Below are 117,872 nucleotides of genomic sequence, written 5' to 3' on the forward strand. Positions count from 1 at the left end.
GAAGCAGGTGCACCCACGCACACGCTGCTCACTGGCCACAACGCCAAGCCCGCACGGATGCTCACACTCGTATCTCAGGAGGCACCCTTGGGGCGGCACACACATCCGCAGGCAGAGGGTCCCTCATCCTCTCCGGTGCACGCGCGCGCGCGGGCACACACACACACACACACACACACCGCACACACTCCTCTGCAGCCTCCGGGGCCAGCACCCCAGTCCCGGCCCGCCCCACCCTGCGGGGAGCAGCGGGGCGGGGGACTCGCTCGGGGCCGGGGCCGGGCCGGGGGCGGGGGCGGGGCGCACCTGGGCTCCGCCCCGGGGCGGGGCCGACGCAGCGTCGCGAGCGCGAGCGGCCGCACCTGGCTCGGCGGCGGCGGTGGTGGCGGCGGCAGCGGTGGCGGCCCGGGTGCGAGCGCGGCGCAGCCCAGCCCGAGCGATCGCGGAGCGGGCGCCCGCAGCCCCGGCGCCGCCATGGTGGAGGCGGCGCCCCCCGGGCCCGGGCCGCTGCGGAGGACCTTCCTGGTGCCCGAGATCAAGTCGCTGGACCAGTACGATTTCTCGCGGGCCAAGGCGGCGGCCAGCCTGGCGTGGGTGCTGCGGGCCGCCTTCGGGGGCGCAGGTACCGGGCCGGGGGCGGCAGGTGCGGGGGGCGGGGCGCCGGGCCGGGGAGGCCGGGGCCGTGGGAACAATAGCGCCGATCGCCGGGGGTCCCCGGGCCGGGCCCGCCGCGCCGGGCCTCCGCGCTTCCTGCTCGGCCGGGCCGTGGACTTTGCCCGCCGGGCTGCGGGAGCGCGGTGGGGGTGGGGCCGGCGGCCCGGCTCCGCGCGGGGACCCCGGCGTCCGGGCCCCCAGGTGAGCGCGGCTCGGTCTGCGGGCCGGGTGGGCTCTGCCAGTGCGGGCCTTGCCTGGCACGCCCTCCCCCCTTTGCACACTCACATCACGCGCCCGCGAGGACCCCCCCACCTCGCCCGCCCCGCAGCCCGGACACACGGCCGGCGTCGGGCCTGCCTGCGCTGCGGGCGGCCAGGAGAGCTCCGGGCACCCCCTCTTTCGCCTCCATGGCTCCGGCCAGCGGCTGGCAGCTGTGACTTATTGCCTCATTTTGCCTAGCAGGCTGACGAGCCCAGGAGAAGGGAAACGGCTTATCCAAGATCGCCCGGGGAGGGGGGGGGGCCCAGGTGCAGGGCCTTCTCCCAGTGGGGCAGCCCCTCCTCTCGGTCCCCCAGGCCCACATGTGTGAAAAACGCGGGCCACCCCGAGTGGGAGGATGCAGGTGGGTCCCCAGGATTCTAGGCCGTGGGCTGGCTCAGTCAGGGCCCCAGGCCAGAGCTGGGGGCTAGGGCCTGGTGGTGGAGAAGACGGGGTTAATTAAGTTCTGGGCCCTCCGAGGGGGACGCCCTGCCCTCCCACTGGTCCTGCCCACTGGTCTTGGCACCAGCTGGGCACAGCCCATCCCCCCTCAGTGGCCTTCCCAGATGAACCTGTTCTGGGTGTGGGTCTCGGCGACAGCTGGCCATCTCCTGATGGTTCCACCTGTGTCTCTCCCTGCACCCTCCCATGGAGGGCCCACTCTGGGGCCTACCTATCCTGTAGGATCTGCTTAAGGAAGAAAGGGGGGTTGGAGGAGGGCCCCAGGTGGGCCCCAGGCCCTCACATCCCAGCTTAGGAGGCCACAGAGGGCTCCAGTGACTTTGGGAATCAGAGATGGATTTGCGTCCCAGCTCCACCAGAATGTGGACGGATTATGGCAATTCTCTTAAGCTTCTGCTTCCCGCTCTGTAAAAGAAGGCATCCATTCACTGCTTTATCCATTTTGCAAATGTCTCCGGGGCACCCACGAAGTGCCGGGGCCGAGCCTGGGCCATTGGGATCCCAGTATCTTCATCACAAGGCAGCTGGGAGGCGGAAGGGAGAAACCCACCACAGGGTCCTTCACGCTGTGTCTGGCACACGGGACACGCTCCACAAACGCTCACCACTGCTGCGGTGACTGGTGGTGGTATTTTGATTATTATTATTAATATTATTCATCCTCCCCTGGCCAGGGGACAGAGCAGAAATTACTATCCCATTTTGCAGAAAGGAAAGCGAGGTCCCCAGGAGATGCCCTCACTCGCTCAGTTCTGTTTCCACCGACCCAGCTCCCTGTGCTGTGTGACACCCTCACTGAGGGTCACATTCAGTTTGCCCCCCACCCACCTTCTCTAAACAGAGGGGGGCTGAGGAGGGTGAGACACCAGGCCCTGAGGGGGGAGCAGAGCTCTGGGACCCTTTACTGATGCCTGCTGGGTGCCTAGGACAGAGAGGAGAGGATGGGGATGGACGCGGGAGGGAGGGGGATGGGACATGAAACCAGATCACCCCTGCTCAGAGTGATAAGGTCTGTGACGCAGAGGTGTGCCCCGGGGCCCGGAGGACGAGATCCCTGAAATCTTCCAGGGTGGGGAAGAGAAGGGAAGGCTCCCCAGAGGAGGCGGGGTTTGAACCTTGAGAGACGTGTAGGAGTTTGCCAGGAGAGGAGACCACATGTCGGAAGGCCTAGGGTCTGGACCAACAGGGAGTTAGTTCTCCAAGAAGAATGCGCATCCCAGTGGTGGCCAGGGGAGACGAGAGGTGGGAGACGGGGAAAGCCTCTCAGGCCGTGGGTAGGGATCTGAGGGCACCGGGGAGCCATCGAAGGTGTTTGAGGACTGACAAGATGAGATGTGCAGTTGCCCCAAAGGGAATAGTGGCTGGGAAGGAGGTAGTTCTGGTGGCCCCAAGGCACAGGTATGAGGAGGCTGGACGGGAACGCAGGCAGGTGGGCTCAGCAGAACTCTAGGTCAGAGATGAGGAAGGGCGCCATCTTTAAGCAAGTTTGGGAAACACCACCTGCAGTCCCTTATGCCTTCAGAACATCAGTGTGACGCCCGGGAAACTGGGTTCATGTCGGCTCTGCCATTCACCAGCTGTGTGATCTGGGGCCAGTCATCTCAGCTCTCTGGTCCTTGGTTGTCTCCTCTGCACAGCGGGGAGAAGAAGAAATATGTGAGCAGTCAGTGAGCCAATGCGTGCAAGGTGATCGTGGTGTCAGTAAATGGCAGCTGGCCCCGAGAGCCGTGCTGTCCCAGGTGGTAGCCAGGAGGGACACGTGGCTGGTCCCAATCGCGAGGTGCTGTCAATACGCAGTGGCATCGAAGACTTGGGACAAAAAAGAGAATGTGGACTAGCTCGTGGATGTTTTTATGTTGATGACATGTAGCCCTGATCACGTTCCGGGTGTGTATCGGGTTAAATGGATTACTAAGTAAACGCTACCTGTCTCTTTTCTAATGGGGCTACTAGAAAGTAGAAAACTGTGACCGCGGCTCGCATGGTATTTCTCTTGGACGGCATTGCTCTGCGGTAAAGGGTCAGTAAACGCGTGGGACTAGGAGCGGTGGTTCTCAATGGGGGGCAGTGGCTGGAGGCATTTCGCTTGTCACTACTTGGGAAGAGCGTATCTCTGGCATCTAGTGGGGACAGACCAGACATTCTGCTAAACATCTCACAGTGCATGGGACACGGGACAGCCCCACACCCCAGCCACCGCCCAACACGAGGAATTAGCCAGACTCCAATGCAAATCGTGCCAAGGTGAAGAAACGCTGGCACGGACCTCGTGCTTGATCCACACTGGCTGTCAGTAGGCTCTAGCTCACGTTTTTTTTCATCTTGAAGGCCCTGACAAGGCCTGCAGGAAAGAAACTTGTTTCATTTTGCTGATGGCAGCAGGAAAGGACCAGCGGCTGGGGAGAGAGGGGGGAGGGTTTGGCTCCGGGAGATGCTGGGAGGTGGAAACCAGATGACTGGTTGGCTGTTGGAGGGGAGCATGAAGAAGGAGGGGTGGGGATTGCTCATTGCAGCAAGGACAGAGAGAAGGAGCGGGTCCCGGAGCAGGTCGCTGAGGGTCATGAGAGAAGCCTGGGCTGCCACAGGTGGGCCGTGGAAGCCATCAGAGTGCTGGACGGGGCGGGGGTGGGGCGGGATGTCCATTTACTAGGCTGCTCAGACAGAGCTGTCAGGAACCCCACAGGGAAGTGGCATGTGTGGAGGAGGCTGGACTTGATGGGAGAGAGAAAAAGATGGGAAGCTGGGGGATGCCAGGGGGAGAGAGGTTTCCAGAAGAAGGAGGCGTTGGGCAGAGAGCCCAGGTGAGATACGGGCCCACAGTTGCATGTTGGATGGCCCCTGCTGGCCTTGGGAGGCTGGGAACCAGGAGGGCAGGTTGGGGAGGGGTGAGGCGGAAGGAGGCAGGATCTGAAGAACTCTTCTTTCAAGGAGCTGACCTGGCGGGGGCAGAGAGCGAGAGCGGGCACCCCTCTCCACAGAAGTGGGGTGTTCAGCGGGGGAGGACCTGGGGCCGGGAGGGACTGAAGGCAAGGATGCCTGGGTCCTTGTGGGGGAGGGGGAGCCTCTGGGGGGCGTGGCTGGGCAAGATGTGGTTGTCCCGTTCAAAGGCTTCTGAGCAGTAGCACGCTGCCCGCGTTCTTTCAAACACCCAGGAGCCCCAATATACAAATAGCTGCTCTGACGGGAATAAGAGTGGAGGCCTCTCGGAACCCCCCATGAGGGCAGGTCCCCACACCGTGTTGGCCCCAGTCACCTCCTCCTCGACCTCCCCAGATCTTCCTGGCGGCTTGCTCCCGTCTTTCTTCTCTGCACCCTTGGGTCCTACTTGGGGCTCTGCCACCCACCTCTCTGTCCACAGGGGGCTTCCTCAGGCCTCTCCCTGAGGTGCCCTCCTGGGGGTGCCCCCAGTCTGCACCCCCTCCCCTGCTGCCTTGCCTGGACCCCCATCTCAGCTACCACCTTCTTCCCCCCACCTTCCCCTCACACCTCATGGGGACCTGGACGTCTCCCTCTGCCTTGCCCACCTCCTCCCTTCAGTCACCAAGTGCAGCCCCCTCACGCCCCTCACGCAGCCTGTCCACCTCCCCCTTTCTGTGCCCTGCCAGCCAGGCCCTGACTCTGCCGCTCATCTCACCCCGATGTCCAAGCTGAGAGGGTGGAGGGTCTGCCTCAGGCCCGGGCTGCAGTCCCAGCCGCAGCATGGCCCAGCTGTGTGGCCTGGGCACGTTACTTTCCTTCTCTGAGCTTTGGTTTCTCATCTGTAAAGCCTAGTTACCTACTGTGCCCTGGCCACTTCTTGAAGGATTGCCAGAAGGTATGAAAAAGTCCACAGGGGTGGTGGGGGCACCCAGGGAGATGCATTAAACCATATTGTCATGATGATTGTTCATTTTCCCCCAAACCCTGCCCAACCGGCCTACACAATCTCCCTTCAGGGTCCAAGAGCCCACCTCCCGGCCTTTGTATGCGCCGACGCCACTGCCTGGAATACCGTCAGCCTTCCACTGGCAAACTTCTGCACACCCGGGAGTTATGTCTCGGCCCGGCCCCCACTCTCCCTTCCTGGGGCGTCCTCCCTAGTTCAGGCCTCCGCCCCTAGACTGGGGCCATGTGATGGTACGGGGTGGGAGTGCCCGCTGGACCCGACCCCGCTCACCGCCCACCACCGTCACCTCGCCCCCCAGAGCATGTGCCCTCGGAGCTGTGGGAGCCCTTCTACACGGACCAGTACGCGCAGGAGCACGTGAAGCCCCCGGTGACGCGGCTGCTGCTCTCGGCCGAGCTCTACTGCCGGGCCTGGCGCCAGGCGCTGCCGCAGCTCGAGACACCCCCCAGCCCCGCCGCCTTACTGGCCCTGCTGGCGCGGAGGGGCACGGTGCCCGCGCTGCCCGAGCGCCCAGTGCAGGAGGCCGACCTCAGGCACCAGCCCATCCTCATGGTAGGCCCTGCCTGTCGGGCCCCGCCCACCAGGCCTGGCCCCTCCCCTCCGCGCTCCTCCCACCACGCCTGGCTGCTCCCCACAGCGCTCTTCCCACCAGTCCTGGTTCCTCCCCTCAGGGCTCCTCCCACAGGCGTTGCTCCTCCCACTAGGCGTGTCTCCTCCCACCAGGCCTGGCTCCTCCCCTCATCACTCCTGCCACCAGGCCTGGCTCCTCCCCTTAGCACTCCTCCCATCAGGCCTGGCTCCTCCCCTCAGGGCTCCTCCCACCAGGCGTGGCTCCTCCCCAAGTGCTCCTCCCACCAGGCCTGGCTCCTCCCCTCAGAGCTCCTCCCACTAAGTGTGGCTGCTCCCACCAGGCCTGGCTCCTCCCCTCAGTGCTCCTCCCACCAGGCCTGGCTCCTCCCCACAGTGCTTCTCCCACCAGGCCTGGCTCCTCCCCTCACTGCTCCTCCCACCAGGCCTGGCTCCTCCCCTTAGCACTCCTCCCATCAGACCTGGCTCCTCCCCTCAGGGCTCCTCCCACCAGGCGTGGCTCCTCCCCACAGTGCTTCTCCCACCAGGCCTGGCTCCTCCCCTCACTGCTCCTCCCACCAGGCCTGGCTCCTCCCCTCACTGCTCCTCCCACCAGGCCTGGCTCCTCCCCTTAGCACTCCTCCCACCAGGCCTGGCTCCTCCCAAATGATGCTGTCCTGGCCCTTGAAGACCTGCCTCCATGGCCCGCTTGTTCCTAAGGCCTACTTTGTGACCCCAAAGCCCGGCCCACCTGGAGTGGGTCTTCCTGGACACTATCCCATTTCCTTCCCCGAGGCCCCACCCACTAACCCTGGCCCCACCCCTCAAACACCTCCCACGTCGAGCCCTTCCCACCTCCAGGCTCTTCCTCCTCCTCCTCCTCCTCCCTCGGTGGCGGAGAGGAGCCTCCATCCCGCCTCTGGTCTCATCCTTCAGCCCTTGCCCCCACAGGGAGCCCACCTGGCTGTCATTGACGCTCTCATGGTTGCCTTCGCTTTGGAGTGGACAAAGACGGTGCCCGGTCCGTTGGCCCTGGCCAGCTTGGAGCACAAGCTCCTTTTCTGGGTGGACACGGTAGGCGAGGTTGGGCTGGGTTGGGTCTGCGGCCAGGGTCACCCAGTGACCTGAGCACTGACCTCTCCCTGCTCCCCAGACCATCCGGCGGCTGCAGGAGAAGACAGAACAGGAAGCCGCCCAGAGAGCATCTCCCGCGGCCCCTGCAGATGGGGTGGCCCCAGCGCAGCCCTCGGTGAGGCTGGGGTGATGGACGGACAGAAGGACGGATGAACCGAGGGCTGGGTGGGCAGGGCAGGGCTGCGTCTCGAGGCCATCCTGCATCGGGGGGCAGGGTGGGGGGTGCTGGAGGTGACTCTCTCTCTCTCTCTTTCTCTGTCTCTCTCTGTGTCCTCTCCCCTCTTTTCTGTGCCCACTCCTCCTGCTCTCTTCTCTGCCTCTCTGGCATCAGTGCCCCACACGCTGGTACTGGAAGCTGGTTCCTGTAAGTGGGGCTGTCTCTTCGCCCCGTCTGCCTGTCCCGCTTGTCGCTCTGTCTGTCTGTGTGTCTGTTTCTGCCTGCCTGTCTGCTCCCTCTCCTAGCCCCCCAGCTGTGAGCAAAGGAGGTGGGACCCCAACCCTCCATGAACCAAGGGAAGGGGGAGTCTCTGCTGTTAATTGAGAGGGTGGACCCTCTCCAGTTTCTGGACAGCGGGGATGGCCTCCCTAGCTGTTAACCAGCAGGGCGGAACTCCCTCTGCTTGCCCACGGTAGCCGAGGTGGGGAGACCCCTGGCGCTTCTGAAGGGAGGACCCTAGCCCGTCAGACATGTGGATCCTGACCCCAAAGGGCAGGGCACAGGGAGGTCCCCCTAGGCAAGAGGAAGACCCTCAGAGGCAGAAGAGGGTGGAAGAACCTTAAGATTAAGAAGGACAGATCTCAGCTTTGCGGGGGGGGGGGTTGTCCATCCCGGAAGCAAGGGAAATGTTACCACTGCAAGTGAGGGAGGCTCTGGGCTGGACGGGGTCCCCGCCTTTGCTCACTCCAGGGCCGCCTTCTCCCCACCCTGGGCCTGGGTTGGGGTTCCTCTCCTGCCTGCCTGCTTCCTTGCATCCTGTCCTTGAGCTGGGGCCTGGGTCTTTGCGGGGGGGGGATTTCCTGCATGGGAGGCTGCTCTGTGGGGTCCCTCAGGGCTGGGAGGAGCTGGGGTCCCCAAAGCCGGCCAGAGTGCAGTCAGGGAGCTGGACGGCCAGGGCTCAGGACAGGGGTCAGGGCTTCCCCCACCCCCCGGAGGTGTGCTTGGGGGCCCAGCAAGTCAGCACCCCTCCCGCCCGCTGACGGCTGCTCCTCTCCCCCCCAGCACGCAATTGCCTTCTGTTTGAAGGAGTCGGGGAGCAAACCCCCCATGGTAATGTATCCCCCACCCCGGGGTCCCAGGAGTCCCTGTCCCCAGCCCCCGCTGCTGGCCTGGCTGCTCGCAGACACCTCTGCCTCTCGCTGCTGCCCTTCCCCTGCTCCAGGCTGGCCCCCCACTCTGGCTCTGGGGCCACTGGCTTCACGCCCCCCGTGGCGGAAACCCCAGGCCTCCCCGCCCAGCCTGCATGACCGCTGACCTGGGGGCCAGCCTGACCTCTGACCTGACCCTGCTCCCCCCACAGATCCGATACCGCAAGGACCGTGCCGTGGCCCGACGCGCCCCCTGCTTTCCAACAGTGACCAGCCTCCAGGACCTGGCAAGTGGGGCTGCGCTGGCCGCCACAATCCACTGCTATTGTCCCCAGCTGTTGCGACTGGAGGGTGAGCGAATGGGCCCTTGGGTGCCCTGCATCCTAAGACCCAACCCCCAGGCCTCTGTCTCCAGAGCATCTCAGTGATTATGAGCACAGCCTCCAGAATTGGCAGACTTGGGTTTGAACCTCTCTCTCTGATTAGCTGTGTGACCTCACCCAAGTGTCTAGATCTCTCTGCACTTCACATAATTCACTCCTGCAGCAAATATTTATCGAGTGCAAACTGTGTGCCAGACCCCGTTTTAGGCTCCGGGGATCCCGCGAGAACAGTACAGACTCACTCCTGACCTCAGGCGGCTCATGTCTTAGGAGCGAGAGAAAGACAATAAGTTTATCCAGAAGAATGTTCTGGATGTTACATGCCCCAAAGGGCGCTGGGTGGTCAGGAGAAACCTTGTGAGTTGAGTTCTTGGGGGACTCGCGCTCCAGGGGGTGGGAACAGCAGAAGCAAAGGAACAGCCTATCACAGGACCACCTCTTGAAGGGCACCTGGCGGGAGGCCTGTAGGAGGTCCTCTGTGTATGCTGGTGGCCGGGCCCTCGGTTCCCCATCCTCCTTCCCGTAGAGTAGTCGGAGACCCAGGCTTCTGTCCCTGCAGAGGTGTGCCTCAAAGACCCCATGTCTGTGGCGGACAGCCTGTACAACCTCCAGCTGGTGCAGGATTTCTGCGCCTGCCGCCTTCCTCGTGGCTGCCCGCTGTCTCTCGAAGACCTGCTTTATGTCCCACCGCCCCTCAAGGTAAGGCCGTCTCGGGGCCTCGAGGTGGGTGTCCAGGGCTGTGGGTCCCCTTGCTGACCCTGCCTTCCACCCCCAGATCAACCTGGTGGTGCTGCTGGCCGAGATGTTCATGTGCTTCGAGGTGCTCAAACCCGACTTCGTGCAGGCCAAGGACCTGCCTGACAGTCACGGTGAGGCCCGGCCTGGGATGGGGTGGGGGTGGGGAGGCCAAGCCCCACCTGACCCTCCTCTCTGTGCTGCAGCTGCCTCCCCCCGGGCCATGGAGGCCTCCACCCCTCAGAATGGCAGTGGCAGCAGGTATGGTTGCCCACTGGGCGAGTCCCCACCGCAGGATGGGCTCCTCCACCTGGCTGGGCGCCGGGATGGGGCTGGGGATGCTCCGGTTTGCACCCCTGGGAGAGATGAGGGCCCCCCCCACGGGAGAGGTGACGGGGGATCCTGTGGCTGACGTGCTTCTCTCGGCAGTTCTCCTGTCTTCAACTTCCGCCACCCTCTCCTGTCATCTGGCAGCCCCCAGTCCCCACTCCGTGGATCTACAGGTGAGGGCAGGGGATGGCTTGTCACCGAGAACCCCACCCAAAGACTGTCCCAGCGGGCCTCCTGTTTTCTCCTCCTGACCCCTCCATTGGGTCTCTCTGGCACCTGAATGTCCCCACAGTGACACTCACTGACCCCCACAGTGACGTCCCCAGTGGCTGGGCAGGACCCCCTGGGAACAACAAATGGCCCCCAGCTATCTGTCCACATAATGACCCATCAGTGACTCACCCAGTGACAGCTCCTGGCTGATCCCACCCAGGGTCCCCAGTGACTCCATAGTGACCACTGAGTGACCACCATTGCCCCTCCCCAGGCTCGCTGAAGTCCTCCCCGTCCATGTCCCACATGGAGGCCCTCGGCAAGGCCTGGAACCGTCAGCTCAGGTGAGCACATCTCCAGGGCCCAGGCGGTGGAGCGGGCTGGGCCGGGGTGGGGCGGGGCTTGTCCCAGGGGCTGACCCCTCCCTCCGGCCGCCCAGCCGTCCCCTTTCCCAGGCCGTCTCGTTCAGCACCCCCTTTGGCCTGGACAGCGACGTGGATGTTGTCATGGGAGACCCCGTCCTCCTGCGCTCCGCCAGCTCGGACAGCCTGGGTCCCCCGCGCTCCGTGCCCGCCCGGACCCCCGCCCAGCCACCCCCGGAGCCTGGTGACCTGCCCACCATCGAGGAGGCCCTACAGATCATCCACAGTGCCGAGCCCCGGCTGCTCCCGGATGGGGCTGCCGACGGCAGCTTCTACCTCCACTCCCCGGAGGGGCCCTCCAAACTGCCACTGGCCTCCCCGTACCCGCCCGAGGGGGCCTCAAAACCACTGCCCGATGGGCCCACCAAAGCACCCGTCTACTTGCCCCACCCCGAGGGCCCCTTGAAACCGTCTCCCTGCCCAGCCGGGGAGGTATCGAAACTGCCAGCCCTGTCTGAGGGCTCCCCAAAGGCGGCGGCTTCGTCCCCGGCGGCCAGCAACTCGGAAGTGAAGATGACCAGCTTTGCTGAACGCAAGAAGCAGCTAGTGAAGGCCGAGCCCGAGGCTGGGTCCCCGGCAGCCGGCTCAGCGGCCCCGGAGGCCCTGAGCTCGGAGATGAGTGAGCTTGGAGCCCGGCTAGAGGAGAAGCGCCGGGCTATAGAAGCGCAGAAGCGCCGGATCGAGGCCATCTTTGCCAAGCACCGGCAGCGCCTGGGCAAGAGCGCCTTCCTGCAGGTGCAGCCCCGGGAGGCCGGCGGGGAGGTGGAGGTGGAGGAGGAGCTGGGCCCGGCCTCTGGTGGGGAGCGGCCAGCAGGCGAGGGCCAGGGCGAGCCGGCCCCACGGCCCAAGGCAGTGACCTTCTCGCCAGAACTGGGCCCGGCGCCCCCCGAGGGGCTGGGGGACTACAACCGGGCCGTCAGCAAGCTGAGCGCCGCCTTGAGCTCGCTGCAGCGGGACATGCAGAGGCTCACGGACCAGCAGCAGCGGCTCCTGGCCCCACCCGAGGCCCCCGCGCCGGCCCCGCCGCCCGCCGCGTGGGTCATCCCTGGCCCCACGACGGGTCCCAAAGCCGCGTCCCCCAGCCCTGCCCGGCGCGCCCCAGCCGCCCGGCGCAGCCCCGGGCCCGGCCCCAGCCCGACACCCCGCAGCCCGAAGCATGCACGGCCAGCGGAGCTGCGGCTGGCGCCCCTGACGAGGGTGCTCACGCCTCCCCACGATGTAGACAGCCTCCCCCACCTGCGCAAGTTCTCGCCGAGCCAGGTGCCTGTGCAGACACGCTCCTCTATCCTCCTGGCGGAGCGGCCGCCTCCTGAGGAGCCTGCGGCCCGGCCCGGCCTCATCGAGATCCCACTGGGCAGCCTGGGAGAGCCCCCGGCCGAGGATGAGGGAGACGGGAGCCCCCCTGGGGCTGAGGACTCCTTAGAGGAAGAGGCGTCTTCAGAGGGAGAGCCCCGAGCTGGGCTGGGCTTCTTCTATAAGGTGAGTCAAGAGAGCAGGTGGGGGAGGGGCCAGAGGTGGGGGTGGGGGCGCGGGTGGATGGACAGATGGTCATGGAGTGGGGAGGTGGGTGGGTGGGTGGACAGACAGGCGGGTGGACAGGTGGTCGGACGGATAGGGCTTTCCTGCTGCATGGCAGATGGACAGAAGGTACGTGGGCAGAAGGACAGATAGATGGAGCTGGCAGAAGGAGAGAAGGTGGGTGGATGGGTGAGTGGGGAGCCAGGTGGGAGTGGGCAAACAGATAAGATGTGTGTGGCCAGACGGGCAGATAGATGGGGTGGGTGGAGGACAGGGTAGATGGGTAGGTAGGCAGATGGTGGATGGGTGGGCAATGGACAGATGGACAGGAATGGGTGGATGGACAGACAGGACTAGGGTCTTCCATGGCATCTCCTCCCTCTTGCTCTCTCCTTCACACCCCGCCCCCAGCACAGCCCCACCTGCTCCCCTTCCTGACCCTGTTCTGTGGCCGGTCACTCTTTTCCATCCTCATGGCACCCCCAGCCTGGGCTGCTGTGTCTCACCCGGACACCTGCAGTCCAGTCCTGACTGGTCTACCACACACCCCCTCACCACACACCCATCCCTAGATATTTTCAACGGAGCAGAGATTTTTTTTTTTTAATGCAAATTGGACCTTGTTGCTCATCTATTTAAAACCCTTCTGTAGCCCCCTTATTAGAATAAAGGTTCTTTCCAGGGCCTTAGGCTTTGCTCACCTCTGACTTGTCCTCTGCCATTCTCCCCAGCTCTCTGTCCAGCCACACTGGCCTCCCTGCTGTTCCACACTCTCCACCCTCACTAGGCTTATTCTGGCCCCAGGGCCTTTGCACTTGCTGTTCCTGCTGCCTGAACCAGTCTCCTCACCCCTCACCCCCACCCAGTTAAGTCTTCCTCATCATTCTCGGGGGCTGCTTCCACCAGGAAGCCTCGCTTGGTGCCCCAGGCTGATAGGTCCCTCCCCACGGTGGAGACGGGTAGCTGTTCTTGCTGGTGTTTACCATTGTCAGTGTGACACCAGATTGTCTTCCCTGCTGCATTAAGCACTTCGTGTGAACAGCACTAGGTCTGCCCCATCCCTGTCATGCCCCACAGCATGGGGCTGTGCATAAAGTAGGTGCCGACTAAATGCCTTCAGAACAGTTACAGAATCCCAAGGACAGGTGAGTGGCTGGCAGGCTGGGTCAGCGGAATGTGCGACCCCAGCTGTGCCGGCGAAGGGGCAGCCAGCTGGACTCGTGCGTGCCCCCAGGATGAAGACAAGCCTGAGGACGAGATGGCTCAGAAGCGGGCCAGCCTGCTGGAGCGCCAGCAGCGGCGGGCGGAGGAGGCCCGGCGGCGGAGGCAGTGGCAGGAGGCCGAGAGGGAGCAGCGCCGGGAGGAGGCCGCGCGGTGAGGCTGGGCCTGGCCCGGGGACCCAGCCGCCGGCGACCCCACGACCCCTCTGACTGCTTGCTCTCCCCCATCTGCAGGCTGGCCCAGGAGGAGGCGGCCCCTGGGCCCCCGGCCCCCCCAGCCCCTGCGGCGACCCCGGCCCCTGCTGCCAGGGCCCCGGCCGAGGAGGAGGTGGGCCCCCGGCGCGGGGAGTTCACGCGGCTGGAGTACGAGCGACGGGCCCAGCTGAAGCTGATGGATGACCTCGATAAGGTGCTGCGGCCCCGGGCTGCGGGGACAGGGGGCCCAGGCCGGGGTGGACGCAGGGCCCCCCGGCCACGCTCTGGTTGCTGTGATGATTCGGCCCTGGCACGGAGCCCGGCCCGCGGCCTGCTGGGTGAGGACCCTGTGGGGTGGGGCCTGCCAGCACCCTTCCAGGCAGGGGGGGCCGCCCAGAGGGAGGCGGAGGGCTGCAGCGAGAATGAGGAGGTGTGGGCAGAGCCGGCCCAGGGTGCTCTCCTCGGCTGGAGGAGGACACCCCTCGGGATGTCTGGGGCCAAGGGACTTCCGGGGGGGGGGGGCCACCCACGTGCTGCTTCTGCACAGCCTGCCGGGCAAAGCTCATGCCCCCAGCCATGGGGGAAGGGAGTCCATCTCAAGGGGGCAAACGGGGTGAGGGTCTCGGGCAGGGCTGCCCCCACTTTCCCTCCCCAGCCTGCCCGGTAAGGCCCCCAAGGGCATCTGTGGAGGCAAAGGGGCTTTGTGTGGGGCCTGACCCAGTGCCCTCCACTCCCAGGCTCTCGGCTCAGCAAGGTCTACTCCCAGTCCACGCTGTCACTGTCCACCGTGGCCAACGAGGCCAACAACCTAGGTGTGAAGAGGCCCACGTCTCGGTGAGCTCAGCGGGGCAGGTGGCCCCGTGGAGTCTGCGTGCGCGCCGACGAGTGTGATGTGGCATGAATGTGTGTATATGTCACCGAAGGGATGGAAGGGCACATCCGTGTGCCCAGTGCCAGTGGGACCGTCTGTGCCAGAAGGAGGGCCCAAGAACGGGCCTCTGGGCACCTGGCTGCGTGCTGAGCGGGCCTGAGGCGGGGAGAGCTCGAGAGGACACTGTGTGGACTTGGGAGTGCGTAAAGCATACGTGTACGTCTCCCCATCTGCGGAATGTTCTAGGCTTGCCCATCCCATCCCTTCCCCCTGCAGGGCTCCCTCCCCCTCCGGCCTCATGTCCCCGAGCCGCCTGCCTGGCAGCCGAGAACGGGACTGGGAGAATGGCAGCAACGCCTCCTCCCCGGCGTCGGTCCCGGAGTACACAGGTAGGTGGGACGCAGGGGGGCGAGCACCGCCTGTTCCCTGTCCCCTGGTCCTCCCTGCTGACCACCCTGTCCCCCAGGTCCGCGGCTGTACAAGGAGCCCAGTGCCAAGTCCAACAAGTTCATCATCCACAACGCCCTGTCCCACTGCTGCCTGGCGGGCAAGGTGAACGAGCCGCAGAAGAACCGCATTCTCGAGGTGAGCCTGCGCTTGGGGCATGGGGCGGGGGGGTCACGGGGGCCCTGCCGCCAGCTGACCGCTCCTGCCACCCGCCAGGAAATCGAGAAGAGCAAGGCCAACCACTTCCTGATCCTCTTCCGCGACTCGAGCTGCCAGTTCCGGGCCCTCTACACGCTGTCGGGGGAGACGGAGGAGCTGTCGCGGCTGGCGGGCTACGGCCCGCGGACAGTGACGCCCGCCATGGTGGAGGGCATCTACAAGTACAACTCGGACCGCAAGCGCTTCACGCAGATCCCTGCCAAGACCATGTCCATGAGCGTGGATGCCTTCACCATCCAGGGTCACCTCTGGCAGAGCAAGAAGCCCACCACCCCCAAGAAGGGCGGCAGCACCCCCAAATAGCCCGTCCCAGGTGGGCTGGCCGCCGCCCTGCTGGAGGACCGCCAGTCGGCATTCTCGGGTCCTGTGTGTCCCCGACTTTGTCCGGGTGGGGCTGGAGTCTCCACCCCCTAACTTCCGTCCCGTCCTGCTGTGGGGGCTGAGCTGGGAGGTTCAGGGACTCAGGGCTCAGCTCGGTCCCCTGTCTGTCCTCCCCACCTTCTTGAATAAAATAATTTAAAGAGAGCTGGTGCGCTGGCATCACCCCGAGGCTGGCTGGGGTGCTCGGGGACACCTGGGCCTGCGAGTTTTCCACACGCACCGGCCCTTTCCTGTCTGCTGTTTGCTCTGGAATCTACTCCAGCCTCTCCTCCGCCCCCTCGAGGGCTCTGACGCAGCTCCTGCTGAGGGCCGGCACGCCTTCCCTGCCAGCGCCCCTTCAGTGACGTCCTGGGCCCGTGAGGCCTCTGACCAGCCCTCCCCGCCCGTGGCCTCCTGCCCCCATGGCTGCTTCCTCTTTGGTCAGCCTGTTATTATGGGCCTCTCCTGGCGTTCGGCCAACTGCTACACTCGATCTTCTCTCCCCAAGCCGCCTGCCTATGTCTCCAGGCTCGGTTACCACCTCTGGGCCAGGATGCCCGTGTTTCTCTCCTCTGAGCTCCGTGTCTGAGGGTCCAGTTGCCTCCTTGGCACGGCCACTGGACGTCTCAGGTGTTGGACCTACGGCCCAAGCTCGAGCCGGGCGGAGCTCCGGGTCTCCGTGCGGCTCAGGTGTGGGCCCAGCCTCACTTTCTAAAGGCCTCTTCTGTTTCACTCCACTCTCTGCGTCCCCGCGCCCGCCCCCGAGGCCACGCCCACAGCCTGGGCCTCCTACATCCCGAGCTCCCTCCTGCCACAAGCCAATCCCGTACAGCAGCCTGCGTGGCCTGTTCGGGGCACAAATCTGATTAAGTCCCTGAACGCTTAAAATCCCTTAATAGCTTGGAGCCCGCTAATGGCTTCCCAGAGCTTAAGACTAAAGACCACACCCTGGCCGTGGCCTGTGGCCGAGGTCTGGTTCCTGGCTGCTGTCCAGGGAGAGAGGGACCCTGCTAAGCTCACAGCTGGACCAGGGACTGCCTGCCTCCAGAGCTCACTGACCGAGGGGAGGTGGGCCCTCGCCCAGGGAAAAGGGTTTGCGGAGGCGGCTGGGAATCGACCTGTGATGGTGGGGGTGGGGAGAGAGCTGCTCTAGGGGCAAGGGCTGGCGAGACCTGGGCGACTGGGGGCAAGGCCCCCAGGCTTGGGGCTCAAAGCAGCCTCAGGTGGCAGAGAGGCTGGCCTCTCAGAGTCCAGAACTGGCTCTGCAGGGTGAGGGTGGAGCGTGTGCCCTGGCCTGATGCCCGGCTGCCCCACCTCCCGCACTAGCCAATCTGGGGGTGGGGGGAGCCGGGCCCGGGGCCAGGGCGTCACCGAGCTGGCACTCCCTACAGGCACCTGGGCAGCAGGAGGGGCGGGCAGGAAGGAGGCTCAGACCATGACGTACAAATGGAGGCTTCATTGCGGGAGGGGTGAGGTGGGGCAGCAGGGTGGGGTGTGCGGGGGTCAGTCTTCCTTCAGGCTCCCGAAGACGGCGGCCGGCACGCTCTGCTGCTCCAGCCGAACCTCTGGGCGGGGAGGGGAGGACACGGTCACTCTCCAGGAGGGGCCCTCCCCTGCCTCTGCCCCACCACCCTGCCTGGCTGGCTGGCCCCTCACCGTTGGGCTCCAGGTCCATCTCATCCTCGTCCTCGTCCTCGCCCAGCTCGATCTCCTCGGGGTTGGCTTGCTGTGCCAGCTCGGCCAGCTCCTCCCGGGAGGCGTCGCTCCTGGGGGTGGGCGGGGGCGGGGCACACTGCTGAGCTGGGCCCAGCCCCCCCTCCCAGCCCCAGCCCCAGCCCCCCGCTCTCACCTCACGAACAGGATCTTGCTCTGGGCCCGCGGGGGCTGATCCCGCTCCGCCTCGGCCGCCAGCTGCTCCGCCCGCTGCTCCAGCAGTTTCATGTCGTCCATGCCGCTCTGCCCAGGGGCGAGGTCAGACACTGGTGGGGGAAGGTGGGCATCAGATGCCATGGGCAGGCCCTCTCCACAGCCACACCAGGCCCTGCCACCCTCGCTCTGGTGCGCTGGGCGCCCAGCTGTCCTCGAGGCCCCAGCCTTCAAGCTCCCAGTCTGAGGGAGAAGCAGAGTCGGGCCCCACTGCTCGCAGTCCCAGGAGGTCAAGGCTGGGCCGACAGGCCCTGAGACGGGGGAACATGTCGCCCCAGGGCGAGCCCGGCCGAGGCCAGGGGTGGCCCGCAGCTGCTCACCAGTACCCGTGGCGCTGCCCGACACCTTGAGCATCTGTGAGGCCATGAAGTTGACCTGCGTGTTGTACGTGGCCTGCACGCTGCGGCGGATCCGCAGCATCTCCCGGATGGTGTCCTCGTTGCCATGTCGGACCTCGAAGTCCTTCCACGTTTGCCAGAAAGCCCCAGTCGTCTGTGGAGAGGGTCTACACGTAAGCTGGCTGGCTCGGCCGCAGCCTCCCAGAGCCCACCCGCCCGCCGGCGGATCCATCCCTACCCGGGGGTCGCAGATCTGGGAGCAGAAGCTGTAGATGGCCCGTGCGCGGTCGATCTCCCCAAGCTTGCACTCCATGTCCGCAAACCGCAGGCACATCTCCCGCGCGTGCTCGTCCGACAGCACCTGGATGACGGTGGGGTCAGAGCAGGCAGGGTGGGAGGCAGGAGGGGCGCCCCTCTTGGGAGAGCTCAGGTGGTTCCCAACACACCAGGCTGGCCCCTTCCCAAACGCCCCTCCCAGCCCCCACGCGTAGGCACGCTCCGATCCCCCAGCTTGCAGGACCCTCCCACCCCTGCGGCAGGCACCTCGATGGCCTTCTGGTAGATGCCGCGCGTGTGGGTGACCCCGTAGATCTCGGCGGCCCGCTTGATGTAGATGTTGAACATGTCGTACTGCTGGGCGGGCTCCACGGCCCTGGTGGCGCGCTCGTACACGGCCATGGCGTGCCGCGCCAGGCCCCACTCCTCCTCCAGCTGCGCGTACAGCAGGTAGAGCGCTGCAGAGGGACGGGAGCACCCGCCGTCAGAGGGCAGTGGCCCCGCCCACGACGCCCCTCCTCACACCCTCCGCCCAGCCCGCGGGGCCCTCCTCACTCTTGGCGTGTTTGGGAGGGCAGCCATCCAGCGCCTGTTCAAAGAGGTCCCGCGCCCGCTCCAGCTTGCGGCCCCCGTAGCGGGCGATGAACTTGGTCAGGTAGGTGCTCCAGATGTCGGACACGTTGGGCCACTTGAACAGCGAGATGCCGCGCTCGTACGCCTGCCGCGAGATGGGGGGCGTGTGAGTCTCAGGGTGACACCACCTGGCACCCAGTCCGCCAGGAGACTCCTTCAAGCTTGGTGAGCGGGCCCCCTCCTGTCCACCCCTCCCCACTGTGGCCCTCCCCGCCATCACGGTGCTGGCAGGGGGGCCGTGCTGCCCGTCTGCCTCAACAGACTGTAAGAACCCCAAGGACAGGGCGGGACTAGGACTCAGTAAGTCACTAGTGGGGGATGTTGTGGGTGAAGAGGGGGTGGACCCTCAGCTCTGCGGACACTGGAGTCCAGGCCGAGGGGCAGGGCCTGTCACTCAGGCAGGGGCGGCACACGTGCATAGGGACGACTGCCCTGTCCGTGAACATGCGTCATCTCCACACCCACACAACCAAAACCCCAGGGTGGGGCAGGGCCTCACCATGGGTACACGTGCATAAGACACCTACGACCCGCGGCCTGAGCGGCAGGGCACCTACAACAACACCCTCCCCCACCTCATACACACACAGAGGCGGGACTCAGTGCCTGTGATGCGCTGAACGGCGTCTCCTGAAATTCACGCTGAAGCCCTAACCCCTGGGACCTCAAGTGATGTCTGTGTTTGAAGATAAGATCTTGAAAGAGGTAACTGAGCCAAAACGAGGTCACTAGGATGGACTCCAACACGACTAACGTCCCCATAAGAAGAGACTCGGAGACACAGAGAGACAGCAGAAACACACACCAACAGAGATGCCCACGTGAGGACGCAGTGAGGATGGCCGGCTACAAGCCAAGGAGAGAGGCCTCGGGAGAAACTGGCCCGGCCGACCCCTTGATCTTGGATGTCCAGCCTCCAGGATTGGGAGGAGATATATCTCTGTTGATTGAGCCTCTCAGTCTGTGGTACTTGGTTACGGAGGACCAAGTGCATGAACACAGTGCCCGGGGCCCCTAGGGAGGGGACACTGCCACCCGCGCCCCCTCACCTTAAAGCTCTCCTCGAAGTACTTGTGCTCCTCCAGGAACATGGCGTAGTTGATGACGATCTGGGGAGTTGCGATGCGCAGGTCCAGGATGCGGTCATACACGGCCTTGGTGGACTGCAGGGGGAGTGGGGGCTGAGTCGGTGGCCTTGTCCCTCCCCTGCCACAGGCCCGCGGCCCGTCCCTTCCCGGCAGCTCACCTGGAAGGTGCCGAGGCTCTCCTCCAGGTCAGCGAGCATCGACCACACCTTCAGCGACTTGTACACGCGGTTCTGCACGGGCTCCGAGGCATCGAAGTACTCGGCCCGGCGGGCGGGCAACGCCGTCGCCTTCTGCAGGGAGTCAGTAGCACCGAGCAGGGAACTCAGACGGGTTTCCGGGGCCGCACACCCTGCACCCTCCTCCCCAGGACCCAGGCTGGTGCTCACCCGCAGCAGCCGCAAAGCCTGGTCGTAGTTCTCGTGGCGGAGTTCCAGCTCGCCACACTCGCACCACACGCTTGCCAGGTCATCCACCTGCTTGAAGCTCACTTTGGTGGCCTTCTCCAGAATGACACGGGCCTGCGGGCGGGCGGAGGCCAGGGCTGAGACCCTGCCTGCCTGGCGCTCAGCTCCTTAGAGTGCACATGCCTGCATGCTCATGCAGATGCACCTGTGCCCCCGGGTCCTCCGGCCAAGGACCCGTCTGTACTCATGCACACACAACATGCTCAAGCAAATACACACAGGCCATGGCACTCACATCGTCCAGCTGCCCGTTGTCCTCGTAAAACTTGGCAAATGCAACCCACAGCGTGTGGGGCTTGCCTGTAGCCTTGAAGGGGTCCACCGTCTGCACGGCCTCCGTGTACGTGTTGATGATCTGGGCGGGAGGGCTGGGTCAGGTGTGGGTGGGGCTAGGCAGATGAGGGCGGAGGGGGGACAGGGCTCCGGGGCCGGGGCCATCACATACCTCCCGAGGGCGGCCCTGGTGCAGGGCCACGCGCTTGTGCCACTCGTGCACGTGGTGTGGGTTCTGGCGCAGCAAGACGCTGTTGAGGAGCAGGGGCCGCCGGGCGATGAGCTGCTCGAAGCGAGCCAGGCGCAGCTCCAGGTCCACGTCGTCTGGGACCCACGACAGGGGCCAGGGAGCAGGGGTGAGGGCCTCAGCACACAGCTACCTCCGGCCCCCACCCCCTCTCCCTCCAGCCCCAGCCCAGGGCTCTGGGCCTTACTGCCTCACCCCACTTTCCACCCTGGCACTCTCTCTGCTGGCCCTGGCCGGAGCTGCCCCAGGGCCACCCTGACCCCTGGCTCACCCCCGGCCCACAGCATTCCCCACAGCCCTCCTTCCCCGCCAAGCTCGGGCCCAGGCCCTCCTGAACCACCTCCATCGTCCAGTCCTCCCTCCCTGCTGGGCCCTGACTGACCCGGGATGCACCTCTCCCCTGCCCCAGCCACTCAGGACTCCCCGACCCCTACAGCCCACCCCAGCCCCATCTGCCCACCTCTTCCGCTCACCTTCCTCCTCCCGCCCCAGCTCCGAGGCCGTCTCCATCTTGGCGGCAATCATGCTCTCCTCAAACTGGGCGTAGCTGTCGAACACCTGGGTGAAGTCCCGCACCGTCATCACGGTCCGGATGGCCTCCTCGTACACGTCCCGAGCCTACGGGGACGGGGACGGGTGAAGGAAAGTGCTGGCAGGGGAGAGGCGCGGGTGCCCACGCCGGCACATGGGGAACGGCAGGAGTGCCTTTGGCACCAGGCCCCACAGGGCCTTCCCGGGGCCCTGCCCTCTCCCTGGGCCTGCCCGGTTCCGGCAGGCTGCAAGCAGTGATGTTCAGTAGAGCCGGGGCTGGAGACCTCCCCTCCCCTGCTGGAGGGACCTGGGGGCCTCGGCTCCTCCTCAGTAAACTGAGTCACAGCCCCTCGTGCAGCTCAAGGCAGGCGTGTGTAAAGCACCTGGCACCAAATAGGTGACCCATCTCCCTGTCCCCAGAGGCCACCCTGCAGGGACCCTAACCTCAGCTCAGCCGTGGAGGGCTCAGGGGTTGCTGTGAAGCAGCCCTCAACCTGCCCAGCCCCCTTCTCCAGCTCACACTCTCCCAGTCACCCCCGCAAGCTCGGGCCCCATCTCTCTGCCCCGGTCACTGGCTGGTCCTGCCCCACTGCCTCCACCTGGCCAGTCTCCTGCCGCCGGCCTTGGCCTGTGCACTCTGCTCAAAGTGGCAGCCTGAAGGGTCTTTGTAAAAGGCACAGCTGGTCATGCCTCTGTCCTGCCCATGCCGGGTCGGAGGCTCCCCACAGCGGGACACAGACAGCCCCTGCTGGGCCTGCGGGGCTCCCCACTTCCCTAATCCTTCACTGCCCCCTCTCTCTGCTCTCCCCTGCTCCCATCTTCCCTGAGGCCCCAACAGCCCCAGCCAGCCCCCCTGGGGATCCCCAGAGCCCAATACTCTCCCCTATCCCCTGAGCTTGCCACTCCACTGCCCAACACATCGAGCAAGCAAACATGGTGACTGACAGTAACACCAACACCTCAACAGCGACTGTCACTCCCATTGTGCAAATGAGGACGCCCAGGCTTAGCGGGCCCCAGGCCACACAGCCAGAGAGAGGCAGGTCTGGCTGACCCCAGGGTGGGCACACAGGTCCACAGGGCTGAATGGCGTCTCCTCACCTTCAGGAAGGCAAATGTGTGGTGCACGCGCATGTGTGCACCACCAGCACATGTGCACCTGTTTCCTGTTTACACACGTGTACACGTGCACTGGGGGGAGACCCTGGCCCGCAACCAGGGCCCGTGTGCCCGCACACCTTCTCAAAGTGGCCACTGCGGATGTAGTAGTCAGCCAGCGAGCACCACAGCTTGCCCAGCTGGTCGGTGAAGCGGGTGAGGCCCCCGCGGATGATGGCATCCACGTTGAGCGACTGCACCTTGTCCGGGTTCTGGGAGATGAGGTCGCAGAGCTCGTGCCACAGCTGCGGGGCCCGGGGAAAGAGTCTCAGCCACAGCCTCTGAGGAGGCGAGCCCTCCCGCCGGACCCGACTCCCAGCTCCCCACAGGCCCACCTGGTAGTTGGACTTGCCGGCCTTGGACACAAAGCGCTCGTCATTCACCACGGTGGCCAGGCGCTGCGCGGCCTCGTCCAGCCGGTCACTTGACTTAAGGTACTCGATGTACTCCTCTGCGCTCTCAGGGCTCAGCTGGGCACCGACCCCCCCCACCGGCAGTCAGTGGGGCTGCAGGGCCACTGTGCCATGGCCCTTTCCTCTCGGTGGCTCCAGGCCTCCTGTCAGCCACCCACCTTGTCCCAGCCAAGAGCCATCCCTGCTGACTCAGCCTTAGCCACATCTGTCCAGCCTGGGCCCCAGTGGTCCAGCCTAAGTCCTAAATGGTCCAGCCTTGACTATAGTGGTCCAGTGTGAGGCCTACTGGTCCCATTGATCCAGTTGGCGCCCCAATGGTCCAGCTTTGACTAGTGGTCCAGCCTGGGCCTCACTGGTCCAGCCTCAGCCCTAAGGGCCCAGCCTGGGCTCTAGGTGACCATCCTGGGTCTCACTGATCCAGTGTGGGCCCCACTGGTCCAACCCCAGCCCTAACTGGTCTGCCTTAGACACCAATGGTCCAGCCTGCACAGGCCAGGCCTTGGTTTCACCACAAACTGTTACGCAAACAGTACCATGCTAAGGGTTTCATGACATCACAGATGTCAGAAGTTTGAGAAAACCGCACACACTCCCACCCGGTTTCTACCTCAACTCTCCACCCGCCTGTTACACATCCTCATAGCCGCTTATCTCCCATTCCTTGGCTTTCCATGGCTGTGGTTTTACTCGAGTTTATGCGCTCACCTCGTGCTCATCTGTCTACCCCGTTAGATGGAAAGCTCCTGCAGGCAGGGACTGTCTCAGTCACACTGTCCCCAACACCTGTCTCAATGCCTGATGAGAAGCAGGCACTAACGAACAATTTACAGAACAAGTGAATGAATGGCAAACAAAAGCCAGTTTGTCTCAAGGAGCCTTTTCCCACATCTTGTCCATTAGGTGACATCCTGCATGGGGCAAGTGTCCCAAGGAACCAGTTTGGGCAGCTCTTGACCTGGAAACCTGGCCCACCTGCCTCACTGACCCGACGAGCTTACCTTGAGGAAGCGCCGGTAGCCCCGCACGGCCGTCTCAGGGAGCGGATGCGAGCGCAGGAAGCGCAGGTACAGGGGCCAAACACGGGAGTGCTGGGTGATGGGCAGCGCCCGGAGGGCACGGTCGAAAGTGCGGCGGGTGTGCGTGACGCGGCCCTGGTCCATCAGGAACTGGCAATAATCTAGCCACAGACGTGGCATCTGGAGGCGTGGGGAGAGGCAGGCCGGTCTGAGCCACCGGCATGGTGGCCTGGCCACAAAGACACATCAGGTGTCCCACAGCCAAGAACGCAGCAGGACCCAGAGCCCTCATTCCTCTTGGACCAAGTCTAGTTCAACTCCAAGTGCACAGAGGAAATAAGACTCAATCCTCTCTGGGTCATCCACCTCCATGGACTCTGAGCCCCACCTCCCACCCATCCCCTGGCCCAGCCCCCACCTTGTGCATGAACACAAAAGCCCTCTCGTGGCAGTTGTTGACATCTTCGTAGGCGGGGTCGGTCACGCAGCGATGTTTCACCTGCGCCCGGCGTGCCTTCAGGTATCGGTACCAGAGTTTGTAGCTGGAGGAGGTGGGGCAGGGGCAGACAGTATTGGTCAGCTTTCTGGACCCCCAGAACCCTCCGCCCTGCCCCAGGAGGCAGCTGCTGGGAAAAGGGGCCCGGGGAAGGGTGACAAGTCTCAGCACCGGCGGGATGGACCCGGAACATCAGGAAAGCTGTGCTGACTGGCCGGGGGATGTATGCTAGTGACGGACCACAAAAGCAATCACCTGGGACCTACTGGCCAGTCTCGTTACGACTAAACAAGGTGGGGTGGGGGCTGAGGCGGGCAGGGCAGATGGGAGTCGCTCCCACCTGCAGGGCAGCAGCTTCAGCGCCCGCTCATACAGCTGATTGAGCCTGGGCTTTGGGGCACCCTGTTTGAATTCGATGTAGCGCAGCCAGCATTTGACAGAGAACTGGTTCCGCATGATTTCCTCCTCATAGGGGAGGTCCTCTTCCTCCTGCCAGCCGGTGAATGGGGAGAAGAGAGACGCGCCCTCAGAGCCTCGCACAGCACCCCTCCACTCCAAACCCCAGACTTTCAGCCAGACCCCACTGTCCCCCACCGGCGCCAGGTCACCAGATCCCCAGATACCAGGACTCACACTTTTACCCCCCCAAATTCTACTGCCCACAATCTGATCCAGATCATCAGACTCCTCAGTCATAGGGGTCTAGAGCAGACACGAGACTACCCCCACACCCCCCGCCATCACTCTTTTGGCCTTTCTAATCAAGCTACCCACTTTCTGGCTCAGATCACCAGACTGCTTAGACACCAGGGCCCTGGTCCGATGCCAGTCCTCTGCCCTGAACACTAAGCCTTACTGCCTCACAACATGCCTCTTTCCAGACACCAGTACCTTCTGGCTCCTACTAGCCAGAGTCTAGCTCAACTCCACCCCAGAACTTGGGAGCTCAAACCTTATCTCAGAGAGAGATGCACCGTACGCCAAACCTTTAACTCTGGACACCAAGCATCTAGTAAAGACGTCAGGCCTCTACTCCAAACACCAAACCTTTGACTCTTCAGAATCCCACGGACTATGCCCTGACCAGCTCCACACGACCAGGTCTTTACTTCCGACTCCAGAGTTCTTCTAGCCCGGACACCAAGCCTTTATCCCAGAAACTATAACGCTCAGGACCAGACCTACGCCGTTACCCAGAACATCAAGCCTTTACCACAGAAACCAGGCCCCTGGCCAGGTCACCGTGCCTTTACTTCAGACATCAGGTCTCTCAAGATTTAGCTATGTCAATCTCCCTTCCTTCTTCCTCCCGCGCGCTCCCATTTCCGTCCCATGTCCGGAACGACAGGCCCTTAACCTCGACAGAAGCTCTTTACTCAAGCCACCAGGGTTCCAGCACCAGACCTTTACTCCTGACCAGCCTGGTCCGGACACCCCCATACGGCCTCTGGCCCGTTAAGGTCCCCCAGTCCTCGGGCCCACAGAGCTTTGGCCTAGATCGCCCTGGCTGCCAGGCCCCGATCCCCTGTGGCCTCCAGGCCCCGATGCCTCAACGCGGGCCACCCCGACCCTGCCGCGGACTCACGAAGACAAGGTCCGGCCGCTCGGGCCGCGAGAGTCGCGCCATCACCACCATCTTCCTGGCTCTCCAGGTACGGGTGAAAGTCGCGTTTTAATGACGTCTCCCCTTAAGGCCCGCCCACCCAAGCCAGACCCATTTTTCTATTGGCTGAACCCTTCCCAACCGCGCGGGCGCGTTGTTGACTTTTGCTCAGACAGCGCCAGCGACCGGAAGCAGAGAGAAGGCTCCTGAAGATGACGTTGTGCCGAAACTCCTAGACCAATCAGCTTCAGCGGTGGAGCCCGCGAACTCCCAATGAGCTGCTGTCTTGCTGGAGGGTTGGCTCTGGGCGGAAGCGGGTTTGTATCCTCGGAGGAGCGAGATGGGGGTGAAGCTGGAGGTGTTTCGGGTTAGTGAGCCCCGGAGCTGGTAGGCGGCTGGGCAGGGGGTTCTTTCTGGATCTGCGGAGGAGGCTCTGAAAAGGAGGAACTCCCCCAAAAAAGTTCCTGAGATTTGAGAGGGGTTTTCCCGGTTGGAAACCCAGAGAAGGGGACGCTGGGTTGGGGGGCATCTGGGAGGGCTGGGGCGAGGAGGGGCCTCCGAGAGGGATGATCTGGGGAGGGCGCCCCAAGAAGAAAGGCTCCAGACCCTGGGGGAGCTCTCGGGCTCGGGGTGGGTGGGTGAGTGATAGGGAGACTTCTATACTTAGAGCGGTAGATTCTGAAGAATGAGGCCTCCTGGATTTGGGGGTGCTCCTGGGATCTGACTCGCGGGGATAATGAGATCTCGAGGAGATGTCTTTGCTTGGAGTGAGAGCTCTTGGGCTCCTGGGACCGGTGTGTGTGTGCGCGCGCGTGTCTCTCTGAGAAGGAATCTCCCAGACTCGGAGGGAGCTTTCAGGAATAAGGTTTCTTGGCTTATGGGGACTAGACTTGAAGGTGTGTGGCTTCTGCACCCTTGGTGGGAGTTCTGGGGTTCTTGGGGGCCCCGAGGAGGCGCCCCTGGGTTCTACTGGAGGACCGTCCTCCAGGCTCTTGAGAAACCTCTGCACATTGGGGGAGGGGGAGTAATCCCTGTTTCTGCTCAGCCCCGCGCCCTGCCTTTCCAGATGACGCTGTACCTCACCTTCCCTGTGGCTATGTTCTGGATTGCCAATCAGGCCGAGTGGTTTGAGGACTATGTCATACAGCGCAAGGTGGGCACCCGGAGAGTGTTCCTGGGTTCATTCCAGGGGGAGGATATGAGGCAGTGTGCTGGGGACCGATGACTGCCTCCCATGAGCCAACTCTCCCTGGGTGTGGGGCTCTGGAGGCTCCTGGCTTGTGCCTTCAGCTCTGATTTTGTCCCCACAGAGAGAGCTGTGGCCACCTGAGAAGGAGGACCAGGTAAGTGACATACTCTTCCTCCCACCAGAGGGACGGAGGGGCCTTCCCTGTGGCCATGATGGACTTGAATGAAAACTTTACCCTCAGCCATCAGCAGAGAACTGAGAGCAGAGAGGCATATGGTTTCCTTATTGCCCTCTCCCTGAAAGATGAAGCTGACCCCACTTGGACCTTGGTTATAATTGGCACAGGGTTTCCAGTGTAGACACTGAACTCTGAAGCCATGGCCTGGGGAGTAGGGGGCAAGGTGGTGGGAGGGGGGGTGCAGGCCCTGAGGTGTGTGCCCCCCTCCTTCCTTCCCATCCCACCCACTTCCCCACCCCCAGCGCCAAGAGCTAGAAGAATTCAAAGAGAGGATACGGAAGCAGCGGGAGGAGAAGCTCCTTCGGGCTGCCCGGCAGAGCTCCTGAGCCTCCAAGTGCCTGAGCCCAGCCCCTCCACCCACCAAATAACACACACACGGTTCCTCGTTGTCCATGGAAGTGTTTTATTGTCTGCTTTCGGGGGCCGAGTGGGGCCCAGGACGATTCAGGCCCTCAGGGGGCTTGTGTCTGGGGTTGGGGGCTGCTGTTCCGACGGAAGCTGAGAGCAGACGGGTCCTGGGGGGTGAGGAGGGGCTGGGGGCTGAGGGTCCCCGCTCGTTTCTGCACTCCGTCCTGTGGATGAAGAGGGGTCAGCCAGAGGGAGGGACCAAGGGCAGTGCCGGCCAGAGGTGACACAGACATTGGAGGAAGGTAGCTGGTGGCAACCCGTGTGCTGCCTCCTGCCATCGGTCCCACCATCCCCAAACTTCTGTAGACCTGCGTTACTCAACATTTAGGGTGGTATTTGGGGGTGAGGCGGTGGCTCTTGGGCATCTCACTGAGGTCTTGATCAGAACCCAAGCTGTGCATGAGTACGTGTGACGCGGACACACGTGAGTGTATGGATGTGTGTCCTGTGCCCTCCTCCCTGGGGGTGTCTTCCCAGACAGGAAGTCTTTCTCCCTGGCCTCCCCTAAACCCTCAGACTTGGGAGCAGGAGCCATGAATTCAGCCACGGCTCTGACATTAACACGCCCCTTGCATGACCTTGAACCCCTCTCGGCCCTGTCTGGGTTTTCTTCCTCCCATCTGAAGGCCAGTATGGGACTGGCCAGGGCCCTGTGACTGGCAGGGACAAAGACGGGGCCCTCCTCCCAGGCACTCATCTTCAGGGCAGATGATGGCCAGAGGTGGGGGTGGGGCCCCATTCACTTGTGGCTGGGAGTGGGAGGCGAGCTCAGCCTGGCTGGTCTCTCCTCAGCCCCAACAGAATATCACCTACCTTGGGGCCCACGGGCTGGAAACCAGGCAGGGCGCTGACTGTCACGCGCTGGTCATCCATACGACGGCCCTGGGTACTGGCTAGCATGTCCATGAGACTGTCCATCTCAGGTGGGGGGCCGCTCTCTGCATGGAGCGGAGGCACATGGGGATGAACACATATGCAGACTCCTGGGGACACAGCCCCGCTCTTCACTGCCACTCACACCCCCAGGATGCACACTTGTCTCTCCCTCCACCCCCTGTACCCCGAAACCCACAGGCATCTGTGTCCCCAGTTGCCTGCGCACTTTCTCAGACAACCTCTTGCCCACAGTTCCCCGAGATGGCCGCTCGCCACGCACCCTGTCCCGTTCACACCCCCAGACAGCACAGCCACTCCCAGGCACCCCGCTGCCCACTCTCACGGCTCTCGGAGGTCTGGCTTGGCCCTGCCTGCAGCGAGCAGCGCTGTTCCTCCATCCGGTCACCCTGCACGTGGCTCAGAAGATTGAAGAAGCCCTCCTGGTCTGGGGAGCCCGCCTGGGGACAAACACACTCTGTCCAGCCAGGCTCTCAGCTCGGGAGCCCCGTACCTCCCGTCCTGTCCAGCCAGCTCCCACCCTGACTCCAGAGCCTGCCCTGCCCTCCTCTGCGCTCACCATAGTCCCCGCTGCCGTGCTGCTTGGCAGAGCTTCTCCGAATGAGACATGAGTCTCCTCAGTCTCGGCCCCCACCCCAGGGGCCCGGCCAGCAGTGCCATTTCACGTGGTGCTGCCTCAAGGGAGAGCTGCTGGGCTAACATCCCGCCGTCCTAGATTGGGGCCTGACTGGAGGGTGGCCTGGGGGCTGGGACACAAGCCAGGGAAACAGTCCAGGGGCCGCCCCTAAATCCCATCATCCCCCACCTCACAAGGGTCAGTTCTGAGAGCCCTGACCTCTGCCTTGGCGTACGCTCAGGCCCTCGGACCCTCCTGCCCACCAGCACCTCCTTGGGCAACAACTGGGTCAGGGGTCCCAGGAGACTCGCTCGCTAATTAGGTGCCCTACAAACTAATTAGTCTTGTCATTCAGGGGCCCTTGAGTTGGGGGTGGGGGGGGGCAGGCCTTGCTTACCTTGACACAGGGGGCCAAACCCCCATCCTCTTTCTCTTCCTGGTCCATCATTGTCCCTGCTCCCCTCCCCTGGGCCCCGTCCAGTTCTCTGCTGGCCTCTGCCCCGGCCCCGTGCCAGAGAAGGCTTTTTAAAAGACTGGGATGTGGGGGGAGTGGATACCCGGCCCCAAATCCCCAGCTCATGCCCCATCTGCTCCCACCGAGGCTTAAGCCCCATAAAGATGATCCAGATAATTGCTTTTGCAGCACAATGCTGGGGCTGCTGGAGGAGTGGGAGGCAAGGTGACCTGAGTTTGGACTTTGCTGGCCCAGCACAACTCGCTGGGCCCCAAGAACTCTCAGGTGGGGTGCAGTAGTGGGCCAGAACAGTGTCCCCACAGTGGGGAGCAGGGACTGGCTGGGCCTCATTGGAGAGGGCAGCCAACGGCAGCTGGGGCGGGGTCTTCTGCTCACCAGTGGGAAGCGGCGCAGCCGCCCAGCTTGCCCACCAGCACCTGGGGCCTCACCCTGTTGGAAAGGCGGTTGCCATCTGCAGGTGGTGGGGGAAGAGGGAGCTGGACCCGAGGACCCCTGAGGCACCACTGGCCAGCCCAGCTCCATCTCTCTCTGCTGGCCACTCCTCCCTCCCTCACTGGCCCTGGCCCTGGTTGCCCCCCACGGACCCCAAAACAAGAAGGTCTGGGCACTCCTGTCTCTTTGACACCAATGCCAAATTGAGCATTGATCCTTCACCCCGGGAGGAAAGCCCCGCCCCCTCCCCGAGCAGCTACGGCTGCCCCTCAGTGCCCTGGGAGAGGATGCCACTGGCAGGACCCCACCTACACCCCATCCCCTCCCCAAGATGCTTTCTGGAAAGCAGTTGACATTTCTTCTTGGAATAAACCGGCTGCACTGTCACCACCCCGGGCCAAGCACAAAGCTTGGTCCCCCTCCCCAGGCTGCCCTTCCCCACTCAGGGGCCCACGTTCACTCGCTCTCCGCAGCCCCAAGTCATCGATGTCGAGGTGATGTCCTGCTCCTCCACGGCTGTCTTCATTTCCCGGGGCTGCCTTAACAAAGTGTTACCAACCGGATGGCTTAGAGCAACAGACATTTATTGTCATACCCTTCTGGAGGTCTGAAGGCTGAAATCGAGCTGTCATAAGATGTGGATACCAGTCATATTGCATTAGAGACACCTTACTCTAGTGTGACCTCATCTCAACTGATTACATCTGCAACGACCCTATATCCAAATAAGGTCACATTCTGAGGTACTAGGGGTTGGGATTCCAACATACTTTGGGGGGAAGAGGCTCAGGACACCATTCAGCCCTTAACAGCGGAAGCCCCTGGTCACCCTCACCAAGTAGAGTGCGGAGTGGCACGCCTACAGACTCTCCCCTCCCAGGGTGAGAAGCTACAGGTGGTCCCGCTTCCTCACCGTGTCTCCCAGCGCCTCCCTCCACCCCTGCAATCCATCCTCCCCGCCAGGAGCTGCAGGGGTCCTCTCCTTCCCCTGCTCAGGACTCATTCTTGGCCCCCCATTGTCCTCAGGGGAAATCCCAAACATCGTGGGGTAATAGGAATGTTCTAAAATTGACTGGTGACGGATGCACAACTTGGAATATGGTAGACGCCGTTGAATTGTACCCTCTCAGTGGGTGAATTGTATGGTATGTGAATTATATCTTCGTAAAGCTGTTAAAGAGAGAGATTTGCCTGGGGACGTTTTAGCCCTGACCGTCCTGTGTCCTGGGACCCTCTCAGTCCCAGGCAGATCAGACTGGGTTGGTCCTACCTTGTCTTTCTGAAGAAGGCTGGCCTTTGCAGCCCCTCCAACCTCACCTCCTGCCCGACCCCCCTTCCCTGGCCTCACCGCACTCCTGCCACTCCACACTCATCCCTGCTTTTCGCCGGGATCGCTGCCTGGCTGCTCCTTGATGTCATTCAAGGGTAAGTCTGAAGGCCACTCCCTCAGGGAGGACCTCTGGTACCACCCCCAATAGGGCCCCGCCCCCCAACCACGTGATGCTTGCTCTCACATCACCGTTTATTTCCTGGAGGGTGGATTTGATCATTTTCCATCCCCTCCTTCCCCATTCAACTCTGCCACATGCAGGCCTTCTGGTCCTACTCACTGTTGTCTGTCCCACGTAAGTGGCGGAGGGGCTGGCACCTGGCTGACTCTTAATAAACATGGCCAAATGAAGGCACCAGCTCAGGACCGAATCAGGTCAGGACTCTGCATTCACACACGTGCATCACACTTTAAATCCGGGCCCTTGGGGGCCGGCCCGGTGGCGCAGCGGTTAAGTTCGCACGTTCTGCTTCGGTGGCCCGGGGTTCATCGGTTTGGATCCCGGATGCGGACATGGCACCACTTGGCAAAAGCCATGCTGTGGTAGGCACCTGTCCCATGTATAAAGTAGAGGAAGGTGGCATGGATGTTAGCTTAGGGCCAGTCTTCCTCAGCAAAAAGAGGAAGATTAACAGTAGTTAGATCAGGGCCAATCTTCCTCAAAAAAATGAATAAATAAAAATAAATAAATCCGGGCCTTCACTTGTATGGGTGCTACTGGACTGTGCCCTGTATGTGACAAGGTGCCAGCCCCTCGCTGGCACACTGCTGGAGCAGGCCCTGAAATTTCCAATCGAGTGTGAATCGAAATGTGTGCGTGAATGTGCAAGCGGTTGAGCCTGCCACTAAACCCACGTGTGAATCAGCCTACGAATGTGATTGTTGCTTGTGTGGGGGTGGCTGCACCCGGTGAGCACAAGGCTGTGACAAGTATTCCTCCTGGGACGGACTCCTGGTTCAAATCCCAGTAGGCCTGCTCATCATGTGGCCTTGGACGAGAGTCCCGCTGAGCCGAGGTTTCATTTTTTATACCGCATTCCCTGTCAAGGTCTCTAGGAGGATGCAGTGAAAATCTGGCACACACGGTGCTGGTTTAGCTCCAACCACGCCTCCACGCCTCCTCTTAAATTTATCAAATGTTGCCCGAGCCTGTTGCTGCTGCTCAACTCGGGGGACACAGACGGTAAGTGGGTCACAGAGGTGTGGCCACCGTGCTCCGGGTCGGCACACAGCATCCCTCAGCCACGGAGAAACTTCTAGCAGGGTGGTGGCTGTGCCTGGGGAAGATGAGGGGGTCATCATTGCCCTGTGATCCCACTTTCTCGCTGCACACAAGCAGAGGAAGTGTGTCTGAGCCCACGTCTGTGAGCGTGTCGTCGGGGCGCGCCCCTCCAGGGACTCCGGCCCGGTCTGCAGGGACGCATCCGCCCGTCCGCTCTTCGAGGGACCGATCTTCATCTCCGTACACCAACGGGGGGTGGGGCCAGGTGCGTAGGGGCGGGGCCAGGTACACAGGGGCGGGGCCCGCGTGGAGGACGCACGAGGCCACGCCCCCACCTTGGGACAGACCCGGAAGCGGCGGTGGCGGTGGCCCTGGGGGAAGATGGCGCCCTCGGGGCTGAAGGCGGTGGTGGGGGAGAGTGAGTGCCGCCCGCGCCGGGCTCTGGCGTCCCCTGGGGGGCGAGGGCCGGGGGCGCACGGACTCTGGGACCCCGGCGGGAGGGAGCTGGGGGCCGGGCGGGGCGTCCGTGGAGAACCTGACGCTCGAGGGGGCGGGCGGGGACTTGGTCCCAGCTGGACGTCCCGGCTCTCCGGTGCCGGAGCGGAACGAAGTTGGGAGACTGGACCGCGGGGACCCAAGGGGATCAGGCTCGGGGTGGCAAGCGCGGGGACTCGGACTCCTAGGACCCCTACGGTGCCGGCGGGACGAGGGCACGGTGGACACTCAGGAGTCTCAGCCGGGCAAAGTCCGGGGCTGGACTCTTGGGGCCCCATGGTGTGGACCAGGGTCGGGCTGGGGGCGCTGCTCAGTGACCCCAGGTGGTGTGACTGCTCAGAGGGTGTGTCTAGGCCCCCCTTCCAGGTCCAGGGGTGGGGGACGACTTCCTCCTGCCCAGTCCCCAAGAGCCCCACGCAACGTGAGGGCTCAGGTCCTTGCGGGTGGGGTAGCGGACTCCCCCTCCCCCGCCTCGGGTGGTTCCGGCCTCAGCGGCTCCTTCCGCCCTGGCGGTCCTGATAACAGTGGACAGGACACTCTGGCTGGGCGGGGCCACCCGACCCTTCTTCCCTCCTCCTTTCACTGGGCAGGGCAGAGTGTGGCCCAAACCCTCAGCACCCCAACTAACGAAGGAGCCTCCTACACAAGGGTTGACGGGGGAGACGGGAAAGCCACTGATTCCATTTTACAGATGGGGAAACTGAGGCTGGAGGCTGGGTGATGGGAGGACCGCAGCAAGGCACGCCTCTGAGCAGGGAACCAGGGGAAACTGATGGAGGAGGATTAGGGGTGGGGAGGTTCTGGTTGAAACCTCCAGAAAGCCAGGAGAACTTGAGGTACCCGATGGGGGAGCCGAGAGCCCAGCTCTGGAGGCGGGTAGACATGTATTGGAGCCCTGGCTTTGCAGTTACTCGTTCATCTAAAACATGCTTATCCAGTGACCACTTATGCCCTAGGTACTCGGCCACTTAGGCGCTGAGGGTGCTTAGGCTGGTCACTTGTCCTCTCTGAACTTCAGTTCCCCTGTCTGTAAATTGGGGGTGACACCAGGAGCTACCTCGCAGGCTTGCGGGGAGGAGTAAAGAGTTAGAATAGAGGTCCAGTTAAAGACCCAGAAGATTTGAGGTTGTGATGGGGTCAGAGGACCCAGCATCCTGAGCCTACTGCTCCCTTCCCTGCAGAAATTCTGAGTGGAGTCATTCGGAGCGTCAAAAAGGATGGGGAGTGGAAGGTAGGGGTGAAGCAGAATGCCTTGTCCAAACCCACGTGGCAGCCCTGAATGTGGGACCCCCTCGAACTCCCTGAGGAGGCTGCCAGCCCACAGGGTGGATGGGTAGGCGGGTCTGGGATATGGGGGTGGGGGGTGGGGTCCTGGGTTCTCTCCTCCAGCTAGTTCTTGAAACTGTCAGTCCTTGCCCACTGCCCCAGCCCCTCCTCGGGGGCACCTACGGCCTCTCCTGCCCACTTGTCTGTCGGTCCATCCGTCCATCCATGCATCAGGTTCTCATCGTGGACCACCCGAGCATGCGCATCTTGTCGTCCTGCTGCAAGATGTCAGACATCCTGGCTGAGGGCATCACCAGTGAGTGGACACCCCTACCCCATGCTCCCCAGATGGGACCTGAATGTGAGATCCCCTCAAATTGGCCAGAACTCCCAAGTACCAGTTCCCCGCATAGACAACCCCAAGCATGTGACCCTCCCCTCCCAAGTATGTTCCCCAAATGGGCATCCTAAGAGTGGGAGCCTGTGATGGGCAGACCTCCCATGCAGGACTCCCCAGCTGCAACCCCTAAGGGGTCAGCCTCCCAGACTTTGCCATCCCTGTATGTGGAACCCCGTGTAGGACCCCCAGAATGAACTCAGGGTGAGGCCCCAGAATGCACAGCTTTCTATGGGAGGCCCCCAGGAGGTGTGACTGTGACCCCAAATCTGCAGAACCCTGCCCACATGGCTGTTAGCTGTGTGGCCTATGGATGTGCTCCTCTGGCCTAGGCCATTCAGGGATTGCAGCCCCCCAGCATCTGACCCTGCACCCCAGGTGTCCACCCGTGTTCCCCAGTGCCACCCACATGGGTCCCTTCCTTTTCCTACTAGTTGTTGAAGACATCAACAAACGGCGAGAACCCATCCCCAGCCTGGAGGCCATTTATTTGCTGAGTCCCACGGAGAAGGTGCCTCTGTGAGCGAGTGTGTGTGTGCCTGCATGTTTGCGCGCGTGCCTCTGGGCCTGTCTGCATGTGTATGTGGCGGGGGACAGACAGGCTGAGAGGCCAGGCCAGAGGATGGATGGGACTGAGAGCCGTCTGCATTCCCCAGTCCGTGCAGGCTCTGATTGCAGACTTCCGGGGCACCCCGACCTTCACGTACAAAGCAGCCCATGTCTTTTTCACCGACAGTGAGTGAGGAGAGCCGGGGAGCGTGGGGGGTCAGGGCGTGCGGCTGCTCTGGCCTGATGCCCCCTCTTGCCCACCCCAGCCTGCCCTGAGCACCTGTTCAATGAGCTGGGCCGCTCCCGCCTGGCAAAGGTGGTGAAGACGTTGAAAGAGATCCACCTTGCCTTCCTCCCCTATGAGGCCCAGGTACAGTCCAGCCTAGTCCTGGGCAGGGGGTGGGGGACCGTGACCAAATGTCCCAGGTCAGAAACAGACACTGAGACCCATAAAGGGGACACTGAGTCAGAAAGGAGAGAAGCTAGCACAGAATGAGCTCTTACCACTGTGGGCACCTGGGCTTCTGTTCCCCTGGGGACCTGCAGGGGGCAGTGTAGAGCCCCCTCAGCGTTGTCCCGCCCAGGGGGAGGGGGTTGGGGTATTTCTCTACCTCTTCCTCCAGGCGTTGGTTAGGGGCTGCCCAGGCCTGGGGTGGGGTGGGGGGGTGTAACAGGCCCCAGAAACCTGGAAGGGGAAGCCCCCCAAGGGAGCGGCAGGTGCTGGCAGCTGGAGTCAGGCAAGTGTGTACCTCTTGGCACTGTGTCTCCCCAGGTTTTCTCCCTGGATGCCCCCCACAGCACCTACAACCTCTACTGCCCCTTCCGGGCGGGGGAGCGGGCGCGGCAGCTCGAGGCGCTGGCCCAGCAGATCGCCACACTCTGCGCCACGCTGCAGGAGTACCCGGCCATCCGCTACCGCAAGTGGGGACCCCACCCCCGTGCCGTCCCCTGACCTTGACCCCCTCCTGCATCCAACCTTTAATCTCTCTTCTGACCCCAGCCCCGGTCTTCACCCTGGTCCCTGACTCCCATCCCTAACCCCATCCTTGACCCCTAGTCTGTGCCTGGCCCTCCCTGACCCCCTGCCCTGAGGCCCCTGTGTCTGCCCACCTCACCCCCAGGGGCCCAGAGGACACAGCCCAGCTGGCCCATGCCGTCCTAGCCAAGCTGAATGCCTTCAAAGCAGACACCCCCAGTCTGGGCGAGGTGAGGGGGCCTGCTGGGGGGTTGAGGGGTGAGGCCCCAGCCACAGCCAGGGTCAGTGTCCTCATCCCTGCCCATTCCCCATCCCACCCCCCAGGGCCCTGAAAAAACGCGCTCACAGCTGCTAATCATGGACCGGGCAGCCGACCCCGTGTCGCCCCTGCTGCATGAGCTCACATTCCAGGCCATGGCCTATGACTTGCTGGACATCGAGCAGGACATGTACAGGTGGGCGGACCCCTGAACCCGCCCCTGACCATCTCCATGGACCTGGGTCCCTGGTCCTCAGCTAGTGCTCCCAACCCTCCTGTCCCCACCGCCTGCAGGTATGAGACCACAGGGCTGAGCGAGGCCCGTGAGAAGGCCGTGCTACTGGACGAGGACGATGATCTGTGGATAGAGCTGCGGCACATGCACATTGCGGATGTGTCCAAGTGCGTGCACATGGTGGGAGGTGGGTGGGAGCCACTCTGCACCGGTCCCCACCTGAATCCCCCTCTGCCATTGTGGCCTTCGGTTCTGGGTGAGCCACCCGTCCACAAGCCATACCCCTCAGCCGGACTCCCGGGTGTGTCCCCAGTGTGTGCTTGCACGTGGCCTGGTACAGGGACGTGTGTCCCCCGGCTCCCATCCCCCGGCCGTGTGACCCCCACTGCCTTCAGATTCTAGTTTTGGCACCAGCCCCCCAACCTCACCTCTGCCCGTCCTCCCCACCAGGAAGGTCACAGAGCTTCTGAAGACGTTTTGCGAGAGCAAGAGGATGACCACCGACAAGGTAGGAGGCGGGCCTGCATCAGGATGGGCAGCCTGGGAGGAAAGCCCCCACGCCTCCAGAGCAGGGCCCAGGCTCAGCCTGGATCCGGAGCCTGGAGTGGGACCTCAGGTGGGCAGGGCCTGGCCTCACGCCTGCCCTGTCGCCAGGCCAACATCAAAGACCTGTCCCACATCCTGAAAAAGATGCCGCAGTACCAAAAGGAGCTGAACAAGGTGAGTGCGGCCGGGGAACCTGGCCTCCCCTCCTTGCTCTCTTGCTCTCGGCCTTGACTCAGTCTCTGTTCCCCCAACTCCCACCCCCACCCCACAGTATTCTACGCACCTGCATTTAGCCGATGACTGCATGAAGCGCTTCAAGGGTTCCGTGGAAAAGCTGTGCAGTGTGGAGCAGGTGAGGGTGGCCTGGGACTGGTGTGGGACTTTGTGAGGGGCGTGGTCTTGGAGAGGCGTGGCCTGTGTGAGGGGCGGGGCCTGTGGACAGGAGGTTAGGACTGAGGGGGCGGGGCCGTGGAGAGGTGTGGCTTGTGAGGGGCCGGGCCTGTTGGTAGACAGGGCTGGAAGCTTCCAAGGCCCGGTAGTAGGGTAAAGCAGAGCCCAAAGGTCTTGTCAAGGACCTTGGGGATGTCCCTGCCCTGCCCCCTCCCCCCACGTACTGTCTGACCCCCACACCCCACAGGACTTGGCCATGGGCTCGGACGCAGAGGGCGAGAAGATCAAGGACGCCATGAAGCTGATCGTGCCCGTGCTACTGGACACGGCGGTGCCAGCCTATGACAAGATCCGGGTCTTGTTGCTCTACATCCTTCTACGGAATGGTGGGTGTGGGGCCTGGGGGGCCTCCGGATACCCCCATTCACCAGAGTCTCCAGTGATCCTGGGAATGGCTTAACCCCACAGTGCCTCTGTCCTTGGCATGCCCCTACTTCTCATGCATGCCAGCCCCCACAGATACCTCTCTGGACTGTGGGACCCCCCCCCCATTGCCCTGGGGGACCCCTCATTGATATAAGGGCTCCACTGACATACATGCCCCAAATCTATGACGCCTCCAAACTTAATTTCCTCAACTAACTCCAGAGGATCCCCCAGTGTACCCGCTCTGGGCTCACCATCCAGAATTCCAGCATCACGACACCCCTCACACTAGCCCCGGTGGCTCTCTCAGTCCTGAGGACCTCCCACCTGCAGGATACTCCCATCACAGCTGGGACCTCCTGACGGCACTCTCAACCCCCTTAACCCAGGAACCCATATGGCCACTTCCTGGTCCCCCCCCATCTCCCCTATGAGAATCCCACCCACCAAGCCTGCCCCTCCCCCCCATCCAGGTGTGAGCGAGGAGAACCTGGCCAAGCTGATCCAGCACGCCAACGTGCAGGCGCACAGCAGCCTCATCCGGAACCTGGAGCAGCTGGGGGGCACCATCACCAACACTGGGGTATGCTGGGAGCAGGCTGGAGGGTCAGAGACAGGGCAGAAGGCAAATGTGGGGGTGGGGCGGTTTTTGGGGTGGAGAGGGCGTTGAGTCAGAGCCTGGCCCTGTGGGGCGGAGGGCATGTCACAGGGCTGGGGTACACAGGGTGTGGTGTGGTTCTAGGGGGAGAGAAAGCACTGAGTGGGGTCTGGTGTGGGGACCAGGGGGCACCGGGCTGTCCCCAACCGTGGGTCACGCAAAAAGCAGAGGAGTGAGCCGTAGTCAGATCCCGGGTCCTGGTGGTGGTGCGGTGTGGGGAGTGTGGTCTGAGCCCCAGGGGCAGATCACGGCATCACCAGCATTGGGGTGCACAGCTGACGTGGGCTCCTAGACGTCTCCCAGGACCCCCCACCCACCCAACACAGACACACACACACACAGCAGCTTCTGGGCTCACCTCCCCTGACTCAGCCTCCACCGCTGAGGCACCCCTCTCGGGTCCCCCTTGTCCATCCCCCATCTCTCTCCGGGTCTGTCTGTCACTCTGTCCCCCACCTCTCGATTCCCTGTTTCTCTGTCCTCTCGTCTCTTTGTCTCACTGCCCTTGTATTTCTCCCTCTCTCCCTCTCTCCCTCTCTCGTTTCTCTCCCAGTCTCTCTCTCTTGTTCTCTGTTCCATTTCTCCATCTTTATCTGAAAACACCACCCCGCCAACCTGCAAGCCAGAGGAGCCCCCAGCTCCAGCTGTGACCCCCCACCTTCCCCCTAATTCCCCCACCGGCCCCGCCTGTAGGGCTGTGGGACCTCAAGCCGGCTGGGGCGGAGGGAGCGCTCCGAGCCTACCTATCAGCTGTCCCGCTGGACCCCGGTGATCAAAGACGTGATGGAGGTACTGCCGGTGCGGGGTGGGCACCGGGAGGCTGGGGGCTGGGGCCTGACCTCTGCCTGCCCCCTCCAGGTCCTGCCTGATGCAGGCAGTGGCTCAGCCCCCTTCATGCTAAGCCCCAGGGCTTAACGGAAAATCCCTCATTATGGGCATCCCCCGGCATCCGAGCCGCTCTGCCAGGGGGGTACCCCAAGTCCACACACGAGGAATTGGGATAGCAGAGGGCCCCCCTGCAGGGGAACCTCGTTTCCTCTCTACCCACCGACCTCTTCTTCCGTCCCCCTCTCTTCTCTTCGCCCTGCCCCCCACTGACCCCTGCCCATTGTGGGAGCCCAAAGCAGCAGCAGCAAAAAGAATCAGGTTGGGGGCCCAGCCTCCTGCCTGCAGTCCCTCTGAGGTCCCAGCAATCTTGGCACCCCATCCCCAGGGACCCTGGGGCCCAGACTCCGGGGTCCCCAAAGGGCTAGAGATGCAGATAATGGCTCCTATCTGCCAGGATCTTGGCCCCTGAACACAGCGGGTGGAGGGGGCTCCAGACTCTGGGCCCCATCACCCAGGGCTTCTCTCCTGAGCCTCCCTCTCTGGCCCCCAGGATGCTGTGGAGGACCGGCTGGACCGCAAGCTGTGGCCATTCGTGTCCGACCCCGCCCCCACGCCCAGCTCCCAGGCTGCTGTCAGGTGACGACCCGGGGACACGCCATGCCCCACGGCCCCCACCTCTGCACTCCCAGGCCCGTGTCAGGTGGCGGGGGAGGGGAGTCTCCTGGCCCCCTCACTGACCTCTGCCTGCCTCCCCTGCACAGTGCCCGTTTTGGCCACTGGCACAAGAACAAGGCCGGCGTGGAGGCACGGGCGGGGCCCAGGCTCATTATCTATGTCATGGGTGGCGTGGCGATGTCAGAGATGAGGGCCGCCTACGAGGTGACCCGGGCCACCGATGGCAAGTGGGAGGTGCTCATTGGTGAGTAGCCAGCACTGGGGTCCTCAGGGGGTTGGGCTGGACTCCTGGGTTTAGAAGGATAGGGGCTGACAGCTGGTCTCCTGGTCCCCAAAGCCTGGAGCCTCTGCAGGGCTAGTGTCTGGGGCCCCTGGGTGAGAGGACGTGGCTGGACACCTGGGTTCTGAGGGGTTTCTGAGCCCCCAGGGAAGGGTCACCTGGGGGCTGGATCCCTAGGTTTCTAAGGGGTCTAGACTTCTGAGTCCTCAGAGTCAGGGCCTGGTTTCCCGCAGCCCCTGGCTGGGGGTCCCGAGGTAGTGGCCCAGCTCCCGCCCGCCCGCCCCCCCCCTTGCCCAGGCTCCTCACACATCCTTACCCCGACCCGCTTCCTGGATGACCTCAAGACGCTGGACCAGAAGCTGGAGAATATTGCCCTGCCCTGATCCTCCTGCCCCCACCCTGACCTGCCCCCCTCCCTTTCTAGAAAAATAAACTCCCTCCTTTTTTTCTGCCAGCCAGTGGCCACCTCGCTTTCTTTCCCAGGGATCTGTACTGGGCCAGCCTCCCGTGGGTCCCATTCCCAGACCTGGGCCTGAAGCCCCACCACACCCTATTGTCCTCCCAGAGGGCATCTGAAGCCTGTGTGCAGGTTATGAACTTGGGCTGTGGTTTGAACACTGGCTCCAAGGTGGACTAGCTGTAGGCTTTGGCCAACCCGCTGGGTGCCCCATCCCAAACGGAGGGGCCAGTAATGGCAGCTGCTTTGCAGAAGAGAGGAGATGGTGCCAGAAGGCAGACGGCCTGGGAGCATGACAGCAGCTGCTCGTCTCTTGTCCCTAGAGTTATCTTACCCACTCCAATGGGACTGTGAGTTGTATTATTAACAAGCAGAGCAGGCCCTGTGTTCCAGCCCTCCCCAGCCCCCAAGGACTGTCCCTTTGGGTCCTGGAGCCACACAAGGCCAGGAGTCTTCTCCAGCTCCTGGGATCAGAGTCTGCATTTGTACGAGGACGGGCACACAGCAAAGCATGCCTGGTCGCCACCCCAGAGAGTGAGCACTCTCCCTGTTCCTCCTCCTCCTCACCCCAGCAGGTTCAAAGGAGCTCCTAACTGCAGGACTTATCAGAGCCTTTACTGGGTGTCTCAGTCTGTTAGGGGTGCTGGAGCAAAGTGCCACATTTCAGGTGACTTAAACAGCAGAAATTTCTTTCCTCACAGTTCTGGAGGCTTGAAGTCCCAGATCGAGGTGTGGGCAGGGTTGGTTTCTTCTGAGCCCTCCCGCCTTGGCTTGTAGACAGACGGCCGTCTTCTCCTTGTGTCTTCACATGGTCTCCCCTCTGTGTGTGTCTGTGTCCTCATCTCCTCTTATGAGGACACCAGTCAGATTGGATCAGGGCCCACCCTAATGACCTCATTGTAACTTAATTATCTTTTAAAAAACTATCTCCAAATGCAGCCACATTCTGAGGTCTTGGGGGTTAGAGCTTCAGCATGTGACTTTGGGGGACACCATTCAGCCCCTAACACTCAGCTAGAATGAGAGGTGAGTCTCACAGCATGAATAAGACAGACGAGGACCCTACTCTCTGGGGCACAGACCCACAGCCAGGCAGACAATCCTCAGCAGAGGGGGCTGCAGGAGCCCAAGACACCCTAATCCACCATGTCTGGGGGCAATCAGGGAAAGCTTCCTGGAGGAGAAGTCCGAGTTGAGAAAGAAAATGAAGAAGAGTCAGGGAAGGGAGGAGAGGGTGCGGTGGAGGCAAAGAAGAGAGTGGACTGGAGCCAGAGGGAAAGGTATTGAGGGGCGACAAGATCGGGGAGCCACAAAGGCCCTCAAAGCCAGTGAGGATTCCGCTCCGCTGAGGCCATGGGAAACCACAGGAGGGATCTGAGCAGGGGCAGGTGGGGGTCCGAGTCTAATGCTGGCGATGAGGCTCTGCTGGGAGGGGCCCTGAGTGCATACCACCCCCGCCCCTCAGTGGAGCACTGCCTGTTTCCATTCTGTCACCTCTGGGGAGGTGGCCCATCCAAGGCTGGGACCAGGGCCCCGAGACCCTCCTTCCCCGCCCACTGAGGACTCCGGCCTGATTTTGAGTTCCCCTGTCCTGAGAATTCCGGGCAATCTGAAGGATACTCTTCCCGGAAAAAACGGCACACGCAGTTTTGCAGGTGGGGGAGGCGCCAACCCCTCTGATGCAGCCCTTCCGGGATTTACGGGGCCCTCCCAGCAGGGCCGAGAGATGGGCGTGCAAGGTTGTCGAGCGGATGCGGCGCCGCAGAAGAAGGGGGTCGGCGCGGACCCCTGAGACGCCCTCTCCGGACGCAGGGCTCCCACCCACCCCCACCCCGGCCTCGACAGGGAACCCGTTGCGAGAGAGATGGTTTTAAAGTTGCGCGTTTCCACTCGCCTCCCCGGGGCCCGCGGGTAGGGAAGCGCCGTGCGCGCCAGGGGGCGCCGGGGCCCGGTTTTCCGGTTTCTTTGATCTTTCGCGTCGGTCCCTGGAGCTTGGGCGCCCTAATTAGAGACGGCGGGGAAGTGGGTCGCGGGTGGCTCAGTGGTTCTCGGCGGGGACGACAGCGATGCCTAAACCGCCTGGGCCTCTGCCCCTTACGGATCCCCGGACGATGCTGCCATGTCTCCGTCTTAAGGACATTTGGTTCTGCAGATACTCGCGGGCCCCTATGGGCCACCGCAGCCGGCAGGATCCGGCCGTCACGGTGTCCCAGGCTTCGTGCCAAGCCCTCCACGCGCGCGACACAGAACCCTCCAAACCCGCCCATGAGAAGAACCAGCCTCCCTCCCCCCTCTCTGCGTCCTGCGGGGTCCCCTCCCCACCTCGGGGTCTCCATGATGTCTCCTCGCTACATTGATGGATCGTGCATTGGCGACGTGGGGAGGGGTGGTCCCCGCCGACTCGCCACATGAGGGGGCTTAGCAGCCATGGATGCTGCCACCTGGACCTATTCGCTCCTGAGAATTATCTGCAACTTTATCATTCCTTCTGCTGGAATTAGCTGGGGTTCTTCTCGAAAGAACCGTCCCTCTGCAGCCAGTTGGTTTGTACAGAAAGTAACCTCCTGATCCTTTTTTCAGTGTATCTCTTGCGGGCTCCCCAGAGCTCATCAGGGAGGCCTGGGGTGGGGACAGACCTCAGGGTCACTGGTGGTCGCACTATAAGCATATAGGAAACACCCAGGAATCACTGGCTGCCACATAATAAATATTAATAAATATTCATATACGCTGTAATCATTTATTATTAATATATTATTATGTAACATCATAACAGGGTCTGGCCCTGGGCTGGGGGGTGGTCCCCAGTGTGTGCAAAGAAGGAGGGCCCCACCGAGTAAGCAAAAAGGATTCTCCAAGCTAACATGAGTGCTTTGGAAGGTTGGAGGGCACCCCTGGGAGAAGCGAGCTCCGATGTCCTCGGGTCGGGAATGCCTTACGGGGGGCAGGGGGTGGTGTCTCCACCGGGGCTTCTCAAGAAGCATATCTCATCCATCTAATGGGAGGGAAAGGCTTGTGGTCTTGAACTTGCTCGACTTAAAAAAAAAAGTGAGGGTCCAGGGCGTGCTGGAGCTGCCGGTCGGGCCAGGAGGGGTGGAAGGGGGCAGAGAGAGAAGGGCTGGGGGCCTCCAGGGGAGGGGGCTTAGTGGCCCCGGGGCAGAAAAAGGAAGCGACCATGACTCCGTGAGCCCAGGAAAGCTCGTGGAAGTGAGAAAGTGAAGAGTGTGAGAGGTCAGCATCCCAGAAACCAGCATCCAGGAAGAAATGCAAGCTTCCTTTTTTTTTTATAAAGTTGCTCAAAATCTGAAAACACAAATTAACCAATAGCTGCTGCCAAGAACATTGTGAAAAGGCCCCTGGAATGAAGAAATGGCCTTGTGAGTGGGAAGGTTCCGCTCCTGAGGGGACAGAGACGGGGTCCCCAGTGCTGGGGTGCTGGGGAAGAGGAAGTCCTGGCCGGGCCCCCCCCCCCCCCATCTTGAGTGACCACAGTTCCCTTTGAGACCTCTCAGAATCTCAATCCCTGTTGGTGGCTGGGGAAATTCTGGAAAAGAATGATAAACAAAGGCAACATTTATGAAGTACTTTCTATATGCTGTGCCCCATTCTGTATAATCTACGCGGATTCACATAAAGGACTTGCTTAGTGAGATAAGGCAGATGGAGAAAGACAAACACCATGTGATCTCACTTCTATGTGGAATCTATCTGTCTCCCCCCCAGCTTTATTGAGATATAACTGGCATATAACATTGTGTGAGTTTCAAGTGTATAACATAATGTTTTAAGGTTTTTTTTTTTTTTTTTTTTTTTGGTGAGGAAGATTGGCCCTTAGCGAACATCTCTTGCCGATCTTCCTCTTTTTTTTTTTCTCCGCAAAGCCCCAGTACATAGTTGTATATCCTATTTGTATGTCTTTCTAGTTCTTCTATGTAGGATACTGCCACAGCATGGTTTAATGAGCAGCGTGTAGGTCCGTGCCCAGGATCCGAACCAGCAAACCCCAGGCCGCCGAACTGGAGCAGGAGAACTTAACCACTATGTCATCAGGCGCACTCCCTAACGTAATGACTTGATATATGTATATATTGCAAAATGATTCCCACAATAAGGTTAGTTAACACCTCCATCCCCTCACGTTGTTACCTTTTGTGTGTGTGCGTGGTGAGAACTTTGAAGATCTACTCTCTTAGCAACTTTCAAATACAGAGGACAGTATTAACTATAGTCACCATGCTGGACATCATGTCCCCAGAGCTTATTCATCTTGTAACCGGAAGTTGGTATCTTTTGATCAACATCCGACCCCAGCTCCTGGCAACTACCAATCTGTTCTCTGTTTCTATGAGTTTGGTTTTTTTTTTTTAAAGATTTATACGTGGAATCGAAAAAGCGCTGTACACCTTAAACTTACACAATTTCATATGTCAATTATACCTCAATAAAGCTGAGAAAAAAAGTCCTCAGTTAATCCTCCCCATGGCCCTGTGAGGTAGTCATTAAGAATGCTCCCATTTCACAGACGGAGACACTGAGGTTCAGAGGTGCTTAGCCACTTGCTCAAGGTCACACAGCTGGTAAGTGGCTGTGCTGGGACTCAATCCCAGGAAGGGGGCTGCAGCCGCCTCAAGCATAACCACCGCAGCATCCTTAAACCTCCTCAAGCATCTGCTTTTGTTGCTTGGGTGTGCTGGGCAGGAGAGGGAGGCAGGTATGGCAGGAAGGGGCAGGGGAGGCAGCTCATCCTGGGTGGACAGGGCCCCAAGAGTCGGGCTGGGTGGTGGTGGGGGGTCCACAGAACTGGTCCTGTTTCCCCTTATTTTGCCCTCCGCATGTCCCCCCTGGCCTGTGTCCCCCTCACCCCGTGGTATGGATCCGGGGGGAGCCTTGGTTAGAAGTAAGGACTACGTCATCGGACGAATCGGGGTCTGAAGTCTCCCTTTTGAAAATGAGGCAGCCTCGCCCGGCATCAGTCCTCCCATCTGTAACAGCGCACATGGCTCTTTCCGGAATTCTGGGAGGTGGTGCTCGGGGAGCACTGGCAAGGTGGCTGAGGCTGCCGGGAAGCTGTGGCCAGACGCTGCCCCGCCTCCAGTCCCTACACCATCCCTTTTTATTGACAGTTCCTCAGTTGGGGGGAGATGCAGGTTACCTCATAACCCCTCCCCCTCATTTCTTGATTGCTCCAGGTGAGTGGGGACATGGGGACCTTTTCTTTCGTAAACTTCTGCATTCTTTGAATTCCTTTTAAAATGGGGACATTTTAGTTCTGTCATTACTTTAAAGGCAAAGAGCGGTATGAATATTCTCAAAAGAAGGTCACCTTTTTCTTTTTTTATAAAGAAAAGCGGAGACAGTGGCTGTGACCATCTACAGACCCCGCCCCCCCAACACCGCCCCCTCTGCCACACACTTCTTGGGGCTGAAATGTGCAGGTCCTAGAGCCAGACCACCCGGATTTAGATCCCAGCTCCTATACCAACTGGCTGTGTGACTCCAGGCAAGTCACCTAGCCTCTCTGGGCCTCAGTCTCTCCTTTTGTAAAGTGGAGACGGTAATCATATCTACCTGACTGGGTGGTGGCGATTAAATGAGATCATATGTGTAAATCGCTCAACACAGGGTTAAGTGTTCAACAATAGAGCAGATACGATCATGTCAGAACCGGCCAGGGAGCCCTGAAGGGGAAGATTGTAAGGAGGCAAGAGGCTCAAGGAGCCAGGGGAACATGGAAAGACGGGAGTGGGGCTCTGCAAAGGAGAATCTCAGAGAGTTAACGCTGGAAATCGCCGTCATTTTTACTACCCAACCTCAAGACTCTAGACGCTCCTTGCCCCAAGGCACAGTGTGGTCCCACTGGGTCCTGCTAGAGCCACTTCCTGTCCTCTCCCAGCCTTCGCTGCTGGCAGCTGCTCAGAATCCCCTTCTGCAAGGGTCCATCCCTCCGCCCCCCCCAACACACCCCTGACCCCCCAGGTCGGAAATGTTTACCTAAACCAGGCTGGGCTTTCCAGCTGTTGGTAAAGAAATCTAGCAGTGTTCTAACCGACAGGAAGCAAGCGTCAATGCTTCCTTTCTGATTTGGCAGGGGCACCTGTCATCGCAACATTGTCACCACGGCAACAAGTTATCATCTAGCGAGCAACCAATCAGAAGCGCAGGTTGCCTCTGCAGGTTAGTTTCACAGGAAGTGGCGACACTTGCCAGTCTCCCAAAGGATACAAGCCCCCTTTGTTCAAAATAACCCTTCAAGGACGGGATGTATATTAACAGAGAGGAGAACAAGCTGGTTACAGTTATGAATATTCACAAGGTTTGTAAAGCACAGGAAAACCAGTTGTGCCCGGCAGAAAAGTGCCCTCTTTGTGTGGCTTCGGGACACTGATTACTTTCAGATCTTTGGGAACCCCCTTTTTTTTCCAACTGTAATTTAAATTATAGACATTTGGCGGTGGTTACACAACTGTATGCATTTGTCAAAACGCGCAGAACTCACTTAAAAAGGGTGGGTTTTACTGTATGTAAATTACACTTGATTAAAAAGAAATACTTGGGAAAAACCAAACATTCACGCAGCAAGCAGGTATATACACTTGTCTAAATGCACCCAACGGAACACAGGATGGATGCATTTTATGGTATGGAAATTATACCTCAATAAAGTCGATTTAAAAAATTTTAAGTACATGATTGTCCTGTTGTACTTATGGAAGTTTACTAGATAGCATTAGATGCAAAATTGAGGCCACTGGAGCTCAGTTTTACTGGTAGAAATCAGGAGGAATCAACAGTTTTTTTTTTTTTTAGGGAGAATTATGGCACTACAGCTCTTTCCTGCTACTGAACTAAAGGTTTTCAAACTGAGGCCCCGGGGAACCCTAGGGGTTCCACACATGCCCTCTGCTTTTCACCCGACCTATAGTCAGGGGTGCCCACTTCCTCTGCACCCCTCAAAAGGTTTTATCTGAAAAGTCCTGAGACTGGAGTGGAAAGTCTGAGCTCTCAAAAAATGATTTTTGCCACCTGCCAAGCTACCTTGTGCCCAAGCTGTGTCTGGGGGTCTTCAAGAAAGGGAACCCATGGAATTCATTTATCCCAACCAGGCTATCTGCCTTCCCACCCCACGAGTTTTCTTTCAGTTCCTCAAAACTGGTGCACTCTGTCCTACCCCAGGACCTTGGGACATGCAGTGTCCCTCCATCCAGAATGCCTTCTCTGGCTTGTCCTCCTGGGTTACTCTTGTTCCAACTTCCGCTCAGCCATCCCTTCCTCCACAAAACCCTTCCTGGATTCCTCCAGTGGGGGCCCCTTTCTCATCAGTGTCTCCCACTCTCCAGGAAAACCCCATCCTCATTTCCAACAGCACTGATTAGCTGCATTTGGTTGTTTTGGTCCTTGTTAATAAGTGGATTTGTGTGGTCCGTTCCCTTTTGCTTGCCATTATGTTGGTGAGAATCATCCAGATTGTTGCATGGAGCAGTAACTGGTACATCGCTATTGATCAGGGGTGGGCAAAATTTTTTTTCTGGAAAAGGCCAGACAGCAAACACGCTCAGCTTTACGGGCCATCTGGTCTCTGTCACAACCACTCACCTCTGCCAAGGACACGCAGAAGCAGCCCCAGCCACTGTATGAAAAAGTGGGTGTGCCCGTGTTCCGAGAAAACTTTATTTATGGACCCTGGAATTTGAATTTCATATCCTTTTCATATGCCACTGAATATTACAGTTTTTTCCAATGATTCCAAAGAGTAAAAACTGGTGGTTCCTTAGAGTCAGACATAGAATCATCATTTGATCCAGCAAGTCCACGCTTGGGTATATACTCAAAAGAATCGAAAGCAGGGTCCCAAAGAGAGATGTGCACACCCATGTTCACAATAACCGAAAGGGGGAAACAACTCGATTGTCCATCACCGGATGAATGGATAAACAAAATGTGGTCCATCCGTACGATGAGTTATTATTCATCCTTAAAAGAGGAAGGAGGTTCTGACACATGCTATGACCCGGATGAACCTTGAGGACACCGTGCTCAGTGAAATAAAGCGTAAATGTTGTATGATTTTACAGCTTTGAGGTATGAATAGCCAAACTCATAGAAACAGAAAGTGGAATGGTGGGTGCCAGGGGCTGGAGAGGGGGGAATGGGGAGTCAGGGTTTACCGGGGACAGAGTCTCCATTTAAGATGATAAGCAAGTTCTGGAGATGGGTGCTGGGGATGGTGGCACCGCCATGTGAGTGTACTTGATGCCACTGACTGGCCGCTTCAAAATGGTAAATTTTACATTCTATGTATTTTACCACAATTGTAAAAATCCGTTTGTACTGGAAACAAAAATCCAAAGTGTAAAAGCCATTCTAAGCTCGTGGCTCATCCAAATATAGATGGTGGGCTGGATGTGGCCCACGGGCTATGGTTTGCCACCTTCTGTTGTAGATTGTTTCTTGAAGGAATAAACCCCGATTTTATTGATCCATTTTATTGCTGACAGGCATCTGGGTATGAACTGGGGTGCAATTCTCACCCAGGGACATTATTTTGGTTATGTTTGCATCCTCCACCCCTACAGGCAAATCATCCCCCAGGTACCACCTCCTGGTCCAGTCCCAGCCTCGATGTGGGAGAGCACGGCTCTTGAAAGGAGAGACTGTAGCAGAGAGGGGGGCAGGCTCCCTACCCGTGGGCCTCTGAAGTCTGCCCCACGGGCTTCCGCTTGGCCCCAGGTGTTGGCCACGGACTTATTAGCCAAGACAGGAAGCCTCACGTCCAGAGGCCTTAAAGAGGGAGATGTGGCAAGGGCGGGAAGTTCATGCCCAAGGTTTGGCCTGCTGAGTCCACCAAGAGGGTAAGTGACAGCTGCTCCTGGCCCTGCCTCGACCCCAGCCAGGGGACCCGGGGCAGAGCTGGGCGTCCAGCCCCGTCCTCCACAGGGACCCAGGACTCCAGATCCCACTTGCTCTGTGGCCCTGACCCGCCCCAGGATGGGAAGGGGCTGAGCCAGCTGTGGGTTCCCTCTCACAGCCCCTGCAGGATGAAGGCCCTCTCCGTCCTCCTCCTCCCCGCCCTGGGACTGCTGGTATGCGGTGAGACGCTGTGTCCCGTGGATGAAGCCATCAATGCGAAGATCGGGACTGGTATCACCTCGCTAAGTAAGGACCTTCACATTCAACCTGAGCACTCTTGACCTGGAGTGAAGAGCATCAGGCCAGCCCCAACCCCAACCCCAGCCGCAACCAAACCTCAAGTTCCAGCCTAACCCTAAGCAAACCTCAGCCTCAAACCCAACCTAACCCCAACCCAGCCCCACCTTTGAGCACAGCCCCAAACCCTCCTTCCTCTAAAACACTCAAGTCAAGACAGAATCCTGCGAGGTAGTGAGCAACCCACCACCTGGGCATTCCCCAGGGGAGTTTTCCTGACCCCATGCCTCCCTCCAACCCGCCAGGGCCTGGGCACCATGAGAATGGGGGAGGGACAGCTTGGTCTCACAGTGCACCCCTCCCTCCCTCCCGGCTCCAGTTCTTGGGGTAATAAGGCAAGTGAACCTGGACTGCAGGAGCATCAGTAACCGCGGGGACCTTGCCACCTGCCCCAGAGGTGAGTACAGAAGTCCACTGTCCAGGCTCTCACCTCTGTCCCCAATACCCTGGAACCACCTCCCCCCATGTCCAGCCTCTGTTTCTCTAGGATCCTGGACTCCAAGCCTGTGCTCCCCTAGACTCCTGGGCCGAACCCCCAGCCTGCTCCCTCCTCCCCATCTCTGGGACCCCATATCCCCAGGACACTGATGTCCAAGCCCCCAGTCCTCCGCAGCCCACACATCCGGCTCCCATTCTCTGGCATGGGAGCCTCCAGCCCCGTGGACCCCTACCCCTGCCCCGGGCCCAAGGGGATCAAGCTCCCACCCCCGACCCCCGCAGGCTTCGCAGTCACTGGCTGCACGTGTGGCTCCGCCTGCGGCTCGTGGGACGTGCGCGCCGAGACCACCTGCCACTGCCAGTGCGCGGGCATAGACTGGACCGGAGCGCGCTGCTGCCGCATGCAGATCGCCGCCTGAGGTCGCGCGTGCGCGGCGCGGGCCAGAGGGGTGGGGCCAGGCCTCGGGGGCGGGGCCAGGCTTCTGGGGGCGGGGCCAGGCACCGGCGGGGGTGGGGGGCGGGGCTGGAAGTAAACCCTGAGAATATGATGGAAAAGATGTGGGCGCTGTGCTGTGTCTTTTGTGGGGTGTTGGGGGCTGAGCTGGCGTCTCCGAAAAGAGCGGGGCGCACAGACAGCGGAGGGAGGCGGGGAGGGGGGGGTGACCGCGACTTTCTTCTGCGCCATCCCCTCTCCTCCCATGTCCCTTACCTCCACCTCTGAGAATGGGGCTTCAACTTCCTCTAATGCTACCCACACCCGAGATCCCGGCCTCCTTCAGGAAGGGACGTGAAGGTTACCTTTGAGCCGCCTTGATGGTCACCCTCGGGTCTCGGGCCTCCCGGGAAGTTGCTGGGTCGTTCTCCCCCACTTCCCACAAGGAGGCTTTATCCGGGGTCTGGCTCTGGACGGCACAGGGACCCCCTTCCCGCACCCCACATACGCTCCAGGGCCCCAAGCCTCCAGCAGCCCCAGGGCCAAGGTGCATCCCTGAATCATCTCTCAGCCCAGAGCCCTGAGCCCCCACGCCTCCCTACCCACTCGTGTCAAGGGACCCGCAAGCCGCAGGCAAAGCTGGGTTGTGGACAAGAAAGAATCTTCACAGGGGCCTACCTGAGGCCACGCGCCACAAGTTCACGTCTTCACACGTGCGGGAGCGGTTTCGCGTAGTTACAAGCTGCGGCACCCAGGGGCACGTGCGCCCTCGTGAACGCTCAGATATGGAAACTCAGGGCAGGGGACTTTGGTTGTTGGCGCGTGCCTGGTGCTTAGAAGACCACATAGTGAGAGGTCAGGAAATGTCTGTTGAATAAATAGCCACATACACACGTGAATACGCCACCTAGGTGCACACGCTACACGTACACATAGAGTTACACATGGCCATGTGCACACACAGTACACAACCCGGTTACATGGTCACGCAGAGACACTATGCCCACAGACACACACCTGGACACAGGAAGGCACCCCGAAGCACACACACATGCCCTTTGTGGGGGAGGGGGTCGGGGACACAGGGACACATAGATGCCCCAGAGAGACTCTCATGCTTCCAACATCAAGTCCCCATCTCAGCCTGGATGACACTGGTTCCAGTCTGGACTTTGCCCTTGAAGGCAAACCCCTAGCATCCCCCAACTCAGCTCCCTGGGGGCACAAATCAGGTGATTTAAGGTTTAGTTTCTCCCTGGGAATCCTAACCCGGGAGACTTAATATCCAGCCCTTGTGAGGGCTAATCTTCCTCAAGCAAAAAAAAAAAAAAAGAGAGAGGAAGATCGGCAACAGAGTTAGCTCAGGGCGAATCTTCTTCAGCAAAAAAAAAACCCCAAAATCAAGCCCCTGTGAGATGCAGACACAGACTTCAGAACACATGGTGCCCAATCTTAAAAGGGACCTCAGACTTAAATGTCACAGTTTCAGCAGCAGACTCCAGGGGCTGATGAACAGGTGTTAGGGTGGGGTCCTGTTCTTGGGGATGTTCTGGACTCCTCTCCCACTGCCACCCACTCCGTATGATGGCACAGCCCCTTGCCTGATCCCGGAGGCCATGAGCTGAGATCATGAACACTCTTGGGGCCTGTGGAGCCCACCCAGAACCCGACTCAGAGTTTTCCCTCCCAGGTCCTCCCTCCTTGCCCCACTGCGGCCATGGGGTTGGGGTGGGGCCACTGAGTCAGAAGTATGTCCAGGACCCCCTCTCTCTTCTTCATTGACGTAGAGGGGGGAGTCCTCCCTTGTCCCTAGACCCTGATGTTAATGCCTTTAACTCCAAGTTCCACTCAATTGTCCCCTGTTTCTGGACCCCACGAAGGGTCTTCTCAGAGCCCTCAGTTCCAACACAGTCATCCTCCTGTCCCAGGGTGCAGACGTAGAGATCATATCTTACTGCCTATGTGACCTTGGACAGGCAAGTCCCCTTCTTGAGCGTCTGTTTCCTCATTCATCAACAGCCCAGCCCCCTGTGGTAGCCAAGATTCTTCTAGTTGCAAGTGCCACAGACTCCACTGCAAGCTAACTTGAGCAAAAGTAAAAGGAAGTTTCTGGATTATGTAACGGAGAGGCCCAGGGTTAGAATAACAGACTCAGGTATGGCTGGATCCAGGGTCTCAAATTATGTCTCCAGGACCTGACTCCTTCTTCGGTCTGATTTCCTCAGTGCTGCCTTCATTCTCAAGCAGGTTCTCCCCTATCACAGGCCCTGGCTTACATCCTTCCAGCCTGACAGTGCCAGTGAAGGGAAAAAAGGAAAGAATGCCTTTTTTTTTCCCCCTGGTTAACCCAACAATCGTGCCAAGCTTGAGTTTCATTGGCTGAGTCTGGCTCATTTGCCCGCCCCAATGCCAAATCTTAGACCCTGATGGGCTGGGCCTGGATCCTAGGTCCATTCTAAACCAATTCCCGGTTTAAGGTTGGCTGGACTTGAGACATATTGTCTTTCTTACAGGAAAATCGAGACTATTACCCCATGAAAGTGGCTGGTCAGGAAACTTCACGGAGCCCTGTCAGGCCACAGTGACACGGTTGATGTGGGCTTCCGGTTTCGTGGCTCCCTTTTTCCCCCCTCTCTCCCCCACCGAAGTCGAGAGGGCTGGAGCCTGGTCTAAGCCCCGCCTGAGCCAGAGAAACGTGCAACGATAAAGCCCCGCCCCCTGCAGCCGTCCATCAGAGTAGAATCAGCTCCCCATTGGTCCGTTTCCTCCGCGGCTGCTACATCAAAAGGCGGTCTAATGGCTCAATGGGGGAGAGAAGTTAGCATCGAATTACCACCAAATCGGTCTGCCTTGAGCTGACAAGATGAGCAATAACTGAGGAAACAAAATATTATCTTCACCAGATCTTGGGGACCATCCCAAAGTTATCTTGAATTAAATCACCTATTTTAAGCCTAAAACATACTTCCTGCACATAGAAAGTCTTTTACTTATTTTTTTTCCAAAGGGAGAAAACTGCAATTCTCTCGAAAAGCGCTGTCCAACGCGGCAGCCACCGAACACTTGAAATGTGGCCGAATTGAAACGCATCTTAAGTGTGAATACACATTTGATTTCAAAGACCTAATACCAACCCCCCCCCCCCAAAACAGGTTAAACATCTCAATTTTTAAATATCGTCTACATCCTAAAATGATAATATTTTGGGTATATTCTGTTAAATAAAATATATTATTAAAATGAATTTAGCCCGTCTCTTCTTATTTTTTCAAGGTGGCTGCTACAAAATGTTTCAACATGTGGTTCACATTATATTTCTTTGAGAAGGCACTGCTGTAAAGAGAAAATTCCCTATGCACTTTGTGTTATTTTTATCCCCAGTTTTCAAGGTCACATAGACACAAGGAGAGCATTAAGACACCCTCTAGATACCAGGAACTCCTGAATATGTATATTTCTCTAGGCATTAAGCATGTGAATGAGCGTGCGCTGTGTATACTGAGCAGATGGGTGACTCAGGGTGTTCGGGAGTGTGTGTGAGTCTGGGGAAGCGAGCAGATGTGTGGATGAGAGTGGGTGTGTTTCTGAGTGTTTCTCCGTCTGGGGTCTCCTGGTTGACGGGAAGCTGTACTTCCGGGATTGGGTCAAAGCCAGGGATGGGGGCACGTGTCTGGCCTTAGTCCCAGATGTGGGTGTGGAGTTCCAGTGGTTAGCCGGTTGCCTCACATCTGTTCCTTTCCTCCAGGGGATCTTGAAGAAGTAGAAAGTCTTGGGGTGGAGCTGAGGGGCGGGACCGGGGTAGGAGGGAGGAAGATGTGGGGGACCCCGGAATCCTGTCTTCAAGGCCGGCTGCCTCTACTCTGAGAGGTGGGACTCTGAGGTGTCACAGCCTCTCTCTTGAGAGCGAGAGAGGAGACGGGAGGATGAAGTCCATCCAGGTAGACACACACACACAGTGCTTCCTGTGAAGCTCCTGATCATCTTTTTTTTTAAACAAAAATTATTATTATTATTTTTAAGGTATGCTTTTTGGTGAGGAAGATTGGCCCTGAGCTAACATCTGTTGCCGATCTTCCTCTTTTTTTTTCCTCCCCAAAGCCCCAGCACATAGTTATATATCCTAGTTGTAAGTCATTCCAGTTCTATGTGGGATGTCACCACAGCGTGGCTTGATGAGTGCTGTGTAGGTCTGCTCCCAGGATCAGAACGAGAGAACCCCGGGGCTGCCAAAGTGGAGCACACAAGCTTAACCACTCGGCCATGAGGCCGGCCCCCTAAAAAAATTATTTTTATTGAGTATAATTGACATATAACATTGTGTAAGTTTAAGGTGTCCAACGTGTTGGTTTGATCATTTATATACTGCAATATGACGACCACTGTAGCATTAGCCAGCATCTCTGTTACAAGTTCCTAACTAATCTATTCTATCTCCATCGTCTATGGACCCTTCTTGGTCCTCCCTGAGACCAAGGGTCTCCTAAGTCCCATCTTGATCTGGAGGGGGGGGGTGGGTGGGCGGTGAGGATGCTCCAGGGTGGGAGGGTCCTGGATCCCTGAAAAGAGGAGGCTGGCCTCTCCTTCCTCCCCACACCCCAACCCGGAGGTTTCCTCATCTGCCGCAACACCTTCCGGTGGGTGGGGATGTGTGTGGACAACTTGGTGCGCCATGGAGGCTGAGGAAATCTACGTGAACCGGGAGGTCAAGATGCAGGCGGCAGCCTTCAAAGAGAAACGGGGGGCCCCAGCCAATAAAGGTTAGGCACTTCGGGGGCGGGGAGGGAGGGGAGAGACCAAGAGGGAGAAGTTGAGCTGGGAGAGAGAAGAACCTGAACGTGGGGACCAGAGAACTCCTTCCCCTACCCAGAATGTGTGTGTGTAGATCTTAGCCCCCCCCCACATCTTATCTTTTACCTCCAGAAATTTCTTGTGTGCAGGGGTTTGGTGAACCAAGATCTCTGAGCTCCCCTCCACCCTCACCCCCGCCCCAGAACTCCAGGCAGCTTTCCACAACCCCCCCTACTGACCCATCTACAGGTGCAGGTGACCCCAACTATGAAAATATTGTCTTGAACTTCAGAAACCGGGACCAGCCAAAGAGTGCCCATTCATTGCCCAAGAATCAGGGTAAGTAGTCAGTCACCAGCCCACATCCCACAGGCTTGGGAGGGGCATATGGGAGGGCACTGCAGGGATGAGGGGCAGCATGGTGTCAGGGTCAGTGGTGTGGGGTGTGGTGGCATCAAGGCTTGTGTGTGACAGCGGTGGGGGGCAGCTTTGCAGGTGGCAATGATGATGGTGGTGGTGATTGGGCTGGTGGAAGTGTTGGTGAAGGTTTGGGTGGTGGTGATGCGGAGTAGGTGACACTAAAGTGGATCAGGAAGGAATCACTGAGCGCTGATGAGGGTGCTGATGACGCCTGTTGATGGGGACAATGCTGGCAACAATGGGCATGGATACTGGTGGATGTTGGTGATGAGAGTGGTAAGGGGGGGCTTCATGGTCTGTCTGGTGATGGTGGTGGTCAGGGTGCATTTTGGTGGCAGTGTTGTTGATGGTCACAGCTGATGATGGTACTGGGAAGAGAGGGTGTAGGTGACAGAGCCGTTGATGGCGTTCGAGTCAGTGCTGATGGTCCACGTGGCGGTGTTGGGCCCTGGAGGTCACTTGAGCTGCCTCTGCTCCAGTCCCCTCCCGGTCCAGGCCACTCTCGAAGTCTTCCCAGGTCCCCCACTGGTTACACACAGCCCTCCTGAGCCTGTACATTCTCCTCACTCTGGTCTGCATCATTCTCTTGGCCTTGATCCTGGTGAAGAGTGAGTGGGTTTGTTTTTTGTTGTTTTTGGTTTTTTGGTGGCAGGGCCAGGGGCTGGGGAAGGGCAGAGGGGTCCTCAGGAGCTGGGGGGGGGGGGGCCCAGTGTTCCCACTCTCCCTTCCCCCACCCCTGCTCCCAGGACGGTAGAGCTGGGGCCCTTCAAGGGTTTTCATGCCTCTCCCCATGTCCTCAACAGATTTGGAGACAAGCCAGGAGCTGCTGCACTTGAAAAGAGAGCTCTCCAACGGTGAGGGGAGGACCTGGGGCAGGCCCAAGGGGGCGGGGTGGGGGTAGGGAGGGCAGTGGTGACATAGACATCTCCACTCCGCACCCTCAGTGTCCCTCTTGGTGCAACAGTGCCAGAAGGAACAGAAGCTGAGCAGGGAAGACATCCTGAAGAACATCACAGCGGTCAAGAAGAACATCAGCATGGTCCAGGACAAAGTCCAGCACGTGAATGACAATCTGAAGGACCTGTCAAAAGGTGCCTTTACAGACCTTCACCAGGCAAATCTATCTCCGTGCCCAGTGTCAGGCTGGGTGCTGGGGATCGTGGAGGGGACAGCAGGGGTCCCGCCCTCCCAGAGGGCAGGGTTGGGAGGGGTGATGGATATCACCCTCTGTGTAACTTAGAGGGTATTTAAATGCTGCTGGGAACCCCAAGTACACGGGCTCGGCAGCACCCCAGGCTGGATGTCACGCAGAGAGGTCTAATAAAGATGGCGGCCTGTCTGAGGCCCCACTTCAGCTTTTCCTTCCACGCCCCTAGATGTAAGTAACATCATGACGAACGTAAAGAAAATCTTTGGGGAGCTGGAGAAGCAGGCAAATAGTAAGTTGGGGCCATGGGAGGTGGGTGACTGGGGAGCCCCGGATTCGGCCCCAGTTTCTCTCCGAGGGGCGGGATCTGCCTGACGTCGGGTCCCCACCTGCTTCCCCCCAGAGCCCACACCTTGATCAATGACAAGACATCAAAGCCCTGGCTGCCACATGGAGGATGGGGCGGTGCCTTCCCTTGAAGATGGAAAATGGGGGCCCCAGCCCGGTCTGAACCTGTTCTTCATTCCCACATATAAAAAAATCACGTGTCATGGTGAATGCGTGTTGTCGAGTTGTGGAGTTGCGTGTGTGCCTGTGTGCGTGTGTAGGGGGGTTAGCATTTCACGGAGGGCGAGCATTTTGGTGCGTCCCACAGGAAGGGGTCATGGGTACATATTAAATGCAGGAGTCACAGCGAGTGTGGGGGCGCGCCTGTGTCACCTGACATGTGACACACGTGTGTATTGTGATGTGTTGTGAGCGTAATGCACATCACGGTGGGTGGCTGTGTCATCGGGGACCACAAAGATGAGTCACTGTGAGTGTGGGTGCTGGCAACGTGTGTTGCCCTGTCGGTGTAAATACACGAGTGTCCTGTAGTATGTTGTGTGTACAAATGTGTCATGGCGGAGGTGTGTGTGGAGCACACTGTAAGAATGTATCACTGTAACTGTGGGTGTCATGGTGTGTCATTACCCGTTCCCGCACGAATGAGTATGTGTCAACGTGAGTGAGCCTGATTCTATCACTGAGGGTGTTTAGAGCATGTACACGTGTGTGTCTATGTTTCTGCACTCACATTTTGTGATTTATGAAGATAAAGGCCAAGGGAAAACAATGTGGCTCTCAGATCTGTTATTGGGGCCACTGGGGGGCTTTGGGACCCGGTGGGGCAGGGTCTCCAAGTGTTGGAACTTGGGGAATGGGGAAAGTCACACAGTAAACTGTGGGTGCAAGAGGGTGTGTGAGAATGAATGCCCCTGTGGGTCCCTGTGTGTCCATGAACATGGCCTCAGGAAGTAAGTGAGCCCCCGTGCCCTGGAGGGGGTGTCCATGAGGGTTTGTGACCTGATACGCATAATGTCTCCCTAAGTGTGCATGAGCCCGAGGATATATGGGCTTCTAAGCATGTACCCACGGGTGTACGTGTGTTTGTGAGCGTATCTGTCCACTGAGCATGTATCCATGAGTGCACACGGCCCTAAGTGTGCTATGCCCACGGCTCATGGATGTGTGTGCCCCTAAGAGAACGTGTGCCCAAGGACATACGTGTGTCCCTAAGACAAGAGAAAGTGTGCCCAAGGGCATAGGTGTGCCCCTGAGACAAGGAGACATACGCCCAAGAGCACACATGTGCCCCTGAAACAGAGAGGTGTGCCCATCGTCAGGCGTGTCCCACTGAGCACGGGCGACCGAGACCAGGGAGGCACCACAGACACGCGCGCCCCCGCGCGGCCGCTCTCGGGAATCACTGCGCGTGCGCGCCCCGCCCACAAGCCCGTCCGGCCGCCGCGCCTGCGCACGTGCGGCCTTTTACGGCGCCGTAAAGCAGCTCGGCCGAGCCGACGGCTGCAGTTCTCGGTGAGACCCCGGCGCTCGCGTCTTCGCCCCGCCTCGTCCGCCCCCCCAACCGCTCCCCGCTGGCCTGTGGGTCCCGGGCCAGGGTCTCGGCGTCCGCGAGCCCCGCCCGCCCACTTCGGCCCACCCGGGGGAACCGCGAGGAGGGTGGGCTCCTCCCGGGTTCCGGCGCCCGGGTGCAGGCCGGGGCTGGGGTCTCGGGGCCCCGCCTTCCGCAGCTCAGCTCACCAACCCCCATCGCAGCCCGGGGCAGGGGTGTCGACATTCCCCTCCCATCCCGCGCCCTGGGCCCTCCCCATGGAGGCGGCGCCGGCCGGGAGTCCCCGGGACCCCGCCCCCGCGGGTCCGCTGGCCTCCCCATCCCCCACGCGGCCCTCGTTGCCGCCATCTCTGCACCCCCAGACCCCTCCGGCCTCTGGCCCCGGCCCTGCATGCCGGGGGCGGGCTTCTCAGCTCCCCCTCGCGACCTCACTCTTGGCGGCGGCTTCACACCTGAGGGGGCGAGGTGGGGGGGCGGAGGGAGGGAGTCTCAGCGCTCGCTCTGGGGACCCCCTTCCGTTTCCCCCCTTCTCCCCTCCCCGCTGCCACCCCCTCCGCAGAGCCACAGTGTGGAGGTCTCGGCGCCCCCTGGGGGTTTTCCCCATCAGCCTCCTTCTAGTCTCTTCCCTCACCGATCGCTGCGGCTATATTCGCTGGAATGGGGCGACCACAGCCTCCCCGCCCCCCCAGGTTCCCCCAAACTCCGGGTCTGACAGTCCGCCCCCTCCCTCTTGTTTCCCACGGTCCTGCTAGCTACCTTGCTGGAGAGCATGGGAATCGGGGGCTCCCAACGCCTCTGCGCCCCCCCTTCCAGTCTTTGTTCCGAATGCAGGCTCATCCGCGGCCCACGGGGGCGCGCTTCGTGCGTGGGGGCGGGGGCTTGGAAGGGTTCCCAGCGTCCCCTCTGGTCGGCCCCCTCGTCTGTATCTCGTCTGTGCTCTCAACCCTCCTGGCCTTTGGTCTTGACACCCCCCCCCCTCCCCCCGCCGTTTCTCTGCCTTTCCGCCTTGGGAAGTCAGCGCTGCTGGAGCGCACGGCGGGGGAGGGACAGTTGCCCGTGTCCTCGCACAGTCGCCCATCCTGGTCCCCTCCCTGCCCTAGGTCTGACGCCCCCCTCCCCCATGCATTAGTTTTCTAGTTACTCCCACAGGTGGCGGAGTGGGGCACGAAGGTGCTTTTCACATACGAGGAATCACCTGGAACTCGAGGGCCGGGGTGATTTCCAGCGTCCCCTCTGATTCGCCTCTTGTCTCTGCTCCCCGCTTCCCCGCCTGAGCCGTCTCCTCGCTAAGGGTATAAGCCCACCCGTTCCCCCGTTTGTCCTTCCCTGACTAGGTGTAATGGAGGCGCCTTTACGCGCAGGTAGATGTCCCCTTTCTTTGCCATCATCTCTTCCCACGTGGGAAGTCAGCGATAGAGCACAGGAGCGGGGTGGGCCGGGGCGGGGGGGTCCCAGGGTTCTCCCCCGCGCCCCTGACCCCGGTGTTTCCTCGCGCCCCCGCAGGGCGGCGGCATGGAGGCGCGCTTCACGCGCGGGAAGTCGGCGCTGCTGGAGCGCGCACTGGCGCGGCCTCGCACCGAGGTGAGCCTGAGCGCCTTCGCGCTGCTCTTCTCCGAGCTGGTGCAGCACTGCCAGAGCCGCGTCTTCTCCGTGGCCGAGCTGCAGGCGCGCCTGGCCGCGCTGGGCCGCCAGGTGGGCGCTCGCGTTCTGGATGCGCTGGTGGCTCGCGAAAAGGGTGCCCGGCGCGAGACCAAGGTGCTGGGCGCGCTGCTCTTCGTCAAGGGCGCCGTGTGGAAGGCGCTCTTCGGCAAGGAGGCCGACAAGCTGGAACAGGCCAACGACGACGCGCGCACCTTCTACATCATCGAGCGCGAGCCGCTCATCAACACCTACATCTCCGTACCCAAGGAGAACAGCACGCTCAACTGCGCCAGCTTCACGGCGGGCATCGTGGAGGCCGTGCTCACGCACAGCGGCTTCCCCGCCAAGGTCACGGCGCACTGGCACAAGGGCACCACGCTCATGATCAAGTTCGAGGAGGCGGTCATCGCCCGAGACCGAGCCCTGGAGGGCCGCTGACCCCGCGGGAGATAAAGGATGCGGAGCGCCCCCTTCCGAGTGTGTCTTGTGTTTTGTGTGGGGGGCCTCGGAGCTCCACTCCACGCCGGGACCCAGGCAGGTTTATAATACACTGGGGACGGGGCGGGGGCCGGGTCTGACCCAGTTAGGCTTTCAGAGAGGGGTGGGGGTTAGGGGAGGCCAGGGGCGGTGCTGGAAAACCCAGGCAGAAGGAGCAGCTGGTGCGGCTGGAGCGGGGAGAAGGCCGGTGCTTTCTGGGATCACAGCTGGAGGCCCGGCTGGGGCGGGGTGGAGGGCCTCCCTTAGACCGGGGAGTGGCGCACCTTTTGTGAAGGACCCGCTAGTCCCACAATTTATGCCTGCCCGCCTGTCCCTCTGTCCAGCTGCGGTGTCACAGCAGGAGGTCAGCGATGGGTGTGGCTGTGATGGCAGGACGGGGGTGGTTTGCAGACCTCTGCTTTAACCCCTTGTTACCCTTGCTGCGGTAGCAAGATCCCGGGCGCGGCCTGTGCACCTTGGCGACAAGCAGGGCCCCTGGGCACAGTCTTAAATCTCGCGTGGCTGGGCCCCAGCCCCAGAGTTTCCGATTCTGCAGATCTTGGGTGGGGGGGCCGAGGATTTGCATTTCTAACAACTTCCTAGGAACTGCTGTTGCTCCGGGGGCCACACTTTGAGAACTCTGACCCTGGTTCTCAGGGCGGAAATGGGCGGGCTCATTCGGAGTCACCTGGATGCTTAAAATATCCTGAAGTGAATGTCTAAACCCGTGATCGGCGTCCGAACACGTGTTCCTTGTTAAAAAAGGAAAATATTACGCCTCAGGTGACGCTTCCTCTCCTTTTTGTTCCCCACTCTCCGCTCCGCTCACTCCTCTTCAGGGTAACTCCTGCCAGACTTTTGGGGGAAATTGTTCAAGTTCTCGCCAGCCCTCACCCCCGCCCCAGGACCTGAAAGGGAACCCCAGGGGCTCCGGCTGGGTCCCCCTCATTGCTTATGAGAAGGGTTGAAGGGGATGGGGTGGGTGCAGGTTTTCAATTTGCCGTTGGGGTGCTCCATCTGGCTGCCTCGTGGAGGGCGGCACAGACGGGGAGACCGGGGACAGTTTAAGTCACCCAAGCAGGAGGTGACGAGCCAGGTGGGCTTCAGCACGTTGTGAAGACCAACAGAAGAAATAAAACCACTGAGCACCCACTGTGTGTGGCGCCGGATGGTCAGGACATAGCTCTGGGCTGGGGGAGGGGAGGGGGCCCAAGGGAGCTGGTAGAGGGGACGGCCAGGGTGGCAGCCTGCACTGGGCTGGGGGGCAGGGCAGAGACGGAAGCCACCGGCCTGGAGGAGGGAGAGCTGAGGGTGGGGTGCTGGGAGGCCAGATTTCAGAGGGAACTGCAGGAGTCTGGGTCTAACAGCCCTAGGTCCTCAGGGACCCTGGCAAGAGTGGCTTCCAGGGCCTGCTGCTGGGGGACAGGTGGGGCAGATGGCAGGAGCGAGAGGCGGAAGGCAGGGGCAGCGTGGCCAGCTCGGTCCACAGGCCCAGGAGTGAAGGATGCCAGAGAGAAATAGTGCCGGAGGGAGGAGGTGGGGCCGGTCCCCAAGGGAGGGCTTGGCAGCTGGGAGAGGAGGGCCTGGGGTCTGTGGAGGGACTTGCCGGAGAAGGTTTGGGACAAGCTGCAGGGCCGTGGGGCTGGACCCCGGTTTGCGGCAGGGGAGGACAGGGAGAAAGAACAGGCAGCTGTGCTCCTCAGGGTCCCGTCACGGTGGTTCTGGCTTAGGATGCTTTGGGCTGCAAGTTAGGCCTCCACTGAAGCCCCGTGATGGGGGGTGGGCGGTGGGGGGACCCAGGACCAGCCCTTGGTGACCCAGGCAGGCAGCATGCCTCATTTCACAGGGCACAGAGCAGGTTCCAGAAGAGTCATCTGCCTACAGTCACGTGTTAATTAATTCAACAAATATTTATTGAGCGCCTACTGTGTGCCAGGCGCTGGGGACAGCTGAGAACCAAACAAAGGCAGGCACCTGCCCTCCTGAAGCTTGCATTCTAACCCGTGTACACAGGCAGTGAACAGATCAGTGAATTACACATCTTGTCGGAAGGAGAAGGGTGCCGTGGTGGGAGAGTACAGAGGAGTAAAACGGACTGGGAGTCAGGGCTGTCATTTTAAATGGGAGGGAGGGAGAGCTCAGGATAGGCCTCACTGAGGAGCTAGCAGGGGAGGCAGCATGTGCAAAGGCCCTGGGGTGGGAGTGAGCCTAAATGTTTAAGGTATAGGGAGGTGGCTGGGGTGGGTGCCGGATGCGGGGAGGAGAAAGAGAAAGTGAAGTTGGGGAGATAAGGCACGTGGGAGGGGTTCTGAGATCGCAAAGGACCCTGTAAGGCTTTGGCTTTTCCTCTATATTGAAAGGAAACTTCTAGAATGTTTGGGGGCAGTGAAGAGGGAGACCAGAGGGAGTGAGGATGGGGGCCACGCCAAGGCAGTGGGTGGATTCTGAATGTGTCTGGACACCACGGCCCATGGCTCTCCTTATGGGTTTGGAGGGGGCAGTGAGGGAATGAGGTGGCCAGGGTGCCCCCAGTGCGGGCCTGAGTGACTGGTAGAGGGGAGCCTCGAATACAGTGTGGAGGGCTCAGGTAGGCAGTTTTGCGCTGGCCGGGAGTTCCGGGGTGGGGAGCTGGGGGACACAGACATCTAGGGATGGGCAGTGAATAGAGAGCACAGGTGACCTGGAGTCCAGCCCATCTTTCGCTCCAGAGGCCCAGTCCTGTCCCCACCCCGTGCTGGGCCCTGGGCCTCCCAGCTCCCACCTTCCACACCTGCAGGCCCCTGAGGAGGGGGCCAGGCTGAGGGGCCCCCGTCGCCCTGTCTTACTGATGCAGGCCGGGTGGGGAGGACTGGCTGCCTGAGCGGGGGACTCTGTCGTGTTGTGCCCGGACACGCGCGGCGTCTGGGGAGGGCACGGGTGGGGGTTCACTCCTGACTCCAGCAGACGGCCAGGTCGGGGCGACAGGAAGCACACGGGTCGGGGCCGCTCCCTGGACGGCTGGGCTGCCAGGAGCTGTGCCCCAGTGAGGAGGGGGCTGCTAGCCTTCAGGCTCGTGGGCAGGGGTTCTCGAGGTGGGATCCTCAAGCCCTTAAAGTCAGGGAGGTGGCAATGGCCAGCTGGCCTGAGGAACAAGGGACAAGCCCTCCGGGGCGTTGGCAGGAGCCGAGGATGGGTCAGCTGCTTCCATTTGGGGTGTAGGAAGTATCACCAGGACCCTTCAGCCACCAAAGAGGTGTCCAGGCCTTGGGCGGGGGTCCTCAGGGTCCTGCCATGGGCCTTGCTGTTCCCGTGTTTGAGATGGGGGAGTGACACAGAGGGGCGCTCCTGGTGGGCGGGCAGGGGGCTGTCAGGGTCCACGACTCAGGACAAATCCCCGTGGACCCAGGGGGGCCGAGGTGGCTGGTGGGCAGTCAGCACGTGACCAGCCGGTCACACACCCAGCCGTCCAGGTAGCTGCCACAGAAGGCGTCGTTCCAGTGCCCGGAGGCCCGCATCATGACGCAGTCCTCGCCTTGGCCCCCGTTGTTGGGCTCCCCCGGCTGCCAGTTGCTGTAGCACAGGGCTTCAGGTCATTGGGGTCGGGGATGGGAACGGGGCCCTCTGCCCTCAGCCCAGACACATCCCTGTGAGTCTGGGCCCTGCCCGTCATCCTTGGCCATCTCCCTCAGTTGCCATCCGGAAGCTCCCCCAAGTCCAGGCCTGGGGCCCCCTCCTCTCCATTGGCCCCTCCTCACCTGTAGTCCAGGGGGTTCTGGTCCATCCAGACAAACTCCCCTTCTATGTTCAGGTCCCGAAGGCCAATCCAGGAGCCTTTCTTGTTGGCGTGGCGGGTCAGGAAGTCCTGGGGAGCAGGACAGGGCTGGAGGACTGGGGAGACGTGTCTGGGTCCCCCTGCCACACGACGAGTTGGGCTGGGGACCCCCTCCTCCCCCTCCCCCACAGCACCGGCGGCACCCTCTGCGGAGCCCGGCCCACCTGCTCCTCCTGGCTGTGGATGCTGACCAGCCGCCCGTGCAGCTTGCTGCAGGCGAACCGCGCCTGGATCCACCGCTTGGGGCCCTCCCCGAAGTAGTAGCACTTCTTTTGGAAATGGACCCAGTCGTCGGGGCACGTGTTACACGTGGAGCCTGGGGTGGAGGAGAGGCTCAGGGGGACAGCGGAGGAGGGCACCATGGCGGACACTGTGGTGGGAACCGTGGTGGGCACTGTGATGGGAACCGTGGCGGGAACCGTGGTGGGAACCGTGGTGGGAACCGTGGCGGGAACCGTGGTGGGAACCGTGGTGGGAACCGTGGCAGGCACTGTGGTGGGAACTGTGGCGGGAACCGTGGTGGGAACCGTGGCAGGCACTGTGGTGGGAACTGTGGCGGGAACCGTGGTGGGAACCGTGGTGGGAACCGTGGCGGGAACCGTGGCAGGCACTGTGGTGGGAACCGTGGTGGGCACAATGGGCAGAGTGGGTGGCAGCGTCTTTCTTGGAGTCGCTCCTGGCCTCCGGGCTGAAAGCAGACCCACCCCAGAGCCTAGCAGAGTCTCGCAGTTTGCCTTCCTCCCTGGAGCTCTGATGCCGACGTGCTAGACCGGCTGCACCGCAGGAGCAGCTCAGCCGCCAACATCATGGCCACGACCTCCACCCTTGTCAGGAACACCTTTGTCACCAACATCATCCCCCAGACACCCATGATCGCCAGCAACATCTCTCACCACCACCAACACCGCCTTTAGGGGCCCCACACCAGCCACGTCTGAATCACCAGTGCCGGTGGTCATGCTGAGGCTGAGACCACCAGCATTACTCTGCCGGTGTCCTGTCCTCACCAGCTGCTCCAATAACAGCCCTGGCCACCATCGCTGCCAGCACCACCGAAGCCAGCGCCCTTGGCCACTGTCTTGGAAATGGAGATGATTTTCTTGTTGGAGCCCATGGGGAGGACTGGAGGGCTGGAGCGTGGTCTGTCTCCTCTTACCCCGACCCCAAGAAACCTGTCAGGCGCTGTCGCCACCCTAGCATTCCCGGGTGGGAGTTTAAACGCACTGTTACTGGATCCACTCACTCGTGATTCGCTGCAGATTTTCTTAGAGTGAACGTGGACCGAGGGCTCCCTGGCTTTGGGGGAATTGTTCTAAGGGGTCTGGAGTCCACGGCAGCTTGAGGACCCCCCGGGGAAAACAGAGCTGGAGGTGCTGCTCACACGTGAACTGGGGAACCAGCGCGTAGCCCTCTGGGGGTGAAAACAGGAAGAGAATCTCTCTGGGTCCTTCAAGGGAACTTCAGGGAGGGTGACCTGCCCACGTGTCACGTGGTCATTGAGAGACAGCCCCCAGAGCTGGGCTGAGACCCCAGGCCATGGGACTAGACTTGGTGAGGGGTGGGGGGCACTCAGGGACCGAGCAGGAATTAGGAGGGGCCCCATCACAGTGAGCGAGGCTCAGATCCCTCTTCCCACCCTCCCCAGAAGGACCACTGCGGGGTTTCTTCCTGGGATTCCCACAGCCACCCCACGTCCCAGGGGACAGCTCTCCACACCCAGCACTTCCTCTTCTCCCCAGTTGGGGCAGCTGGGGCTCCACAGAGGGCAAAGATCAAATATCCAGGGTGGGCTGGGGTGGGGGGGACCTCAGAGCAGTGACAGCCGGGTCCCTACCCCAGGATAAAGGCACAGGGATCGAATCTGCTCTTTCTGCAGCCTGCTGGGGCCGCCCCCACGCCCCCCGTAACTGCCAGCATCCCCTCCATCACTGCCACCGCTAGGGAAGACGCCACGGTCCCCGCTGTCCCCATCGCTGCAGAGGTGACTCCCCTCCGGCCCCCTGGCTGGATCAGGCAAGCTTCCCCCAGGGCTGTGGCTGAGGGCACCCTAATGATGACCGTCTGCTAAGCCGAACTGGGCAGAAGAGAGAGAGTGAAGAGAACCCAGAGATGGTAAATGTGGGGCAACTTTTACCTAGAGGAGGGAAAAATGGTGGGACCCCCCCAAATCGGTGGAGGGAGCAGCTGGACTCAGAAAGGGCATTCTCGTGGGGCCCCCATCACCCCTGCCACACACATAAATACACACCCATCCACGTTGTCACACATACACCTCTACTGTGTGTTTGAACATACAGTGCCCACACCTGTGCAGTCACATGCGCACACCCACACAGCCGTGGGCCCAGACGCTCACACTCACCGTTGGACACGCGTAGCTCTATCCACAGCTTCGCCACTTCCTCCTGGAGCCTGTCCAGTGCGTGCAAGGCTGCGCGTCTCTCATTCAAGCCTGGCGTGGGTAGGGGTTGGAAGGGGGCTGTGGTCAAGAGACCCACTTGCGAGCCCCCTTCCTTGCCCCTCCCCTCCTCTCCCCAGGCTCACCCTGGGACTGGAGGTCGCTCAGGTCCTCGCGAAGTCCGTTCAGGTTCCGGGAGAGCTCCGAGTCTGATGAGAGCGGGTATGGGGGCAGGAGCGGTGTCAGGGATGTTGTCTGTGGGCCGAACGTCCCCGAGCTTGGTCCCCAGCTTCACCGCCCACCATGGCCCCAGGACCCTGCCCCCAACCCTGATCTCTCACCCTGAGATTTCATTCTGTTCTGCTCATCTTGGATTTTCTCCATGCTCTGCGACATCTTGGCAGCTGGTTGGGGGGTGGTGCTCAGTGGCAAGCACGTCATCAGAACCACACCCCCATTACCCCCCACCGGCCCCTCGGCCTCTGACCCTGGGTCTTTGGGGTCACCTGCTCGTTTCCCAAGTCACAGGTGGCCTAGAGCACTTGATCCACGTGTTATCCAGGTTCCCCCTGACCCCTCCTCTCAGGCCCCAAGCTGAGGCTGCTCACCCTGGGATTCCTGGGCCACCTGCTCCCCCTTGTGTTTTTCCAAGTCCTTGGAAACCTGAGAGACTGGGGCGGCAGGAGGTAAGACGTGTTATCAGGACCCAGGAAGGCAGGTCCTTGGGTCGCCCCCACCAGCCCCAAGTGCAGGCCCCCCCACCGCCACCCCACCCAGTCACAACGGCCGCAGCTTTTGTTTTGAATTTGGGGGGGAAATGTACTCAGGAGAACTCAGGCGAGAATCGAATGAACTTCTCCCCCCCAGGATGGAATAGAAAAGTAGCAGGCTTTTACTAAAAGCTCCCTGGAGGGGTTCTAAGTGCCTCGCGGGGTCTCAGCTGGTTTCTGCCTCGTGACACTGAGCCGATGCCCACCTTGCAGGGGAGGAAGGCGAGGCAGGGAGCCGTTTGGGCAGCTTCCGTTGGGCTCGTCTCAGAGCCCGCCCTCGCAAGAGTCGCGGGGTCTTCAGCCCCGGGGAGCGGGGAGCACAGGCTGACCCTCAGTTCCCAGGGGGGACCCTGGAGCCGTTTCTCCCACATCCCACAGCCATCAGGGGCAGAAGCAGGACAAGAGCCAGGTGCCCCCCAGCCCCGTCTCTCCCCCCTTGGCTCCTCCCTACCGTTCTGGGCCGCGGTCTTTTCCAGCTGTTTCAGCTTCTGCACAGTCTCCAAGTCTGGGGAGGAGGAGAGGAGAGGGGTGAGAAAGGATTTTTCGGGTGCCCCCCCACCCCCACCCCACACGGTCACAATGGCCGCAGCTTTTGTTTTGAATTTGGGTGGCAAATGTACTCAGAGAACTCAGGGGAGAATCGAATGAACTTCTCCCACCCAGGATGGAATAGAAAAGTAACAGGCTTTTACTAAAAGCTCCCTGGAGGGGTTCTAAGTGCCTCGCGGGGTCTCAGCTGGTTTCTGCCTCGTGACACTGAGCCGATGCCCACCTTGCAGGGGAGGAAGGCGAGGCAGGGAGCCATTGGGGCAGCTTCCGTTGGGCACGTCTCAGAGCCCGCCCTCGCAAGAGTCGCGGGGTCTTCAGCCCCGGGGAGCGGGGAGCACAGGCTGACCCTCAGTTCCCAGGGGGGACCCTGGAGCCGTTTCTCCCACATCCCACAGCCATCAGGGGCAGAAGCAGGACAAGAGCCAGGTGCCCCCCAGCCCCGTCTCTCCCCCCTTGGCTCCTCCCTACCGTTCTGGGCCGCGGTCTTTTCCAGCTGTTTCAGCTTCTGCACAGTCTCCAAGTCTGGGGAGGAGGAGAGGAGAGGGGTGAGAAAGGATTTTTCGGGTGCCCCCCCACCCCCACCCCACACTGTCACAACGGCCGCAGCTTTTGTTTTGAATTTGGGTGGCAAATGTACTCAGGAGAACTCAGGCAAGAATCGAATGAACTTCTCCCGCCCAGGATGGAATAGAAAAGTAACAGGCTTTTACTAAAAGCTCCCTGGAGGCGTTCTAAGTGCCTCGCGGGGTCTCAGCTGGTTTCTGCCTCGTGACACTGAGCCGATGCCCACCTTGCAGGGGAGGAAGGCGAGGCAGGGAGCCATTGGGGCAGCTTCCGTTGGGCTCGTCTCAGAGCCCGCTCTCGCAAGAGTCGCGGGGTCTTCAGCCCCGGGGAGCGGGGAGCACAGGCTGACCCTCAGTTCCCAGGGGGGACCCTGGAGCCGTTTCTCCCACATCCCACAGCCATAAGGGGCAGAAGCGGGACAAGAGCCGGGTGCCCCAGCCCCGTCTCTCCCCGCTTGGCTCCTCCCTACCGTTCTGGGCCGCGGTCTTTTCCAGCTGTTTCAGCTTCTGCACAGTCTCCCAGTCTGGGGAGGAGGAGAGGAGAGGGGTGAGAAAGGATTTTTCGGGCGTCCCCACCCACCCACACCCCATCTGCCAGTTAGGGATGGAGGGAGGCCTTGCATATACCATGTGGGAGACGCGGGGCGGGGCTCCTGGGGGTCAGGGGCACGGGGCTGCAGGGTCAAGGTGGGAGACACGATGGGAACACTGGGCTCTGGGGCTGTGTTGGGCTCCCCAGGACCTGGGAGCGGGGGGCTGGGAGGGAACACGGGAGGGAGGCCGCAGGGGACTGGGGGTGTCCTCACGCCACAGGAGAAGCAGGGTCAGCAGCCCGGCCCACATCGCGGTGGTCACCAGTCCCAGCAGTGCGAGCAGCGTCCCCCGCTGGCAGCACTGCCGCCGCCTCCTGGGAAACTTTGGGAACTCTACTGGGGGTAGGGGGAACACCGAGGGGCACAGGGTGAGGCTGGGCTCTGGCTCTGCCCGTCTCTGCATCGCCCAGAGCCCCAAAGTCCTGGGAGCCTGCCCAGAACCCACACTGAAGCAGAGGGTCTCAGTGGACCCCCAGCCTCCTCTGCACACCTTCCCCTCGCGCTGCCGTCTTTCATGTCCATCAGGCCCCCCCAGCCCCGACCTTTGTGTGTCCATCTCTGCATCTGTGCATCTCTGGGTGTGTCCCTCCACCCATCCAGCCCAATGTCTCTGCTCCTTCTGCCCACACTCCAGCAGTCAGCAGGCCAAACTTGGGGCCAGGTCACTGTCCAGAGAGACAGGCCCGGGGCCAGGAGCTGAGACCTCCTCCTCCAGGGGCCACCTCCTCAGGTGAGGCGGCCGACCCCCACCCAGCTCTCACCTGAGACCCTTCTCCCTTTTATGGGTTCACTTACGCCCCCACTAATGCTGGGCCCCAGCCTCACCTCCAGAAGGCCGCGTCTCCCCTCCCCTCCCACCCCCAGCCCTCGCCCTCACGCCCGTCCCCCACTCTGAGCCTCTCCCCCAAACACAGGACACCGGGGCTCAGTTCCTCCCCGTATCCAAGCTCTTCCCCAGATGTCAGGCCTCCCCCAGGCCTCACCCCAACTCCTGGGCCCCCCAAGGCCCTGCCTTGACACCTCACCGCGGGCCCCAGGCCCCCTCCCCTCACCCTGGCTATGAGGATCCATCGTGTTGAGTCCCACTTGGCCTCCGACTCTATCGGGCTCCCAGAGCCCCAGCTGGAGCTGGTTTTTGTTGGGAGGGTGTTGAGTCAGAGAAGGGCGGTGCCCTGGCTTCCCTCTCCTGCCGGGCTCTGTGCCAGGAGGCCGGTTGGAGCTCACCTCCCCCCCGTCGCTGGGCCTTTCCTAGAAATTCACTCTTCTTTCCAGATGGGGACCCAGGAGCCTTTCTCCTCTCCAGGGTGGAAGGTAGGAGGTCAGGGGGTCAGAGTTCTTGCTTTGGCCAGTGTCAGCTCCTGAGAGCCCTCTCACCTGAGTATGCATGTTCCTCCATGGCAGCCCTGCTTGGATTCTCCCAGTGACAGAGTGCTCACCACCTGTCAAGGCAGTCCACTTGACTGGCACAGTCACAGCTCTGGCTGGGATCTGGGATCTAATGAGGGTTAGGGTTAGACGTCAGGCTCTAGTTACTGGCACAGGCCAGCAGCGGGGACTTGAGGACCCCAGGGTCCCCCAGAGTCCACAACCGGGAGTCAGTGTTGCTCCTGCAGCTGGCATGGAGGGTCACAGGCCTTGAGACCACAGGTGGGCACCCCAGAGCCCATCACATGTGAGGTATACAGCAGGTGGTCCATAAATGTGCACCTGTGTGATCTTGGCAAGTGACTGAACCTCGAAATCAGTTTCCCTAACCCATAAAATGACAACATTCGTAATACCTACACCGTAGAGTGGTTGTCGGCTCTATGTGAATGTGTAAAATGCTTTGAACAAGGCCTGGCACATGGTGAGCACCAAAAGTAACCTCAGTTCTTGTCACTGTTGCTGCCTGTGTAACCTCAGTCCGGGACTCAACGTTTCTGAGCCTCCGTTTTCCCCTCTGTAGAAGGTGGGTGATGACGGTACCCAATTCATGAGACCGTGGTAGGATCAAATGAGATAATAATGTATTCCTGAGGCTTTGGGTGCGTGGCTGCACACAGAGGGTCTTCAGGTCCTCAACATTTATCAGGCATCTACTCTGTGCCAGGTCCTGCTGGGAAAAGCAGCGACTCTGTCACCCAGGCCTCAGCTTTCTCCTTTGCCAACGTGCCCAAGGTGTCTTTAAAGTCTCTTGGCTTGAAAGCACTGAGGATGTGCCAAAGAGCTTGGGCTTTGGGGTCAGACAAGCCTGGGGGGTCATTGGCTTCCTCCTTGCTGTGTGACCATGGGCAAGTTGCTTCCCCTCTCTGAGCCTCAGGGAAGCAGAGATGTGGGCTGCCAGGCTCCAAGGAACAGCATCCCAGACTGAGTCTTGCACTATCCTGGAGGGAGCCAGAGGGGTCACTGTCCTGTGACAGGGGAGACAGCCGGACATGGCTGAGCCCAAGCCGGCCAGACTCAGAGCTGAGTCTTGGCTGCTCCCTAGATGAACAACTCAGCTTTCTCATTTGTAAATTGGGGGTAAGTGACAGCGCTGGCTCCACAGGACGCTCAGTCAACCTAAGGGTGGGATGCTGGGGGAACTGAGGGACCGAGAGCGTAATTTATCTACGTCACACAGGGGTGGACATGATCATGGTCACCCCCAGTGCACCCGCTAGGCTCAACTTTGCTCAGCCAAGCCGGTTGACTGGCTTTCACTTCCCCAAACCAGGTCCCTGCCTGCCTGGCGAGGCTGTCCACACCTGCCCCCTGCCCCCTGCCTTTCTCTCGCACAGACCTCTTCCTGGCCTCCCTCAAGACTCAGCCTGATGTCGTTCCCTCCAGGAAGCTTCGATGTCCAGTTTCCACCGCCGACCCGACACACACACACAGAGCCACACGTGTCCACACTCAGGCACACGCACACTGACACACCGTCGCACACTCACACGCACCGTGTGCTCACACAGGCTCACTCACATGAGTTTCGAGCGCGTCGTCCTCCTCCTAGTCTGTTGGGGCCGTTGGGCGACGCCGGCAGGGGCCACAGGCCGTGGTGACAGGTCTAACCTGGAGAGACAGTTTCTTCTGAAAGCAGACCCACCCACAGCTTCTATTTTCACAGACCTAATTATGGACTTGCCCATCCACGCATGGCCTCCTCAGATGCCCCCCACAGCCCGGTAAAGTCCCTGCTATTATTATCCCCACGTCTCAGGTGAGCAATTCGAGGTTCAGACACGCAAAGCCACCATCCCAGAGTGCTTTAGGACGGAAGTGGCCGAGTCAGGATGCGAAGCAAAGTGACTTCGCGCTGAATCCTTATTCCACCATGGCAGGGAAGAGGGAGCGAGAGAGGAGAGAGGGAAGGAGGGAGGGAAGAAGAAAGAGAGAGAGAGAGAGGAAAAGAAGAGAGGAGGGAGGAAGAGAGGGAAGAAAGAGATCATGAGATGACATTGATCAGACATTGACGATTCGTTATATAGTTTAATTAAGTGGCACCGTGTGCTGGGCACAGCTCTTAGTGTCAGGCGCATTGACACGCGTGATGTTCACAATCGCCCTGTGAGGTGGACGCTTTTGTCATCCATGCCGCCTTCTGGATAAAGAATGTGAAACGCAGAGGATGTTGAGTAACTTGCCCAAGGTCACACAGCTCATCCATGGCAGAGCCAGGCTTTCCACCCAGGCAGTGTGGGTCCTAACCACTGTGCCACTTCAACTTGCATTCACAGGAACTCCTTGACACTTCACACACTCTGCTTCTCCTCCCCTCAGACATGTCCCCTGATCCTTAACCCCCTCCCCGCTCTCGGCTGGGGGACGCCCATGCTGACCCCCACTCCTGGATGGGCCGCCTCCCCACCTCAGGCTTGGCGCCCTGCCTCTCACTCCAGAAGAAGCCCACCTGTGCCCCCATGTCCCACCTCTCAACCAGGACTGACCTGGGCCAGCCACCGGCTGGGGAGGGGCCTGGCTGGAAGGTCCCCAGGACTTGGCACTCCAGGACAGAGGGGACTGTCTATCACACTGTGTCCCCAGCGTGGGGACAGGTAGCCATCAGTCCCCGTCTATTGAATGAATGACGCGGGTGGGCTGAGGCTGCTTGTTCTGGGCCCCCGAATATCTCTCTGAACCTCGATCTGGGCTAGTTGTGGGGGCTTGAACCCATTGCATGGTCTGGCAAGTGACAGAGGATGACCATTTTAAGCGAGGAATAGAGTTGTCAGGTGGGCATCAGAGAGGGGTCACTGGGGGCTGCTGAGCGGACAAAAGACAGCAGGAGGTCTGGGTGGGGTGGGGACCCTGGGGGGGCTGTCATGGGGGCCAAGGGGGAGTGGGGACACTGAGGGGGCTGTCACCTGGTCAGGGGGCCAGAAGAGGTGGCCTGGGGCAGCAGCGATGGGGATGGAGAGATGAGGTTGGTTTGAGAAGAGACGGGCTTTGGTGATGGGTGGGATGTGTGTGTGTGTGGGGGGGGGAGGGGTTACTCAGAAAATGCTGTGGAAAATGCCCGGGTGTCCCCCGGAGCGTCTAGGTGGACAGTGGGGCTGTCCTAGTGATGAGGACACAGGACAGGACTTGGGACAGAGGATGGGGCTGGATGGCATTTGGTGTTCTGAGTTTCTGAGCGTTCTAAGATCCAGGTGGCCCCACCCTCAGCCCCACTGGGGCCCACTGGCCCTGCAGGTTCTTCCAGGCTCCACGGCCATGCGGTTCTCGGTCCCTGCCAAGACAAGAGGATGCTTTGGGGGTGAAATCTTGACCCCTGACTCTGCGGGCTGCCGGGACCCTGTGACGCGATGGCCTCCCCCACTCCTTGCGGTGTCAACCTACGTCTCTTGCTCAGTTTAGGGGAAAAACAGGAAACCGTGCGGATGTGGGCCTTGATCTGAAGGTGTCGGTTCTCCTTTCAGGTTTGGGATCCTTGAACCTCGGGCTGCACCGAGCGCATCGCCAGTCCCGAATCCCGACTCAGCAGGAGCGAGTCAGGGACCTCGCAACCACCATGAAGGATCCCCAGGCGGGATCCCACCGCCTCCCCAGCCCTGCCCTACTCGCCCCCAGCTCGCCCCTAGCTCGCCCCTAACGATGTTCCATTTCGAAACCCCAACCTGCGCTCCGTGCGGCGCGTAGCCGCCTCCACCGCGCTCAACACAGCACCTCAGCACCTGGGACAGGGCCCCGCGTGCTGCAGACGTGAGGAAGGGACCTCGCGATCCTGACCCCAACCCGATCCGGCGCAGCCCCGGGCTCACCCCGCCTGTTTAACCTCTCCTGATGTGGCGAGAGGGAGAAGGGAAGGGGAAGTGTGTGTGTGTGTGGAAGGCAGTAGGTGTGTCAAATCCAGGAGGGCTTCCAAGAGGAGGTGCCCCTAAAGCTGTTTCTCTTTCTCCACGCTGTTGACATTGGGGCTGGATGATACCTTGTTATGGGGGCTGCTCTGCCCTGTGTAGGGTGGTGGGCAGCATCCGTGGCCTCTACCCACTAGATGCCAGCTGCACCTCCCTCTTCCACCTAATCGTGACAACCAAAAATGTCTCCAGACATCATCAAATGTCGCCTGGGTGGCAGAGTCACCCCTAGGTGAGAACCTCTGCCTCAAACCATGATTTAAAGGAGAAGATACTGGCTTCAGGCTTCAACACACTTTCGCTCTTTCTCTCTGTCCCCATCTGTCCCTCCATCTACTGTGAACAGATCACTTGTCTCCCCCATCATTCATTCAACAACCATTTCTTTCTTTCTTTTTTTTTTTTTTTTTAAGATTTTATTTTTTTCCTTTTTCTCCCAAGCCCCCCGGTACATAGTTGTATATTCTTCATTGTGGGTCCTTCTAGTTGTGGCATGTGGGACGCTGCCTCAGCGTGGTTTGATGAGCAGTGCCATGTCCGCACCCAGGATTCGAACCAACGAAACACTGGGCCGCCTGCAGCGGAGCGCACGAACTTAACCACTTGGCCACGGGGCCAGCCCCTCAACAACCATTTCTTGAGCATCTACTGTGTGCTGGGCTCTGGGAACAAGACAAAGTCCCAGCTCTCGTGAGGGAGGAGACAAAACTTTTTGTTTTTAATCGTGGTAAAATATACATAACATCGAATTTACCATTTAATCATTTTCAGTGGCATTAAGTGCACTCACATTTTGTTGTGCAACCATCCCCTCCATCCGTCTCCAGAACTTTCTCATCTTCTCAAACTGGAGCTTTGTCCCCATGAAACGCTGACTCCCCATCCCCGGCCCCCAGCCCCTGGCCCCACCATCCTACTTTCTGTCTCTGTGCATGTGACTCCTCTAGGGACCTCCCGTGAGTGGAATCACACAGGATTTGTCCTTCTGTGACGGGCTTATTTCACTGAGCATCATGTCTTCAAGGTCCATCCTGGGGCAGCATAAAAACCGGGTTGAAGTCCACAAATCCACAGGACAATTGCTGCTGGTGGAAAGCAGGCTCGGGGGTAGCCGGTGGGGGTGGGGGGAGAGCCGGTTCAGACCGGATGATTCAGAAACTTGAGGGATGTGGGGTGACGTCTGAGCAGACCACTCTGGGAGAAGCAGAGACGGCTGCTGGACTTTTCTCCTAAATATTTCCTGCTGCCACAGGTCCCCGCAGGGGACTTTGTGACCTCGAAGTCATCGGCTGGTACCCTGCCCCCCGCCCCCAGCCAGGGGAAATCCACGTCTTCCTCTCCCAGAGGTCCCCGGACCTGGAGGGGAAGACAGAGAGGGGCCAGCGGCCTTGTGGCCTCCCCCGACCTTGACCATGTGGCTTAAGCAGTCTCCTCCCTTCTTGGGCCTCAGTTTCCCCCACAGAGGAGGGCACTGGACTCCTGGCCCTGGAAGCTCAGGGGTCCGAGTGGCCCCTCCCCGGCCCACCCGGATGTCTCACAGCCTCTCACAGCGGCCCCCCCGACTGTGGGGAAGTGAGAATTCTGAAGAACTGGAGTTGAGCCCAATCGACAGCTGCTGCGAGTCACTAGGGTGAGGGGTGGGGGGGGTTGGGGGGGTGGGGCCCCCAACACGCAGACACACGGACACACACACATGGAGTGACGCCACGCCATCACTCACAGAGTCACACAAATACACAGAGACACACACACACACAGATTGACGGGCACCCCGCTACCGAACCACAGACAACACACCCAACACACACACAGACACCACACAGTAAGAGCACAAACAGACACAACCCAGAGACATCTATACAACACATCCACAAAGATATAGACCGCAGGGCTCAATCAAACTACAGACACGCACAACCAAATAAAACCACACGCACACACAATAGACATATACAATTCATACACACAGATACACACAGAAGTACAGACAAACATATGGAAACAGATGCAACACAAGCAACAAGAAACACACACCAACACACAATACAACAAAACTACAGATTCAACCCATGGACATCTACACAACACATACACAAAGATAAAGACCACATGACACAACCACACCACAGATAAACATACACACACACACAGACAACACAATAAAACCACGGACACCCATAGCACACACACAGGGACACACAGATACCAACAGATACATCGAAACACACACAAGTACACACAAGACACACGGACAGTACACACAAAACACACACATGACGTGAACACACAGATTCAACACCACACAATCCAACTACAGAAATAAGGTCAACACACCCAATGTGCTCACAGAGCTACACACACAACACAATCGCATACACAAACACACATATAAATGCAGAGAAACACATGCCAACAAAATGCACAGACATACAGAGACACACAACACAGTATGAACACACGCTCAGACACACAGACACACAGACGTGCACGCTCACACAGACACACGCATGCACCCTCTGCCGGTCTTCTGCAGAGCTGTTTCGTGGGGAGGTTAACGACAGAAGCCGGGCTCCTCCACCAGCCGTCCTCCTGCTGGACTCGGCTCTCTTTCCCCTCTGCCGGCCTCAGTTTCCCCCCAGGACCTCTCTCTGCCTCTCCACCAGCCCTCAGCTCCAATAACACCCAGTCCTCGCTGACTTCCTGCATCTCTCCCTTCAGCCCAGCCCCACCTCCTGAGCTCCATTCGTTCCTGCATTGATTCACCCACTCATTCATTCATTCATGCATGCATTCATTCAGTGAGGCACTGGACACTGTGATGGGCGCTTGGGGCTGTAATAGGGAGCGCGGCAGACAAAAATCCCTGCCCTTGGGTCTGACATTCTGTCCGGGGAGACGGGCAAACGTCCGATGGTGGCGAGTGCCGTGAAGTGACGTGAAGCAGTGGGAGGAGGGAGACAGAGGGGCTGTTTAAACAGAGGGTCAGGGAAGGCTCTCCGAGTGAGTGATGCTTGAACTGGGGACCCTGAAGGGAAGGGGAGAGCCAGCCCTCAGAGATCAGGGGGAAGGGTATCTGGGCAGAGGGAACAGCAGGTGCAAACTGGAACAGGATGCAAGGCCCTGTGTGGTGGCCCCTCCCTACTCCATGGTGGCGAGCTGGGGACCCTGCATAGTGTGTTGGAGCAACATCTGGGAGGCCAGTGTGACTGGAGCAGAGTGACCCCAGATGGTACCCTTGCCCCAAGCTGGGCACAACATTGGCCACCACCACCCGGCCATGGGCCAGAGACCCGGGCATCCCCCTGCCTCCTCCCTTGCCCTACCTTCCACATTCTTCATGTTCTGATGGGTCCTGTCTCTCCTTTTCCATGACGCCAACCCCAGCCACCATCCTCTCTCCTGGACAATGGCAGCAGCCCCCTGTCTGGTCTCCTGCCACCCCCTCCTCAGTCCTTTCCTCGCACAGCAGCCACCTGACCACATCTTCCGCCTGTTTACAACCTTCCATGGCTCACTTCTGCTGTGGGCCCAGAGTGCCAGCTTCCCTCACCTTCAGTTCAAGGCCCCCGCTGCCGGCCTCTCCAGCCGCACCTCCCTCCACTTCCTACAAGCACCCAAAGGCACTTCCCCAAGCGCCCAAGCTCACAGAACTCCACAAACTGCTCTCTCGCACGCACCTCTGGGCCTTTGCACGGGCAGGTCCCCATGCCCAGAGTGCCGAGCTAGCCTGCAGCGCCAGTTTGCCTGGAGGCCTCCCTGACGGCAGAGGCGGGCCAGGGGCTCCTCTGAGCCCCGCAGTCCTCTGTCCACCCCTGAGCCCAGCCCTGAGCTGCACTGGATCGGTCTCTCTTGGACTGGAAACTCCCAGAGGGCAGGACTGGGCCCCGTTGCTGGAGGGGCCCTGAGCTCACAGCCACATACACCTCCAGCCACATGCACCCCTCCCCACTCACCTCTGACCCCTCACCCCTGCAGAGAGCAAGTCAATAGGAAGAGGGAGGGTGTGTGTGGAAGGGCAAGAGGCTGACTCTGTGTTTTCGCCTTCCTGGAGCCTCGAAGTCTGGAGCTTGGCTGGTTTTGTTTTCGTGTGTTGTTGGAGGCTGGGGAGAGGTTGGAGGGGGGCTCATGATGAGGGGGGACACAGAGGTTGGCTTGTCCACAGCCTTCCTTCTGGAGGGCCTCGCAGGCCCGCTGCCCACTCCCTCCAGCCCTCAGACCCCAGCACCGCACCCCCCCCCGCCCCCCCACTCAGGGCTCAGGGGGCTGAGCCAGTCCATCCTGGGATTCCTGAGACCATTCCCAGCCTGCGCTGGAAGATTTGGGGATTTCTCTCCGAGAATGCCCGAGGTTCAATGAGAGGATGGGATATTGTGTGGAGACCAGGCTGGAAGATGGGTCCCAGTCTCTCAGAGATCCAGAAATCCTGGACCCCAGGCTCCACCCTCAGGGACTCCCGTTCTCGCCTTCCTGGAGACCCTGAAATCCAGCCCTCCAGGCCCCCAGCCCCTCAGAGACCCAGGCCCAGGCCAACAGGGACCCAGGAAGCCAGGACTCCATGCCCCACCCTTAGAAATCCAGGCATCTAGCCTTTTGAGATCCAGGACTCCAGGACCCCCGTCCTGACCCTCAGGGACCCGAAAATCCAGGACGCCAGCCCCGGAGGGACCCAGGAGGCCAGGATCCCGGTCTTGACCCTCAGGGACCCAGAATCCAAGTTCCCAGGTCCCACTTTCAAGGACCCAGGCCCTCAGCCCCTTAGGGACTTCGGTCTAGGGTCATGTGCTTTTTCTACTCCATCCAACTATTCTGCCTGCTGGTTCCCTAGGACAGCCAGGACCATAGGAGTGCTGTCCCCTGATGGATGCACCTGGTCACTACCCCCGAGTGGTGACCGCCCCCCCCCCCCAACAATTCTCCCACATGGGTTGTTGTGTGTGTAAAGCTGTCCACACAACACTGGAGAGGAAGAAGCACTCACTAAACGGGAACATCGTTAGCCCTACTTCCTGAAGCCGAAGCCACATCGGGCTGCGGCCCCGTGTGGCTGCCCGCTTGCCTGCCTGCATTGTTCCTCCTTCACTCCTATCAGCTACATCTGCTTGCTTTTCTGCTTTCTGATCCCCCTCGCTGGTCTTTCCTCATCCTCTGGTCTCTGCTCTCTGTGGGTGGGGGAGGGGGACCAGCCAAAGCAGCCCCTAGCCCCGCAGACCCCCCTATAATGGTCTCTGTGGCCCCTCTTTGTGTGAACGTGTTTGCTTGTTCATTGCCTGAACCCCACTAGATCATGAGCCCCTGGAGGGCAGGGACAGTGTCCATCGTCACCACCGAGTCCCCCGCCCAGGGTTCAGGGCTTGGCGCACAGTAGGTGCTTTACAGGCATCGTATATGTGTGAGTTTCCCATGACTGCTGTAAGGAATGGTCCTGACCTGGTGGCTTTAAAAACATCAATTTATTGGCTTGCAGTCTGGAAGTTAATGTCCCCAGCACAGATCTCACTGGGCTGAAGTCAAGGTGGCGACAGGGCTGAGCTCCTTCCGGGGATTCTAGGGAGGACGCGGCTCCTTGCTTTTTCCCAGGTCCCAGAGGTGCCCACATTCCTTGGCTCATGGCTCCCTCCTCCATCTTCAAAGTGAGGAGTGTGATGTCATCCCGTCTCTCTCCACCTGTGCTTCTGTTGTCACATCTCTCTCTCTCTGACTCTGACCCTCCTGCCTCCCTCTTCTAAGGACCCTTGTGATGACATGGGGCCCCCGGGGAATCCAGGATCGCCTCCTTATCTCCAGATCCCTAACTTCATCTCACCTGCAAAGCCCCTTTTCCCACGGAAGGTCAGGGGCTCATTATTCAGCTGCACAACGCCCTAGGAGGTAGATGCTGTGGCTGGTGTTATTCCTACTTGATAGACGCAAACACTGAGGCACAGAGAGGCAAAGACACATGCCCAGGCTCACCCAGCACGTAAGTGGCAAGCACAGATTTCAGACTCAGTGCTTTCTGTTGGCGTCTGCTGAATTCACCTGTTCCAGTCATCTGTGACCGCATCTGGGGACACAGAAGAGGGGAGAGTCCAGTGACGTTGTGGAAGACGGGGAAGGGGCCGCCAAGGGCTGGAGGAGAGTGTGTCCCTTCCACCCTGGGGGCTTCCCCAGACCCCTCAGCCAACCTGGTAAGACACCTCGGGCTCCCAGGGGGTTTCCTGGGATAGTAAGGAGGAGGCATGAAAAGGACAAGCAACTCTGTCCCAAGGCCATTTCCTTGGAAAGTGGGGTGACGGGTGGGGCCGGTCTGTTCAGGAAACACTGGCTGGGCTTCAGGGTCACCACTGACTTGCTGACTTGGTTCCAGAGACCATGGTCATGTGGTCACTCAGAGGCCTGTTGGCGGGGACCCCCACTGGGAAAGAGTCGGAGGGAAGCCTGAAGGGGCCTCTCCTGCCGCCACCCCCTGCCGCCCAGCACAAGCCTCCTTGGCCTCTCCAAGGCAGACACTCTTTCCCTCACTCTCCTCACCCCTCAGGCCAGAAGTGTGGGGAAGAGGGGGTTGCTTTTCCAGAATGTTCCACCTCCGACCTCTCCAGGTGGGCACACCACCTTCTGTGCCTCCTCACCGCCTCCTGCTCTCTCCGCCAGGCTGTGAGGCCCAGACGGCAGCACCCCTAGCCTGAACCCCGACATTTCATTATGACAATTTTCAAGCAACCAGGAAAGTTGAGTTTTAGGGTGAAAAACTCACCCTTAGATTCTACAATCAATATTGCCTCTACTTCCTTCATGACGAATCTGTTTACCAATCCACCCCTTAATCCATCTTATTTTTTAATGCATTTCAAAGTAAGTTGCCAACAGCAGTCCACTTCTCCCTACACACTCCGGCCTGCAGAACGCAAACTAGATTCCAATATTGGTTGACCACCCTTTTTACTTTTTTCCTTTTGAGGAAGATAGCGTAGGATGAAATTCACAGATCCCAAGAGTGTTTTCTTTGAGCTTTGACAAATACATTCACCCGTGGAACCCAAATTCCCATCAAGGTACAGAACACTCCCATCGCTCCAGAAAGTTCTTTCAAGGCCATTCTCGGCCAATCTCCACCTCAGCTCCCAGGCAATCATGCCTGTTGTGGAACTTCATAGAAATGGGCTCATAGAGTCTATACCATTTTGTGGGTGGGCTGCTTCTGCTAAGCCCAAGGGTTTTCAGGATTCTCTGTGGCCAGAGACCCCAACCTCTTGTCCTCCATTGGAATGCCACTGCCCCGCATATAATAAGAATTTGTGGGTGAGAATATGGTTGCATTGAATGAAGAAATGAAAGAATGAATGCATGAATGCACGAAATGGCTCCTTATTCACGGGAGACTTGATCTCACTTCTTCCCTCCGGCTTCTCTTCCCAACCTCCTCCTTGGGCTGGTTCAGAGGCTGTAATTCCAAGTAGCAGAGTGCCCCCCTCCTGCTTCCCAGCCCCCGAGTCTTATCTTCCCACGAAAACACGCGTTATCAGGCCCATGTTCCCGACGGCTTCCTGCATCCCCTCACGATCTGCTTCAACTTCCAGCAGCATTTCCTCCCCTCCCGCTCTTCTCTAGAGACACCCCCCCCCCACCCCGGCTGCTCTAGAGCTGCCGAAGGCTCTCTTGGGTCAAAAATACCCACCCTGAGCCACCAGGGCCTTGAGACATTGTTGATGGGGGTGCAAAATGGTGCAACCACTTTGGAAAGTGGTTTGGCAGTTTCTTATAAACATTCCTCCAAGATCTGACTCACTCCTAGGTGTTTACCCAAGAGAAGTGAAAAATGAGATCCATTAAAAAGATCTGTACAAGAGTGTTCGCAGCAGCTTAATTCATAGCAACTCACATTGGAGACAATGCCGACATCCATCGGCGGGTGAATGGAGACACAGATTGTGGTCCAGCCACACAACAGAGGAAGATTCGTCAATGAAGAGGAACAAACTGTGGATGCACACAACAGCATGGGGGAACCTCGAAAACATTCTGCCTGGAGAAGGAATCCAGGCACAAAAGAGTCCACACTGTGTGAGTCTATTCATATGACATTGGAGACATGACAAGTGTGGTCCATGGTGATGGGGAGCAGCTGAGCGGTGGCCTGGGGCAGGGGTGGGGTGAGGACTGTCTGAGAGGGGCAGGAAGGAATTTCAGGGGAGGATGGAAATGTTCTACGCCTGCAGTGTGGTGGTGGCTACACCGCTGTACATTTCTCAAAACTGATTGAGTTGTAAACTTGAAATGTGTGCACTTAAAAAATTATTGGGGCTGACCCAGTGGCGTAGTGGTTAGGTTCACATGCCCCACTTGGGTGGCCAGGGGTTCGCAGGTTCAGATCCCGGGTGTGGACCTAGCACTGCTCATCAGGCCATGCTGTGGTGGCGTCCCACACACAATAGAGGAAGATTGGCACAGATGTTAGCTCAGGGCCAATTTTCCACACCAAAAAAAAATATTAATTTTAATTGTGGAGTAAAATACAGATAACATAAACTTCGCATCTTAACCATTTTCAATTGTACACTTCAGTGGTGTTAAGCGTATTCACATTGTTGTGGAACCAGTCTCCAAAATCTTTTCATCTTGCCAAACTGAAAGTCTATGCTCATTAAACACCAACTCCCCATTTCACCCTCACCCCACCTCAACCACCATTCTACTTTCTGTTTCTGTGAGTTTGACTACTCTAGATAACTCACGTAAGGGAAATAATGAAGTATTTGTCCTTTTGTGACCGGTTTATGTCACACAGCAGAATATCCTCCAAGTTCATCCATCCTGTAGCAGGTGTCAGAATTTCCTTCCTTTTTAAGACTGAATAATATTCCATTGTATGGATGGACCACCTTTTGTTTATCCATCCATCCACCAATGGACACCTGGGTTGTTTCTCCCTGTTGGCTGTTGTGAATAATGTTGCTATGAACACGGGTGTGCAAATATCTTTTTGAGACTCTGCTGTCAATTCTTTTAGGTATAGACCCAGAAGGGAAGTTGCTGGATCGTATGGTAATTCTATTTTTAATTTTTTTAGGCACCGCCATACTGTTTCCCATAGCGGCCGCACCATTTTACATTCCCCCCAGCAATGAGGCATTGCTGGTTCAAATTTCTCCTCTTTCTTGCCGACACTTGTTACTTTCTGTTCGCATTTTTTCACAGATGCCATCCTAACGGGTGTGATAAATGGGTGCATTTTATTGTATGTAAATCATACCTCATTAAGCTGGAGGTTAAAAAGAATTGTAAAGCAAGAATTATAGCCAAGACAATCGCAAACCAGGACCATTTGAGACAAACGGAGACACATGGCCACTCCAGTTAATGTAAGTTACATGTGTGTGTTGTCAGATTACCAGCAGGTGACTGCCATGTTAGGGATGTGAAAAGTTTATTACCGATGTTTCCAGTGGGTTTTGTTGAGTTGAGTTACGTCTGTGGGGGCGGACATTCACTCACTGACATGTTAAAGTGAGTTACGGGATCATCACAGGTGGCGGCTGTGTTATATGTGGTTCCTGCTGAGTATGGGGAGCTCCAGGGCAGCCCGTGCATTAGTTTCCTGTGGCTGCTGTAACAAACGACCTCAAACTCAGCGACTGAAAACAACACAGATTCAGTACTCAGGTTCTGGAGGTCGGAAGTCTGACACTGGTCTCACTAGCCTAATGTTAAGGTGTTGGCACGGAGGCATCTTTCTGGAAGCCCTACAGGAAAATCCATTTCCTTTCTTTTCTTGTTGTCGTCAAGACTATTTTTGGGGAGCAGTTTTAGGTTCACAGCAAAATTGAGCAGAAGGCACAGAGATTTCCCACGTGGCCCCTGCCCACACACACACACAGCACACAGGCACAGCCTCCCGGATTATCAATATCCCCCACCAGAGTGGTACCTTTATTACAATTGATGAACCTACATGGACACGTCATCACTCAAGGTCCATAGCTGACACTGGGGTTCACGTTTGGTGTTGCACATTCTATGGGTTTGGACAAATGTGCAATGACATGGATCCATCGTCACAGTATCATACAGAGGAGTTTCACTGCCCTAAAAATCCTCTATGCTCCACCCTTCATCTCCTCCTCCCTGCTAACCCCTGGCAACCACTGATCTCTTTATTGTCTCCGTCATTTTGCCTTTTCTAGAATGTCACAGAGTTGGAATCATACAGTGTGCAGCCCTTTCAGATAGGCTTCTTTCACTTTTAATGCGCATTTAAGGTTCCTCCATGTCTTTTCATAGCTTGATAGCTCATTTCGCTTTAGCACTGAATAATACCCCATTGCCTGGGTGTCCCACAGTTTATTTACTCATCCACCTGCTGAAGGACATCTTGGGTGTTTCCAAGTTTTGGCAACAATGAAGAAGGCTGCTGAGTACATCTGTGTTCAGGTTTTCGTGTGGGCAACTTTTCAACTCCTTTGGGTAAAGATCAAGAAGCTCCAGTCTTGGATTGTATGGGGAGAGTGTGTTTAGTTTTTTAAGAAACTGCCAAACTGTCTTCCAAAGTCACTTCACCATTTTGCATTCCCACCAGCAGTGAATGAGATTTTCTGTCGCTCCACATCCTCACCAGCCCTGGGTTTTGTCAGCGTTCTCGATTTTGGCCATTCTCATAGGTGTGCAGTGGTTTTCCTTGCCTTTTCCCACCTCTCAAGGCTGAACGCCTCCTCGGCACCTGGTCCTCTCCTCCATCTTTAAAGCCCAGCAATGGTGGATCAGGTCCTCCTCATGTCACATCACTCTGACCATCCTTCTGTAGCCACGACTCCCTCCCTAGTCTCTTCTGCCTCCTTCTTTCCCTTTTAAGGGTCCTTGTGATGACAAGGGGCCCACCTGGATAATCCAGGATCATCTCCCCACCTCAGGGCTCCTAGTGTCATCACATTTGCAAAGTCCCTTTAGCCATGTGGTGACATTCCTAGATTCAGGGATTAAGATGTGGACATATTTGGGAGACCGTCCTTCTGCACAGAGGGGCCCATCACAGTAATCTCACAATTGTTGCAGGGGTCTATCCCAGATGCTATGGGGCTCTCTCAGAGAGCTCAGGGTCTCCAGGAAAAGGGGTCTGTCTTTGAGACTGCTCACCTGGCCCAGCCAGGCTCTCAGGGAAACACGACAGGGCTTCTCTGCGTACCGGCTCCTTTCTGGACCATCCATGAACCTGTAGACTACAGTCTTTCTGGCAAGACCTATGTTCCAGGCCAACAAAAGCCAACTGAAGGTCAAGGTCTGTTCCAGGATTAGGGTTAGGTTCCAGGGACTCCTTTCTTCCCAGGGACGCTGAATCTGGGAGGGAGGAGGACCTGGGGCTGATAGTCCAGACAGGGGGGAACTTGACCCTGACCCTCTCATCCAGGGTCTTCGTGTACCTGCTCTATGCTGGCACGTTACAGCCAGGCAGCCAGCAGTCGATACCTGTGAGCTGACCAGGAGTGCAGACAGCAGGATGGGGGTCCCCGCTCCAGCCACCTTGTTCTCTGGGCTCCTGATCTGGCGCTCCCTTGGGCCCTGGATCCCACGGTCTGAGCCTGGGGTACCAGGAGCCAGAGGGCTTTCTCTGAGCACACTAGGTCCTTGGTGGATCCCACAGCAGCTCCTGCTTAATTCCGGGGTCTAGTCCTTCTGCCTCGCCCACAGCCAGCACTCACTCAGCTGAATCCCTACGAGAAACCCCTGGACCATCCTGCCCGCCTGCACTGCCCTATACCTGTCACTACACCTTCAGCCTGACTGCCTGCTCTCAACCTGACAGGCAGAAAGTCTGGCCGTCAATGTGTCTCTCTTGCCTTCACTCCACCAGGAGTCTCCACCTGAGTGTTAGGAAGTTGGACTAGAAGATGTGAGTCCCTCAGATCATCATTCACCCAGCTCACCAAGCACATAGGCCGCCAGGCAGGTGCTCGGGCTGCTCCCCCACCTGTGAGTCTGTCATTGGTCACATCTTGTGTGAGGCTGCATAGTGGCCCCTGAAAATTCCACGTCCTAACCCCTGGAACGACTGACTGTTGCCGTCTATGGCAACAGAGCATTTTACAACATTTTTTCTTTTTTTTTTTGAGGAAGATTAGCTCTGAGCTAACATCTGCCACCAATCCTCCTCTTTTTGCTGAGGAAGACCGGCCCTGAGCTAACATCCGTGCCCATCTTCCTATACTTTATATGTGGGATGCCTACCACAGCATGGCTTGCCAAGTGGTGCCATGTCCACACCGGGATCCGAACCTGTGAAGCCTGGATGGCCAAAGTGGAATGTGTGCACTTAACCGCTCTGCCACCGGCTGGCCCACGGCAAAAGAGCTTTTGCAGCCAACTGCTGCACCACCGGCTGGCCCATGGCAAAAGAGCTTTTGCAGCCCCCCCGCCTCAGGGCCTTGTCATCTCCACAATGGGGTGCCAGTCTCCTCAAGGAAAGGGGCCCCCACTGCAGCATGTCAGCACAGTCCCTGTCCCTGAGGACAAAGGTGGCTCCTCCAAGGGCATCACCTGTCACGCCTTCATGCATTTCTCCATTGAGTCACTAGTCACATGGTTCCTGTGTCCAGCTAGACCAGCATGAGGGGGTTCTGGGGGGTAAGGACTATGTCTGACTCATTCCTGTGTCCCCAGAGCCCCACTGCCCTCCTGGCCCAGTGCAGGTTACCCCTGGGTTTGGGGACATCATAGGGCTTTGAGGTCGCTTAGAGAGTTTGGGGTCACTCACAGGGACACCAGATTTCTAGAATAAAGCTTAGAACAGCTCGCCAGAGCCGGGAGCCAGAATTCATTTCTCAAACTTTTATTGATCCCCTAGGGCTACAAAGACAGCTCACAAAAGCCCTATCTTTGAGGCCTCTCAGGCTGGGGAAACATGCAAGCGCCCCAAAGAGCTCCTTCTCAGTCACCTGACCTTGGCTAGGGAAGGAGGGAGGGTGAGATCAGGGACCAAGGAGCTGAGATTTTGGATGAGGTGACGGCTAGGCTACGTTAGCTCCATGTGTGAGGGGTTGCAGTCAAGCTGGAGCGGAGGTCCCAGAGCGCAGCCCCTGGACCGGGGTAGGCAGCATGATTGTCGGTAGTGGTTGGTGGGGGAAAAAAAAATCGATGGTGGTGGGCGGATCCTTGACGGTGAGCGGCTCGGACAGCGCGCGTGCGGCGGTGGGCGTGGCTCGGGGGCACTGGGCGGGGTCAGCAGCTCTGCCTCTTCTCGCAGATCCAGCTGTCCCTCTCGCTGTTGCACGGTGCGTCGTTCCACATCCCCGTGCGCAGCATCATGACGCAGTCCTCGCGCCCCTGAGCGTCATTGGGCTCCCCCTGGTTCCAGTAGCTGCGGGGGTTTGGCATGGGTGTTGCTGGGGGTCTAGACGGAGGATGGCCCTGGGGTCCAGGCTTCCTTCCCAGGGTCTAGCCTGTTTATTGCCCAGGTCTAACCTAGACACCCTGAGGGTCCGACCTAACCGCGAATCCTGGATATAACTTTCTAACCCCCAGACTTTAACCTCAGCCAGTTCCTGGACCCGCTTGCCCATCCTAACTGAGACCCTGAGATCCGGGCAAAGCATTTCTCCTCCCGTCTGATCTGTCCTCCTCCCCGTGTCCCTTCTCTCACCTGAAGCTGAGCGAGACTCCGTCCACCCACTGGTAGCTCTGGATCTTGCGCGCACGGCGCACCGCCCTCAGGCCCAGCCAGTAGCCGCGACCTCGCGTATTCCGACTCAGGAAGCCCTGGGTGGGAGGGGAGATGAGCCGGCCCTGTGCGCCCCGCTCTCCCCGCCCACCTCCAAGGCCACGACCCCTCGGTGCGCTCCGCCTCCCGCTGCGCCCTGCACACCTGCTCTTCCAGGCCGCGGACAATCACCAGGTGCGCGCTGGCGCCCACGCACCTGCGCTGCGCCTCGTCCCACGTGGCCGTTATCTCGGAGAAAAAGTAGCAGGAGCCCTGGAAGGGCAGCCACGACGCGGGGCACTGCTCGCAGGAGCCTGCGGGGTGACGAGGGTCAAAGAGGGGGATTGCTCCCAGGTGGAGAGCACGGAGAGGATACGGGGGAGGGATGGGACCCTCGGGCCCCGGGCAGGGTCACAGAGAACAGGCCAAGGTCAAAGGGCGGGTCCGTGCGTTTCAGGGATCCCAGAGGTCCACGAGCAGGGCCCCCTTGTCCCCTCCCCCCTTCCCTCCCTCCTCGGTCTTGCTCACTGTTCCTGAGCCGGGCCGCCTCCAGCGCCCGCAACAGCTCCGTGCGGATGTCCTCGCGGTCTCTACCCGCTTCGGCCAAGCCCTGGGTCACTGCGAGGTCAAGGAAGCCAGATTACAGCTGGGTCAGGGTCAGGAGCAGGGTCACGATTACGTAAGGTCAGCATTCAAGTCTGTGGGCAGTGTCACCGTCAAGAATGACATCGCGGTCAAGGACTGTCGTAGCCGGGTAGGGTCCAGTTGTGGTTGAGGTTGGGACTTGTCGTCAAGGTCAGATTCCAATGGTCAGGGTCAGGATCAGAGGATAGGGTCGGGGTAACAGAAGGGTCAGGACGTAAATCGACAGCCGCGCGGAGGGATGAGGGGTCGTGGCGCTGTGCCGCCCTCACCGCGCTCGCTGAGTTCTTTCAGGTCGCTCTCCTGCTGGAACAGCTTTTCCCGCGCCTCCCCAAGCTCGGTGCGAGCGGTCTGCAGCTGCGCCTGCGTCTCCTGGCCTGGGAAGGGTGGGAGGATGGGGGCGCGACACCTGACACCAGCCAGCCCAGCGCCCACCCACCTACCTCAAACCCAGCCACAAGTTTCGCCCTTCTTGCCTCCTGGGATCCTGGCCACAAGCCCCTGCCCCAGCCCACAAGCCCCGCCCTCTCCGCCCTCAAGTCTTACAGCAGCTATTGCAGACCGAGACCTTCTCCTTCAAGGCAGCCAGCACCGCCGTTTGCCTGGAAGCTGAAATGACCCCCGTCCGCCCCACGCACACTAGGTCACACCAGGGCACTCACGGGACACGCTTCCCCACTCCTGGGCCAGCCCCAGGGATCGCCGTGTCCCCACTCAAACACTACCGGTCTCCAGGGTCCCCGGCGCTCCAGCCCCGCACACCTCGGGGACCCAGGAGCCCCCATTCTGCACGCACCGTTTGTCCTCAGCAGGTCCTGGTGGCCGAGCAGCACCCCGCGCTCTGTGGAGGCTGCAGAGAGAGGCTCCTGCAGGCGCGGCCCCGGGGGACCCGGGAACTGTCCCTTCGCCCAGGGGGCTGGGGCCCCCGGTCTTGGGAGGGACAGAGGGGGCAGGCAAACGTCCAGCGCCCATGATCTGCACTCACGCGGAGGGGAGACAAACACCCGGGGACATGAACACACATTCATGCATACACATGCACACACATGTGGATGTACACAGTCCGAAGATGTACACACTGTTCACACGTGTTCACACTCAGACCCAGGCAGGGGTCTGGGATCCAGGCAGGGGTCCAGGACCCAGCTGGTGCACCCGGAGTGGAGAGGTCTACGTCCTCAAGGGGGCCAGACTCCGCTACCCCCATTATGCTGTCACTCACCCTTGGAAAATAAGACGGTCAGAATGAGGGCCCACAGGACTGTGGCCACCATGAGAGACACGACCAGGAAGAGGAGTCTCCTTCCCCAGCGTCCCCAGGACCCTGGGATAACACAGAGAGAATCCTGGGTCCCTCCTGCTCCGGGACCATCCTGGTTCCCTGGGCCCTGAGGACCGAGCCCAGGACACCTGGGTTCCTCCCAGGAAACTGGGAATCAGAGAGGTTAAGTAATGTGCCTATGGCCGCACAGCTGCCAAGTGGCAGAGTTGGAATTTGAATTGAGGTCCAGCTGGCTCCAGGACCTGTGGTGTCTCTCCTGCACCCACTTCTTGGGCCTCCTCTTGGCTGTTCCTGTCCCCTCCCCCATCAAACCCCAAACCACTGGCCAGAGTGTGACCCACGGGGGATGGTGAGGCAGTCCCATTGCTCATACCTCCAAGGGCCTCCTCGAGCCCGCCGCCCCACCTGCAGTACGGGGCAGTGTCCATGATGAACTGACTCCCAGCCCAGGGCTCGGATATAAATGGAGCCCCCTCCCTCCCTCGCCCCACCCACTCTTCCTTCCTTCCCATCTCCTGAGTCTTCATTCCTGGTACCAGGGACCCACTGGCCAGTCACAGCGCTGGGCCCTTTCTGGGCAGGGCTGGGCTAGGGGTATGGCTAGGGTGGGGAAAGTGGGAGTTGGAGGTGGAAGGGGGTTGAGAGAGTGGAAGGGTCGGGAGTGCGTGTGTGCATGTGCGTGTGTGTGTGTGTGTGTGTGTGTCAGTTCCATCCTCTGTGGCCTGGGAGCTGCAGCAACATCTCCAGGCTGGTTTTGGGGCCTCACTCTGGAGCTTGGTCCCATGTCTTAGAGGCCTGGGGCTGGCCTTCCTCTGAGAGAGACACGCTGAACAGGCCACGTTCTGGCCCCTCCCTGCTGGTTCCTGAGAAAGCCCCTCAGCCGTGGCCCCCCAGGCCAGCTCAGCTTCCGTCCTCAGCTCTGCTGCAGGGGCCTGCCAGAGGCTGGGTCTGCCCCGCCCTTAAATCAATCCTTCTCAGCCAGAAGGGAGAATACGGACATTTGTTGGATGCCTGTCAGCTAAGCTTCTGGATTCTACCATTGGGTGGGTGACCGGTGTGTGCGTGTAGCTACTGGAAGCCTCAGTTTTTCTCCTCTGTGAAAAGGGGGCCATGACAGGACCTCCCTCCAAGGGATGCTGTGATGAAGGCATGAGGTCATTCATGATGCCCTGCACCACCCCAGGCACAGAATCCACTAATATTCATTCATTCTTTGGACAAATATTCAACACCTGCCATGTGCCAGGATCAACCTAGAACCTGGGCATCCATCAATACCCCAAATAAGCAAATTCCTTCCATTTTGCAGCAAATGTTCTGGTAGGGGGTGGGGATAGACAGACAGCAAATAATGAACAGAATGAAAAGTCAATTGTAGAGCGAGTGGTTCTCACCCGGGGCGATGATGCTCCCCAGGGGACGCTGGGCAATGTCTGGAGACCTTTGCGGTTGTCACAGTTTGGGAGTGGGGGCGCTCCTGGCATCTAGTGGGTGGAGACAAGGATGCTGCTCAACACCCTACAATGCACAGGACAGCCCCCACAGCAGAGAATGGTCAGCCCCACTGTCAATCATGCCGAGGGGGAGAATCCTTGTATCATATATTAAAAGTCACAAGTGCTGTGAAAAAAAAGAAAGGAAGAAAAGTCAAGTAGGGTGAAGGGCTTAGAGTGCTGGGGCTGGTGCAGTGGCCAGCGGGGAGGGTGGCCAAGGTGGGCCTGGCTGAAAAGGCAGATATTATTTTTTATTGAGCCCTCCCTACGTTCCAACCCCTTGCAGATGCGTTAACACAGCCCACTGTCTGGAACCCTCTCAAAAACCCTCAGAAATAACAAACATTATCCCCATTTTATTTAGAAATGAATTACAGATACAGACAACAGATAACCACACATGCACCACAGGCACATGTACTCAACCTATAGACATCTACACAACCCGTACGAGAAGACCATACAACGCAACCAGACCACAGATAAACATCCACACCTGCACAGACACAACACAATAAAACCACAGATACACACATGGGTACACACAGACACCAGCAGGTACATAGAACACACACAAGTACACAGAGAACACATACAGAGAATACACACAAAACACACACACAACATAAACACAGATATGGACACCACACCATCCAAGAGATACAAGATAGACACCCAATGTGCTCATAGAGACGCATACACACACACGCACACACACACGTGCACGCTCATACAGACGCACGCATGCGCCCTCTGCTGGTCTTCTGCAGAGCTGTTTCATGGGAGGGGTTGATGGACAGAAGCTGGGCTCCTCCACCAGCCGTCCTCCTGCTGGACTCGGCTCTCCTTCCCCTCTGCCGGCCTCAGTTTCCCCTCAGGACCTCTCTCTCTGCCTCTTCACCAGCCTTCGGCTCCAATAACACCCAATCCTCGCAGACTTCCCGCATCTCTGCCTTCAGCCCAGCCCCACCTCCTGAGCTCCATTCGTTCCTGCATTGATTCACCCACTCATTCATTCATTCAGTCATTCATGCATTCATTCAGTGAGGCACTAGACACTGTAATGGACACTTGGGGCTGTAATAGGGAGCGCGGCAGACAAAAATCTCTGCCCTTGGGTCTGACATTCTGTCCGGGGAGACAGACAAACGTCCGATGGTGGCGAGTGCCGTGAAGTGACGTGAAGCAGTGGGAGGAGGGAGACAGAGAGGCTGCTTAAACAGAGGGTCAGGGAAGGCTCTCTGAGTGAGTGATGCTTGAACTGGGGACCCTGAAGGGAAGGGGAGAGCCAGCCCTCAGAGATCAGGGGGAAGGGTATCTGGGCAGAGGGAACAGCAGGTGCAAAATGCAAAGGGCAACAGCCCACAAGGTCCCATGTGGCTGCCCCTTCCCCACCTGCATTGTTCCTCTTTGCTGGCCTCCACCGGTACCCACTCAAATTTCTGCTTTTTGAGCTCTCTTACTGGTCCTCATTCCCTGGGTCTCTTCTCTCTGAGGGACGAGACCCTGGCTCTAGCAGTTTATGTCCAGAGACCCTGGCCTCTTGTTCTCCATTGGGTACCAGAGCCTGGCGTATAATGAGCGCTAGAGAAGTGTTTGCGGGTGACAAAATGATTGCACTGCATGAAGGAAGGAACAAATGAACGAATGAATGAATGAATGAAATTGCTCCTGGTTCACGGGAGACTTGATCTCACTTCTTCTGTCCACTTCTCTCGCCAACCTCCTCTCTTGTCTTTCTTCAGAGGCTGTAATTCCAAATGGCAGAGTCCCCCCGACTTCCTGCTTCCCAGCCCCCGAGTCTTATGCACCCATGAAAACACGCGTTATCAGGCCCATGTGCCCGCTGGCTTCCTGCATCCCCTCATGATCTGCTTCAACTTCCAGCTGCATTTCCTCCCCTCCCGCTCTTCTCTAGAGAAACCCCTCTGCCTGCTCTAGAACTGCTGAAGGCTCTCTTAGGTCAAAAATACCCTTCCTGATGGGGGCTGGCCTGGTTGCTTAGTGGTTAAGTTCACACGCTTAGCTTTGGTGGCCCAGAGTTCGCTAGTTCTGATCCTGGGCACAGACCTACACACCGCTCATCAAGCCACGCTGTGGTGACGTCCCACATAGAAGAACTAGACGGACCTACAACCATATACTGGGGATTTGGGGAGAAAAAAAGAGGAAGATTCGCAGAAGATTGGCAAGAGATGTTAGCTCAGGGCCGATCTTCCTCACCAAAAAGCACACCTTTAAAAAAAATAATACCCTTCCTGAGCCACCAGGGCCCCGAGACATTGTTGATGGGGGTGCAAAATGGTGCAACCACTTTGGAAAACTGTTTGGCAGTTTCTTATAAAGTTAGACACTCACCGAGTAACTGACCTACTCCTAGGTATTTACCCAAGAGAAGAGAAAACTGAAATCCCTAAAAAGGTCTGCACAAGAGTGCTCATAGCAGCTTAATTCATAGCAGACAACGCCAACATCCATCAGCAGGTGAGTGGAGACAGATTGTGGTCCACCCACACAACAGAGGACGATTCCTCACTGAAGAGGAACAAACTATGGATACCCACAAAAGCATGGGGGAATCGCAAAAACATTCTGCCTGGAGAAAGAATCCAGGCATAAAAGAGTACACACTGTGCGAGTCTATTCATAGGACATTGGAGACATGACAAGGGGAGTCCATGGTGATTCGGAGCAGCTGAGCGGTGGCCTGGGGCAGGGGTGGGGTGAGGGTTGTCTGAGAAGAGGCGGGAATTTCAGGGGAGGATGGAAATTTTCTACGTCTGCAGTGTAGTGGTGGCTACACCGCTGTGCATTTCTCAAAACTCATTGAATTGTAAGCTTGAAGTGGGGGCATTAACAAACTTCTTTTTATTTTTAATTGTGGTATAAAATACACGTAACATAAAATTTACATCTTAATCATTTTTAAGTGTGCAGTTCAGCAGTGTCAAGTGTATTCACATTCTTGTGCAACAAATCTCCGGAATTTTTTCATCTTGAAAAACTGAAATTCTGTATTTATTCAACAACTCTCCATTTGCCCATTCCCCCAGCTCCTGGCAACCACCGTTCTACTTTCTGCTTCTATGAGTTTGACTAATCTAGATCCCTTATGTAAGTGAAATAACACAGTATTTATCTCTTTGTGACTGGTTTATTTCGCACAGCCGAATGTCCACAAAATTCATCCATGTTGGAACACGTGCCAGAATTTCCTTCCTTTTTAAGGCCGACTAATATTCCATTGTATGGTGGACCACCTTTTGTTTATCCATTCATCCATTGATGGACCCCTGTTGGCTATGGTGAATAGTGCCACTATGAACATGGATGTGCAAACATCTTTTTGAGATCTTGCTTTCAATTTTTTCCAGTATACACCTTGAAGGGAAATTGCTAGATGATCTGGTAATTCTATTTATAATTTTTTTGAGGCGCCCTCATACTCTTTTCCACAGAGCTGCATCATTTCACATTTCCACCAGCAACACTTGAGGGTTCCAATTTCTCTACATCCTTGAAGAGACTTATTAATTAATTAATTAATTTCTTTTTTGATAGACACCATCCTAATGGGTGTGGAAATTAATAAAAGAAACCCTAACTAAATTGCAGTCAGGAAGGCCTGTAGGGGAGGGCCTGTCATACATCCTCAGTTACACCAAACAAGAAGAGACGTGGGCTTGCATCTTGAACAGGAAGTAAACCTACTTTCCTACTGAAGGAAGATTTCTCCCTCCACCTGGCAACAGCCCAATGAGAAACACCACAGCTCAGCCAATCAGAAATGCTGCAGCTCAGGCAATGAGAAATGCCACAGCTCAGGCAATGAGTAACGCCACAGCTCAGCCAATGAGAAAAGCCACAGCTCAGCCAATGCGAAACACCACAGCTCAGCCAATGCGAAACACCACAGCTCAGCCAATCAGAAATGCTGTAGCTCAGGCAATGAGAAACGCCACAGCTCAGCCAATGAGAAACACCACAGCTCAGCCAATCAGAAATGCTGCAGCTCAGGCAATGAGAAACGCCACAGCTCAGCCAATGAGAAACACCACAGCTCAGCCAATCAGAAATGCTGCAGCTCAGGCAATGAGAAACGCCACAGCTCAGCCAATGAGAAGCTGTTGTGGCCCTGAACTAATTTCCACCAATGGAATTTCCTTTAGAACAGCTCCTCCCTACTCCCGCTTTTTTCTCCATAAAAGCACCTCCCCTCCTTTGTTTGTTGGATTTGTCCATGGTTTGCCATAGCACGCACATCCCATGAATTGTAATTCTTTTGGCTATTCATGAATAAACTCCTTTTGAGGCTTTTCAAGTGAACAGGGGTGTGATAAATTGGTGCATTTTACTGTATAAAAATTATACCTCTAAACTTGATTTAAAAAATAATTTTAAAACAGGACTTACACCTAAGACAAGTGCAAACCAGGACCATTTGAGACAAACGGAGACACATGGCCACCCCAGTTAAGGTAAGTTACATGTGGGTATTGTCAGATTACCAGCAGGTGACTGCCATGTTGGGGGTGGGGGGGTGTGTGTGAAAAGTTTATTACAGGTGTTTCCGATGGTTTTTGTTGAGTTGAATTACGTCTATGGGGGCAGACATTTACTCACTGACATGTTAAGGTGAGTTACAGGATCATAACAGATCGTGGCTGTGTGGTAGGTGGTTCCTGTTGAGTATGCGGCAGCTCCAGGGGAGCCCTTGCATGTTTCCTATGGCTGCTGTAACAAACGACCTCAAACTTAATGGCTTCTCCAACACAAATTCATTACTCATAGTTCTGGAGGTCAGAAGTCTGACACTGGTCTCCCTGGTCTGAAGTCAAGGTGTCTTCATGGTACATCCTTCTGGAGGCTTTGGGAAATATCTATTTTCTTGACTTTTTTCTGTTGTCATTAAGACTTTATATTTTTAGAGCAGTTTTACATTCACAGCAAACTTAAGCAGAAGGTCCAGAGATTCCCATGTGTCCCCTGCCCGCACACAGGCACAGCCTCCGCCATTGTCAACATCCTCCACCAGAGCAGTACTTTTCTTACAACTGACGAACCTACAGGGACACATCGTGACCGCCCAGAGCCCATAGATGACATTAGGGTTCACCCTTGGGGTTGCACATTCTATGGGTTTGAACAAATGTATAAAAATACGTATCTACCACCACAGTATCATGCAGAATAGTTTCACTGCCCTAAAAATCCTCTGTGATCCTATTCCTCCTACCTCCCCCCAACCCTGGGCAGACACCTACCATGTCACTGTCTCCGTTGTTTTCTTTTTCCAGAATGCCATGTAGTTGGAATTATACAGTATGTAGCCTTTTCGGAGTGGGTTCTTTTGCTTATTAATATGCATTTAGGATTCCTCTATGTCTTTTCCTAGCTAAATAGCTCCTTTCTTTTTAGTGTGAATACTAATCTATTGTCTGGATGTCCCACAGTTTGTTTATCCATTCACCTGTTGAAGGACATCTTGGCAGCTTCCACGTTTTGGCAATTTTTCAATAAAGCTGCTATAAACATCACGTCCAGGTTTTCATGTGGACATAACTTTTCAACTCCTCTGAGTAAATTCCAAGGAGCACGATTGCTGGATCTTATGGTAAAAGTAGGTTTAGTTTTATGAGAAATGGCACAAGTGTCTTTCAAATAAGCTGCACCACCTTGCATTCCCACCAGCAATGTTAAGACTTCCTGTTACTCCACATCCTCACCAGCATTGGGTGTTGTCAGGGTTCTCGATTTTGGCCATTCTCATAAGTGTGCAGTGGTTTTCCTCCCTTCCCCAACTTCTAAAGGCTGAACGCCTCCTTGGCTCATGGTCCCTCCTCCATGTTTAAAGCCCGGCAATGGTGGATCAGGTCCTTCTCATATCACATCACTCTGACCATCCTTCTGTAGTCACGACCCCCTCCCTTATTCTCTCCTGCCTCCTTTCACTTTCACGGCTCCTTGTGATGACACGGGGCCCACCTAGATAATCCAGGATCATCTCCCCACCTCAGGGCCCTTAATATAATTGCATTCACAAAGTCCCTTTTGCCATGCGGTAACATTCATAGGTTCAGGGATTAAGATGTGGACATATTTGGGAGACCGTCCTTCTGCCTAGCAGTTTCTATCAGGGTAATCTCACCATTGCTGCTGGGTCTCAGACACATGGGTCTATTTCAGATCCTATGGGGCTCTCTTGGAGCGTCCAGGGTCTCCAGGAAAAGGGGTCTGTCATTGAGACTGCTGACCTGGCCCCGCCAGGCTCCCACAGGGCTTCTCTGTGTACAGGCTCCTTGCCATACTACCCATCAGCCTGTAGAATACAGTCTTTCTAGTAAGACCTATTCTCCAGGAAAACAAAAGCTAACTCAAGGTCAAGGTCTGTTCCAGGATTAGGGCTCGGTTTCTTCCCAGGGAGGTTGCATCTTGGAGGCGGGAGGGCCTGGGGCCAAGAGTCCAGAGAGGGGGGAATGTGACCCTGACCCTCTCACTCAGGGTCTTCAGGTACCTGCTCAAAGTGGGCATGTTAGAGCCAGGTGGCTGGAAGGCAGTACCTGTGAGGTGACCAGGAGTGCAGAGGGCAGGATGGGTGTCTCCATTTCAGCCATCTTGTTCTCTGCGATGCTGCCCTGGGGCTCCCTCAGGCCCTGGACCCAACTGTCTGAGCCTTGGGCACCAGGAGCCAGAGGGCTTGCTCTGACTTAGCCGGGTCCTTGGAAGTTCCTGGAGCAGCTCCCACTTAACTCTGGGGTCTCTTCCTTCTGCCTCGGCCACAGCTAGCACTCACTCAGCTCCATCCCCACGAGAGACTCCTGGGAGACTTCCACCCACTGTGATGCTCTCTATCTGTCACTACCACTTCGATCTGACTGCTGTCAACCTGTCAGGTAGAAAGTCTTTCTCTGTGGCTCTTCCATAGGCCAGGGGTCTCCTTCTCATTGTCAGTGAGTTGGACTAGAACGTGCGAGTCCTCCAGACCACCACTCACCCAGCTCAGCAGGCACACAGGCCACCAGGCAGGCCTTCTGGCTGCTGCCCCACCCGTGAGTCTGTCTGTCATTGGTTACGTCTTGTGGGAGGCTGCACAGTGGCCCCCAAAGACGTCCACGTCCCAATCCCTGGAACCTTGACTGTCGCCTTCTTATGGCAACAGAGATTTCACAGATGTGTGTAAGGATTTAGTATTGTGAAGATTTTGTATATTAAAGAATCTGGTGGCTGTTTGTCCCATTCTTGGAAGGGAGTACTCAAACCCTTGGGATTTCCCAAGCGATAGGAGTGCCTTGGTTCTTCCTGGGGCCCTTGGACCACACCTGAGTTTATACCGAGGAGATGGCTCAGGGTGGGGGCTGGTCATGCCAGAAAGACCAACCATGAGGGATGGGCCCTTCAGCCACCCAATCTCTGAGGAGGGGACGGGGGCTGGAGATGGAGAGCAATCACGTGGCCAATGATTCGATCCACCATGCCTTCCTAATTAAACCCCAGTAAAAACTCTGGACACGAAAGCTCAGAGGAGCTTCCTTGCTACTGAACAGCTTGATGTGGCAGGAGGCTGACATGTCCTGATTTCCTGGGAAGAGGACACAGGAGCTCTGAGTTTGGGACCTTCTCAGCTCTCACCATAGCGGTCTCTTCATTTGGCTAGTCTGGATTTGTGTCCTTTATAATAAAATTGTGCTCATAAATATACTGATTTCTTGCGTTCTGTGAGTCATTCTAGTGAATTATGGAACCCAAGGGGGTCATGAGAACCTCCAAATCTGTAATCAGCTCCTCGGAAGGGTGGCTGGTCTGAAGACTTCCACACTTGCCACTGATGTCTGCAGTGGGAGTGGTCTTGTTAGGCACTGGGCCTTCCTCTGTAGGCAGTGTCCACAAGAACTCAGGGTGGTTAGTGCCATGACTGCATTTCAGTGTTACAGACCAGCCTGGATTGTCTGAGAGGACCTTAATTGCAATCACAAGTGTCCTTATAAGAAGGGAGGCAGAGGGATAGCTGACACAGAAGAAGAGGGGAATGTGACCACTGAAGCAACATGCTATCCTACTGGCTGGAGATGGAAGAAGGGCCATGAGCCAAGAAAGGCGAGGAATGCAGCTCCAGAAGCTGGAAAAGGCTAAGAAAAGGATTCCTCCCTGGATTCCAGAGGGAACCTGGCCGTAGTGACACCTTAATTTCATCCCAGTGAAACTAATGTTGGACTTCTGGTCCCCAGAACTGAAAGAGAATGAATGTGTGTTGTTTCAAGCCACTAAGCTGGTGGTCGTCTGTTACAGCAGCAGTAGGAAACACACACACTCCTCCAGCTGACTGTCTGGAAATCCACCACTGTGGCCAGCAGGTCATGGGGTGTGTTATCTGTCCAGGAGTCAGGCGGCTCCTGGGTCCGCTCAGTGCCTGGCTCGGGGCTGCAATTGTTGAACCCCAGAGAAGGGTTGGGGGTTGTGTGGTCACAGCACTGAAAGGTGCCACCTGGCCAGGTGTGTGGATGGTGTTGTCCCCTCTTCCTTCTCTGTCAATACTCTCAGGGATGCACAGCCTGGGGGCTCCCTGCAGCCTTTGCTTCTGGACTCCATTCTGCACAGAACTAAAGGTTGCTAGCTTGTCACTCCCCTCCACGGAATCCCTCTCCACCGGAAATTCTAGGAGAGTCCCCAGGTCCCCAGATGGAATCAGGAAACTCTGGGAGTGCAGGGTGAATACAGATCAGAAGTCCCCAGTTGACAAAGCCAGGCTCTGTGCACCCCGTACCCATAAATGGCTCAGCCATCTAACACCTTCCAACACCTTCCAGTACCTTCCAACAGCCTCGGCCTGCAAAGCCCACCCTGCCCAACTCCCTGTGCTGAGATCTCATTGTGCCTCAAAGTCCGTCTTTGCTGGGATGCATTTCCCGATGCCCCACCCAGTGGTCACAGAACCTGGTGCCCGAGACAGAAGGGCCCTGCTCCTTGGATCCAGCCGGGTCCTCTCCCATCTGCCTCAGGGCCTTGTCTCAGGCTGCCTGTCATCTCCACAAGGGGGTGCCAGTCTCCTCAAGGAAAGGGGCCCCCACTGCAGCATGTCAGCACAGTCTCTGTCCCTGAGGACAAAGGTGACTTCTCCAAAGGCATCACCTGTCACTCCTTCATGCATTTCTCCATTGAGTCACTAGTCACATGGTTCCTGTGTCCAGCTAGACCAGCACGAGGGAGTCCTGGGGGGTAAGGACTAGGTCTGACTTATTCATGTGTCCCCAGAGCCCCACTGCCCTCCTGGCCCAGTGCAGGTTACTCACTGACTTTGGGGGCATCATAGGGTCAAGAGGTCACTTAGAGAGGTTGGGGTCACACACAGGGATAATCAGAGACCCTGCAATAAAGATTAGAACAGCTTGCCAGAGCCAGGAGCCAGAATTCATTTCTCAAACTTTTATGGATGCTCTCTAGGGCTGCAAAGACAGTTTCCAAAACCCCTGTCTTTGAGGTCTTCCAGTCTGGGAAGAAATGCAAGCAAACTAGACAGCTCCACCCCTCAGTCACCTGACCTTAGCTAGGGAGGGAGGCGGGGTCAGATCACGGGCCGAGGAGCCCGGATTTTGGAGCCGGTAAAGGCTAGGTTAGGTCCGTGTGTGAGCGGTTGCAGTTAAGCTAGAGTGGAGGTCCCCAAGCGCAGGCACTGGACCAGGCTGGCTAGGGCAAGGCGGTTGGTAGGAAAAAAAAAAAATCAGGGGCGGTGGGCAGATCCATGAGGAGGAGCAGCTCAGAGAACGCACGTGTGGTGGAGGGCGTGGCTCGGGGGCACTGGGCGGGGTCAGCAGATTTGCCTCTTCTCACAGATCCAGCTGTCTCTCTCCTTGTCTTCACACCGTGCGTCGTTCCACATCCCCGTGCGCAGCATCATGACGCAGTCCTCGCGCCCCTGAGCGTCATTGGGCTCCCCCTGGTTCCAGTGGCTGCAGTGGTGCAGTGGTTTGGCATGGGTGCTGCTGGGGGTCCAGACTGCGGATGGCCCTGGGGTCTGTCCTCCCTACTCAGGGTCTAGCCTGTTTATTAATTGGGTCTTACCCAGACACCCTGAGAATCTAATCTATCCACAGATAGAACTTTCCAGCCCTGGGACATAATTTTCTATCCCCCAGAATTTAACCCTCAGCCAGTTCTTGGGGTCTAGGCTGCCCAACCCAACCGAGACTCTGAGATCTGGTCAAACCACTTCCCCTCGGGTCTGATCTGTCCTCCGCCCCACGTCCCTTCTCTCACCTGAAGCTGAGCGGGACTCCGTCGATCCACTGGTAGCCCTGGATCTTCTCGGCGTGGCGCACCGCCCTCAGACCCAGCCAGTACCCTCGACCTCTCACATTCCGACTCAGAAAGTCCTGGGTGGGAGGGGAGGCTGAGCCGGCCGAGTCCGCCCCGCTCGCCCCGCCCACCTCCCAGGCCACGCCCCCTCCGGTGAACTCCGCCTCCCGCCTCGGACCGCCCAGGCTGCGCACCTGCTCGTCCAAGTCATTCACGATCACCAGGTGCGCGCCAGCGCTGGCGCAGCTGCGCTGCGCCTCGACCCACGAGGCAGGTGGAATGGAGAAAAAGTAGCAGGAGCCACGGAAGGGCAGCCACGACGCGGGGCACTGCTCGCAGGAGCCTGCGGGATGGTGACGGTCAAAGAGTGGGGTTGCTCCCAGATGGAGAGGACAAAGGGGATTGCGGGGTTTGGGTTGGATCTCCGGGCCCAGAGGCGGAGCCAAAGAGAACATGCCAAGGTCACAGGGCGGGACCAGGCAAATCATGGAACCCTGAGTCCTATCGGCCTCCCCCCTTCCCTCTCTCCTCCATCTTGCTCACTGTTCCCGAAACGGGCCGCCTCCAGCGCCCGCAACAGCTCCGTGCGGATGTCCTCGCGGTCTCTACCCGCTTCAGCCAAGCCCTGGGTCACTGCAAGATCAAGGAAGCCAGATTATAGCTGGGTCAGGGCCAGGAGCAGGGTCACGATTACGTAAGGTCAGCATTCAAGTCTGTGGGCAGTGTCACCGTCAAGAATGACATCGCAGTCAAGGACTGTCGTAGCCGGGTAGGGTCCAGTTGTGGTTGAGGTTGGGACTTGTCGTCAAGGTCAGATTCCAATGGTCAGGGTCAGGATCAGAGGATAGGGTCGGGGTAACAGAAGGGTCAGGACGTAAATCGACAGCCGCGCGGAGGGATGAGGGGTCGTGGCGCTGTGCCGCCCTCACCGCGCTCGCTGAGTTCTTTCAGGTCGCTCTCCTGCTGGAACAGCTTTTCCCGCGCCTCCCCAAGCTCGGTGCGAGCGGTCTGCAGCTGCGCCTGCGTCTCCTGGCCTGGGAAGGGTGGGAGGATGGGGGCGCGACATCTGACACCAGCCAGCCCAGCGCCCACCCACCTACCTCAAACCCAGCCGCAAGTTTCGCCCTCTTGCCTCCTGGGATCTTGGCCACAAGCCACACCTCCTCTTGCCTCCTCCGTTTCCGGCCACAAGCCCCGCCTCCAGCCCACAAGGCCCGCCCCCTCAGCCCGGAAGTCTTACAGCAGCTGTTGCAGGACGAGACCTCCTCCTTGAAGGCAGCCAGCACCGCGTTCTGCTCCGAGGCTGGAATGACCCCGCCCGCGCCACACACGCTGGGTCACCCCCGGGGAGTCACGCGACACGCTTCCCCAATCCTGGACCAGCCTTGGGGCCCGCGGGGTCCCCACCCGCACCCTGCCGGGCTCCAGGGTCCCAGACACTCCAGCTCCGCACACCCCGGTGACCCAGGAGCCCCCGTTCTGCACGCACCATTTGTCCTCAGCAGGTCCTGGTGGCCGAGCAGCGCCCTGCGCTCTGTGGAGGCTGCAGAGAGAGGCTCCTGCAGGCGCGGCCCTGGGGACCCGGGAACTGTCCCCTCGCCCAAGGGGGCGGGGACCCGGGTCTTGGGAGGACAGAGGGGGCAGGCAAACGTCCAGCGCCCATAATGTGCACACACGCAGAGGAGAAGCAAACACCCGGGAACATGCTCACACCTTCATGCATGCACATACACACACATGAGGGTGCACACAGTCCGAAGCTGCACACACTCTGTTCACACGTGTTCATACTCAGACCCAGACAGGGGTCTGGGATCCAGGCAGGAGTCTGGGACCCAGCCGGTGTGCCCATCATGGGGCCGTCTATGTCCCCATGGGAGCTGGACACACCTCCCCCCATTATACAGTCACTCACCCTTAGAAAGCAGGATGCTCAGAATAAGGGCCCACAAGACGGCGGCGATCATAAGCGACACGGCTACGAAGAGAAGCCTCCATCCCCAGCGTCCCCAGGACCCTGGGATAACACAGAGAGACTCCTGGGTCCCTGGTCCTCGAGGATCAAACCCAGGGCACTTGAATTCCTCCCCCAAAAACTGGCATTCAGAGAGGTTAAGTAACGTGCCTATGGTCACACAGCCCCTAAGTGACAGAGTTGGAATTTGAATTGAGGTCCAGCTGGCTCCAGGACCTGTGGTGTCTCTCCTGCTCTCAAACCACTGGCCAGAGGGACCCATGGGGGATGGTGAGGCAGTCCCATTGCTCATACCTCCTGGGACCTCCTTGAGACCGCTGTCCCACTTGGTGAGCGTGGCAGTGTCCATGATGAGCTGACTCCCAGTCCAGGGCACGGATATAAATGGAGCCCCCTCCCTCCCTCGCCCCGCCCACTCTCTTCCTTCCTTCCCATCTCCTGAGTCTTCATTCCTGGTACTAGGGACCCATTTTCCAGTCAGAGGGCTGGGCCCTTTCTGGGCAGGGCTGGGCTAGGGGTAAGGGTGTGGTGGGGGAAGTGGGGGTTGGTGGTGGAAGGGGGTTGAGAAAGTGGAAGGGTGGGAAGTGTGTGAGTGTGTGTGTGTGTGTGTGTGAGCGTGTGTGTATGTGTGCATGTGCATGTGTGAATGTGCAGTTCCATCCTCCCTGGCCTGGGAGCTGCAGCAACATCTTCAGGCTGGTTTTGGGGCCTCACTCTGGAATTTGGTCCCCACCTCTTAGAGGTCTGGGGCTGGCCTTCCCAAGAGAGATGCTCTGAGCCAGCCAAGATCTGGCCCCTCCCTGCTGGTTCCTGAGAAAGCCCCTCAGCCATAGCCCCCCAGGCCAGCTCAGCTTCCGTCCTCAGCTCTGCTGCAGGGGCCTGCCAGAGGCTGGGTCTGCCCCGCCCTTAATTCAATCCTTCTCAGCCAGAAGGGAGAACACGGACATTTGTTGGGTGCCTGTCAGCTAAGCTTCCGGACTCTACCATTGGGTGGGTGACGGGTGTGTGCGTGTAGCTACTGGAAGCCTCAGTTTTTCTCCCTGTGAAAAGAGGGACAGTGACAGGACCTCCCTCCGAGGGATGCTTGAGAAAGGAAAGAGGTCATGCATGTCACGTCCTGGCACCGTCCCCGGGCACAAAACCCACTAACGTTCATTCTTTGTTTCGACAAATATTGAACACCTGCTGTGTGCCAGGATCAATTTAGACCTTGGACATCCATCAATGCTCCAAATAAGCAAATTCCTTCCTTTTTGCAGCAAATGTTCTGGTAGGGGGTGGGGATAGACAGACAGTCAATAATGAACAGAATGAAAAGTCAATTGTAGAGCGAGTGGTTCTCACCCGGGGCGGTGATGCTCCCCAGGGGACGCTGGGCAATGTCTGGAGACCTTTGCGGTTGTCACAGTTTGGGAGTGGGGGCGCTCCTGGCATCTAGTGGGTGGAGACAAGGATGCTGCTCAACACCCTACAATGCACAGGACAGCCCCCACAGCAGAGAATGGACAGCCCCAATATCAATCATGCTGAGGGGGACAATCCCTGTATCATATATTAAAAAGTCGCAAGTGTTGTGAAAAAAATGAAAGGAAGAAAAGCCAAGTAGGGTGAAGGGCTTAGAGTGCTGGGGCTGGTGCAGTGGCCAGCGGGGAGGGTGGCCAAGGTGGGCCTTGCTGAAAAGGCAAAATGTTATTTTTTATTGAGCACTCCCTACGTTCCAGCTCCTTGTAAATGCGTTAACACAGCCCACCTTCCGGAATCCTCTCAACAACGCTCAGAAATAACAGACATTATCCCCATTTTATTTAGAAATTTTATTTGATGCCTATTTTCCTGCTTGCTCCATGAAGGACTGAGAGACACGTTTGCTATAAAGTAAAGTGAAAATGCAAGAGGATTTTTTAAAAAAGGAACACAAAGAGGGAAATGAGAGTCAGGAAGGCGGACACGAATCTAAGAGTGGAGGCTGGTGCGCAACCTTCAGCCCGAGGGGCCCGGGCTCTTGGTAAATGCAGCTGTTTGATTTGCAGCAGGTCAGACGCTTGGAGGACGTGCAGTGAATTCTTTCAGCGGAAGCTGTCAACCAGGTGTGTACACCAAGTCCTCATGGAACTTTCCATCCATATAGTACCGATTTCTACCACTGGGCCAAGGGGATGGCTCATGACCAGGTGCAGTTGTCATAAATGCAGGCTGCCTTAACTCCAAGTGAGTGGCCGTCCCCACTGTTGGGTGCTTTTAGCACGTTTCAAGCAGCGGTGAGTCTGAGACCATGGAGAGAAGCTGATGGCTGAGGGGCGACCGTGGGTTCCAGTGGAGACCCGGGAGGGGTCAGCCACTGGCTCTCTGTCTCTGTCTCTCTCATCAGGGATGAGGATAAATGAGAATCCTGGCCCAAGGAGAAAATGATAATTTAGACACAGCGGGAGAAATTGTGCATCATATGGAATCAGGAGATGGGAAATGTCCCCGAAGAGCCAGGTGTTAACCTCAGGCCATCATTTACTCCCCGGCTACTCCATTATACTCATGTTTAGCATCAAGGGATGATAAAGCTTTTGTTACCCAATTCGTTATGTTTCTGTGGCCATGAAGGAGACAGATGTGAATGTATTAAGAAATGTTTAATGTAAGATATTACTTTATATAGTGGAGAGTACATTTACTAAACACATTGCTATGGTGTCACAGATCGGATGTCATAAATTGTGGACCAGTGTGGACCAGCATTGGGGGCTAGCGGTGGGCTCTAGCGGGTCCCTGGGAGGCATCTGTCACTCTAACACACACCCATACCCACCCACCCAGCCACCCACACACACCATCTGTCAGTGACTCTCTCTCTCACCCCCCCCCCACACATACACACAGACACGGGCACCCCAAGAATCTCCAATGACAGCCCTAAGTGTTTTGTTTAGAAACGATCTTAGCCCTGTTCACAGGTAACAGGCGACCAAGTCTCGATGGTTCTAAGTCACAAGGATGTGATTATTTTTAACTTGAAATGTTTTAATTAATTAATTCACACACACACAGGAAGTGATGCAACACCATGACCCACAGAGTCACCCAAATATGTACAGACACACACAGAGACTGACAGGCACTACATGACCACGGACGCTCACCCAACACATGCACACAGACAAAACACAATAAAACAACACACATACACAACACATACACACACAGAGGTACACAAATACGTAGAAACACACACAGGCACTCCCAAAACACACACAGACAATGTGCACAAAACACACACACGACGTAAACACCCTGATATCAACACCACACAACTGAACCACAGATAAAAGATTGACACACCAACGTGCTCAACACATGACGTGAGACACACACAACACGATCACATGCACAAACACATAAACACAAACACACATATAAATGCACAGAAACACACACACACCGAATGCACAGATACACAGGGACAAAAAAACACAGATATGCAACACATGCACAGGTAAGACAGACGCAGACACACAGATGTGCACGCTCACACAGACACATGCATGTGCCCTCTGCCGGTCTTCTGCAGAAATGTTGCATGGGGGGGTTGATGGACAGAAGCCGGGCTCCTCCACCAGCCGTCCTCCTACTGTACTCAGCTCTCCTCCCCCTCTGCCGGCCTCAGTTTCCCCTCAGGACCTCTCTCTGCCTCTCCACCGGCCCTTGGCTCCAATAAAACCCAATCCTTGCTGACTTCCCACATCTCTGCTTTCGGTCCAGCCCCACCTCCTGAGCTTCATTATTCAGTTTCTCATAAACACTCACCTACTATCTGACCCACCCCACCCAAGAGAAGTGAAAACTGAAATCCATAAAAAGATCTGTACAAGAGTGTTCGTAGCAGCTTAATTCATAGCAACTCACATTGGAGACAAGTCAAACCTCCGCCAGCAAGGGAATGGCTGCGCAGATTGTGGTCCAGCTGCACAGTGGAAGAAGATTCGACAATGAAGAGGAGCACACTCTGAATACACACAACAGTATGGATGAATCCCGTGTTTCAGAACCAGACTCATTTTTGCCCTTTGCCCAGAAAGCCAATCACGAAGGTGATGAGCTTACAGCACAGAGAGGGTTCTAATCACAAGGCAGCCAAGCAAGGAGGAGTGCTCCCGGCAGCTGCTGGACTCAGCCACAGATTCTCCACACCGGCAAGGGGCTGACGAACCCCAGGCAAAAAAAAAGTCGGTCTGGACTTACCTCCTGGCTGGCTTGCAAAATTGTTACTGACCCAAGTTCATTTCTGCCCTTTGCCCAGAAAGCCAATCAGTGAGATGACGAGAGAGGGTTTTTAGGACAAGGCAGCCAAGTGTGGAGGTGGGAGAATCAATCTCAAACATGCCTCCCACAAAATGGGGACTCAGGGATATTTACAGAGTAGGAGGCAAGGTGGGATGAAGTATGGGATAGATGATTGGAGGTAAGAGGAAGTGAGGTGATTGATCTGTGCAAGAGTAGTCAAGCTTCGTGGCTCTGCATAGGATGCATGTTCACAAAATGGGGGCATGACCGTGATCTGAGTGTGGAGTTCTTAGCTCCTTGATGTCAAAAGGTCACTTCTGGAGCATTTGCACAAGCCCAGTTGAGACATTGGTGGCCTCAACCAGCCTGAACTGGCCAAGGGTTCTCAGTTCCTAGAGAAATAATCCAGGCACAAAAGAGTACACACTGTGTGATTCTATTCATATTGATGAGGGCTCGGTGAGCTGAGGAGTCAAAAGAAAGATTTCTTGGACTCTCAAGGTCTGGTAGTAATGCTCTTTTATTCAGAGGTCCCTGAGCGCCTTCTCGATCACTTCTTATAGGAGGGGCCCTATGATGATGAACTCCCTCAACTGTTCTTTATCTTGGAACATTTTAATTTCTTCCTCATATCTGAAGGATAGTTTTGCTGGATAGAGTATTCTTGGCTGAAAGTTTTTGTCTTTCAGTATTTCGCACATATCATTCCACTCTCCCCTAGACTGTAAGGTTTCTTCAGAGAAGTCCACCAAAAGCCTAATAGAAGTTCCTTTGTAGGTTATTTTCTTCTGCCTTGCTGCCCTTAATATTTTTTTCTTTGTCATTGACTTTTGCTAGTTTTACTAATATATCCCTTGGAGGAAGTCTTTTTGCATTGGTGTAATTAGGAGTTCTATTAGCTTCATTTACTTGTAATTCCAGTTCCTTCCCCAGATTTGGGAAGTTCTCAGCTATTATTCCTTTGAACAAGCTCTCTGCTACTTTCTCCCTCTCTGCTCCCTCTGTAACACCTATAATCCTTATGTTGCATTTCCCAATTGAATCCAATATTTATGAGAGAATGTCTTCTTCTTCTTTTTTTTTTTAGTCTTAGTTCTCTCTCCTCCACTGGGACTGTTTCTATATTTTTGTCCTCTACATTACTAATTCCGTCCTCCATAATATCAGCTCTGCTTTGTAAGGTTTCTAGATTTTATCTTATTCATTGTGTTATTCATCTCCAGCATTCCTGGATTTTTTTTTTTTTTTTTTAGTGTTTTAATCTCTTTTGTGAAGAATTCCTTCTGCTCATTAATTTTATTCCTGAATCCATTGGCCTATCTTTCTGAGTTTTCTTGTAACTCATTGAGTTTCTTTATGGCAACTATTTTGAACTCTCTGTCATTGAGATTGCAAATTTCTGTGACTTCAGGATTGACTCCTGGAGATTGTCATTTTCCTTTTGATCTGGAGCATTAATGCATTTCTTCATAGTGTTTGATGGAGTGGACACTTGTCAGCACATAGTGGAGTATCTGGTCACAGATTCCACCTGCCACCACTGGGGGGGGGGTGCAGGAGCTGTGTTTTCTGAACTTGCCACATCAGCTGGAAGTTGGGCTGATAGGGCTTATCTGCATTTGCCCACTGGTCGTCACTTCTTGGCGGGTCACACATACAGGCGCGTGTGCTCTGGTGAGGATTTGCTGCCCTGGCCAAGTGGTTGAGCTGGTGTGCCAGGTGGGAGGGGAGGAAAGGCGCATTTTTTTTTTTGCTCATGTTAGCCTGCTCTGCACTCACTGGAAGCCCACCTAGGCTGCTGGCTCGGTGGGGGCACCCACAGGGTGCTGAGCCACCTCGGTGGGGAGCATTCCCTGGGCTGGGAAGAAACTCTGAAAGCCAGGGCATTCCCTTGGAGGTGTGCCTGTTCCCCCATCTCTCTTAGAGTCACACACCAGCTGCTGTTTGAGGTCCCATGCCCTAGATCGCTGCCACTGGGGGTGAGGAGGACATTTGTTTACCTCCTTCCACTGCTTCCCATGGATCCAGTACCCCCACGTTTGGACATATGGCTGCATGGATCTCTCAGATGTCTCATTGTGTTCTGTGGATGTCCTGTGTTGGTTAATGAATGTCATTTTAGTTGTATTTTAGGGGGAAGAGACTAAGGGAACAGCTCATTCTTCCATGTTGCTGACGTCACATCTCATTCCTTTTTAAGCTGAATAATATTCCATTGTATGCATGGACTGCCTTTTGTGTATCCATTCATCCACTGAAGGACACTTGGGTTGCTTCCACCTGTTGGCTATTGTGAACAATGCTGCTATAAACATGGATGTGCAAATGTATTTTCAAATCCTTCTATCAATTTTCTTGGGTATATACCTAGAAGGGAAATTGCTGGTCATATGGTAATTCTATTATTTATTTTTTGGGAAATCACCATACTGTTTTCCACAGCAGCTCTACCACTTTACATTGCCACCAGCAATTGCGCATTGCCAGTTCCAACTTCTCCACATCATTGTCAACACTTGCTATTTTCTGGTTTATTTTCTTGATACACACCATCCTAATGGGTGTGATAAATGGGTGCATTTTATTGTATATAAATTATCCCTCATTAAGCTTGATATTAAATATAATTTTAAAACAAGAATTATATCAGGGACAAGTGCAAACCAGGACTCTTCAGGACAAACAGAGACTCATGGTCACCCCAGTTAAGGTAAGTTACGTGCATGTATCATTAGGTGAGGGGGAGGTTACAGGCAGGTGACTGCCATGTCATGGGTGTTAAAAGTTTATCACAGATGTTTTCAGTGGGTTTTGTTTACTTGAGTTATGTCTTTAGGGGCATACGTTTACTCACAGACATGTTAAGGTGAGTTATGGGATCATCACAGATGGCTGCTGTGTTATAGGTGGTTACTGGTGAGTTATGGGGGAGCTCCAGGTCAGCCCTTGCATTGGTTTCCTGTGGCTGCTGTAACAAACGACCTCAAACTTAGTGGCTTAAACAGCACAAATTCATTCTCTCATAGTTCTGCAGGTCAGATGTCTGACACCAGTCACATTGAATACCAGTGAAGGTTGAAAGTCAAGGTGTTGGCAGGGCAGCATCCTTCTGGAGGCACTAAGGGAAAATCCATTTCCTCTCTTTTTGTTGTTGTTGTTAAGACTTTATTTTTTTGGAGCATTTTTAGGTTCACAGCAAAATTGAGCAGAAAGTACAGAGATTTCCCATGTCTCCCCTGCCCACACACAGGCACAGCCTCCCCATTGTCAACATCACCCACTAGAGTGGTACCTTTGTTACAACTGATGAACCTACATGGATCCATCATCACCTCTCAGGGTCCATAGTTGACATTAGGGGTCACTCTTGGTGTCATACATTCTATGTTCTATGAGCTTGGACAAATGTGTAATGACATGTATCGACCATCACAGGATCTCACAGAGTAGTTCCACCACCCTAAAAATCCTCCGTGCTCCACCTCTTCATCCCTCCTCCCCTCACCCTCTGGCAGCCACTGATCCTTTCACTGCCTCCAAGTTCTGCCTTTTCCAGGATGTCATAGAGATGGAATTATACAGTATGTACCCCTTTCAGATTGGCCTCTATTTTTTTCTCTTTTATTATTATTATTTCCACAAAACTCTGGAAATTCAAAGGGTTGCAGAACGTGGAAGATAAAATGGTAATCTTGAATGGAAACTCTCGTTTCTCACCAGCGCATGAAACCACGGGAGGATCACCCTGCCAGTCCATGCTCCAAACGGCCCAGAGAGTTCTGGGGCTGGGGAGACCCCGCATTTCCCAATTAAGCCATGAAGAGAAGATTTCAGAGTAGGCTCCTGCCAGGCACCTGCTGTGCTCAAATGTTTCTCCATAGCACATTTGAAAGCAAGAAGGGGCTTTAACCCTGTGACAGAGAAATCACAATCAGAATCAGTGGCAGGATTAATACAAATGTGACCCATTTTCTATCTTTATGAGTCATGATTTGATCTTTTTTAGGTCACATCACTGCTAAGGGGCAGAGTTTAGATTTACACCTAGGCAGCCTGGGTCATGAACCCCCTACTCTTAAACATTAAACAGCAGTGTTTACTATTGCTAAGAAACAAGCAAATAAAGAAAGATTGAAGTCTTATGTTCTAAGCATTCATCACAAACTATAAAAAGAACAGTAAGTTAAACACAAAGAATATAAAAGACAGAAAATGATAGGGGCTGGCCTGGTGGTGCAGTGGTTAAGTGCGCACATTCTGCTTCGGTGGCTCGGGGTTCGCCGGTTCAGATCCTGGGTGCGGACATGGCACCACTTGGCAAAATCCATGCTGTGGTGGGCATCCCACATATAAAGTAGAGGAAGATGGGCATGGATGTTAGCTCAGGGCCAGTGTTCCTCAGCAAAAAGAGGAGGATTGGCAGTAGCTAGCTCAGGGCTAATCTTCCTCAAAAAATAAAAAAAGGAAAATGATAAATATAAGAGAAGACACTAAAACAAAATGCAAATATAGTGAAGATAAACAAAACTAGATTCTAAAAATGAAAAATAAACTTGATAAACTCCTACACTATTGATCAAGAATAAGAGAAAAATTGCAACAAAAAGCAACAAGCCTGAAAAGGGAATAATCTGTGCACATCATATGGGAAATTTTTAACACCAAGAAAACATGAATAATATCATGTCAATACAATGAAAATTTAATCAAATTCACAAATTTCCAGGAAAATAAAAGTTACCAAGACTGTCTCAAGAAAAAATGAAAAATCTAGCGTCGTATCTATTACAGAATTGAGTCCATGGTTTAAAACATTCCCACACAGTTTTATTGTGCCTATCTGTTTGATACCATACTGGTGAGCTCTAACAAATATTCAAGAAAGAAAGAACACGTCCTTACTCAAACTCTTCCAGAGAATAGGAAAAATTGGAAAACTTTTTGACTCACTTTGTGAGAATAGCTTAGCTTTGGTATCAAAACCTAACGAAATCATTACAGGAAAGAAAATTTACAGGCCACTCTCCTTCTCAAATTGAGTTCATGTATCCTAAGAAGAAAAAAAATCAAACCAACATTAAATATCCAGCTATATTTTATAAGAAGGCTGTATCATGACCAAATTTGATTCATGCACTAGTCTCTGAAAAAGGAGAAATAATAATATCAATAGCTTCAGGAAAAATATTGAATAAAATTCGACACCCATTCATGTTTTAAAACAATGACCACGAAAACAACTCTTACCAAATCAGGAATAGAAGAGAACTTTCTTAATCCCATAGAGAGCACTTACTTTGTGGTGCAGTGTTGAAAGGAAGGATGAGAGAAAAATGTTCAATATTACCCCTTCTAATAGACATACCCTGGAAGTCCTACCCAATGCAATAGTGGCAGGAAGAGAAATAAAAGGACTAATTTATTGGAAAGGAAGTAATAAAGACATTATCTTCAGATGATATTATTGTGTAAGTATAAAATCCAGATAATTTAATGAATTAACTGAGTTTCACAGGTGGGTGACTACAAGGTTAATATACAAACAAATTTTTAGTTCCATCTACCAGTTGTAAGGCATTCGAAATTTAAATTTTAAAAGATGACATTTACAACAGCTTAAAAGTATGAGATGTCTAGAAATAACCTAATGAAAGTCTGAAAGCTTTCTGTCTATAACTTTACTGAACTGCATTTAGAAAAATAAAAGAAGACTGAAAGAAGTGGAGGAATAAACCATGTTCATGGCTGAACGGATGCAATATTCTGTAGATATGAGTATTGTCCAAATTGCTCAACTGGTTAGATTCCCGATTATTTCTTGCTTCTTGATGCTTCTCTTCAGTTTTGTGAAAAGAAACTGCTTCTGGATCAAGATGTCTCTGGGTGAGTAACCTTAAGAAAGCAATTCTAATAATGTATATGATTAAAGCCACTAAAAATTAATAAGGAAAATATCTTTGTATTCAAAGAAAGTAAGATATATGTTTTCAGTAAATAAGGTGTAAGGAAAGGAGATATCTTTGTTTGTTTTGTTAAAAATGTAAATTTGTCCTAAAGTAAAGCTGGTTATAGAAAACACAATAGTAATAACTTTTGCCTTAAGGAGAGGCTAAGAAAAATGGAAGGCATAGGACAGATTCTGAATGGAAAAAAGGAATTTATGGAACGTTTTCAGAAGAGGAACCTTGAGAAAAGAGTTTTATCTATGGTAAAGTTGGCTAAGATTAAAATGAATTTAATTAAGTAAATAAGTTCTAATCTCAAAAGTAAGCTGGTGCAAAATTAGAATTTGATTTTCTCACTCTTAACATGATAATTCTCTTGAACTTTTCATCTGCTCTTGATAAAGAAATTATAAAGAGTTTTCTTTACTTTTGAGTAAATCTACCTAAAAGACATAAATTCTAAGTTTTGTCAAAATAATTTCCTATGTTCAAAAAGGCCAAGGTCTCTCTATTAAGGTTTTTAAAAAGCATTTAGTAGCTCTCTATGTTTACTTTTAACATCTTCTGTTGTCACTTTGGTTAAGTGGATAACTAAGCATTGTTTCACAGCAACCATTGATCCTATCTGACCAAGTGTTTTACAACATTTGAAATTTTTGACAAAAAATGCCAAAATTCAAATTCTACATGTTTCTTTTGAACTAAAATTAATTTTGAAAGTTTCCAGTGGGCCCTGGGACTTCTCAAAGAATTTGTTCTCTTTTCCTATAAAAAGGGCGATATTAAACTAATTAGTCTTAGTAGCTATATTAAATTTCATGGGAAGCATTGTCAAGTAAAGGATGATAAAACTTCTTAGGTTATATTGTGTGGCAAAATAAAAGTTATTAATATAAGTGTTTTAAACATTATATAAAATTCTGATCTGTCCTGGTTATAAAATATTATATGTCACAGAAACAACACAATTTCTTTGTCATTGCCATTTTTAAGTCTTTTGTCATTTACAGACAGTTATTGATTTATTCTGGTGCTTTTGAAAACATGTTTCATCTTCAAAGAGATTCATGGAAAGGACTTTGACACTCTAGAATTCAGCTTTCTGATAAACACTCAGCTCATAAAAGTAAACTGGGTAAGAAACTACAGAACTCTAATGGAGAAACTGATGGCTTCATAAAAGTGCTCACAGATCAAGATCAAGTGTCAGTTACATGGGACTGAATGAACTGATGAGAATGATTATAATTTTTATAACATTCTGTTTGAAATATTGCTGATTTTTTAAAATCTTGTTTTGCCAGATTTAAGAAATACATTTTATTTTCTATATATAAATTATAAATTTAAGTAAAAGTCATATAGTTATCTTTTTCTCCTTACCTTATCCCTCTGGAATTTACAATGAGTGAATATTTTTACTTTCATGGCAATATAGTTACTTGCATAAGTTCAATCAGAATCCATTCTCATTATAATAGGATACAATTGGAAACACTGGTTATATTACCAAGGCTTTGACTGGAATGTCATATTTGAGAAAGACATGCATGGACTCAGATATGACCAGAGACCTTTAAGGAACAAAGATTGAGTTTATGGAACAAATAAAGTCCCTTTTAACTTCACCTGGTACCTTGCTTACAGTGTTCCCAGCAACTTTACCAGGCGAGTAAAGAAAGTCACTTCTTGGTAGGTGCAAGAATCTCAGGATATTTTGTGAAACCCCAAGAAGAGGAATTTGTCCAAATCTATAGGTATTGCAGGGAGAGTCATGTGACAAGTTCTTGGCTTGGCTTTTCTGGTTTCGAGAGGCCTTTAAATTTCAATCTGAGATTCCTTATGAAAACTCCAGCAAAGAAGATTTAAAAGAGGCTGTATGAGCATTTGCTCTTCTTACTGTACTTATGTAAGTATTGGGCCAAGTTTATTGAAACTAGACTTATTTTGCAAACCAGTTTGTCTTAATTTGGCCAGCTTTGGTAAAAATGAGGGTGATTTTAGAGAGAAAAATATCTTTCAGTAGAAACTATAATATGCATTGTTGTTCTGTTAATTGTCTTTGAGGATCCTGTTTTCTTCCTATAAATTGGACCGGATCCTGAATTCTTCTAGTTTCCTCAAATATCTGATTAGAAATCTCCAAACTATCATTTTCAATTTTTCCATAATTTTCATTTGGAATCATTGAGAACTGAAACCACCCTTTTTCCTGAAGCTCTGCAAACCAAAGCAGAACAACTTAATATAAACTTAAGAGATATCACCGTGACAGCCCATGTTTACACAATCTTCATGCCTGTTGCTATATAAGCCACGCAAAAATATACCTGAACACCTAATGACATCATCAAAGACATTTACAACTGTAAAATATGCTTTGTACCTGACATCTGGAAATCTTCTTGACTGGCTGTCCCCTGGACTCAGAAACTGGTTTCCACCATTTAGCCTTTGTTTTTGTCTTGTTTTCATACAAATGTGTCTTATTAAATGCATGCCTGCATGATTAGAGGCCTAACTTTGGTAGCCTCCCTGCATTGCTGCCTCCTGAAATGAATTTAGCTGGACTGACCTATCGTTAGGACTGAGAGACTGGTTGGTGTTCAGTGAGATGGAAGAATCTGCCAACGCAGCTTCTGGACTGTGAAACTTCTTGAAGTTTCAAGGATGGGAATGTGGAGGATAAAAATGTGCCCCCTCCAAAATGTGTCACTCTGGCTTAATTATTCTTAAGAACAAAAGACTCAGAAGGAAACTTTGATCTTCCCCCTAATCAGCAGGAAGTTGCTAGAGCAATCGTCACCCTATTTCTCTCAAGACTGAGGAATGTACAAAGAAAAGAGGGCATTGAAACAGCACATAAAACGTTGACCAGTGGAAACTAGTTCTTCTTCCTTAAAATCAAACCTTGCTCAATAACAGAGACTGTACTGCACACGTGCCAGACAGGAATACATAGCCTGGTATGACCCTGT

At 57.0% G+C, this 117,872-nt stretch overlaps 11 protein-coding genes across 35 annotated transcripts; 6 read left to right on the plus strand and 5 right to left on the minus strand.

Moving 5' to 3' along the window:
* Positions 1-347: 347 nt before the first annotated feature.
* On the plus strand, positions 348-15,344 carry CAMSAP3 (calmodulin regulated spectrin associated protein family member 3). Of its 5 annotated transcripts, none has more exons than XM_070622809.1 (19): positions 348-622; positions 5,559-5,812; positions 6,779-6,901; positions 6,981-7,076; positions 7,293-7,325; positions 8,181-8,228; positions 8,479-8,617; positions 9,209-9,348; positions 9,425-9,518; positions 9,591-9,645; positions 9,814-9,887; positions 10,202-10,271; positions 10,367-11,828; positions 13,102-13,241; positions 13,322-13,620; positions 14,020-14,116; positions 14,430-14,542; positions 14,620-14,738; positions 14,817-15,344. In XM_070622809.1, the coding sequence occupies exons 1-19, from the start codon at positions 475-477 to the stop codon at positions 15,120-15,122; spliced, it is 3,810 nt and encodes a 1,269-aa protein (XP_070478910.1). In that variant the 5' UTR covers positions 348-474; the 3' UTR covers positions 15,123-15,344. The 5 variants fall into 5 exon arrangements, with proteins under 5 accessions (XP_070478910.1, XP_070478913.1, XP_070478912.1 ...); XM_070622812.1 differs by having other exon boundaries at positions 10,418-11,828; XM_070622811.1 differs by lacking the exon at positions 8,181-8,228.
* A 1,271-nt stretch (positions 15,345-16,615) lies between these two features.
* On the minus strand, positions 16,616-25,828 carry XAB2 (XPA binding protein 2). Its single transcript, XM_070622814.1, has 19 exons — positions 25,624-25,828; positions 24,379-24,527; positions 23,961-24,084; positions 23,525-23,722; positions 22,449-22,583; positions 22,194-22,358; positions 20,898-21,042; positions 20,350-20,501; positions 20,140-20,259; positions 19,827-19,958; positions 19,599-19,730; positions 19,402-19,515; positions 18,275-18,437; positions 17,987-18,177; positions 17,682-17,804; positions 17,426-17,597; positions 17,029-17,158; positions 16,836-16,945; positions 16,616-16,744 (listed from the first exon to the last, which is right to left on the minus strand). Exons 1-19 carry the CDS (start codon positions 25,672-25,674, stop codon positions 16,683-16,685), a joined length of 2,568 nt encoding a protein of 855 aa, XP_070478915.1. The 5' UTR covers positions 25,675-25,828; the 3' UTR covers positions 16,616-16,682.
* A 61-nt stretch (positions 25,829-25,889) lies between these two features.
* On the plus strand, positions 25,890-27,459 carry PET100 (PET100 cytochrome c oxidase chaperone). Its single transcript, XM_008506594.2, has 4 exons — positions 25,890-26,008; positions 26,708-26,794; positions 26,952-26,984; positions 27,311-27,459. Exons 1-4 carry the CDS (start codon positions 25,982-25,984, stop codon positions 27,392-27,394), a joined length of 231 nt encoding a protein of 76 aa, XP_008504816.1. The 5' UTR covers positions 25,890-25,981; the 3' UTR covers positions 27,395-27,459.
* Positions 27,455-29,449, minus strand: PCP2 (Purkinje cell protein 2). 2 transcript variants are annotated; one of them, XM_008506592.2, is made up of 4 exons: positions 29,384-29,449; positions 28,696-28,810; positions 28,290-28,414; positions 27,455-27,640 (listed from the first exon to the last, which is right to left on the minus strand). In XM_008506592.2, exons 1-4 carry the CDS (start codon positions 29,432-29,434, stop codon positions 27,521-27,523), a joined length of 411 nt encoding a protein of 136 aa, XP_008504814.2. In that variant the 5' UTR covers positions 29,435-29,449; the 3' UTR covers positions 27,455-27,520. The 2 variants fall into 2 exon arrangements, with proteins under 2 accessions (XP_008504814.2, XP_070478920.1); XM_070622819.1 differs by lacking the exon at positions 29,384-29,449 and adding an exon at positions 28,930-29,150.
* Positions 29,450-30,366: 917 nt separating this feature from the next.
* On the plus strand, positions 30,367-40,879 carry STXBP2 (syntaxin binding protein 2). Of its 6 annotated transcripts, none has more exons than XR_011540772.1 (21): positions 30,367-30,636; positions 30,920-32,406; positions 32,563-32,710; positions 34,122-34,171; positions 34,441-34,522; positions 35,038-35,114; positions 35,260-35,338; positions 35,419-35,522; positions 35,925-36,073; positions 36,274-36,358; positions 36,453-36,583; positions 36,682-36,789; positions 37,073-37,130; positions 37,277-37,342; positions 37,440-37,520; positions 37,806-37,944; positions 38,458-38,567; positions 39,196-39,431; positions 40,021-40,106; positions 40,232-40,389; positions 40,723-40,879. XR_011540772.1 is itself a non-coding variant. In XM_070622816.1 (21 exons), the coding sequence occupies exons 5-21, from the start codon at positions 34,465-34,467 to the stop codon at positions 40,806-40,808; spliced, it is 1,671 nt and encodes a 556-aa protein (XP_070478917.1). In that variant the 5' UTR covers positions 30,367-30,636; positions 30,920-32,406; positions 32,563-32,710; positions 34,122-34,171; positions 34,441-34,464; the 3' UTR covers positions 40,809-40,879. The 6 variants fall into 6 exon arrangements, 3 of the variants coding, with proteins under 3 accessions (XP_070478917.1, XP_070478918.1, XP_070478916.1); XM_070622816.1 differs by having other exon boundaries at positions 39,336-39,431; XR_011540773.1 differs by lacking the exon at positions 30,367-30,636 and having other exon boundaries at positions 32,156-32,406; positions 32,560-32,710.
* An 8,726-nt stretch (positions 40,880-49,605) lies between these two features.
* Positions 49,606-51,073, plus strand: RETN (resistin). The gene is made up of 4 exons (XM_008506597.2): positions 49,606-49,731; positions 49,908-50,035; positions 50,406-50,483; positions 50,807-51,073. Exons 2-4 carry the CDS (start codon positions 49,918-49,920, stop codon positions 50,941-50,943), a joined length of 333 nt encoding a protein of 110 aa, XP_008504819.2. The 5' UTR covers positions 49,606-49,731; positions 49,908-49,917; the 3' UTR covers positions 50,944-51,073.
* A 4,492-nt stretch (positions 51,074-55,565) lies between these two features.
* MCEMP1 (mast cell expressed membrane protein 1) lies at positions 55,566-58,429 on the plus strand. Of its 2 annotated transcripts, XM_070622820.1 has the most exons (7): positions 55,567-55,714; positions 55,995-56,084; positions 56,645-56,773; positions 56,969-57,019; positions 57,110-57,256; positions 57,542-57,604; positions 57,716-58,429. In XM_070622820.1, exons 1-7 carry the CDS (start codon positions 55,627-55,629, stop codon positions 57,727-57,729), a joined length of 582 nt encoding a protein of 193 aa, XP_070478921.1. In that variant the 5' UTR covers positions 55,567-55,626; the 3' UTR covers positions 57,730-58,429. The 2 variants fall into 2 exon arrangements, with proteins under 2 accessions (XP_070478922.1, XP_070478921.1); XM_070622821.1 differs by lacking the exon at positions 56,645-56,773 and having other exon boundaries at positions 55,566-55,714.
* Positions 58,430-59,084: 655 nt separating this feature from the next.
* On the plus strand, positions 59,085-61,324 carry TRAPPC5 (trafficking protein particle complex subunit 5). Of its 3 annotated transcripts, none has more exons than XM_070622835.1 (3): positions 59,105-59,172; positions 60,359-60,501; positions 60,713-61,324. In XM_070622835.1, the coding sequence occupies exon 3, from the start codon at positions 60,722-60,724 to the stop codon at positions 61,286-61,288; it is 567 nt and encodes a 188-aa protein (XP_070478936.1). In that variant the 5' UTR covers positions 59,105-59,172; positions 60,359-60,501; positions 60,713-60,721; the 3' UTR covers positions 61,289-61,324. The 3 variants fall into 3 exon arrangements, with proteins under 3 accessions (XP_070478934.1, XP_070478936.1, XP_070478937.1); XM_070622836.1 differs by having other exon boundaries at positions 59,118-59,172; positions 60,347-60,501; XM_070622833.1 differs by lacking the exon at positions 60,359-60,501 and having other exon boundaries at positions 59,085-59,172.
* Positions 61,325-63,218: 1,894 nt separating this feature from the next.
* On the minus strand, positions 63,219-73,151 carry FCER2 (Fc epsilon receptor II). Of its 10 annotated transcripts, none has more exons than XM_070622828.1 (13): positions 72,958-73,151; positions 71,386-71,506; positions 70,225-70,344; positions 69,889-69,942; positions 69,324-69,377; positions 68,758-68,811; positions 68,145-68,207; positions 67,878-67,940; positions 67,683-67,745; positions 67,501-67,590; positions 65,303-65,454; positions 65,062-65,168; positions 63,219-64,876 (listed from the first exon to the last, which is right to left on the minus strand). In XM_070622828.1, the coding sequence occupies exons 2-13, from the start codon at positions 71,405-71,407 to the stop codon at positions 64,738-64,740; spliced, it is 981 nt and encodes a 326-aa protein (XP_070478929.1). In that variant the 5' UTR covers positions 71,408-71,506; positions 72,958-73,151; the 3' UTR covers positions 63,219-64,737. The 10 variants fall into 10 exon arrangements, with proteins under 10 accessions (XP_070478929.1, XP_070478928.1, XP_070478925.1 ...); XM_070622827.1 differs by having other exon boundaries at positions 70,225-70,347; positions 72,958-73,150; XM_070622824.1 differs by having other exon boundaries at positions 65,303-65,826; positions 72,958-73,100.
* Positions 73,152-88,112: 14,961 nt separating this feature from the next.
* On the minus strand, positions 88,113-91,374 carry CLEC4G (C-type lectin domain family 4 member G). 2 transcript variants are annotated; one of them, XM_008506587.2, is made up of 9 exons: positions 91,293-91,361; positions 90,860-90,961; positions 90,434-90,487; positions 90,184-90,246; positions 89,910-90,014; positions 89,524-89,613; positions 89,161-89,309; positions 88,939-89,054; positions 88,113-88,656 (listed from the first exon to the last, which is right to left on the minus strand). In XM_008506587.2, the coding sequence occupies exons 1-9, from the start codon at positions 91,345-91,347 to the stop codon at positions 88,518-88,520; spliced, it is 873 nt and encodes a 290-aa protein (XP_008504809.2). In that variant the 5' UTR covers positions 91,348-91,361; the 3' UTR covers positions 88,113-88,517. The 2 variants fall into 2 exon arrangements, with proteins under 2 accessions (XP_008504809.2, XP_070478938.1); XM_070622837.1 differs by lacking the exon at positions 90,184-90,246 and having other exon boundaries at positions 91,293-91,374.
* Positions 91,375-101,817: 10,443 nt separating this feature from the next.
* On the minus strand, positions 101,818-105,173 carry LOC103540061 (C-type lectin domain family 4 member G-like). Of its 2 annotated transcripts, none has more exons than XM_070622838.1 (9): positions 104,972-105,173; positions 104,618-104,719; positions 104,192-104,245; positions 103,943-104,005; positions 103,632-103,736; positions 103,246-103,335; positions 102,897-103,045; positions 102,664-102,779; positions 101,818-102,386 (listed from the first exon to the last, which is right to left on the minus strand). In XM_070622838.1, the coding sequence occupies exons 1-9, from the start codon at positions 105,024-105,026 to the stop codon at positions 102,215-102,217; spliced, it is 906 nt and encodes a 301-aa protein (XP_070478939.1). In that variant the 5' UTR covers positions 105,027-105,173; the 3' UTR covers positions 101,818-102,214. The 2 variants fall into 2 exon arrangements, with proteins under 2 accessions (XP_070478939.1, XP_070478940.1); XM_070622839.1 differs by having other exon boundaries at positions 101,818-102,356; positions 104,972-105,150.
* Between the last annotated feature and the right edge of the window lie 12,699 nt (positions 105,174-117,872).

This window comes from Equus przewalskii, chromosome 6, assembly GCF_037783145.1.
Source record: "Equus przewalskii isolate Varuska chromosome 6, EquPr2, whole genome shotgun sequence".
Lineage (NCBI taxonomy): Eukaryota > Metazoa > Chordata > Mammalia > Perissodactyla > Equidae > Equus > Equus przewalskii.

What these genes read in the sequence shown, in the direction of transcription:
- TRAPPC5 (XM_070622833.1), top strand. Translation starts at nt 60,722, where the DNA reads ATGGAGGCGCGCTTCACGCGCGGGAAGTCGGCGCTGCTGGAGCGCGCA.
- STXBP2 (XM_070622815.1), top strand. Translation starts at nt 32,827, where the DNA reads ATGGCGCCCTCGGGGCTGAAGGCGGTGGTGGGGGAGA. An exon ending in CACATTGCGGATGTGTCCAA is followed by an intron (nt 36,790 to 37,072) that starts GTGCGTGCACAT and finishes CCTCCCCACCAG; the next exon opens with GAAGGTCACAGAGCTTCTGA. An exon ending in GCACCATCACCAACACTGGG is followed by an intron (nt 38,568 to 39,335) that starts GTATGCTGGGAG and finishes CCCCGCCTGTAG; the next exon opens with GGCTGTGGGACCTCAAGCCG.
- LOC103540061 (XM_070622838.1), bottom strand. Translation starts at nt 105,026, where the DNA reads ATGGACACTGCCACGCTCACCAAGTGGGACAGCGGTCTCAAGGAGGTC. An exon ending in GAAAGAACTCAGCGAGCGCG is followed by an intron (nt 103,336 to 103,631) that starts GTGAGGGCGGCA and finishes TTGATCTTGCAG; the next exon opens with TGACCCAGGGCTTGGCTGAA. An exon ending in TGAATGACTTGGACGAGCAG is followed by an intron (nt 102,780 to 102,896) that starts GTGCGCAGCCTG and finishes CCTCCCACCCAG; the next exon opens with GACTTTCTGAGTCGGAATGT.
- RETN (XM_008506597.2), top strand. Translation starts at nt 49,918, where the DNA reads ATGAAGGCCCTCTCCGTCCTCCTCCTCCCCGCCCTGGGACTGCTGGTA. An exon ending in GACTGGTATCACCTCGCTAA is followed by an intron (nt 50,036 to 50,405) that starts GTAAGGACCTTC and finishes TCCCGGCTCCAG; the next exon opens with TTCTTGGGGTAATAAGGCAA. An exon ending in CCTTGCCACCTGCCCCAGAG is followed by an intron (nt 50,484 to 50,806) that starts GTGAGTACAGAA and finishes CGACCCCCGCAG; the next exon opens with GCTTCGCAGTCACTGGCTGC.
- CLEC4G (XM_008506587.2), bottom strand. Translation starts at nt 91,347, where the DNA reads ATGGACACTGCCCCGTACTGCAGGTGGGGCGGCGGGCTCGAGGAGGCC. An exon ending in GGACCTGCTGAGGACAAACG is followed by an intron (nt 90,247 to 90,433) that starts GTGCGTGCAGAA and finishes GGGTCATTTCAG; the next exon opens with CTTCCAGGCAAACGGCGGTG. An exon ending in GAAAGAACTCAGCGAGCGCG is followed by an intron (nt 89,614 to 89,909) that starts GTGAGGGCGGCA and finishes TTGACCTCGCAG; the next exon opens with TGACCCAGGGCTTGGCCGAA.
- XAB2 (XM_070622814.1), bottom strand. Translation starts at nt 25,674, where the DNA reads ATGGTGGTGATGGCGCGACTCTCGCGGCCCGAGCGGCCGGACCTTGTC. An exon ending in AGGCTTTGCGGCTGCTGCGG is followed by an intron (nt 19,731 to 19,826) that starts GTGAGCACCAGC and finishes GACTCCCTGCAG; the next exon opens with AAGGCGACGGCGTTGCCCGC. An exon ending in TCTACCAGAAGGCCATCGAG is followed by an intron (nt 17,805 to 17,986) that starts GTGCCTGCCGCA and finishes ACCGTCATCCAG; the next exon opens with GTGCTGTCGGACGAGCACGC.
- MCEMP1 (XM_070622820.1), top strand. Translation starts at nt 55,627, where the DNA reads ATGGAGGCTGAGGAAATCTACGTGAACCGGGAGGTCAAGATGCAGGCG. An exon ending in GGCCTTGATCCTGGTGAAGA is followed by an intron (nt 56,774 to 56,968) that starts GTGAGTGGGTTT and finishes TGTCCTCAACAG; the next exon opens with ATTTGGAGACAAGCCAGGAG. An exon ending in GAAAAGAGAGCTCTCCAACG is followed by an intron (nt 57,020 to 57,109) that starts GTGAGGGGAGGA and finishes CCGCACCCTCAG; the next exon opens with TGTCCCTCTTGGTGCAACAG.
- FCER2 (XM_070622822.1), bottom strand. Translation starts at nt 71,407, where the DNA reads ATGGAGGAACATGCATACTCAG. An exon ending in GAACAGAATGAAATCTCAGG is followed by an intron (nt 67,746 to 67,877) that starts GTGAGAGATCAG and finishes CGCTCTCATCAG; the next exon opens with ACTCGGAGCTCTCCCGGAAC. An exon ending in AGAGCTACGCGTGTCCAACG is followed by an intron (nt 65,827 to 67,500) that starts GTGAGTGTGAGC and finishes GTCTGCTTTCAG; the next exon opens with CCCGGAGGCCAGGAGCGACT.
- PET100 (XM_008506594.2), top strand. Translation starts at nt 25,982, where the DNA reads ATGGGGGTGAAGCTGGAGGTGTTTCGG. An exon ending in TGAAGCTGGAGGTGTTTCGG is followed by an intron (nt 26,009 to 26,707) that starts GTTAGTGAGCCC and finishes CTGCCTTTCCAG; the next exon opens with ATGACGCTGTACCTCACCTT. An exon ending in ACTATGTCATACAGCGCAAG is followed by an intron (nt 26,795 to 26,951) that starts GTGGGCACCCGG and finishes TTGTCCCCACAG; the next exon opens with AGAGAGCTGTGGCCACCTGA.
- PCP2 (XM_008506592.2), bottom strand. Translation starts at nt 29,434, where the DNA reads ATGATGGACCAGGAAGAGAAAGAGGATGGGGGTTTGGCCCCCTGTGTC. An exon ending in GTTTGGCCCCCTGTGTCAAG is followed by an intron (nt 28,811 to 29,383) that starts GTAAGCAAGGCC and finishes GTTTGTCCCCAG; the next exon opens with GCGGGCTCCCCAGACCAGGA. An exon ending in AAGCCAGACCTCCGAGAGCC is followed by an intron (nt 28,415 to 28,695) that starts GTGAGAGTGGGC and finishes CGCTCCATGCAG; the next exon opens with AGAGCGGCCCCCCACCTGAG.
- CAMSAP3 (XM_070622809.1), top strand. Translation starts at nt 475, where the DNA reads ATGGTGGAGGCGGCGCCCCCCGGGCCCGGGCCGCTGCGGAGGACCTTC. An exon ending in TGGCCCCAGCGCAGCCCTCG is followed by an intron (nt 7,077 to 7,292) that starts GTGAGGCTGGGG and finishes CTCTGGCATCAG; the next exon opens with TGCCCCACACGCTGGTACTG. An exon ending in CCCGGCCCGCGGCCTGCTGG is followed by an intron (nt 13,621 to 14,019) that starts GTGAGGACCCTG and finishes CTCCACTCCCAG; the next exon opens with GCTCTCGGCTCAGCAAGGTC.